Genomic DNA, 137,043 nt, shown 5'->3' with positions numbered 1-137,043 from the left:
TTGCTTTTTCAGTATTTTTAATTTTATTTCCTCCATTGAAGGAGTTCTAAAGTAGCACAACTAGCATCCAGTATTTTCCCACATTGCATTTTCAGTTGCCTTCTTTTACCACATTCTTGACAATGCTGGGCAAAACTTGACACAGATATTGTGATATTGAAGAGATTGTAGCAGTAAGATGTGTCTTTAAGTGTCTGTTTTTGCTGTCTTTTATTTCTGTTATGCTATAAAAAAAACACTGTCATGAATGGTGGTGGCACAGTGATTAGCACTTTTTCCCTCATCACTCCAGAATATTTAGGTTCAAACCCTGGCAAAGTTAATATGATTTCGTTATTATACTGTAGTCAGGTTTCACCATCTGGATCAGGTGTAATTTTTTTGGAATATTTTTTTTTGTTTCTCCCACATTCTTTATTTATTCTTTTTTTTTTAATATTGTCTTCTTTAGTAAATGTTTTATTTTTATGTCACTTCAGTTATGTATTCCATTTACAATGTTCCTTATTTTTTTGTATGATGAACTTAAATGAACAGGGACTGCTCCAAACTTATACAAGTTTTAAAAAGCCTCAGGTCTGGCACTGAGAAGTTTGCATCTGCTAACGTTCGTTCAGCTGCCTTTGGATTTTGGTTTGAATTTAGCCCATGAGAATATCTTTATGTAATTTTCTGTATTTGTAAAATTTTATGTTTAGACAAAAAAAAAACTAAAAAAAAACCCAGAAAAATGTGTGTACCAAAAAAAAAAAGGATTTATAAAACCTGGCATATGCACATTTCTACACATTTTACCCTTTCTAAATCACAATGTGAGTATGTGAACGCACCTCAAACCCTACAACCATATATAGACTATGTTTTTCAATGTTGCACATATGGAATCACAATGCTGCAGACCTTCACTGGCTCATAGAACAGCCTCCCACCTGATGTCCACCCATCCAGACATCTCCACCTGCATTTGAGGACAGGAGTTCCATGGCACTGTCCATTGAAATGCCTCTCTGCTGCGCTCAGGGGTTGGGGAAAGGGGTAAGGTACCTGTGTCTGAGCAGAAAGCCAATCTCACTTGGCACATGTAATGACACGGTTGTTTTAACAATAGTATAGACCATGTGATAAACTGAGGATTCAGCTAGTTACCCTACCGATAAGGCAGCCATCATGTAGAATACCTTCAGCAACCCGTGTGATTAGTGCTACTTTACCTCAGAATAATTGAATTGGGGGTTGACCCAGGCCACAGAGTCACAACATTTGTCAGTCTCATCTTGGCTGATGATTTGTGAATTCATGGAATGTAACTGCTTACTGTTAACAAAAACACCTTCATTCTCTATAGGTGCCCTTATTGCAATATGAGTGTAGTAAATTACCCCCAATTATATTAGGAGAAGTGGACACTGCTGTAAATTTTCTTTTTATGATGACCTGTACACACACACAATATGGAAACTGAATGTAGCACCTCATCAGTTGTTTATGGCTTCCAGCACAGCGGGTGTGATGGAGCTGAAGCTTGGCTAAAATATTTCTGAACTGTTGGCCAGTTCCCTCTGGTAGGTGTTCAATGGCAGAAATCCAACTGTTGTTAAAACTTGAATATGAACAGGCATAGCACAATTTTGGGCTGTCTGACTTTCTATTGCCAAGGCCAACTCAGCACATTATTCCTAGCTCATAAGCCAGTCATCATTATGGGCAAAAAAATCCTGCCAGTCCCTGAAAGCTCATTTTCTTTATATATGACCATTTGCATAGTCTTCAAGTAGTGCCAAACAAGCTGTGTTATGTTAAACCATTAAGCTATAAACAGATTATAGGGTGTGAGACTTAGAGCTTTCTGTACATAGCAAGCGAGTCACGTCTGTTTTTACTGTTTTTTGGTATTTGATCCTGAGAAGTGACAACAGGGTAATATGAACTGACGAAAAGACAAAAACAGTTCTTTAGTGCAAATCTGCAACATTGGCCCTCTTGAAAGGGAACTAAAATGGAGTTTACACATCACATCACTTTTGAGGTTTAATATATTGTTTTTCACATCAACGCACATTATAATGACAGCTCAGTGATACTCATTTTATGCATGAGCTCTCATTTAGCTCGTTTGGCTGCATGTCCCACTTGTCTCATAATATATAACAATGGGTCATAGTTGTCATAAATATATGCAAATTCTTCCATTAATTTTTCTTTTATAAGTTGTATACATGCATTTCAAGCTTCTTTTCATGCATACTCAAGTTTTATAAATTTGACCTCAAGACTGTTCCATTGTAAATGTAGTCAGGATTTTTGAAGATGTACTCTACACTAGTGAGGTATCTAATTAAGGAAGATTAAAATAAATATTTGTCATGTTATTAAAATTAAAAAGATCATTTTGCCCATTGGGCAGAACGGTGGCGCAGTGGGTAGAGCTGCTGCCTCGCAGTTGGGAGACCTGGGGACCTGGGTTCGCTTCCCGGGTCCTCCCTGCGTGGAGTTTGCATGTTCTCCCCGTGTCTGCGTGGGTTTCCTCCGGGCGCTCCGGTTTCCTCCCACAGTCCAAAGACATGCTGGTTAGGTGGATTGGCGATTCTAAATTGGCCCTAGTGTGTGCTTGGTGTGTTTGTGTGTGTCCTGCGGTGGGTTGGCACCCTGCCCAGGATTGGTTCCTGCCTTGTGCCCTGTGTTGGCTGGGATTGGCTCCAGCAGACCACCGTGACCCTGTGTTCGGATTCAGCGGGTTGGAAAATGGATGGATGGATTTTGCCCAGTTTTCATTTGCATTTTAGTAGTCTTGCTGGTAGACTCGTAGAATTTTGTAATATCAACCATCACTACAAAACTTTAAAGCCAGTATTCGAAGTTTGAAGGATTTTATTACATGCACATACTTTGTTTCAGTACCATACCTCATTATGTGGCTGGTTTGACTGTACTCCTTTGTAAGGGAGATCTGTCAATGCCAAAGGATTGCAATATTGTCATTCCTGCTAGATCAAGGCATGCATGTGAGAGTATAAATGGACACTTAAGTATTGGCAAACAGCCTAGCAAGGCTTTAAGTATTACAGCACACAAACACAAGATGAACATGTACACTCCACACACCATGCTAGCCTACAGTTCATGAGGAGGACCCTGAACCTGTAAGGTTTAGTACAGTGCCATCATGCTATTGCTGGTTTTTTTTTCCACTACTTTTAATTATTTTGCACTAGAAAAATACCTGCGCTTCGCAGCAGTGAAGTACTGCATTAACATTTTTATTAAGAAGAAAAGTAAACCTTTTTAAACTGAGGGAAAATATACCAATAATTATTTGTTAAGGATCTCTTTGTATACCACGTTGTCAGTTCGGCCCTCCGGTTGTAATATGACCAAGCTGTGCACTGAGCTTACTCTTGACCATGCAACGTATAGTTGGCCAAGTGAAAAGCAATCTTGCCTCAAATCAATGCCAAACTTTTGTAGGGTCTGTCCCTGAGACTTATTAATTGTCATTGCAAAGCAGAGCCTTACTGGAAATTGGAGGCGTTTGAATTGAAATGGGTTTCATCGATAACTTCGCATCTAGCTTTTGAGAGTTTAAACATTCATAAACATGTAAGTGTCCACTACTCAAATCGTCACCTGTGAATCTAAGATGTTTAAGAGGCATTGGCGGTTGTCCAAAGGTGTAAAATATTTGGCCATTTCAGTACACTTGAAAGCGACAACCGAACAATTCTGCGGCAGCCATCAACTCACATGCAGAACCATAGGTGAAGGGCTTAAGCATTTCACTCTTATAGTGCTCCTGTGCAGTATAATTATCTCCTGTACCGTCATCAGTCCACACCTTGAACCTGTCCCAGTCATTCAATACATAAGACACAATGTTCTTCCGGATATGAAGAGTGAGCCTGATATGGCCATGCAATATGTAACACAGAGAATGGAAAAGGCAGTCGCCATCTCCGGGCATGGAAACCACTCGGTAAGTGACAGTTCTTTGATCGATGGTGATCACCTCAATAGACATGTTAATGGGGGTACGGTTGGAATGATAAAGGAAATGGGTACCTGAACGATGTAAACTAAGTCTAAAATATCTACACAATAACTATAATCGTAACAAACGAACAATAAAACAGCGGAGAAGCCGTGGATTAAATAAAAAGGCTGCAGTTATCAGCAGGGAGACGTGAATACCGTGGCGAAGCAAGGAAGGGAATGAAGAGACCGGAGTGACGGACGGCCTTATATAGGCAGGCAGCCAACTACGTGGGAGGCATGGTGATGGGGGACCCAACGCCGCCTCACACAGCGACCGAGCTGCAGGCTATGGACGTATATATGTACGTAAGTAGGATTCAGTTAGCATTGGGAACCCGCGTACCAAATTTCTTGAAGATGGGCCCATAAGTAACAAAGACCGTTGGAAAGTTCAATATGGCGGCTGACAGTGGCATCATACCACCAAAATGAGTACGTACATCGGTTTCGGTTAGCGCAGGGAAGCCACCTACCAAATTTCTTGAAGATGGGGCCATAAATAAGAAAGTTTAACATGGTGGACGTTGTCGACCGTTACGCATAGAATTTCGAAATGAAAACTGCTTAACTTTGGTAAGTAAGCTGTAAGGAATGAGCCTGCCAAATTTCAGCCTTCTACCTACACGGGAAGTTGGAGAATTAGTGATGACTGAGTCAGTGAGTGAGGGCTTTGCCTTTTATTAGTATAGATTATCTCACTGATTACTGCATTATTGCTTCTGGGTGGTTTTGGTGGCCCAATGCTAAATGCTACTGACTCAATGGCCAAAGCTAAACTTGGACACAATGTGGCATTTTCATGACCTTCCACTTTTGTGGGTTATTCCTTTTCTTAGGTGGACTTCCAAGAAACTAGTTTCCACCCAGATCTAAAGATATGTAGGTTAGGTTAACTGGTGTATTATCATGGGGTTAGTGGATCTTATCAAGTTTGTTATGGATTGGCCTACTGTCAAACCCTAAGCTTAACCCACACACACATCCATCTCGGCACTGTGTATGAGCGATGCTTGTACAGCCAATCACTCCTCAGTATTCCACATACAGATTCGCTTTAGCATGAACAACACACTGGTGCCCTTGGATATAACCAACAACTAAAGGCTATCTCGGACTCCAAGAATAACATAAACTAGGTGTTCTGATCTTTTTGTCTTGATGTACCACTCTTAAAAATGTAATTGTTATGAAGTACAACCTTTTTATTTCCATCTTAGATTAAGTACTGAACTGTTAGTAATTAAAACTAAAGGTGACATTTCTTTATCCACCTCAAAATATTGTATTTGATTTTAACAAGGCATTACAGATAGTTTTTTGCATGTTTTTTAATGTTTCTAATCTGCAATTTTTTAAATTAATTATGTTATAACAACAGTATAGTTTAATATAAAATTACAAATTTACAAAAAAAATTACAGCTCAGAGCTTTAATGTATATCAAAGAGGGCAATATCAATCTACAATAACAACAAATGGAGGCCATTTTATTGGGCATTGTGGGATTAAAGTGTGGGGTTTGTAAAGAATGAGATGATCATCTCAGGCTACCTGATATATCTTACCATGTGCGCATACTAAATTTATTCACATAAATTTGATTAAATTTTAATCAAAAAAAAGTACAGGTTAAAACCAGTACTAAAAATTTAAAAAATGATCATCTACTCTATATATATGAAATCCTAAGCCTAAAAGTGCAAAGATTTTATGTGATGTTTTTATGTCACATTTTTTGTCACACTTTAAATTGGGCCTATTTTAAAACCTACATATATATATTTGGTATCATTGTTTTCAGAATTTATCGAACTTTAACGTGATGTTGTTAGATTTTCAGATTATTACTCCATTTTTAAATTATGAACTAAAAAACATCAAGAACTCACTTCCCGCGAGACAAGACTTTGTGCCAAGAGATTTAACCATGCTCGGGGCTGGAAATAAAAGACCAAGAGTAGGACAGCTGCTGTACAAGCTTTTAAATGTTCGAAGTGCTGCGCGCACGCCAGTAGCTGATTGAGCAAAGAGGAGGTAAAAAAAAAAAACTGTATTTGTTTCCCATTGTATCACCGTTTTAAGAGGGGGTTTCGGAGGAGCGACCGCGTCTCCTTGGGGTGCTTCAGCACCCCTTTTGACAACACGAGTGGCAAAGACACCAAGGCTGGGGGGGGTGAAGGGAGCAGGGGGCGAACCCCTAGTATCAGTATAATTGATTACTCTGTTAATGAATTTAGTTGGTTTCAAAAGATCTACACCATGTCAAAGCAAACCAAGAGTACAAAGAAGGAGGATGAGCAGCCTAGTAAGACACAGAGACTAAGCAGAGGGATATTATTGGCATGAGGAGGAAGCCTGAAGACACAGGTACTAATGAGAGCACCAGCTCCTGACGCATCTTTATGTTGCTTTCTTCCATTTTGCTAATGCTCTGGTATCATAAGCACATGGCAGCAGCTGCACAAGTCATCCTCTGATGCCATCAGTATGTGTTCTTTTCTCCTCAATCTTCGTTGTATTTTACTTGATTTTATTTCTCCTGCCCACTTAAAAGACCAGTGCCTTTTTTTACCACTCTCCCAGTCATTATGAACTGTTATACTCAATTCTATATTTTATATTTGACTCACTTTGGTGCAAATCATTTACAGTAAAATGCATTTATATTAGAGGTGCAGAGTGCCTGCACTGAGTTTGCAAACAGTGACAAATATAATTATTAAATAAACACTTTTAAATGTCTAATACTGTATTTATTGTGTCCGGGTGGACAGAATTGCACGAGTCACTGCAAATTGTTGGGCACCAACCAGGTGTCGCTGCTTCAAAGGCACAAAACAGTAAACAAGAACTGTGATTTGTGTCACCAATAACAGAAATCACTGTAAGTTGGTCTGCTTACCAGGAAATACAGTAGTTCCTCTTATGAAAGTTCAGGTATTTCTCAGGTACCTGCTCCCGGCCCAGTTCAGGTCCACTTCCATGTGCGGAAGTGGCTTTCATTATATCTCTTCTCTTGTGGTGTACCCACAGTCACAGTTGTAATGTACCTAACTTAACTGCAGTCCTAGGCTTACTTACCATGAAGCCAAGCATCACACACAGCATGACCCTGAAATTTGTTTCCCACACTACTATTGGATGAAATATAGGAATCATGGCTTGAGGTGGGTCACTTTGCAACAACATTAGTCAGACATCACATATTACTTGTATTTTAATTGAATGAAAGTGATTTCTGTTTACAAAAGCATATGCATTCTGTGATGGGGCCATGCAGCAATCGGTGCAAATTACCATTTTGATGTCGGCTTCCTAACCCTGATAGTAAAGATGTTGCACGTATCTGGGTAACATTTTAGTCATACCATCTCATACTGATGGCATGACACGAATCATGGATGACTCCGAGATTCCTGACCAGTCAGCCATTTCATGCTGAAAAGCAGCCATTGCCAAAAATATCGCACAGTTGTTAAAACATGTAGTGGAACTGGGATTCTGTGATTACTGTGTGATGGTCTCTATAGTGTAAACTGCAATACAGCACACATCTCCAAGAGGGTGGAAGTCTAAATTGGCCTATACACCTGTCATCATCATGAGCCTGATAGCTTGCCATTGGCAATATTCTCCAAAAGAGCTAACCCTGTCATTGTCTACAACACACAGCCTGCCTTTTTACAGACACTACTAAGGCAATTAGGCATTATTGCCAACACTGAATGCAGCTATATTGAGAAAACACATCAGCTAACTGACAAAATTGGTTCAAGAAAATCAGAATGTCACCTTGAAATGAATAACGAAACAAGATTTTCTATTTACTTCATTATCCGGCCGCCTGGTGTCACTAAAATTCCAGCACCAAAAAAGTTGGCCAAGGACTTTTGAATGGTCAAACCTTGCCATAACATTAAGCCAACTTTAATGCCACATTTGTGTTTTATAAATACGGAGTTTTGGGTAAGAAATGACTTATGCACATTTCTAAGCATAAGCAAGCTTTATACATGAGGTCCCCAGTCCTTTAGTTACTACTGTGATGGAAACCCGGGCATCAGCCAGCCCAAACCCAGACACGAACACATAAACAAAGTCCTGGGTGCAAATAAAGGAAGATTTTTTATTATAAATACCTCCAAAAATGTTACACAAGCACAAAAACACTGGTTTCTCTCTCTCTCTACAATAATCTTCTTACCACCGCACTGCCATCCTCCAGTCAAGTGCTGCCTCTCTACCTCCCAGCTCCGACACGGCAAGCTTGGTCTCCTTCCTTCCAACTCTGGCTCTCGGAATAGTGGCTGCTGGCTTCTTTTATAACACACCCGGAAGTGCTCCAGGTGCTTGATGACTTATTTCCGGCAGCACTTCTAGGTGTGAAAGAGCTACTCTGTAGGTCTCAGTAGCAGCTACAGCACCCCCTGGCAGGGCCCATGGATCTCAACAGGGCTGCACCACACTCCAACTCCCATGAAGCCCTGCAGGAGTCCTAGGCACCGCTGCAACCCAGGGGGGCTGCCATCTAGCGCTCTGGGGGAAGTAATGGTCTGGATAGGCTGACTCCCCCGGTCCTCCCAGTGTGAAGGCATCCTGGCCAGGCAAGGACCCCGGCCGTCCGCCACACTACATTATTACCATTTTAAGATTAGATGGTTTACAAACGCTTAGCATTGTTGTCCCATGTATCAATCACCTGTTTGAGGTGTGTTGTAACTTTTTGAAAAAATGTATCTTTACTAAACTAGTTGCCAAATTCCTGTTGATTAACTCATCAATAAAACAACAACTGAGATCCAAGCCAATTCGCCTCACCTAATTGCAAACACTTCTTTTGTACCACCTCAGGATCTCTGCTTGTTTGTCGCTATGGGACTGTCCCCTATAGCCTGAGATGCCAGCTCATAAAAAGAATATTTCTATTGTCTGAGCACTCACGTTAGTCCTCGTGTTTGACACATTCAAATACTGCCATAAAGAACCCTAGAGACCTGAAATATAGTGAACACAAGTCTAAAAGAAGCCCACCAAATCAGACAGGCAGACAACAAGTTAAATATGCATGATGCATTTTCAGACAATGTTCAAAAAGTCACAAAAGACTAATTAAACTTTTAAACCCATCAGTTCACGTAGGATTAATAAACCAGTAGCCTCTTCCAAACCTCCTTTTAAAAGGTTCGTCTGTTCAATGCATGCAATGAAATAAAATATGGTGCTTTCCTCATTAGTAGAAATGCCGTGTAGAAATACAGTAGAAATGCTTCTAATGCGGTGCAGGTGCAAATGTGCCACACCTGCTAAGGAATAAATAACGTACCTGCCTGACACACTCACTCGCACATGTCTTGCGATCAGGCAGGCACCCCCTGCTCTCTTGTGGGGTGCAATTATTTATTAAAAATGGCCCTCTTTTTCTGAGCCACGGACCTGCTATACCACACAATTCAACCTCTTATACAACTGGTTTGACTGTCCTGCTTCTTGCTTTAACTGACATAAACTCACCAACCACCACCCCATCTTTCACAACTGCTCATCCAACCTTCTCCCAAGCTGCTAGCATAAATCATGCAGCCCTCCCTCCCCAATGGTATAACAGCACATCAGAAGGTGTCAACAGCCCTGCTGCTTCCTTTCTCCGTTTTTCATACCATCACTGCTGACCAGGTTAGAGGAGAACTGAAGTGACTGTGAGCTAGGAAGGCAGCTGGCCCAGACAAGGTGATGTCCCAGATTTCTATGGGCCTGTGCTGCTGAACTGCATCTACAACTAGATCTTCAACCGGAGTCTGCGACTGGAGAGGGTCTCCATGTCTCATCCTGGTTTCCAACAAAAACTGAACTTAATGACTTCAGGCCTGTGGCCTTAACATCCCATATCATGAAAACTCTGGAGTGGCTACTTCTTCATCACTTCAGACAATAGGTGAATCATGCACTAGACTTTTTGCCTGTCGAGAGAAGGTGGGTGTGGTTGATGCCATTTTCTACCTCCTACACTGGACCCACTTGTATCTGGACAAAGGATGTAGTGCTGTGAGGATCATGTTGATTTTTCCAGTGACTTCAGCTCCATTCAGCCCCTCCTACTGAGGGACAGGCTGTCCAGGATTGGAGTGGACTCGCATCTGGTGAAGTGGATTACAGATTACCTCACTGGCAAACCTCAGTTTCTCAGACTGGGGAACTGCACATCACAGACTGTAATCAGTAGCACAGGAGCTCCACAATAAACTGTTCTTTCTCCTTTACTTTTCACCCTGTACACATTGGACTTTAGCTACAAAGCTGGGACATGCCACATTAATGCATTCTCAGATGTCACTGCTATTGTGGGGTTTGTTGAGGTGGACAGGAGGAAGACTACAGGAGTCTGGTGAATGACTTTAGTGTCAGTCAAACCAACTGCTATTGAACACTTACAAAATCAAGGAGATGGTTGTGGACTACCATAGCTCTAGACCACCACCGAGACCAGTCTCTATTGAAGTGGTTGATGTGGAGTAGGTCAAGACCTATAAATATCTTGGACTGCAATTGGATGACAAGCTTGACTGGTCAGAAAACACAAGGGCTCTGTACAGAAAGGGGCAAAGCCCGCTCTATTTTCTGAGAAGGGCTCCTTTTACATATGTAAGAAACTCCAGCAGATGTTCTATCAGTCAGTGGTTGCTAATACTGTCTTCTGTGCTGTGTGTACTATTGGTAGCTTGAAGAAGAGAGATGCTGATTGTACTGGCAAGCTGATCAGGTGAACAGGATCTGGGGTTGGCATGGAAATGGGCACTCTGGTGACAGAGGCAGAGAAGAGGACACTATGCAAGCTGCTATTATGGACAATGAACATCCACCACTATACACCAACATAATTAAGCAGAGGAGATTGCTTAGTGGTAGCCTGCTATCACAGAGCTACAATAATGACAGATACAAAAGATCTTTTGTCTCCAGAGCCATTAGACTCTTTAATTCATCCCAACAGGTGCAGGGAGTGGTTGAGTTCTGGGCCTGATTCTCCTTCTCTGCTCTTTTGGAGACTACCTCATAAGCTATATTAGCTATGCACTACAACTGATATCTCATTACTTGGTCATCACCATATAATCTTTATCATAATGTGTCACTTTAAACATGTTACCCTATCAGCAACAGCCATGTCACATTATTTTACTTTATTTTATTTTATTGTTATGACACTTTTATCTGTCACTTTAATATTATGTGCTACCTGTCACTTTGGTATTAGTATTATTTGCACAATTCCTATTGCACTGGCATTATTTTATGCACCATCTGCATTACCTGTATTGGACTGTAAGATTCCCACCCTAGTGTACTGTGATTGCATTTACTTAATGTTATCTGTATAATGTGTACTTAAATGTTTGTATTTAATTTGATATAATTCCTGGCTAATGGTACTTAAATTTCCCTCTGGATTAATAATGCATCTATCTATTGTAACCATAAGGGGGCACCGGAGAGCCCCAAACCACATACCCAGCAATACACCACACGTTAATAGAATTAAACAAAGGATATTTATTCCTCAAAGCACCTTCACAGATCTACTCGCAGCAATGTACTATCATTATACAATAAATGAATACAAAAAATCACCAATTCTTCCTTCTTCTCTCCTCTGCTGAGCATTGCCCGCTGCCTCCCAACTCTGACTCGTCCATGTGTGGCAGTGGGCTTCCTTTTAGGCCAGACTTGGGTGTGCTTTTGGTGCCATGTCATATGCTTCAGGAAGCACTTCTGGGCCATAAGAAAAGTAGGGAAGTCCTCCCTCAACAGCACCCTCTCTTGATCCCTGGGACCCTCACAAGGTTGCACTCCCAGACTCCATCACCCAGGCACCCCTGCAGGTGTCCCAACTGGGTTCCCATACAAGGACCACTGCCACCTAGCATATGGGGGACCACTCCAAATCCTCAGTTTTGTCAGTCTGCCTGCTATAGTTTACCAGCCAGTCTGCTTGTGTCATTGTACTGGCAACTTGTCCAGGTAATGGGATATCTTCAGCCAGGATGCCCATTCTCTTCCTACAATATCTATTGTCCTTATAGCCCATTCCCTGCACATTACTTTACACCCAGTTGTTTTAATTCACACTGTACCTGTGTTTGTTCTGTGTATGTCTTTTTGACATTTTCTTTTTAAAATCTGCCAAGTAAAATTTTAACTTCCTCTTATTTCTTCCATCCATTTTCCAACCCGCTGAATCCGAACACAGGGTCACGGGGGTCTGCTGGAGCCAATCTCAGCCAACACAGGGCACAAGGCAGGAACCAATCCCGGGCAGGGTGCCAACCCACCGCAGCTCTTATTTCTTCTTCTTTTTAATATCCTTCTAAACTCTTTCTAATTTCTTTCTTTTAAAGAGTGGTCATAAAAAAAAACTTTAAATGATGTACTTTCAAAATAAACCAAAGCTCCCATTTCACTATAGTTATCCAATTAAATCCATCCTATTGTTCCCCCTGTATCAAGTTGATTTCTTCCATCCCTACTGTGCATTTGTATGTGTGGAGTTTGCTTGTTCTTCCCATGCAGATTTTCTTTGGATCCTCAAAATTCCTCAAAACATCTAAAAACACAAGGAGATACTGTACATTCACTTTTGACTGTAAATTGGCCCAAGGGGAGCATACAAGTGTGCACCAGTGTAATCTATTAGAAGCCGGCATCCTCTCCAGGGCAGGTTACACCATTGTATTTTATGAGACTGGGATAGGCTCTGGTTCACTGTAAGCCTTTAATGAAAACAGCAGGTGTGGAAAATAAATTTATAAATAGGCATAAGTTATACAGTATATGGGCAGCACAGTGGTGCAGTGGTAGTGTCACCTGTCTTGAAATAAGGGGAACTGGGTGTGTGTCCTGTATGCCCTCTGCACTGAGTTTGCATATTCTCTGTATGTTCTCCTCTTGGGGCTCCAGCTTCCTATCAGCATCAAGGGACATGCTGGTTAGCTGACTTGGCATTGCTAAATTAACCCCTAATGTGTTTGTTCACCTTGTGTGGACTGGTGACATATCCAGGGATTGCAGTAGGCTCCACTGCACTTCTCTGCAACACTACTCAGGAATAGTGGGTTTAGAAAATGGATAGATTCATAGATGAGGTTTAAATCTGCAATTTTAAGAAAATCTCCATATACAGCAGTCATCTACTACATGGCAACCCCATTAATCCAACCTCATGTTAATCTTCATGTGGAGGAAAAAATGTCACTTTGATTGGCACCCAAGTGTTGGTTCCTGCCACGTGCCAAGTGTTGTCAGGATGAGCTCTTGCTCCACTCATCACTGACAAGGATTAGGTGGTAAGTAAATTGAGATGGATGGGTTGATGTTCCTCCTTGTCTCTCTGCAATTATCAATTTCTGGCAAAAATAAACAAAGCCAAAAAGATACCTTCCTCTTGCTACTTTTCACAAAGGAAGCCAAAAAAACCATCTAAGAATTTAAGAATGTTACAGTATAGAGGTCTTTATAAAGGGCCTCATTTGTAGTAATTTGTACAGATCCTACATAAGCAGAGAAACTACGGGTAGATTTTCAAGAAATCATACATATAAAACTGTGAAAAATGTGCACTTCATGTTCATATTCTTCAATTTGAATGGTTCTGCAGGTAAGTGTTTGAGCACACAATTCAGAGCTAATGAATATAATAGCAATGTACATTTATTAAATAATCTTTAAAAAGACACTTATTATTTTAGAACATGCATCATACTGTAACAGCACAGAATTGCAGTCTGGAGATCACAGGTCTCCCTTATCTTATTTTAGGCCAACTGGGAAACCACCATTAACCTAAGCTATACTGTACATTTAGGTTTGGGGTGGGTGGGGGTTCAAGTGTTTATGGTAAAGGGCTACACCACCGGGGGATCAAGTGTTTATGGTAAAGGGCTACACCGCCATGTGTGAATGTGGCAATTTCAAAGAAAAACTGATCAGGCTGGGATTAGGAGCCACTGCACCACCATGTCACTCTGCTCTTGAAGTCTGTCTGCTGGATCCTTATAGGTTTGGATATGATTTTTTAAGAAATAATGAAAACCTAAATGTTTTACCTAGGCATATTTTAGTATTTTCACATTTATGTGACTGTGAGATAAAATAATAAGACATAGATGACCACACTTTACATAGAGAATATTAGAAGTTGATTTTTTAAATCTGTATTATTAAACAGTTGAGTTTTTTAGATGCAAAAAAAAGATAATGCTTTTTTGGTTTATTTTTTCATTATTGTCATGTTTAAAGAGGACAATTACATTCCTAGCTGCATGGGCTAATCAGCATTTTAGTATTTTCACATTTATGTAACTGCTGTGGGCTGGCGTCCTGCCCGGGGATTTGTTCCTGCCTTGCGCCCTGTGTTGGCTGGGATTGGCTCCAGCAGACCCCCGTGACCCTGTGTTAGGATAATGACTGACTGACTGACATTTATGTAATTATGAGATATAATATTAAGACAGACAATCACACTATACAGAGGTTATTTCAAAATCTTCAATTTTTGGAGAGTGGCGATGTGTTGCATGCTGATTAGCGTATGCAAGTAAAAACAACATTTTCTTCTCTAGCACATTTTCATACACAGGATATGGCACAAAGTGGTTTACAAGAAACGAAAAAAATGAAAATTAGATAAGGATAAAACAGACATAATTAATAGAAGAGTCCTTATACAGTGTATAGATTTATTTTTAAGTATCTAAAAATTAGTACAATGATTACAGCGTACAGAGTACAGTGAAATTCCCATTGAGGACAGAAAAAAAATCTAGATCAGCTGAAAAAAAAAACATCTGCAGGGTTCCAACGCTAAAAGACCACCCATTCCCCACTGGGCATTCTCCTTAACATAAATGTACATACGTAGTACTGAAGTTCATTGACATTCACGTGTTTACGATTTCCGGATTCACCTGTTCACAGGATTGTTGTCATCAATAATTAAATGGAAAGGATTTTGTGAATTTTGCGAGTAGTAAACGGGAGAGATGTCGTTCCCACAGTGCTGTGCGTTTGATTTTAAGACCGGATTGTCGACCAATGAATGACGGAGAGAGGCTGAGCATAAGTTAAACGCACAGCATTGTGGGAATTAAATACTCACTGTTTACTAAGAATGCTACTTTTTCTGGAAGTACAGTAGCTGTTGATAATGTTTTAGCAAAAAATGCACACATTCTGCACATTTTGGCCATACAAATTGATATCGGATATGTGGACTTTGGAACGTTAGAATTTTTTCTTTTTTCTATGGACGTTTTTCACATCGCTGTTGTCCAGAATTAGTCGCTGCCTGGCGTGGTTGAGTTTGGATATTGAGAGTGTTCTTTCTCTTCAAAAATATGAGATCCATTTTTTTTGTCCTCCGCTACAGACTACATGGGGTAAGTAACATTTAAAAAATATACAGTTTTTGGCTGGAGTGTACCTTTAATGAGTGTATCAAAAAAAAGAGCAGAAAATCCATGAGGCTGTTTCTGCAGATTGACTCTGCGTGTTACTGTTGTAGTACAGCACAGTATACGGTACAGTAATTACATTTTATATATGTATGTGCTGTGTTTAAACTGTACTGTATTTTTAAGAATTTGTTAAATAATAGTCTGTGTTATTGGTAAGTCTTGTGGTCAGCATTACAATATTAAGAGATGAAGTGGGGATCCCAAAACATTTGTGGATTTTCGCGAATCGCAAGGGATACGTGAATTTAAAGGAATACTCCACCAAAAAATGTTTTTTTTTTTAATGTTACTTACCCAGTGTAGTTTGTAGTGGTGGCTGAGAAAAATAAATAATATGATTTCATGGAGAAATAACATTAAATATTAAGACTCAAAGGGGTCTTGTGGTGACCAGTTCTGTATAACGGCAAGCAATGTAAAAAACATTTATGTTAAAAAAAAAAAAATTCTCACGTAACTCGGTCCGCATAATACACATGTATTTTACAGTACATGAAACGCAGATTTTCTTTTCCAAAAGTGTGAAAAATTAAATCAAGAAAACAACTGAATGTTTCTGAAAGTTAAACATATGTGTATGTAGCCTTTTCCAATCCTGCCTTTTCTGCTAAAGGTTTTTTAAATGACAAACTAGAAGTAAGTTATCTCAATTAGATTCGATTCAGCGTTGTCACACTGTAAGTGGTATTTACAAGAGCACTGTGTGTCGCTCAAGCTCTGTTTCCGGGACAGTTTTTTAGAGGACTTTAGAGACTTTCTCAGGGAATCCAGTCTTTTCCATAAAGTTAGATGGGGAACTGTTGTCTTCTCCATATCTTGGGGTAAGACTTCTCTGTACCAGTTAATCCGCATCTGCTGAAGCCGAGGGTGGTACTGCACTAGCAAAATGATGATGACAGCGACAAGAAGAAAAAAGACCACAATGGCAACAAGAACAGGAAGAGCATCCTTCTGTGGAGCCTCTCTGTTGGATACTGGACTTGTGCTGGATATGGTGCTATTCATATCTTGCGTGGTCTCTAAATTTATATAAAATGAGAAAAATAAATGTTAGTATTCAGCCAGTTTTTCTGTAATTGTTCCTTCCACATTAAAACTAACATACAGATATGATTAAATAGATTTGTAATTGTAAGATCAATGCATGAAAATCTAAAGACTTCTCCTTTAATTTAGGGCTTGTGACAACCATTACACATGTAATGGTGGCACTAAATGCATTCCATAAGCCTTGAGTGAAAAATATAGTTTTGCCAAGGATAGATTTTCTTACTCATTTATTTGACAGACTAGGATTTTTTTTAATTTGTTTTTGCGCTTGAAATTGTTTTGGTATAAATTTAAGCTACATGAAGATTTAAATGTTCAAAACTCACAATACTGAACTCTCCTTTAATCAATGTTTAAAATAAGAAAATAGACTGGAAAAAAGTATTCAAAATGTGAACTGTGTGAACTAACACTAATTAACCTGCCAGCAATAAGGACACTCGAGTAAAGAGTCAGCAATTAGAAAACCTGCCCCTTTTGACTTTATTCTAAACACACTCTGTATATATTTTTAATGACGGCTGTAGATTGATTTTAAATTCTGTATATTTACTGACCTGATCCTTGTATCTTTTAGATCATTCTTTAGGATCTTAAGAAAAGATTGTTACAAACAGTTTTTGTAGTTTATTAAACCTGGGTTAGGTATGATTGGAACGGACAAACAGCCTAAGGCCAGGTTTACACTTCACACGATGCAACATGTGCATCTGTGGACACTACTGCTACAAGCAGTGTACTGTTTATACTTGGGCTCATACTTTATTTAAATCTTGTGGATTTCACCAGGTGACGGAGATATCATCACGGTGAGAAAACAACATTCGGCTTCTCTGTGTTGTGAATTGCCCGTAACATCCATTAAATTCCCAGGACACCTTGCCATAATATCTCTGAAAAGGATGGATGTTTAATGATTACATCCATCAATCTAGGAACGTGCCCATTCCAGCTAGCGTCAGGTGCAAGGCAGAAATAATCTTTGGACGGGACATCAGCTCATCGTAAGGTGAACACAAGCACACACATACACTAGTGTCATTTTAGCATCTCCAAATCCCCAAACCTGTATGTCCTTGGAAGGAAACCAGAGCACACTTTGGAAACCCACCAGGAAAACATTCAAACTCCACACAGGAAACACAAGGGATGTGACTCCCTTCTGCGAGGCAGCAGCGCCACCGTGCTGCCCATAAGTTTAATGTTGTCAGCTCAGGAGGAAGCCCCAGAAGCACATGGCAATTAACAGCTGGGTCGGTTTTAAGATGATGTTTACAACGTTCTGCTTTAATGACATAATAAACTACAAGATTAAAATTGAAATTTCAAGATTAAAGCCAAAATTTCCACTTTAATCACAAAATAGACCTTTTTTTTTTCCTCTGTGGCTCAAATATGCTTCCATACATTCTGATGCTACTGTGAAGGTGAAAAAATAAAAAAGACAGCACAGAAGATGGTATGTGAAAAATGTAGAATGTATTGCATCATTACAATGGAGAATATGCAACGCTTGAAAAGAACCTTGGAACACACTGCACCCCCCCAATTTTTTGCTGGTACTGCATCGCTTTAAATTCTGAGCACATACTCAGAGGATGCGTCAAATGAACAATGGGAATGCATGGCAGCCATAATGCATGCATGGGTGTGTTCTAAGCGTGAAGTATAAACGCAACGCATGCACAAGTTGCAGTACACACATAAATATGGGTAGCATACGTCCAAGTTTTCAAACGTGACGTCAACATCTTTGTTTATTATTAACGTGCCACACTGCAGCTCCAGTAGGATCAATCTGCATACTTTGATGTTTGATGAATGGTTCGATGTGGTTGAGCAAATCATCAAACTTAAATGCTGACATGCAAATGTACTTTTCTTCATCCATTTGTCACACAGGCAATACAAGCATCCCATATTCCCCATTGTAATGATATGATACATTTAAAGGTTTCTTTTTGCACCTTAGCAACAACATCAGAATGCAACACATTTTTATTTTTAACATCTTTCTTCCCTCAGCTCACAACAGAGGGAAATCAGATGTTGCTTTCTCACCTGAATGATGTCTCGCAAAGCCACGCACACAAGTACAGACAGTAGCAGCAGCAGTGTCTTCAAGCGCACGCGTCAGATAGCATATATCCCAGGCCTAAGAAAGGCAAACACGGTTTGACTATTATTGTAATCATTTTTTAACTCAATGTGAAGTGAGGCCGGTGCATGATGGGCAGATTAGGAAGGCAGGCAGAGCAGAGCAAGACAGAGAAAAACCCAAAGAAATTGGCAAGGATCTCTGTGGACTGAACACCAGTCTGCAGCAACTCTGTGCCCGGGCTATAAAAGACTCATCTTCCATCACCTTTATTTTCTGCATAAGTATTTTTAATAAGACTTTTTTTAATACTGTTTGATTGTATCAAGGTATATTGTTAAGAGCACTTGGTGTGGGTGATTGCCATATTCTCACAGCGATGCCTTCAATACAAAGAAGTGCGGTGAGTGGGTACCTGCTTTGTTGCTGATTGGCATTGTTTTAGCTCAGGTCTGAAGACAACCATTAGGTCTGATTATGCACAGCTAGTAAGTCTCTTTGATTGAGGCAAATGTTCATGTGCAGGTAAGGCTGTATGTAAATGTGGGGTGCTATAACGCAAATACCCAACACCTATATAAACAATATACCTAACAGTAGCTATAGCGTAGGCAAACCGAATGAAAAAACATAGGAACCTCCATCTCTTATGTATATTTCTCTTCTGGTACATCCTGCTTCCACTTCAAAACCGGTCCCACCCACACACAGCTGACACGGCATTTTTCGATTCCTATTCGTCCTCTTCCATGTCATGCACTGTACTGGCCTGCTGAGTGTAATACATCCAACAAGTACTCGAGGTGCTGCCACAACGGTAAAGTAGCTTTACCACCTTTGCGGGAACCACCTGTGTCTTTACAACAGCTTCTTACACAGCAAACATCAGAAGCTAAAAATTATCGTGAACACATTCGAGAATACAACTGTTCTCTGGTGTTTGCTTCCATGGGTGCACACATAACTCAACCTCCTGGCCACAGACCATACTGTTTTAAAATACACGGGCAAATTTATCACGAAATCTGTCCACTATACGCTAACACTTCTACCTCTCCAGGATATGGACAGTTGTATGTTTTTGACAGCACAAGCTACTGAAGTACGCTTACAAAATAAAGCAAACTCTGCATGCAGCGAAAATTTACTTCTCCAGCTAGATTCCATGCTGAGAATCATCAACCCCTTCGCTAAATCATACAAACACATGCATGAAATCACTCAGTCCAATCCAACAGCATCTGTATGAATGGTTTTCAAGGAAAACCCTAAGCAGGATTTACGAAAATACAATGCCCTGACATGTCACACCGATGTTGCAGTGATTTTTGTCGGAGAAGATGGCGAACCACCTGCTGAAAGGGACATTTGCATCTATCCCATAGGCAACTCCTGTAAACAGATTTCCACGCTCAATATGAATTACGATCCTATGGTTTACCCACTTTTATTCCCTTACGGAGACATTGGCTGGCACAAAGATGTACAACATGTTCCCAATAAAAGCACCGCCAAGCAAATAAGGCTTACTCAATGCCAGTTTTACACATACAGATTAACAATGAGGAATACATTTAGTATTTTGCACTCCAGTGGCAAACTATTCCAACAGTACGTTGTTGATGCGTATGTTAAAACAGAGGGCGCGCATCTCAACTATCTCAGATTACATCAACAAGATCTGCATGTGGAATACAAAGGACTATCAGACGCACTGCAAGCAAACACTGAAAATAACAACGTATATGTAGGCAAAATGAACATATTACCATCCACATTTCCAGTAAGTCCAAGATACATGTAACAAAACTATCAGGATGCCATGGCCATAGTACGTAAATTCAGAAAGCCTGATTTATTTATCACTTTCACATGTAATCCTGCTTGGCCGGAAATTCTACATGCACTGTCGGATACCCAAAACTGTTATGGCTGCTGTGGAAGAATTGTCAGCTAGATTGAAAACAGTGCCTAAAACAAATACAGAGTAAGACTTCCAGACATAATGACATTTACAGTGATCCTTGTACTGTGTGTATATTCATAATTACTCTTTATGTGAAATGTTCACATATCTACTAACTCTGAAAAATGAGCTAAAGGAATGGTCCTGCATTCACAGTCACTCTCGATCTGTGCAGACTGAGGGCATCAGTGCACTGATTCTGTAAAATCGCAGTAGAGAATAACACAGATGGAATGAGGAAACAATTCCTTCACATGTACTGTATGCTTTATATCAATCTCAATGCCCAAACTGGAGACCTATGTGGTCAGAAAAACTAATATGAAGAAAGCCCTCAAGGGAATTTAGACTACAAAATGGTTAGTTGAGACCCAGCCTTATTATTTTTGAACAGTATTAATAAATACTTGCCAGATTCCACTGTTGTTCCTGCATTAAGGACCAGTGGGGCTATGCCCCACCAGATATCATGCAAAATAATACACTTCCCTCAGTAATTTAACTTCTGTTTATAACAATCCTTAACTTTGTTGTCTTAAGATTTTTTGTTATAATTTTTCATCATATGGCCAGATTTTTTTATCCAGGAAAACATTTATTTTTCTTGTATGTGGATCAATTGTCCCTACAGTGTTCTCAGGTTACTTTTGGGTGTGTGTGGGCATGTGTATCCTGAACCGACCAAGTTAGTGATGGGTCTTGAAGGCTAGAGCTCCGCATTAAAATGAGGGCTTTTTTTGATTGTTTGTTTGTACTTTCAGTTCAAGCTTTTTCCAGTGAAGGCTATGCAGCACATTCCAATGAAGAAGTATAAAAAGTTCAGTACCATTTGCTTACGTAAAGATGATAAAGCATATGACAGTACCATGATGGGGTTGAGAGGAATCCTGACCTTTACCCACCACTCCAGAGGACTACATGACAGAGCTATATTTGAAGAAGGCAGCAAAGAGTTCTAAGTCTTCTCCACTACACAGAAAACAATCCAGCAGTATGATACATCTGAGTCCTGGCATGGAAGAAATAGAGGCCTCATGCATAACGGTGTGCATAGAATTCACACCAAAACATGGCATACGGACAAAACTGGAAATGTGCGTACGCACAAAAAAAGTCAGATGCACAAAATCGTGCGTAAGCCAACTTCCACGCACTTATGCTACATAAATCCTGGTCAGTATGAAAAGTAACGCTCGTGCACGTGACTGCCGCTCCACCCCAACTCCTCCCAGAATTTTGCATATTTTAATATGCAAAGGAATATAAATAGCCCGTGCGTTCAGTGTTCGGTTAAAAGACAATGGCAAAAGCAAATGGTCAGATATCAAAGTTGCCGTGAAAGGGTGAGTTGTAGCCCACCGTCTGAGTGTCATATGGGAAGCGTATTAGGGTACAGAGAAAAGAAAAAAAACAGGGACACAGTGGAAAACAAGGGTTGAAATTTCCACTTGAATCACGTAGTTTATTTTGTCATTTAAATAGAATGTCATAAACTTCATCTTAAAATCATTTACTGGTTTCTCAAATCACATCGTAACTAAAGTAGCACGTTAAATGCCTCTTATTTTATGTGTTCTTTTATGTACTTATGTGCTTTCTTTTACCCCGACAGGACACAGGATACATTACATTCATGATATTACAGATCTCTGAACAATTTAAATACTAAGATGCATACTTTATATCATTTTCATGATGATAGGAATTAAAGCATGTATTAAACATGGGGGCAAGGTGGTGCAATGGTAGCAATGAGCTGACACCCCGTCCAGAGATTGTTCCTGCCTCCCACAAGATGCTTGCTGCGCGCAACCCTCAGTAAAATAATTTAATACAGCAGTACTGTCTCTTTCAAATGTATTAACCAGCAATTCCTGTCATTCCTTTTCTTTCTCTATGTAACCAATCACCACACAATCAGCTCTTTAATAAATGTCAAGCCATCTGTAAGCTTAGAACACCGACTCTTCAAAACCTTTAAAGAACATTGAAATATTTTTGCAGTACATGTTTAATTATTCTATCCATCTCTCCATTCAGGGTCGCTCCAATCCCAGCAAGCATACACAGCGAAGCAGGAACAGGCCCTGAATGGGGTGCCAGTTCATCGCTACCACTGTCCACCATGTCCACACATTCAATTATTAACAGTATACATTATTTAAATGAAGGTAAAAATGTATCTGTAAAATGTAATATATATACTTCACTGCATTTCATCTTAAAAAAGATATCAAGAGCTCCAAGAAGATAGCGCTTGGAAATCTAAATCGACTTAGAAGCCAGTCCTCATCATCTGTAAATGCGCACTGTCTTCTATTGAATTGAATTGAATTCCTTTACAGTATTGTTATTGTATGGTACAATAAGATTCAATATGCAAATCATCCATAAACTTATTTTCCTATAAAATGGTAAAATAACAACAATAATAATAATAATACGATAAAAAACTATGAAAAATATGCAAAATGAAAGCATAAGTGGCTCAGGTTCTGCAATATTACAACTCTAATGCAAGTTTACAATGAGGTAATTGTACTTATAAGTACAAACAGTTCTACCGGGAGCACTTGATGGTCTAATTGAGTGCGTTTAGAGCTCTTGGGATAAAACTGTTTCTGAACCGCAAGGTCTCTACAGGAAAGGGTCTGCAGCGTTTGCCAAATGGGCGAAGTTCAAATAGACTGTGCGCATGGCGTGTGCAGCGTGTGTTCTCCTGGGTAGATTCTGAATCCCGATAATTGTCTCCACTCTTGACACAATCTGCCATAGAGCTTTCTGATCAGCTGCTGTACAACTGTGATTCCTCATTCAGATACAGTGGGTTAAAATATTCTGAGTGGTGCACTGAGAGTAACAACGCTAAAGCAGCTTTGGTATTTGGAATAGTTTGGCCATTCCATGCACTATTATATTGTTACAGGTTGATTACAATGAGATGCCTTAAACTAAAACGATATGTGGTTAATTTCAGTGTATTTGATAAAGCTGTGTCAGGGACATGAATCTAATAAATAAAGGGAAACCACACAGGAATTAGCACTGCTTTGACGCTGGGTGCTGCCAGTTTGCAAAACCAAGCCAAAAACTTGTGTACACAATGCTTTGAGCTGGCATGAGAATGTGCGTGGCTTTACGTCAAGTTTAGTTTTTATACATTGCGATGTGAATGATGTAAATATACATGAGGCCCCAGGTCTGTGGAAAATTGTTTCATCCAGTTGTTTGTCAGCATTGGGCTGTGCTACAAGCACATGGCCATGCAGTGGTCAGTGCTGCTACCAGACAGCCCAGCGTCTAGTGTTGGCGTTGTGCAGTGTTTAAAGGTCTTTCTGTGTCATTGTAGCTATTTGTTTCTCAACTTGAGGTGTTGCTATTTCAATTTAAGCACTTCATAGCTAATTCATTTTCTTGAGCAGCAGGTGGTGCTGTTTTTGTAGCATTTAAATCAATATGGCTGTACTTTGTCAGATGATGTCAGAGAGTATCAGAACAATACGATACCAATTGAGACAAACCAGCATTCCAAAGTTTGATTTTTTTGTGATGTGAAAAGTGTGGGAACTTGTATGTCTTGCTAGCCATTAACAAAAGTGGGACAGATGTGATTAGATAGGTAAGTTTATGTTAAAAAAATCTGCACATATGTAGGAAAATTTTGGTATAGCCCCACCAGATTTTTCATGCCAAAAATGCCGGTACTAGATTAATTCATGTAGAAAAAATTGTATTTTTTCCTAACTTTATGTAAAATAAGGCTTTCATTTTCACTGAGTAATAGAAAGAGCAGTTAGTATTCCAACTGAATAAGATGAGACACTAAGCAAGTGATGTATTAGAAGATATTGCAATAGATTTTTGTGACAAAATTGTGTCCTATCAGGTGTTACTCAGAATAATGCTGTTAAAGAGTTTTGAGTAATTTTATGTCCAAAACTATTTGAAAAATAAGTATTTTTTTCCAGTATACTGTATGACCTAGTGAAGTATTTGTTGAGACTGTTCACAATTCAGGTCTTAACCCAGATATACTTTGAGTAATTGTAGCCAAGGTAAGTGTGTATGCAATGTACAATGTTTAGATAAATTACAGCATACTTTGTACACTTTAATGAGCAGTTTATCTTTTAGATGTTCATCTTCCATTCGCTATCTGAAATTCTAATTAAAGGATGCCATTCTCACTGTTGCTTCAGATCATCGTGGGGTGTACTTTTTGAATTAAACAAGTAAAATCTAGCAGCACTGCATGTATAATCATTGTTAGCAGATAATATGAGTTATGTCCTGTGACCTAAAAGGGGGGGTTGCAGTACTCCAGACCCCAAAAGCAAGTTCCAGGATGCCAGAAATACCTGCAACAGGTTTCTCAAATGTATGCACAAGCACAATATACTTTTTCTCTCTCTTCTTTTCTTACTTCACACTTCCCAGGCAAGCTTTGTCCTTCTTCCACCTGACTCCAACTCGCCTGGATTAGGCTGAGCAGCGCCATTTATCTGTGACCCAGGAGTACTTCCAGTGCCAAAGTATTGATCATGGATCCCTGCTACAACCACTGGTTGCACCCATGGAAACCAACAAGGCTGACCCATGGGACTACAGTTACCACCATCCCTTGTGGGTGTCCATACTGGTTGCACTGCCCAAGGATGCTGCCACCTAATATGTTGGGGAAGGATATATCCCTAACAGATTTTTCTCCCTCTCCTTCCATGACACAATCCTCCCAGATGGGTATAGTTCCATGGTCCAACTCTGCTAGGATGCCAGCCTACCCCCTTCCACACTAGCATCTTCTGTTAACCTCTTCCCTAAGGCAGGGAACACCCTGCCACTCTGCCTCTCCATTTGCCACCTGTGTCTTCCAACCAGGTAAGGGGGTGCATGCATGCTGTCCATTATAGTCCACACTGCTGCATTTTCATTTAAAAAATAGTTTTTAAATAAAGCTTCATCCACACTCTCATTTTCACATAATTTACAAAAGTATCTACATCAAAATTAAAACGATAAAAAATGCACATGATGCATTTATTCACCTACAATGGGCATGCGTGCCACCTAGATGTCTTATGCCAGGCATACACTGCAATTTTTAGAACTTGTGGTCATGTGACTACTCACATGTTGCACAAAAAAGTCTCCAGTCATGCTCATTCTGTACAAGCGTGATCAGTCCGACTGACATGCCACAACATGTCTGCTCAAACTATCCATGTCCATGGCCCTTTTAAACAGTTTTACCCATTGAATTTTTTGTAATAAGGCTTTACCCATTCAAAAAAACAATATGGCCACAGGCTTCTCAAGATGACAATAAAGGAAGGAGCTGCATTGCTGGCTGTTTTGCAGTAGTGTACTCTTAAGAGTACAAAGAATAGGGTGTAACTGGACATGTCGATGATGGAGATACAGACAATATGGTCAGTTTGTTTTACAGAGAGAATTGGAGGTACAAAATATATGTAGTTTACCATTATGTGTGTTTGATTTGGTTTCTTCCAAAGATACTTTTGTCATTCTCATTTAATTGCATGTGTGGTGATATATCATATTTAGTTTTTTGAAATTTTTAAGACAACAGCAGTGTACAATGACAGAAACTCTTCCAATGGTTCATCAGTCCAATGGTGAGATGCAATTGGCCATCACAACCCATCTCATACTGCACATGTAATGGGTGGACTCAAAAAATCATTCTTAAAATTGTACTCAAAACTGGTGATCCTTGAAGGGATGCTAATGCAAAACTATAGAGATCAGTAAATTATTTGTCTTTTGCACATGTATGAAGTATTCAGACTGTACAAAACGTAATTTAGATGCATTGAGGTAAGCAATACAGTACAATAAGTGCCATCAAAAACAACTCTTCTATGTCCACTGTGGTGGAATATGTATCATCCATGAAGTGTGACCAATCAGAGAACGAGTCATTGTAATGAGCAGGATCCTATCAGAGTTAGGGCCAAATTAAAAGCACAAACAAATCAAAGCAAGTCTATTCTACTGTACTGAGCTGGAGTCCCAAGCACTAAAGAGTTCCAAAGCACATACAGTAGTCCCAAAAATGTCCAAAAGCAAACAAAGAATCTTTACATATTAAAATATTTATTCTAGATTTGAAATACATTAGACTATAGATAGAGAGATACACACAACTATAGTCTGAAAACAAATCAGAATGACTAAAATGGAAGAAAATTAAAAAGAAAGAAAACCTCTGACTTGCCAGTTGTATGCAAATGTATTGTTATTGGTATAAAGGAGCCCCAGTAGTGTTTTCTCACACACTTCTGCTGAATAATTCATTGGCTGAAAGTCCTCAGTGTTAGTATGTTAGAGAGAGGAATGCAGCATTGTTCATAACAGCACTCAGTTTTGTTTTAATTCTCTGCCTGGCTAATACTTCCAGGTGGTCAACAGTGCGTCCCATAACGGAGACTGCTCTTTTAATAAGCTTGTTGATTCGGTGGACCTCTCTTGAAGTTGTTACCATTCCAGCACACCACAGCGTAGAAAATTGCACTGGCCACCATAGAGTTGTAGAAGATGTGAAAGAGGTCAGTTCCCACATTAAAGGAACGAAAACACCTAAGGAAAAAGAGCCTGCTCTTCCCTTTCTTATATAGTTCCTCTGTGTTCAGAGACCAGTCCAACTTTTCATTGATGTAGACCTCCAAGTACTTGTAGGTGTGCACCACCTCTACATCCACTCCTTGAATAATAATTGGACCTAGAGGCTCTATGGAGTGAGGAAAGTCAACATCCGCTTCCTTGGTTTTTCTGATGTTAAGATTTAGACTATTCTTTCTGTACCAGGAAACAAAGTTCATCACCTGACTCCTATACTCCTGTCTCATCCCCCTTATCAATACACCCCATAACGTCTGCAAGTGACATGACCTGGTATTATATTTGTTGTCGGAGGTGTACAGAGTGAAGAGAAAAGGAGACAGGACTGTTCCTTGTGGTGCTCCAGTGTTGCTCACATCTTTATCATAAACAAAGTCTTAAGTCTCACAAACTGCGGTCTGCCCAACAGATAATCTACTATCCAGGACACTATATGTCAATCCACCATCATAGCTTCGAGTTTACTCCTTAATGGCTGGATGGTACTGAAGGCACTGGAGAAATCAAAAAACAGAATCCTCACAGTGCTATTAGCTTTGTACAGGTGAAAATATGCCTTGTGGAGCAGACAGATAATTGCATCCTCCCTTCCAATTTTTATTCCATATGCAAACTGCAGTGGGTCCAGGTAGTCTAGCACAACAGGACTCATATAGTCCAGGACCAGCCTCTCAAAGAAAGGTGTTCATGATATGAGATGTAAATGCGTATCTTCTTTGGAACAGGAATAATGCAGGAAGTATTCTACAGCAGTGGCACTTTCTGGATCCTGAACAGGTAACTGAGGACACCACAAAGTTGGTCAGCACAGGTCTTAAGAACTCGATGACTGACACCATCTTGTCCTGCAGCTGCTCCTGTGTGTGGCTTCCTCAGTTGTCTCCTACCAAAAACTAGAACAGAATCATAAGAATTTAAACGAGAAAGGGGACACAAGCACCTGGCGCCCCTTCGTTTTATTGGCTTGTGGCCATATGGTCTACCAGTCTCTTCTTAGATGATGTCAGGCTGTCCACTTAAATGGAATGTCCGTTTTCTCCCCTTATCTTCCACTGTCTGCCTGGATATTTATCATTTTTAATGGCAGGCTCCAAGTACTACGTGTTTGATTTGGTGAAGTCAGCTTTCCTGTCAGATTTGTTTTTGCTTTTAGTCTGTGTTTTTGGTTTTGTTGTGCTCTGTACGTGTTTCTGTATATACAGTATATATGAAGAGATTATTCCTTTTAAGTAGAGTTTCACATACAGATGGTCTTGTTATTTAAGCTTTATAAACAAGCCATTTGTTTTTTAAAGAATGTTTTATAATATTTAAAAACATTTTGACTTCCACTTATTGTAGTTTTTTCGTATTTTTCTGAACCCTTCCCATCCCCTGCACTCTATCTTTTGTTTTTATTGTTAATCTTATTACTTTTTACAGGAAATTAAGATTCTGAAAATAAATAGTTTTGGAAGGAAGTTGCTGAGGGATTTGCTACTTACTGCCTCATACCAGATCAAAGCCAGAGTTTCTTTAATATTTTTTTTAATATTTCCATATGTGTAATAATATAGTGTTATATTTCCAAATAACTTTATTAAAATTGTTCATCAAAATAATTTTAAAACAGGATACTTCACTTTACATGGAGAGGCTGGAGGTTTTTTGGAGTGCAGTATTTCATGTGTCAGTGTCACTAGAACTTCATTCTTAAATGCTGAGTTAAGCTCTGGATAAATGGGTTTGAAAAATGGATGGAGGCCCAGTTCATAACATAATAGGCTCACAGATGTGACACAAAAAGTCCTAACAGTTTTCTGATGCATTCTAATATAAAGCCTCATATAAAGAGTACTCTTGGGTAAATCAATACATTTTGTGATCATTTTGTTGGGGTTGATTATACATCTTTTCCTGTGTACACACATAGAAACTCGGTATGTCTGTTGTACCAATGGTAAAGTTTCGACCTTCATCAGTTCGTTTCTCTTGCTGTTTTCCACTCTCTGTTTGCACCAAAGAAATGCAGCAAACAGTGATCTGTTTTTTAGGGGCTGAAGGTCAACCAGGGGCTGAAATTCTTTTTGGTTCATCAAAATCATGGTGCAGACTTCCTCATTGTTGTTGGAGGTAATGTACATGGACAGGGGTCCATCTCCTTTTTTGTGATTAACACTTGTCTGACCATTTTGAACTTTTCAATCCATTTGTAAACATTTTGCCAAGGTAAAACACCGTCTCCATACTGTGCAGAAAGCCTTCTAAAGATTTCAGCTCCTGGTACTTATTCAGCCCACCTTCAGTTTACTCTTAGAAAATAACAAGAGAAACTAATTGCTCAAGGTTGAAACTTTACCACTATGACCACAGGTAAACCATATCGTACCCTTCTATCGTCTCTGTCTTACCTGGTTGAGATCAATCGACTTCTTTTATGTTGGACCCAGGTGTACTTCCAGTGCCATACCTCTGAATGGTGGAGGTAGTTCCGAGTCTGGTGGAAGTCCCACAAAATAGGAAATTCTTCTCCTAGCAGCAACCTCTAGTAACACCTAAGGCAAAAGGGTTGTCCTTCAGGACTATGAATCCCATGGATCCCTGCAGGTGTCCATACTGGGATCATGCCGGAGGAGCAGTGCTCTTGACAGACAGTTTTCCCCAAACTATTGTCACAAAATATTAGCTTGCTATGGACTTACCACCAGGGGCTGGAAATTTGATGCCGTGAAGGCACAGGCCACTAGAGGTGCCAAGAAACTTCCCAAGGAGGGCGTTTAGTCCCACCCCTTCCAGTCAGACCACCATAAATCCTAGGCTTCCCAGAAGGAGGTGTCACTTTTGGCCCAAGGAAGCCATGAGCTGGAGCTCTATCAAGCCTGACCCACTTTACTTTTTCAAACCCCAGAGCAGGGGACAACCTCCAGATGCACCTTTTTCATTCTGTTTTTATTATTTTGCTCTCGTCCGATTATGTGTCCCAAATATTTCCACTGTTTATGTCTGCCATTGCCACATCCGACCACACCATCCATACATTTTCCACCAGAACTACAATAATAATCAAGAATCATCCTGGCCAAGTTATGCCTCCATATATAGTGTCCATCCGTTATGGCTTCATGTGTGTGTGCCAGTCCAATCCTTAGGGCCCTTACAAAATATACATATGTATATATCTGTCTATTATAATAAAAAAATCTTGGGTCGATACGTGATCTTCTCGGAAGACACTTTGACGTCCCGCAAGAGACACTTAAACATCCTGCGAGAGACATTTCAATGTCACGTGAGACAAAAGGACAGCTGCTGTAGAGGCTTTTAAATGATTGACGCGCAGCGCAACAAGCAGAACACGCAGCTCGTTGCCAGCAGCTGATCCATCCGCATTTCCTTAGCATGCGTTTAGCGCCCCCCCCCCCTTCACAATGCGAGCGGCAGCGTGGCGCACTCCGGGAGGTGGCAGAGGGTGGGCAAGTGAAGCGATAAGGTGACAAATCCCCCTAGTCTCTATATATATAAAATCCAACGTCTGTCTGTATGTCTGTATATCTGTCTGTATGTCTGTCCTCTTTTCACAAGAGAATTACTTAACAGATTTAGATCAGGTTTTTTTTCTATAATTTGCTTTCCGGTTGATTTTGCGATTTCTCTCATTGCACTATGTATCATTGCACTATTCATATGGCGCCCTGCCTAGGGTTTGTTTCCTGCCTTTTGCCCTGTGCTGGCTGGATAGTGGTTCCAGCTGACCCCCGTGACCCTGTAGTTAGGATATAGAAGGTTGGATAATGGATGGATGGATATATATGTAGGTTTTAAAATAAGCCTTATTTAAAGAGTGACAAAAAAGTGACATAAAAACGTGACATAAAATCGTTGCACAAAATTGTTGCACTTTTAGGCTTAGGATTTTATATATAGAGAGTAGATAAAATATATATAAAATATACACATCTCTCTATTTTAAAAAAAAATCTTAGAAAGGAAAACCAGGGAGACGAGACGTGATTTTCTCGGAAGACTCTTAAATGACCCGCGAGACGAAAGAGATTGGCCATGGATCGTCTCGCGGGGACCGTAAACATGAGCCTTGGTGCCAAGAGATTCTCCCAGGACCGTCTGGCGGGGACGTGGAAAATGAGATTCTTGCAAGACACGCCCTACTTACAACCAATATCAAGTAAGACCATGGGCAGCAAAATGTGTAAAGGCATGTAGCAGACACAGATCCTGTGCTCTCAGTTCATATAAATCGTACAAGGACAATACATTCTAGATGAAACATCAACGACTAAGTGAAGAAGAAAGAGCAGCGCGGAGAAAAGAGACCCAAAAGCGTTGGAGAAAAAAAAACTGCAGATGAGAGATTATGAAAGTAGTGGAATTCGAAAGGCTCAAAAAAAACGATGGCGCGATACACATGCAGAGAAAGGTAAAGAATATGACAGCAGTAAAATTTGAAAGTATTGTAGCGTCCCAGCCAGGTTGAAGCCATTTTTTTTTCTGGAGTGACTGTTAGGTCCGATTGGGGGAGGGCGGAGTATAGCATGGAAGACTGACAGCAGGGTATTGATTGATGTCGGTGGGGGGGGCCCAGGACGGGGGGAGGGGTTGGAGAGGGTGCTAGAAGGTTGTGTTTGGGGTCACAAAGTCGGCGATCTTTTTCTTAATTGTTCAAGTAAAACTTTTGTGAGACTTTACTACGTCTGTCTGGTTTTTTTTTACTTCTTCTCTTTTCGAGCCGGATGCGGAGGTCGCTACAGTATCAAAAAAAGATAGCAAAGATCGCATTAGTACAAACAAAAGGAAATTATTACAGTACTCGAAAAAAGGGAAAATAATCATCACAGACCAGGTGTAATTGAAAAAATAGCAGGACAAAGCGAGTTCAGAAATAAAAAACAAAAAGTAGAAAACAAAGTAAAACATCATAAAGAGGTTCAAAAATGAGGGGGCGAAACACATGCAGAGCAGGTTAGAGATAATGAAAACAGTGGAATTCAAGACACAAAAAAACGTAGGCGCAATATACATGCAGAGCAAGTAACAGAATATAAAAGCAGAAAAATTTGAAAGTATCAAAAAAAATAAAGATCGCAATAGCGCTAAAAAAGAGAAATTATTACTCAGTGAAATAACGGAAAGGTGAATAGAGATCGAATATATGGACATATGTGATATGTCAGAAGTATGGAAATATTGTAAGGCTTTGAAGTTTAAGTCAGAGACTTATAGATTGTCTAATTCGTGTTGCCATCAGGGAAAAGTACTGTTTCTACGCAATGAGGAGGCATATCCAAGAGAATTAAAAGATTTGAGGTTTGGGGAAAGTGAAATCCACAAACAGTCGGTCAGTCATTTCTCAACCCGCTAAATCCGAAAACAGGGTCACAGGTGATCTTCTGGTGCCAATCCCACAGGGCGCAAGTTATAGAAGGAAAAAATTTTGTATATTAGGCATAAATAGCATATTAGCATAAATAGGCATAAAAGTAATTTATAGCTTCTAAAACATTGAGATTAAGCATAAATTAGAATGTTAAGCAAATAAGATAGGTCAAGCAAATGGTTAACTAAAAAATCAGTCATATTGCATTATTTTTTAAGCTTGAAGGAAAATTACCAGTATTAAGAAAGCAAGAATAAGAACAGGACAAGAATGACGCACAGAAACTAACCAAGGACAAGATAAGAAGGTTCTCATGGAGGCCAGAAAACAAGGAGCAATACCAGTAACAAAATGCAGGAAAAATGGTTTTAGTAGGCATGTGAGAAGCCAGCTGGAATAGTGAATCAGCAAAAATGGCAAAAAAGGCATTGCTGCCAAGGTCAGATGATGTAATGTATGAAAGATATATATTCTAGCATAAATAAGTTTAGAAAAAATTATACTAGCATTTAACCTAAGTATAGAAATTAAATGTAAATCAAGCATGCCAAGCAAATGATTAAATAAAGGCACATGCCATATTTCTTTTTAAATTAAAGCTTAAGCTTCAGACCACCATTATAAAAAAGTCTGGAAGGCTTAGGAAAGGAAATGACATTAAAAAACCCAAAGATGGTAAAAGGAAGCCATCTGCCCAGCTGTAGACCAATCAAAAATAAGCAAAACAGAAACTAGAGAGAAACAATGGACAGTCAAAACAGGTGCAGAATGAGCTAATTGAACAAGGACAAAGTGATAAGAAATGATATATAAGTTTTAGGTTTGGAACTGTTCGGGGCTCAGCTCAATTTGGCCGTATTGGGTTGAGTCCTTGTTATTATTATGGTTATTTTATTGCAATAAAACTATAGACTCTGTATGCCTATCCATTGAGTCCTAATAGCCTTCATTTCAGTTAAAAAGCCTACTGGTGATAATTTTTCGCCTCGACAAAGTCAGGAACAAACCCCGGGCAGGGCGCCAGCCCACTGCAGAATTCACAAACACTAAATAATAATAATAATAATAATAATAATTCTTTGCATTTATATAGCGCTTTTCTCACTACTCAAAGCGCTCAGCAATTGCAGGTTAAGGGCCTTGCTGAAGGGCCCAACAGAGCAGAGTCCCTTTTGGCATTTACGGGATTTGAACCGGCAACCTTCTGATTGCCAGTGCATATCCCTAGCCTCAGAGCCAAGGCAAAATTTAGGAGTCTACAATAATCTTTTCGCCTTCGCATTATTCAATGCTCAAAAAGTAGATTTACACAATAATGAACCATACGCTATGAGAATCTGTGATCCCACAATAGTTAAAGCAACGACAAGTTTAATTTCGAAGAAAACAAAATTCGGTCAGGTGTATATTTATGATCATGGAGAAGCAATGCAAATTTTAACAGGCAACAAGAAAGGTAATGTAGTATATATTCCGCAAATAACATTAGACACCAAAAGAGATCTTGAAATGCCATTCGTATTAAAATGTTTACAGTTTCCCGTGAGAATCAATTAACAAAACACAGGGACAAACATTAGAAAAAGTTGGATTATTTATTAGAGAAAAAGAAACGATATTCACTCACGGGCAGTTATACAATGTATCTCCAAAAACTGAATCAGAATTCAATGCATCTTGAAGAAAAAATAATTCCAAATATTGATTTTACTGAAGCTTTAAAGTAAAAGTGCAAATAATGAAATTGAAAAAAGCTTTAAAAAGTGTATATCCGATTAACCAAACATGGGGGTTGGAGAGCGAAGCGAGCAGGAGGCGGAGCCCCCTAGTAGTATATGTAATAGAATGGAATTTTAAAGTTTAAATTGGGCACATGTTGAATGCATAAGCATATTGTGTTGAAACAAGACAATTCCCCCACGTGCCACCCTGCTTGAAAACTGAAAATGCACAAAACATCGACACACAGCTCTGTTTACTTCTTTGATTCCACTCACACATTTTTGCTTCTAACAGACAGACAATTACACCTGGTCAAAGCTGCAATAGCAAAGCGCAGCAAAAAGGGTAAAGTGACAAGGAGGAGAGAGAAGATCATCCAATGAAGAAAGCGACTACACAAATAATACAGAAAACAATATGACGAATGCAGATAAACATTATAAAAACAAGAGGGGACTGTGCAGCAAGTGATGGAAACATCTGAGTCAATGGCCCATCACAATTTAACAGTGTTGGCAGTGCAAACGTAGGATGGTCATTTAGTCTTAAAATTTAGTCTTAAAACTCCACCAATTCACACAGGTTCTAAAAATCAAACACTCACCTTGCTCTCATAACCACTCTTATTGATCATATGCTAAATCCTTGGAATTTGTGTGTGGATGGTGGGGGGGTCCACTATCATGCTTGCCCACCCCTGGGTTTGCAAGAAAATGTTGCAGCAGCTAGTGGACATCTCTTCAGAGGTGTAGCAGGGCTAGATGTATCAGTAGCAGCAGCCCACCCAGATGGGAAGGAAAGTGTGTCTGATAGGTTTCAGTGGGATTTGATAACAACGCCACAGAATTATAGAGAAGAAAATATACATACTAGCCCCACACCACCATTAGTGCTGGCCTTGGTCACAGTTATAGTGAAGAGTGTGATGGGGGATAGCAGAAAGTGTCAGAGATGGCAGATGGAATGATACCAACAGTATTCAGAGGAACATTGCTTTACCCTTAAAGTGTTCCTGCCTTCTGTGCTCTTAACTGAACAGCACTTGTCTGTGGCAGGATGGAGAACTGGTCTATGGCACCCAGCTGATTTACTCCATATCATAAAATAACCATGCATATGAATGCATATATCCCATGAAAAGGCTGTGATGCTGTCCACATGTACCATGTGATGTGGCTTTAGTTTGCAGATTGTATATCCATCCTTATTAAACTGATAACACTCTCCTTAGCTAACATATTAAATATTCCAAAGTACCAGGCTAAAATTTCAATGTCCAGCCAACACCAGAGCACTAAAAGGACCCGTGATTACCATGTAGTATTTCACACAATGAGTCCAAATGCAGTGTGGCAACAATGTACCACTAAATTAATCGCCTTAATTTTTGAATTATTTTAAAGCTTTAAATTAAAAATGAGCGTTTACATTTGTTCTTACTTTGACCCTTACAATGCTGCATACATGTCAGAAAACGGCTGCCCACTTGTCATTAAGTGTATGAGGTGCCTGCTGCCATCTGCTACCAACTACAACCTTCTTAGATGAACATTCCCTTGCAGTGATTGCTCTGTTATGTTTGCTGGACTTTGCCACATTAATGCACTCTAACATATAATTTAACATTAGAAAAAATGAGCCTTACCTGCGAGATGCAATAGTTTATATTGTCTTTCAACATCAGATCTATTTCCAATTTTTTATGTTCCCAATTTAGAAACAAGTCAGTATCTCTGTTTTATAAGCAGGATGACTTCTGGACAAGTACAGAATTTATTGTGTGTGTTTTTTGTCCCATGGGATTAGTAGACAGATTTCCCATAAACCTCAATATGAGATTTTTTCAGTGAATTGAGTTCTAAATAAGACCTTAATCTATGGATTAAAGCTTTTTTCTCATTCCAGTGATTTCAGTTGGGTCATACCAAATGTGAGAGTTTAAGATTAATAAGGTGACCATATTATTGCATGTCTCATGTGCATTATAGCCAAACACAATCTTTCATGACAGAATACTTTTTGACACAATTCTAGTTTTAAATGTGTCTGCTTACTCCCTTAGTTCACCCCTCACTTGGCATTAATCATACAGGAAAGCAGGACGTTTAAGGGGGGGTTGTTCTGAATATCTGTGAGGCTGAATGCAGGGAGCAGATGGTAGCAGGATGTGGCTCAGAATCTGACAAATTGGCAGAAATTAATAAAACGTTCGACTGCTGCCATCTGCATTCCATTTAATCTATAAGTCATCTCCTTCCAGGGCCTTCATTTTCACACACAGCATCAGCAGTGGCATAATCTACACTGGTAAGTATTGGGCATGGGGAACACCCCCAGTCTGAGTGGTCCGCCCCAGTCCACCTTCAGGCCAAGCTAGAGGACCTTATTCACCTAATATGCTCATGTTTTGGGTATGCAGTGAAACTGAACCACTCTGTTTATGGGGTTCACTGGCGTAATGGAGAAGATAGCCTTTCTGGAGATCACCTGTCCTTCTCTATGGGTCAGACAGGACCACTTAGAACTACACTAGGAAATAACGGCCTGTTATTTCTGGACCCCAAAAGTAATTCACACCTGAAGTAATTACTGGCGAGGACTTCTGAGGTCTTTCCAACTGAACAGTAACTGTGCTTGGAGTCAGAAGATCAAACATTGGCAAAGCAGAAGGAGATTCCTTATTGCGGAACATTAGTATTGAAGGTGAGACAAGGTAAGCAGGAAATTCTTTACATGTGTGTGGGCAGAATGACCACCCACAATGTTGTAGTCAGGTAGACACATTGAGGTTTTATCATTTTCCTTTTCTTTGATGAGATTTCCTTTTCCTTGTAACGAATCTCACTTCTTGTGTTATATTTAGGCTTTCTTAGTTGTTATTTCTGGAGATGTCTCAAGAATATTCCCTACTGTTCATAATACTCAAGTAACTTCAATAGGTTCATCTTATAAGATACAGCAGTTCTCAGAGGTCCTTGCATATTCCTCAGGGAGAGTGAGATCAGTAGCTCAGTTTCGAAACCTCATTTTTTTGGTAACATTACAGTTTTTGGCCACAGGGAAAATGCAGCTTTGCAACAGCGATGATTTGGGTATGTTACAACCAATCATTTCTTGGATTTTGCATCAAACTTTGAAAGTGGGAGGTAATACACAGATTAATACATTTCCCCACCACTCCATGTGAGGTAATGTTAAAGCAAGCTGCATTCATGCAAATCACAGTTTTTTCTGGAGATGTTGGTGTGACTGATGGCACACACATAAACATCACTATACCAATTGTGGATGAGCACACATATGTGAATTACAAGTGATATCACAGTATCAACACACAAGTGGTCCTTGATACAAACTGTATTGTAGTAGCCAGCATATTACCCTGAAGATAGATGGCACTGAATGGGTGTTTGACATCGAAATATCACACAGGTATGCTGAGCTCTGCATTCTGTGAACCTCTGGAGCATTCTCGTTACACTTTATAAGCCAAAGAAGGTTCAAGAAGGCAGGCAGAGACTTGAAATAGAGCCTCACAGAAGCTAAGGGGAGATGACAGAGAGAGGCACAATATACAATATATCTGTGGAAGATGAGTGGGGACACTGGAAGAATGAACAAGTTCAGAAACAGCAATGGAATAGCCATGGCTAGTTAAAGTAACGGTTACTTTACAAGGTGTTCCCCATGGCCATAAAAGCAGGAAGGTGATTGTTCTTGAATTACGGCAGTGGATCATTCATTGTTAAATAAATGTGCCCATTATCATGCTTACTATCATGCTACACTCTCAGTCAGTGTATGTGTCTCACTGCTTGATACAGGATAATTCTTGATTTTTATGTGAATAGCCTTGTTCAACACATGACTCTAGAGTACTTCATGAGAGTGGCATAAACCTTTTATTTGAACATAATCATGCCCATTTGAATATTATTATTATTATTATTATTATTACAGTAGTAAAGCCTTAGCATTAGTATCAGAAAACTACACTGCTTTGTTTTGACTGTAATAAAAGCACTGAAGCACTTCTACACCTACCCCTTGCTGTATGTGTGTTGTGTCCTCATCTGCGGACTCATCCCTTGGGTACGTTTTCGGCAGTAGCAGGTTCAAAAGGCTCCCTAGATCAACTAGGAGTGTGGAGCTGACGCACACCGTCACATTTCCCCCATATTGCTTTGGGCCTGAATAATGCCAAACTCCTGGGTTTTTACAAAGCTATGGCATAGTTCTCATAACCACAGCAGGGTATCTTAACAACTCTACTCCTCTCCTGCATCCGCTCATTTGTGCTGCAGTTTCAATTCCTACCAGTTTCTCCATGTCAACAAATATGGCTGCTCTGAGTGTCAAAGAAGTACAAATTTCAAATGAGAGCTGTAAGAGCCAATCTTAAAATGTTTAACATTAAAATTGTTTAATTTCAATAACAGAATATCAGTTTCTTATAGCTACTTAGAATATGGTGTAGTCTTTTTACCCTCTATTAATATGAAATAGAACTTTCTTTGCTTAGGAAATAGTCTCACTGCTAGCATGGACTGTTAGACAATTTTACAAATAACAGATTGGCCTACAGTTTTCTGACTGTTTTAATAAGAACATTTAAAAGTACAATTGTATGACCAAATGTAGAGAAATATTATACAAGTATGCCTTAAACAAAACTTTCTTTAAACAAGAACCTTTTTTTCTTGAATATCAACTTTTTTTCTTTTTTTGTGTGAATCGTTTTGCTTTGAAATTTTACAAAAACTTTTAAAACAAAGATTTCTGGTCTGTGCGAGATATTTGAAAATGCATCACACTAGTGCCAGATAAGTCTTATGAAGCAAACTTAAAGCTGCAGAACTTTGGTAACTTGGTTTAAATGCACTTGCAGAGTGATAAGCATATAATGAAAACATGGCATGTAAGGATTATACATTTTCTAGTCATTATTGTCACACACACAGAATACAGTGCGATGCTTACTTGCATGTGCTGACTGCCAGACTCCAGCACCATGATTAGTGAGTAGAACTACCTTACCTCAAAACCTTTTGTCATGTGTACCTAAAAATTCTCAGAATACAATATTAATTCTGTCTTTCATATTGTGTGCTTCATGTTGACATTATATATTTATAGTTAACACCATAGGCCTACTTTTGTTAACTAAAGTAAAGTAATTAACAAAAGCAAGAAGTGTTCAAAGAAATTCCGTCTACAACTGTGAGAATGGACGACTTATTTTATTAAAAACAGAATAAAGTTATGTGTAAGCATACCTTGCATTATTGTGATTGTGTAGTTAAATTAGTTAAGTTTGTCCAAGTGCAATACTGTCATCTATTTGGTGTATTGTTTATTACAGAGCCTGTGAGACATAGCCTATAAACAATGGTGTTGATGCCTCACAGGAATTTATTTTCTATGGCATTTAAATATTAATATCCTCCATGACACCAACCTGTGAATCATTCAGACTGAGATGTCTGACAGCAAAGACAGATGTAAAAAACAGGGAGAGAGGTGGGGATTAAAGACAAGCCTGGGAGGCGAGGGGACTGTGCCACTAGTTTGAAATGTCGAAATGAAAATTAAGGATTCCCAGGGTGTTGTGGGGGGATATATATATTGCCATGGCAGTGTTTTTGCTAAATGCAGTTCCACCGGGCATGCACAACTGATTGGTGCCTCATAATGTGTTCCCTAAAATGGCCTACATTGACTCTACAGTAAATCTGGAACAGACGTGCGAAGAACAGTTTGTATTAAGTTTGTCTCCATGAGAATGAATTCCTTCTCCTACTGGTAAAAATTATGGAATTACTACTCTTGAAGGATGTTCATTCCACTGTTTTACTTTGTTGCAAAAACAACAAAGATGGCACAAAACTATTTTATTTATCAGGTGAACATTCTGGCATTGTAAAACATACCTCAAAAAATGTAAATGAAATTGTTGCAATTAATGGCACATTTTTTATTCAGACCAAGTAGAGGAAAATATTATAGATTCACTCAACGATGAGGATAAAATTATGGAATGGAATGGAATTTACATTTCTAAAACAAATCCCTGCAATTCATCTGCAGTTCAAAGTGAGTGCTTGCAGACCTTACCAAGCTGTTGCACCTTCCTGATTGACAGAAAACATGACCCCAACAAGAGAGCTGTCAGTTGAAACAATGGAAGGGATTATAAAACTTCTTCAAGAAGGTAATTCAACATGGAGTGTGGCAAAAGATGTTGGTTGTTCCCAGTCAGCTTTGTCTAAAATTTGTAGCAAGTACAAATAAAATTAGAACGTTGGAAAAGGGAAACATACAGGAAGACCAAGGAAGACGTCAAAGCGTCAGGACAGGAAATTCAAAGCAACATACCTGGAAAATAGAAAATACTCAATAAAAGAAATGAAAACAAATGGGCAGAAACAGGAGTCAAAGGCTGTAGATCATCTAATTTGTGTTGTCATCAGGGAAAAGTAGTGTTTCCTCCCAATTAAGAGGAATATCTATGAGAATTAAAAGATTTGTTGTTTGGTGAAAGTGAAATCCACAAACACTACATGCAAAATATCAGAATCTACAATAATTTGTTCACATCATTCAATGCTCAAAACATAGATTTACATGATTCTGGACCAAACGCTATGGGAAGCTGTGATCCTACAACAATTAAAGCTAATACAAGTTTAATTTTGAAGAAACCACAATTCGGTCAGGTTTATATTTATTATCACAGAGAAGCGATACAACATAGAATCGAAAGAGTTAAAACGATCGGACGTATTAGAAATTCTATAGCCTATAATGGTTACAAATCCATACGTCCAAAAGTATCGCACTTTACACAAAATCTATCTGCAAAACACGGACAAAGAAGTTGTCTTGGATTTCTATATGAATCCGAAAGATCACGGTCAAATTTATAATAAACCAACATGTGACCAACATGCCTAAAGAGTGGGCCTTTATGGTCTTTGTTCCAAAAATTCAAATTACAAAATAATATGCGAGCAGATCAGGATTTGGCTGATTTTGCTATTTGGCTACTAGACATTAGCAAGAGGGCCATTAACCTGAAATAGTTGAGAGAAGGGCGGGACTTGAAAAAATCTCTTGGCAAAACTCTCATCTTGTCTCAAGATTTTCTTTTATAATAGAGAGTTTTCTACTTTTCTCTGTTCATGTGAGAATTGTGTTTGAATGAAAACAAACACTTTTGCTGTTTTGTATTATAATGCCATTATTATTTGTCTATGTATGGCTTTGCTGTCATTGCAGTAATTTCTCTTCTTGGGTCCCAGTATGGTATTGATTTCCTTCTTTGGGTCGTCAGCTTAAAAACTTTAAGAACCTCTGCATTGCTGCATTGTTTTACACGGTGCCTTTATTCTGGCAAGAGATGAGAAAGGAAAGGCAGCCCATTAGGGTAAAAAAGGAAAAGACCAGGCAATAGAGACAAGAGTCAAGAAACAAGGTAAAAGGTCATAACCTGGAGATCAGAAGTCGAACCTCTAATCAAACATATTAAACAAAACCTAAATTCGAAATTCTGAGTTATTTAACCCTAAATACACTATGAAGAGCACAATTAATATTTTTGTTTGAATGCCCAGATTCTTGGACAACTTAGAAGTCTGTCATGTCCACCTTTATACCCAATAATGATGTCACAACCCACATCTTCTGAGTGTTACATGGTGGCAACAATAAAAAAGATTCACAGAGTCTCAAAATGGTAGCGTCCATAAAAACAAAATGGTGTTGTTATAACTGAATTATAAAATGGAGAAACAATGGCTAAAACAAAACCAAACATGATTATATTTTTGAATTCAGAACAAATTCAAACTTTCGAATATCAAGGAAAAAATTTAACTCAATGTGAAAAAATAAAAATCCCATAAAATCACAACAGTTTTTCTACACAGAACACTATCCAAAGATGCTTTATAGTGGTGTAGTACACACAATCACAGAGATTGATTTTATCAACTATATAAGAAAACACTAAGGCCCTCAGAGCAATCTTATTAGTTGGTTTAGCTTTGGTGATGAGATCGAAACAGGAAGTTTGAGAGTGAGATGCACAAGGATGATTAAAGGTATATTAGGCATGCTGAGAGAGTGTCACCTCCAAAGACAGAAGTATAAAACCGGACAGGAGGCGAGAAAGGTGCCTCAAAAATTAGCATGCATTACAGGAATGAGCATGAGAGAGGGAGCACCGGTACAGAGATGTTCAGACACATACACAAAGGAAAGGCACTGAAGGTACATGTAGGGCAAGAGATAGAAAACATTATTAAATTATTCTATTACCTGTCCTTGACAGGTACAATGGCTAATGTATATATATTATATGGTGTGTAAATATTTATATATATTTAATTTTTGTCAAACTTGGGTCACAGCATTGCACCAAAGACAGGAAGGTAAGTCCAATAAAATAACTATTGTTGAAAAGGCAGAAACAGTCCCAAGGCTTTATTCAAAACACAAGTTTTTCTTCAGCACACTGCACACACAAAGTGTTGCAGCAATTGTTCTGCTTTTGCTCGCTTCTTCAGGGTGAAAGAACACAAAGCCTTCCTTGTCAAGCAGGTTTGACGGCTGGGAAGCATTGGCTGGGTCAGACACAGTCTGAAAAGAGAGGACAGGAGAGAGAGCAAAAGTGTAAGTGAAGGCTCAGCTTTAAATGTTCTAAGCATCATGCACCGAGAACATTACACTGTAAGGGTGTCACTGATCCCACACAGGGCTTCTTAGAAGTGTGTTTTCTTCTTATTGAAATACTGTTTAACAGAGTTTCTGTGTGCAGCTGCTGGTGACAAATGACAGGAATGCCACTGTCTTAGTCACTATGTCTAACACCATTCCATGGAGCTTTAGGGATATCAACCTGTCCATTTAGGAAGCATAAGCGATTGTGAATCAACTTCGCCTGGTTTGTTGCAAATGAAAGTGACAACAGGTGCACTGGAGAGACAACAGCAAGACAACCTCCATAAAGGGAATGGTTTTGCAGGTGGTGACAACAGATAATTGTTCTCTCCTTATCCTTTCTGACTGATTCTTCTCTAATTTATGCTTTGCTGGTGTCCTTGTCACTACTGGTAGCATAAGGTGGTGCCTGCAGCCAATTCAGGTTGTACAGGTAGTTGATTCTCAATCAGGAGGCCATAGTTGATGGAGTACATAACTCTAGGTTCCTTTCCTATTCGGGACAATCATATAATGGATGGCCTGGAGCAGACTTGCTATCAAGGGATAGTTTATCCCCCAGGGTGAAAGGTGTTACTCTAGCATACCCCAGGTTTGGACTACCGCATGGTTTCATGGGAGTTATAGTTCAGAAGGTCATCCCTGTCAGCATCTTTGGGTACCTCAAGTGGGTGCTGCTAGGAGAAGGTCACCCTACTTTGGTGAGCTTCCACATAACCTGGAACTGCTTCTATCATGCTATGTTGTGAAGTCCCGGGTACAACATAAAAGGAGCCATCTCATCTCATGTAGAGGAGTTAGAGTCAGGAGGAGAGGACAGATCTGGTGTTTGGGGTTCAGTGGCGCCCCCTTGTGATCACTATATATAAATAAGGAAAGCATTTCCAATCCCAGATAAGAGGGAGTGCTAATGCTACCATTAACTTCTCCTTCCTTCTCCAAAGCAAAGAAAAAACACCCAAAAGGAAGACTGACCCTGGCTCACCACCCCCAGAAAACCCTGCCTTTTCCAGTCCCAGCCCTATAAAGCCAGTCCATTCCTCGAAAGTGGTATCAGATGCCAAACTGACCCTAACAGAGCACAGAAATCTGACAAGTTTATTTGGTTACTAAAAGCCCTGTTTTGTTATTTTTGTTTGAGTCGTTATCAGCTGTCTTTTCATTGCAATTTAAAGGGGTTACCGGGGTGGTACTCCAACCTTTCTTTGACTCCTCAACTTGTCCGCTTAGCAAGCCACCTTTACAATATAGATATATATACAGTATATATATGTACTATATATATATATATATATATATATATATATATATATAATTTTTTTAATGTAGAGTACTACAGGTTAAGTGACTTATTTAGGGACAACAAATGAAGACAATGAAACAGCCAACTTATGTTTTATAATCCAATGATTTGACTGCTAGGCCACACTGACTGCCTACAAATATCATTTCATTACCTCTTAGACAAACAGAAGAAGACGTCTAAAGAGACAGTTTGTGTGTTGTGTAACACATCACTGGGAGATTATCAAATATTTCTGGACATTTAAATCCTCACACCCATCTCATTACAGGCAATGGATGAACAGTGGTTTTCCGTGCTGTTTTCCCAGCTGAATTCCATCTGCTTCCTCCCATTCTTAAGCAGGAAACCCTAATATAATGGAAACTTGTTTCTCTACCCACCTTTTCCAAATCAGCAAATGCAGCCAAAGGCTCATTTCATCCGTGGCACATTTCATGCTGAGAAACTACACCAGAGAAGGATGGCTTTCCAAATTGGAGTTTTCTTACTAATCATCTATTTACCACATGCACAAGGTAAGCTATCTTATACTGTATACTATACTGACAAAAAAACTCCATGCAGAGATGCTCCTCTCTACTCTGTCTTAAATAATGTCAAAGATCTTCCCATAGCAACTAATGAGATGGTTTTAAAAACACAAAAGATATGGACAATACATTTGTATTTTTTCATTTTTGTTCATGTTTGCAGAGGACAACATGTTCTTCAGACAGGACATTGACATTCCCGTAACAGTAGCACTAGTAGTTGTATTATCATGTGTACAGATGACAGTGAAATTCTTACTTGAATGTCTGACTGGCACACATAATAAGATTTGCTCCTGTAATCCCAAATTTGATGCCCAAAGGACTAGGTACTTACAGGAATTTGTTCCAATGAGTTTCATAACCAGTGATTTATTCCTGCTTTTATTTAAACATCTTGTTATAACTCAATCATCGTTTTCTTCTCTTGTTCTATAGTAAATAGGACACCACAGTGACTGACTGATTTACTGCTGTATGTTATTTATGAAGATTTGTATTTTTTCACAGGTTTTAATAGTTTCTCTTTTCTTTTTATTATTATTTTAAAATTTCTATATGTTTTTTTTGTATTTCTGTAGAATGTATTCTTTTAACTGTAAGAGAATGTGAGCTGTGAGAGCCCGGTAGTCCATCCTGAGCTGAGTCATGACTTACACCTTATGTTGTCATGATAGGGTTGGATTCCCCCCCACTGAAACTAGATAAAGCAGGTCTGGATTATATGGATGACCCAAACATGTCCATTAACACAGAGCATATTAGACATAGACTCTGTGGTCGATGGAAGGAACGCTAAAACGTTGGGGCGCTAATACGGTCGTCCCCATTTAATCGATGCAAATGAAAAAAAACAAAAGATATGCTTGATGGCACCGAAACAAACAAAAATCAGGGTCCTCAATTCACAGATCTTGGCTAACGAAGCCTGCTAACATCATTTTGGGAAGGAACTCCGTCCTACAGTGTGTTCTTGTAACTAGTGACGCCTCCTTCCGGCTGCCTCGGGATATGTAGTGGAGGCACTGGAAGGGGTGGAGTCAATTGCCCTAACCAGGCGTATTCCCAGCACTGTGGATGGAACAAAATAGCATAAGGTTAGCGCCAGCACCCCCTCTCAGCCTGGGATGGTACTAGATACCTCAGAAGAGCCCAGAACACAACCACTTAGCACAGATCCTACCTGGGTGCTTGTTAGAGATCAACACTTTAAATAATCAAAACATTTCATAATAAACAGGAGCAACATGTTAACAAGACTGATAACGAAAAACATTTCTTTTTGTAACACCTACAACTGCTTGTTCAATTTATATAAAAGATAAGATAACTAGATTAGATCTTTATTCTTACATACAATGCGGGAGCACAGTGAAATTCTTGTGCCACAGTTAGGTGTAGGGAAATATATACTGTACCACGGTGAGGAAGACTCAAGGAGCCCACAGTAAATGTTGGGGGGGCCAGCCAAGCAATCCTGTTTAATGTCAGAAACACAAAAGTATTATGACTTGTAAACGAAAGAACAGTTGGCCAATTCAGCCGTGAAATAACATAAAAATAGCCTCAAGAAAATGGCAAGCAATAAGACACATCAGGTTTCAGGCAGCTAGGGAGCTCCTTCCGCTTCAGACTCCTGAGTCAAAATGGGACGTAACACCCCTGGCATGCCCCCTTTTATTTGTCCCGACCAGAAAGGGGTGTGGCCTTCTCCGGGCTCTGCTGGCACTCAGTTCTGCGGATGATAGAGAGAGAGAACAGTTAATGACAGCGCATCCTCTTGGTCTGGGGTGGAATTCCTTGCCTTAGTTAAGCTCTGAAGGTGATCCCCAGGTGCACACATAAGACAATAAGAAGATGTATAAGTAAATAAGTACTGTGCAGTAAAACAGAGTAGCAGAAAATGGCCTAATGTACATTGTGCAAAACAGAACTGTACAGACATATACAGTAGATTGCATATTTTGAAAGTAGCAAAAACAAAAGTGCAGATGGCAGTACACACTCTGGTAGAATTAGGAATGACCTACATGTAGAAGAAGCAGTCGTAGCAGTGCCACTTGTGTCAGTAGTAATGTCACTTGTATTAACAGTAGTGTCATATGTACATAGTACAGTGAAATGTTTCTCTGTGAGGGCTTAAGAAAAACCCAAACAGACACAGGAAGAACATGCAAACTTCACACAGACAGGATCTAGGTGCATGGATTCAAACTCAGGATGCTGGATCTGTGAGAAAGCATCACAAACCATTGCACTATTGTGCCATCCTATTACTAACTTGAATAGTAATGTTTGAAATAAACGTAGATGAGAGCTCATTTTGAATAACTGTCCCAGCTAATCCTGTTTCCCAACAGATGTTACTTTACTGGTTAGTCAACAAACGGAGAAGATCTTTTGATTTGTACTCCTATGTAATCTGAATGTAATGACACTGAGCTGTCCTCTCGTATCTACAAAGATTTTAGTATATTTTGAATGCCAGCTAACACTAAAAGCTAAAGTACTTTTTCAACAGGCAACAGAATAATAAAAGCAATGCAGTACATTTTATGCAAAGCAAGCATGTTTATCAAGATAATCGGGCTAAGAAAATGGATGGATGGACTTTTACTATTATTTTTGTTTGGAATCTATTGCATAATTAATATACAGTATTCAAGAACATCCCTAAGGATATACTGGTTGGGTTGACTGGCACTTGGAGTTGACCCAGTATGAGCGCCTGCATGTGCTCAAGTGAGTGTTGCAGTGGATTGACACCCCAGTAGGAAAACCTCTGGTGCCCCCAACTCTGTGCCCATGAAGTGAATTGGGCAGGTCTGAGAATATTATGTCATATTTCTGCATTCTTCTTCTAGGGCTAGCATTAACCTTTCAAAACGTCTTGAACACGCATATCCCCCACACTTAGAACATTTTGAGTGGAGCTGTTCAGTTAAACAAATACATAAAGAGAAATTGTTGCCAGTGTTGGAAACTTCTTTTTTTTGGTTTTTGTCATATCCTCTGAGCTGTGTTTTTCAAAGTGGGGTCCGACATGGCAAAGTGCCGTGTAAAATAACTGGAATGATTTGGTAAGTAATTCATATCTTGGTGAACCAGCCTTCTGGTTACAGTATTCTCTTCTCCTATATTCTCCGTTTCACTTCTTTAAAACAATCACCATGAGACATCCGATTATAATATCAAAAATAACGTCCTTAGGTAACAAACTAAAAAAGTTTTAAACAGCATAGAAACGTGCCCGACCGGACGGAGGGCAGTGTGTGAAGGTGGTGACGTCAACGTATCCCACAAACACCTACAGCCAATCAAAACCCGACCAGCTGTCGCTGTTGCCCTGTGGCGCTCTGTTCTGCTTTGATCTGTCATGCGCGTCAGCTTTTAAAGGGAATAGGAACAGTAATCGAGAAGACTAACATTTTAACACATGCAGACACCCCTTCCGGCAAGCATGATCACAATCACAAAAGTTTATGTTTATGCCAGTCGTTCTCATAATGTTATGAGCCAATAACAATCATTGGGAAGCTTTGCGCCTCTCAATGTGTATATACTACTGTAATGAGCGTTCATCACTCGTTGCACAGAAGCACTAGAAAAAAAAACTTCAAGTAACGAACAGATTGTTGGATCAAGCATCTACATCGTCAAGTCAAAGTAAAACAGCTTCATCTAAAAAAGGAAAATATGTCGAGATATATATATATATATATATATATATATATATATATATATATATATATATATAGTGTGTATGTATGTGTGTGTATATATAATATAGATTTATATATATATATATATATATATATGTGTGTATGTATGTATGTATGTATGTATGTATTTATAAGTCCTCATTTTCAGCACTGACTGCTATTAAGACAAAGTACAAGTCTGCCTATCATCCATCACTCTCAGAATTGAGAAACTAATGCAGAGACAAGCGTATCCATCTCACTAATTTACCAGGTACATGATCATTGAAAGTATATATGCAAAAATGTGTAGTGCAGTTCTAGATCGAGGTGTTTTAATTTCAATTGTTATATGCATTTAAAGATAATAAATGTTTTGTCTGTTTTCTCCTCATGGTGGGGGTGGTCTGTAATACACCCCGTTCTTCTGAAGGGTCGCTGGTCTGAAAAAGTTTGAGAACCCCAGCCCCTGACTTCCTGTATATTCATGTGTAGTAAACTTAAAAGTAATATACGTTTAAAATTAATTGCACAGGTCATATTGCAAACAGCCTCCACACAGTCAGAGTCCTCTCCTACCCCAGACTGTTGTATCTTTCTGCTAATGTATTATCAATACAATTAATATCTATTACTCTCTGTCATTTTTTTAATTAATAATTTTCTCAGTTTATTTAGTCAAGATCTACTTTCATTTTGTATTATGTATTTTACTTATGTGTTATTAATATAATTTGCATTTATTATTCTTTCTATCATCATGTTTAAAAATCAAGAATTTTCCCAAATTATAAAGCTAGACCTCTACTTCATTTTTTGCTTTATGCATTTCACGTTTCCAGTAGTGGGTTGATAGAAATCTTATTTTATGTATTTACTGCTCAGATATGGGAGACATCACCTTCGATCTTTCTAACACCAGTCTGAATAATCAAAATTGTGGCAACACCAGCAGCAGTGCTAATGGCCATTTTTTTTGCCAGGTTCCATTAGCAGTACAGAAAGAAATGAAATATACAGACTGTATAAAGAAATAATTTGTTTGTGTAGGTAATATTTGAATTAAAGGAAGGTTTGGAGGTTAGGTAGTTATAATCATGGCAACACGTTGCTAGTAAGAATTTCGCTGTTCTCTACGTCTGACAATAATGACCCTGTAAATATATAAATGTATGAATTCCTTATATTTTGTCTGGATGTACATATTCCATTACTCTGTACACGTGACAATAATGACCTACAACTCAAAATAGTCTGTTCCCGGCTTTTCTGTTACAGTATAGGAAGTTTTCTTAATATATGACCTTAAATTGAAATCGCTGCATATTATCCACTTAAGCAGAAAAAATGAGAAATCTTTGTACTTTAATAATATGAATTGCACATCTATGAGGACATTTAAAAAGTAAACTATTTATTAGAATCACACCACAAATGTTTATGATTGTAATATATAGGCTAACAGATTGAAGATTAATCAAATTATTTTTTAAATAGACACTACATGTCACTACTGGTCCAGTATCGCCATTTTTGAAGGGGCAGAAGTAAAAGAATGCAGATAATAATAAGTGATAGAATGGTATTTCATTTCCTGCTGATAGCTTATGACAGATGCATTGTGAGATTTTACAGGTAAGCAACACAGACGTTTCAAGGTAAGGCAGCTCTACTCACTAATCATGGGGCCACAGAATGGCAGCATGTTGCCTGTTGATTAGCACATACTGGTAAGAATTTCTCTGTATTCTACGTGTGACATAAATATATAGACATATGAAATCCTTCATTTTTTCTGGATGCACATATTCCATTACAGGGTCCAGGAGAGCCCTGCCTCACGCACAAACCTACATTGCATTGCCACCATATACATCTTTGCAATGTGTAATATACACAGGAAATCCAGGCAATCAGCCATTTTGAAGATATTACATACTGTAAAGATAGTCTGTCAACATAATGACATAAGAATACAATTTTTCTTGTATCACCTCATAACAAAAATGATCAAGACTATATCTCTAAATAAATTGTACATGTACCTCACAGCTCCAGAACAATTTAAATACATTCATGGAAGCATCTAGCCATTCAGGTGACCAAAGTCTATTCCAGCAGCACCAAGTGTAAGGCAAGAACCCACCCTGGACAGGGCGCCTGTCCAAAAAAGCCATGTCAAATTCAAATGAATAAGTAAATTGATTTAGTCATTATCATATTGAGTTTACAGCTCCCATAAACAATGTCAAAAAAAAAAAGAATTTGCAAAATGGATGGATAGTTGGGAAGAATCATTATAAGAAGCCATGTGTCTAAACCAAAAAGTTAATAGTGCTGTCTTATTATCTTGTACTGAAAGTCTCGTTTGTCCTGTAATTGCTCTCTGTAATAAGCGTGACATACAATACACATTGGCTAAGCTAAGTATGAAGAGACATCTGTACATTGGCACTGGATGGCACATGGTCAGCTCTCGGCCAGGTCACTGTCTGTATACTCTTTGTACATTCTCCCCACAGCCATGTGGACATTCATCTTGCTTTTTGATTTACCTCTACACCCCAAGGATATGTGTGTTAAGTTACAACTCACATTTGAGTGAGTGCAGGTGTATGAATGAGTGTCATTTAAACAGATACTAAGGACAAGCATGTCTAATGAGCTTTTAAGCAATTCTGAGCCCAATCAGCATATTATATAATTTGCTTTGTTACATCCATCTGTGCATTACTATCTAAAATAGGCATTGAAAATTATTGTACCACTTCATCAACAATTGAGTCCTCAAAGCCATTTCAAATGAGTGGTCGCCAGATTCCTGTTCTCCCCGTTTGCCACGACGATTAACAAATCTCAAGGACAGTTGTTCCCACAGTTTGGGGTTTATCTTTCAGAACCAGTCTTGGACTCTCATGAGTGGAGAACACCTTGAAAATGACTGCGTCCACATCATCAACACACAGGAGCACAGCAATACTTTACCTGACCTCTGTGCTTTTACCGAAAGGGCTGTTATTAAAGAAATCTTGAACAATTAAGACAAATTATTTACATTAAAAATTCATGAAATGTACATTTTAAATTTTGCTTTAATCATTTTGACTGGTATTTTACTAGTTGAAACATAAAAGGTGAGATTAAAATAAAAATTTAGGATTGCATTTTATAGTAATGGTAAGTCAAAAGTGTAACTAGCAGTACAAAAGTGGTTACCTCCTCAAACACTGGAGTGGAGGAAGAATGGCATAACAATGTGGCCAAATACCCTAAGTGATGAAATGCCCAGTGCTGTGCTGCTGGTTTCCTGTTGACGATTCAAGTGACCGCAGACCAGGCTTCACTTATTTCCTTTATTTGTGGGAAACCTGGCTAATAACTTGAAAAGGGTGTGCCAGCTTTCAAATGACATTGCCTGCTCACAGTCTCAAGTAAATGACTAATGTTTTAAGAATTGCAAGCATGAGCCACGTGATTCATCCAAATGCACACATGAACTTTTCATCCAAAGCTAAAACTGCTGCAATCTGGCCAACGTGAAGATTCTCATGTTCTCTACTGATTAGTACACTACAAGTGATAACTTTGGAAACTTTACAAAATTACAGGAAATTACCGGTAATATGAAAATATTAAAAATACAAATTATAATACAGACCCTCAGCCTATCACAGATAACCCTTTCAGGACAGCCTCATGCTTAATTCAGGGAGCTGACTCTTTCTCGGTATCCCTGTAATTCACATCATGAGTGTAGAGGAGTACATATGTATATACTGTATATATATATATCTAGTATACATAGTAAACTAGTCTAGTATATTGATTTGATCAACATTTGGTATGTTGACTTGAGAATAGATGGATAGAGTCTTGTACCTCCTGTGACTTTTGATCTCCTGCATGTGTCCAATGTGTTTTGTTGTTGCTTGATCTGTGTTCTGGCATGATACTAAAATGTTCTACTTAACTGTCTTATTATTTGGTTCCTCCTTTAACTTGAGTCCCATTGGGAACCATTGTTGAACAACCACATACCCACCTCTTGGTAGCTGTCTAACCAATTGGTTCAAGTGTGTCAACTCTAGCCTGGCTTAAGCAGCATGTGGGTACTGTCTTAAATTTCTACTGTTGCTGAAATTTTTCTGATTGAAATCCTTAACATAGCAGTTCTTAAACTATTTGTCATGTCTGAAAATGTGTCAGGGGTTGTTGGCTTTTGGGTCACAACTCACTGTTTTATTTAATGGGTAAAGATTCCATACTGTTTGTGAAGTGTCTCACAAAGGGTTGCCACAGGTTGTTAAAGTAATCAACATGACTGTCAGTGGCCATTCCTCAAGGGGGAACCACTTCAAGCTGATAGTCACCATGGACTGGGTCCTTGAAGACACTAAGAAAGATGAGTTTGGATCACCATAAAAAAAAGTAAAAAAAAAAATCCTGCTTTAAACAGATACATCTTCAGCTCATTTAACCCAACTCTGGATTGTGGAAGCCTATTCAGTCAGTATTGAGCACAAGGGAGGAATTACTCTGGATTGGGCACCAGACCAATGCAGGGCACACACAGGCCCCACTTGTGGCCAATTTAGAGTCACCAATCCACCCACCCAGAAACTTTAGCAACATATAAATCAGCAAGTACTTTATGATACCTAGCTTCACTGAGTAAGCATTATCACATAGTCTGTGTGGCTTACAACATACTGACATAATTGTTGTTGCAATAACCTGCATAATTTCATTTCCTGCATGAAGAAAATGCTGGGACTTTTGTTTTCAACCAAATAGCCAACATGCAAAAGTCCCATTCCCTTTCTTCCTCCTTACCAGTTTTCCCACTGTTCAGCTGCTGTGCTCCTGACATCAGAGAAGCATTTGCACACCTTTTTATTTTTACCTCTGATTTCAAGCATAATACCCAAAGGATCAGCAGCTCTCTGGTGGTGCTGCCCCCTGCGAGGTCCTCTTACCATTAGCAATGTCAGGCAGCAAGACTACTTGGATAAACACTGTCTATCCGAAGTTGAAGGACACCCCAAAAATGTGCATAATGGAAACAAAACTGAGATGGTCCTGCTATAACAAGTTCAGTCTTGTCTTTGATACACTTTCTTTATTCCCAACCATAATTAAAAGCAATTTCTTACTTTTAAATAACAGAGCTATCAGCCTCTAACAACTGAGTACTCTCCTCAACCATGTCTCATCCCTGAGATGCTATTCGTTCACTTTCTCCTATCTGTGACCCTGTATCAGAAAAGTCAAATTTTTAGCAATTAATAAAATCTAAAAAATGTAACGATGACCTCACAAAATAGCCATTGAATCTATTCAGGATGCCATGTTGGTAAAAATACCCATCTGTCTATTTTCTGAGCCCAATTTTTCCATTAAAGAGTTGCAGGGATACAACTTATCCCAGATGTAAAGGAGGCACCTAGACTGACAGTAGTTGACACAAGTCAACTTTATGTGTATATCTTAGTGATGTTATATTATGATTTGCAAGGTTCACAAAACTAAAATAAAGACTAGCTAAAAAATGAGATCTCAAAAATCTAATGAGAATTAGAAACATAAAGGAGGCTTGGTCTTGAAACTCAAAAAGCAGACTGCACAGACAAAATGTATATACTGTAACTGCCAAAAATGTGAGAGAGGAACCATTAAACCCCTGGCCCAAACAACAAATGAGCCATTGTTATGGTAATTATTGAAGCTTATTAAAAATATTTAAAATCACAAACAAGAAGAATTAAAAACCACGAAAAGGCAAATACAAACACCTAAATATAGCCAGGCAATTGGGTTCAAGTCCAGACACTGCTGGGACAACTCAAGAACATTCCTAGAGCTGTCTCTAAACTGCTCCTGGGTTGGCTTGCTTTGCCATTGTCCTGTTGAAAGGTGAACCTTCATCCCAGTCTAAGGTCCAGAGAGTTATGGAGGTGTTTTTTATTAAGGATATCTCTGTACTTTGTTCACTTCAGTTTTTTATCTCCCCTGTCTAGTTTTCCAGTCCCTTCCAATGAAAATAACTTCATAGCCTGATTCTGCCACTGCCATGATTCATCATTAGAATGGCACTGCGCAAGTGATGACACTTAGAACTGAGTCCATATAGTTCAATTTTGCTTTCTTCAGACCAGATAATTTAACTGCCTGAGAGTCCTTTAAGTGCCTTTTAACAAACTCCATTCATGTGTCTTTTACTGCGGTGGTGTATTGCAGTGATGTCTGTCCACCTAGACGTTTCTCTCATTTCACAGCTACACAGACTTGTGGGGTCTTGCTCATCTCTCTTATCATGCCCCTTCTTCTCTGATTGCTCAGTTTGGCCAGGTGGCCAACTCCAGGAAGAGTTGTGGCAGGCCCAAACTTATTCAATTTAAAAAATATGAAAGCATCTGTGCAGTTGGAAACCTTCAGTGCCACAGAAATCTTTTTGTAACCTTCCCCATATCTCTGCTTTGACACAACCCTGTCTCTAAGCCCTGCAGGAAGTTCCTTTGGCCACATGGTTTGGGTTTTGCTCTGATACACACTGTCACCTTTTGGCCATTCTATAGACAAGTGTGTGCCATTCCTAATCATGTCCAGTCAAGTGACTTGGCTACAGATGGATTCCAAGCAAGGTGTACAAACATCTTAATGATGTTAATGATTCAATAGATAGGGATACACCTGAGCCAGACTTCAAGTGTCATTGGAAAGGATCTGTATACTTCTAACAATGTGATAGTTCAGTTTTTTGTTTTTAATATTTTTGTAGAGATTCTAAAATACTCTTCTGGGCCATGAGAGGAAAATAAATTGAAGTGATTTTAGCATAAGGTTGGTACATAATGAAATTTAACAAAGTGAAAGGTTCTGAAGGGCACTGCCTATCATCTGTGTAGGGATTTTACACTTGCTTTGATTCTGATTATAAGCATCTGAAGTAACTTAATTAGCAAGTGCCACCCCAATTACACTTTAAGCAAGTCCATAATTACCAACAATTCACTTGTAACAGGGCTGGCTGTTGCCATCATGTCACCCATTAAACTCAGGAGATGTTAGGCAATGGTGCTAACCACTGTGCTACTCTTGATAACAAGTCAAGTCAAGTCAAGTTGGGGAGCATGCACTGGTACAGTGTGTTGCTGCACCCACTACATGACGAAACAGCTCGGGATCCTGATTGGAAACCCCCAGACATGCACGCGGTCCAGTCCCACCCTCTGGAAATGACCCTCTATCTGCCGCAGCCAGGTGTTACATGGGTGACCCTTTGGCCAGGTCCAGCCACTCGGGTCCCCAACAATGAGGATCTGATGAGCTGGATCACCCTCGGGGAAACGCGCCACAAGGTCGTAGTGCTGTAACTGACGCTCCCTCACAATGCAGGTAATGTGCCTCTTTCGGGACTCCATGAGCAACCACTCATTCAATACAAAGTCTAACACTCCAAGGATTTTCCGGAGAGACACAGTACCAAATGAGTCCAGCCTTCATCTCAGGTCACTGGACAGCGTCCATGTCTTGCAACCATTCAGCAAGACAGGACGCACCAGGACTCTAAAGACTTGGACCTTCGTCCTTTTGCATAGATATCGGGAGTGCCACACACCCCTTTCCAGCGACCTCATGACCCCCAATGCTCTCCCAATCCATCTACTGACTTCATAGGAAGAGTCACCAGAGACATGAATGTCAGTGCCTAGGTAAGTAAACCTCTCGACAAGGTCAACACTCTCTCCACAAACAGACACACTGCTGATGGCTGTGCCCAAGTAGTCATTAAAGGCCTGGATCTTGGTTTTTATCCAGGACACTCGCAAGCCCAGACACTCAGACTCCTCACTCAGTCTCTCGAGCACCCTGATCAGAGCCTCCATTGACTCCGCAAAGATCACAGCATTGTCAGCAAAGTCAAGATCCGTGAATCTTTCTTCACCAACAGATGCCCCACAGCCACTGGACCCCACGACCTTGCCCAACACCCAGTCCATACAAGCATTGAACAGAGTAGGAGCAAGAACACACTCCTGATGAACCCCAGAATCAACTGGGAAAAACACAGAGGTTCTGCCTCCACTCTGCACTGCACTCACAGCACCTGTGTACTGGCTGGCCATGATATCCAGCAACCTCGAGGGGATCCCACGAACCCTCAGGATGTCCCACAGGGAAGCTCGATAAACTGAGTCGAACGCTTTATGAAAATCGACAAAGGCTGCAAAGAAACTGCTGATATTTGCGTTTGCACTCCATGAGAACCCTCAGTGCCAGAATGCAGTCGATGGTAGACTTCTTAGGTGTAAAAACAGACTGTTCCGGTCGCTGTTAGATGAGCAACTGATCATGGATCCTATTGAGGACGACCCTAGCAAGGACCTTACCCTACACCAAGAGCAGTGTTATCCCCCTGTAGTTGCTGATAACAACAATACCGAAATTTATAAAAGCAATTTAATGGAAGAGAAACAGTGCATAAAGCATATATTTTTCCTGGGGTAACATGGAGGTGCAGTGTTTGGCTTCAGTGTCTCACAGCTCCAGGGCCCTGAAGCAAATAAGTCTTCCTTCGTTGCCTGTATGGAGTTTGCACAGTTTCCCGAGTCTCTCATTCTCCAGACAAGTACTCTTTTCTTTCACATGCCATTAGGTTCATGCAGGCCTCTTTATCTCCTTCTGGTTTCTAAACAAGGTCATGTAAGAGAGTGTGTCTTATAACTGGCTGTATTATGCCTAGGCTTACTCGTGCCATATGTAGATGTTGTGGACAGATCCAGATCTGTGCCATTTTATAAAGATTAAAATGGGTTCAGAAAATGCGGTGTGTATTATTTTCTTAAATGGCATGAAGCTTTGCAATTTAAGATGCTGGTCAACGTATGGACAAATCCATAAAGAATCTGGTATATTGCAGCCATAAACTCTGAATTTCTTTAAAAAAAAGAATATGCCAGAGAGATGGAAACAGTGGTGGAAAAGTAAAGTAATCAGAAAAATAACATATGTAGAAGGATGATTTTGAGTGAGCAGCAGAATAACTTGTGTGAAGAGAAGCAGCTGCAGAAAATAACCAATTTTATTTATTTTTACCTTATTGATGTGAGCCTAAAATCAGCAAAGCTGCACTGTCTATCCAGTATTTAACAGTTTAGAACGTGGTACAGAAGGTCACCTGTACGTTAGCTGGTATCTAATTATTTATAGAATGAGACACTATGGTCTGCTCTGTACCAATCTAAGGTACAGTATATGTTATATAAGTTATATAATATAAGTTATAATTATATAACTTATAAGTTATATTATAATATATATATTATATTATAAGTTATATATAAGTTGCATATGTATTATCTAACTGCCTTACCTTAACCTTTCTTGTTTCTATTTGTCTGTTTTATTTCATTCTGTCTGTTATGAGATGCAACTGAGAAGGCAAATATCATGTTTTCTTGTGTAAACATGACTAAATAAAGAAACCTTAAACCTTAAACCTTATAAACAAATATGGCTGCAGGAGAATAATGGGATTTGGGATACAACCAAAATGAATTAAGGGTAATTCAGACTTTAAATCATATGTAAGACTTTACCTTCAGTAAATGTTTAATTATGGTTTAAATCATCCATCTATTGAGAAGCAGCATGGGGTGCAAACCAGAAACCAACTCTGCATATTATCTTTGATTACAAATGAAAGAGTTATTGGCACATGAATTGGTTAAAAATTATTTTATTTTAAAATTTCTATCCATGGCTGTGTGGGTTTTCCTCTGGGCACTCCATTTTTCTTCAGTCATCCTAAAAATATGCAGATTCAGCTCATTCATTGCTCCAAATTCTGTCATGTATGTATGTGGGACTAGAGATGGACTGGCGCCCTGCCCAAGATTGTTTCCTGCCTTGTGCCCAGGGCTGCTCAGGAGACCCTAGATTAGTTTTATTATGATTTTTAATTTTTGGCACATTCAATACATTTTTCTGGTGGTATTTTGTGGGTTTCTGTTGGTTTTTAAGGCCAGAGGGCATGTTTCTGTTAAGAGGTTCTCATTTTTCACTTCAGTGAAAAGGTTACAATTATCATTATGTTGTGTGAAGTGTCTGTGGTGGGCTGGCTCCCTGCCCAGGGTTTGTTTCCTGCCTTGCACCCTGTGTTGGCTAGGATTGGCTCCAGCAGACCCCCGTGACCCTGTAGTTAGGATATAGCAGGTTGGATAATGGATGGATGGATGGATGTGTGAAGTGTGTCACTGCCAAAGTGATGATCCGTTTCTAGGGGCCTGGCCTCAGTCATCACCTGTTGTGGTTTCATTAACAAAGCGCTTTATAACTCAGAGCCAATTGGGGAGCATTTTCCAAGTATATGGATATTCCTTAAAAGTATAAAATGATCCTTTAATGTGTGAATTCTTAGTGTTTCAGGTTGCTGGCTTTGTGTTTTGCTTCTTCAATTTATATTCTAGCTTTTTGCATTGGTTTTGACTTGCCAGTGTTGATCCCTGCTTGTTTTCTGATTTTATTTTATCTTCAGGATCCTTTCCCTTTGAATTTCTGCCTGCCACCTACTGTCTAATGGCAGAAGAATTTTAAGCAGGTTTGATGATGAATAAGAGAAGAAGAAAAGGAAATAGTTCAAACTCCACACCACATTTCCCAAATTTATTTTCCAAATCTGTGGTTTGATAACAGTAGATAACAAAAAATGATATTGAAAGGCAAATCTAAATTCATACATAATTCAAGGTTCACCAACATATACAGTGAAATAGTAAATAAAAGTTAATCAAATATTTTTATATGCACCAAAATTACAAAATCAACATTATATACAATACAAATGAAAAAACCAAAGTTACACAAAGTCTGGATTGAAACACTGAGAATTAGGTTAATAAAAATTAGTCTCCAAAGAAAAATAGGTGCAACAAATGACTGAGATGATGGTACTATCCCAAAGTGAATGAAGCAAAACAATCTTACCAGTCTGAGTCCAGAGTTTCACAAAAATGAGTCAGAGAAATTGCTTTTCTGTTGAACTGTGAAGAGATGGGAACTCAAAATACTTCAGCACTGCTTGTGACCATCAAACCTGTGATTGTAGCTGAGAAAAATATGCTAAGTATGAAGAAGAAGATGGAGTGAGGGAACTGAGCATTGGAGTCCCAATATATATACAGAAATGATCTGGAAATGTAGAATTGAAACAGGAAGTCCCACCTTGAGTCATTATGATCTTCCTGATTGTTTTAGATAGATAGATAGATAGATAGATAGATAGATAGATAGATAGATAGATAGATAGATAGATAGATAGATAGATAGATAGATAGATAGATAGATAGATAGATAGATAGATAGATAGATAGATAGATAGATAGATAGATAGATAGATAGATAGATAGATAGATAGATAGATACTTTATTAATCCCAAGGGGAAATTCACATACTCCAGCAGCACCTTACTGATACAAAAAACAATATTAAATTAAAGATTGATAATAATGCAGGTAAAAAACAGACAATAACTTTGTATAATGATAATGTTATACCCCCCCCCCGGGTGGAATTGAAGAGTCGCATAGTTTGGGGGAGGAACGATCTTCTCAGTCTGTCAGTGGAGCAGGACAGTGACAGCAGTCTGTCGCTGAAGCTGCACTTCTGTCTAGAGATGACACTGTTTAGTGGATGCAGTGGATTTTCCATAACTGATAGGAGCCTGCTGAGCGCCCATTGCTCTGCCACAGATGTCAAGCTGTCCAGCTCCATGCCAAAAGTAGAGCCTGCCTTCCTCATCAGTTTGTCCAGGCGTGAGGCATCCTTCTTCTTAATGCTGCCTCCCCAGCACACCACCGCATAGAAGAGGGCGCTCGCCACAATCGTCTGATAGAACATCTGCAGCATCTTATTGCAGATGTTGAAGGATACCAGCCTTCTAAGGAAGTATACCCGGCTCTGTCCTTTCTTACACAGAGAATCAGTATTGGCAGTCCAGTCTAATTTATCATCCAGCTGCACTCCCAGGTATTTATAGGTCTGCACCATCTGCACACAGTCACCTCTGATGATCACGGGGTCCATGAGGGTTCTGGGCCTCCTAAAATCCACCACCAGCTCCTTAGTTTTGCTGGTGTTCGGGTGTAGGTGGTTTGAGTCGCACCATTTAACAAAGTCATTGATTAGGTCCCTATACTCCTCCTCCTGCCCACTCCAATAGTTTTCAATGAGCAATTACTTTTATACATGGAAAAATGTACAAATATATAAAAGGACTGTAACTAACAGCAACAATTGAGAAGAACAAATAAATTACAAAGAAGCAGGTACAGTAGTACCAGTACAACTTAAAGTTTTTGTTTTAAAATACAATAAAAGATTTTTTTGTAGTTATCTGACACCTACCTCTCAGAATAAAGCTAACTCCAAGATGGACAAACTGCTAATCATATGGCTTCCAGGTGTTGAAGGGGCAGGTACAGGAGGGCAGACAACAGAAGTGACATCAGAGGAGGACTGGCTGTCAGTCAGAGGGAAGGCATTAGCAAACAGCGCCATCCCCTGGTTTGGTGGGCAACTACCTTCATCAGAGCTGTTAACACATTTGTCTGACAGCTGGAATCATAATGCAAAAAAAAAAAAAAAACAAAACACATAATAACTAATTTGTTTTTTTTGTTTGTTTTTTTTTTCTTTGACTGCTGGAGTAAACTATCAAGGCCTAACTTTATGTATTTTTTTCTTCTTTACACAGGTGCGGAAATGGAAGTGTTTATTGATGTAGCCAAATCAACCTTATCGCCTGGGAAAACACACTTGACAGTCAAGACAGACACTTTGAACTCCAGTAAGTGCCTGTGCTTTTTTAACTATTATCATTACTAATCTTATGATTTATTTGGTAAAATGCTTTTTTTTCCAAAGGTAGAATTAATATACATACTATACATAAAAGGGCCCCCCAAGGTATTAAAATGTTAAAACTCACTTGTGAGTAACATTAGTCTTCCATAAACTATGGACAATGTAGCACTGCAAGTTATTCTGCCTGTTATCAATGATAACATGAACATAACCAGTTCTTGTCAGTCCATAGTTTACGAGTAGGTTTATTATTAGTAATTTCTCTTGCAACTCAGAAATGGGCCCATGATGGGTTGATGACAGTGCATTAAGAGTAATCAATTGTAAAAGTATAAACAACAGAACTGAAATTTTAATTATTGCACTTTAAGTGGAATACGCATATGAGTTAGTACCAGCTCACTTCGAAAAATGCAGGAAAAACTCTGGTACTTCCTGGTACAGACTACAAAATGTAGAAATGCCAATACTACCAGTGAGTACAGACCCTCTTACAGTGCTATCTGAAAGTGGTTTGATAAATTTCAATCTATGTATTAGAGCAAAAGATATATACCAGAAAATGTCAAAAGGGTGACACAGGCAGTAGAACGGAGCCCTCAGCAATCAGTACGATATCAGTTGGCATCATTTAACATTTCAAACTGGACTGCTTGCCAAATGCTTCATCAAGATTTATCCTTATAACCTGTATAAGATACAAATAGCATATACAATTTTTGGTCATAATTTAGTTCTATGACACAACTTTTCATTAGAAACCCAGTCACAGGGGATGCACAAACCAGCGTGTTTCTTTGTGCTGGTCCCAAGCCCGGATAAATGGGGAGGGTTACGTCAGGAAGGGCATCCGGTGTAAAATTTTGCCAAATCAATATGCGGACAACAATACAAATTTCAATTAGTCAAGCAACTTAGTTTAGTTACCATTCTCACTATCCCTTCAAAAATGATCGTAACCACATGCCATTCGCCACTTTGTAATAAGCATTTATACTGGAAGTGATATACCTCGGGAATCTATTCCCTGTTTTGAATGATAATTAATATTTCATTGACTATATGTCTATCTTCTACTTTTCTTTTTTAGTAATATTCAGGTGACTGTATGTGTGGATTGAAACACATTTACTGTTTTTATTATATGGCTATTATTGTTTGTCTGTGTGTGGCTCTGCTGTCATCCTCTTCTTGGGTCCTAGTTTGGTAACATTTATCTTGTTTGGATGCCAAGAATAAAAAGTTTAAGAAGATGTGTTTTAAATTAATCATTAGTAGTAGTAATATTATTACCTAGCTCCCAAATCACCTAGACTGAGAGGCTAAAGAAAAAGATCACTTGAAATCTTAGTGTGTGGATCAGAGCTCAATAATTAGTTAGCTATGATTTACTTATTTTATTTAAGTTACCATTTCAGGAGAGTTGTGTGCTTAAGTTTGTTTATTCTGAAATGAAGAAGCTTGTGTTTTTAATTGCACACACCAGAGATTTTTGAAACATAAAAAAATATAAGAAGTTTAAAAACAACTTGATTTGTATGAAATGCATATGCTTAAAATTATTAGTGTATTTTTGCATATACTGTAGTCACTCCTTACAGCTATTTCAATTTTATTGGAAGTAGTAGATTTAATTTATTGAAAATACATACTGCATCCTTTTTAAAGTGTTGAGAATTGTAACATTTTTATTGTTTTATTGCGTTAAAAGCCTCATTTAAATCAAACTAACTTCATCACTTGAGTAGCTTTTTGACCTGATTCTATGTTAATTTTACTCAGCTAAACATTTGGATGAGTACCTTTATTTCTATGTGAGCAATACTATTTTAAGTAAGACAATTGTATGCCAATTTAAGTACTCAATTACCAAGTCACATTTTGAAAGACTCTACTCTTTGCTGGTAATAAACCTCATTATACCGGATTTGCCTGTATAGGCTACTATAATTCATAATGCCACAATCTAAACTGACCTCAGGGCATCTGTAGATGCTTACATCACCATAGCAAAATGTTTTCAAATAAATTATAAGACTTAACAATCTGCAATGAACAAAATGAGATCCTATAACTGCAGACCTCTTATGCTTCAGCTCGTGTCAAGCAGAACCGAAAATTCATTTATGGTAGGGAAGGCAGGTGAAAAGCCTTCCATTTAAAATATCACTGCTTAGATTTTGTTAACTTCTATGAAAAAAAGGCACTTGGTGCCAACACAATAACACCTACCACCAAATAGCCTTATTGCCACCATCAAGCATGGTGGTGAAGTATTAGGCCAGGTTTATACTTCACGCGACACAACGCATGCTCCAGCAGACGCTTCTGCTACGCAAGTATTTCACTGTTTATACTTGCGCGCGCACTTTACATAAATCTGGAAGATTCCACCAGGTGGCAGTGTGAGTTATTATGACAATGAGAACATGTTTGGCTTTCCTGTGTTGTGAATTGCCTGGAACACCCATTAAATTCTGATGACACCTTACCGCAATATCTCTGGAAAGGATATTTAATGATTAAATCCATCAATCCAGGGATGCGCCCATTCCAGCTAGCATTGGGCACGAGGCAGAAACAATCCCTGGATGAGGCATCAGCTCAACGTAAGGTGAATACAAGCACTCACATACACTAGTGTCATTTTAGTGTCACCAAATCTGCAAATCTTTGGAAGGAAACCGGAGCACACTGTGGAAACCCAGCAGGAAAACATGTAAACTCCAGGCAGGGAATACCAGCGACATGACTCGCAGTGAGACAGCAGCAATACCGCTCTGCCACCGTGTCACCCCCATGTGTGTAATTATTAACAGTATTCATTATTTAAACGAAATTAACGATTTATCTGAAAAATGTAACATACATACTTTAATGCATTTCCTCATGAAAGTGATATCAAGTATAAATCTAAGGATTCTAAATGTGCAGAGAGTTGGAATATCATAAATTTAATATGTTCTGTGTGGTGATTTGTTGCTGTTTGCCACAGCTGTCAGGTCAAGAGGAAGCCCCAGAAAAAAAAGACGGCACAAAAGATGGTATGTGAGACTTTTAAAATGTATCATGTCATTACGATAAGGAATATGCGACTCTTGAATATAAAAGCACCACAAATACATTTGTATGTTGGCATTTTGCTTCACTACATTGAACCATTCATCAAACATCGAAGCGCGCACATCGATCCCGTAGGATCTGCATAGCGGCTTTCTGTCACATGTAGATAGTAAACAGAGACTCTGACATCACATTCCAACTTTTATCACACTGCACCCCCCGACTTTTTGTTGGTACTGTAAGTCGCGCACGTGTCATGTTAATTTCTGAGGACCTGTTCAGAGGACATGCCAAATGAACGCTGGGAACTCATGGCAGCCATGATGCGGGCACATACGCATTCTGAGCGTGAAGTATAAACAAGCCCTTATAGTTATTGACATTATTTCTCCCCATACACTTAGATGATTCGCTGCCATTGATGGAACTGTAAATTCAGTTATTTTAAATATACCTAAACATTAGGAGGTGTAATTTCAGTGCTGAGTTTGCCTACTTACACTCAATCAGAGTTCAAGATACTACATTATTTGGAAACCTTCTAATCTTGAATTGTTCAGAAAAGTATTAGAATCTGAGTTACATTGTGTGATAAGTGGTCCATGGTGCTGTGCAGATAGTAAATAAATAATCACGTCCTATAAAGTGCAGGCTCAGGACAGGTGCAGATGTACGCATGACAGCACTGCTCTGGGGTTGATTGCGGTGCTTGGCTGATCACTCATTCACTTACAAATGTGTCTCAGAATGAGTAGATGGTCACATCTGCACCCCATCAACTAATTTAAGAGAACCCTGCATGGAAAAGGAGATAAAGAGAGAAAATCAAGACAGAGAAGGGACAAGACAGAGACGGATGAAAAAAGCAAGAAGGAGAATGGACAACAAAGGAGGTTAAAGATGAAGTGTGAACAAATGCAGCAGGACCAAGAGCCATAGGGGTGCTGAAGAAAGGAGGCAGGCAGCCTAGGAGGAGAAACCCTCAGAAGAGCACAGGGCTGAGCATTTTTGGGGTTGCTGGATTGGCCCAATGCTCACTCTCACATAAGGCCGGGGACTTGCAGCAAGCGCAGGAGCAGTGAGGCTCAGGCGCACCCGTGAAACTGCAGGGACCAAAGCCTGTGAGAACAGGTTGGCTGTGTCTGTTGGCAGGACGTCTCCTCTGGCTGCAGAACTCATGTTGGGTAAGCAGAGGTGACGTTGGTTTTAGAAGGAGGCACCGGGGACTGAGATTTTAGAATTGCTTCCTGCCTTGGATTTTAACCATCATTTATTGGATTTATTTATTAGAATGTTTTAACCTCCATAGATTTTGTCTTTTTTTTTATTATTATTTAATTATTTATTTATTAAGACGATTGCATTGTGCTATTGAACAACCTTGTTTGGATTTTATTAATAAAAGTACCTGGCACCTTTACACCTAGCCCTTGCTGCACGTGTGTGTCCTCATTTGCCCGGCTCATCTCAGATCATGATTATCAACAGTTTGGGTTCAAAAGGCTCCGACATGGAACAGGGAGCATGGAGCCAACCTGGACAGCCACACATTGATATTAATAAATTAAAAATAAGCTGCAAATACACTACAAAACAGGCTTCTTTTGATATCTGTGCACCATCTACCAGTGGTTGTGAAAGATATAATACTTATATAACATATTACAAGTATAATATGTAAATAACTTGACCATGAACCAAAGAAGTTGGGCAGATGCTAAAGGAGTCAAATCAAAGAAAAATTAAGATTTGAATGCTCATATTAAAAATAATAAAATATTCAAATATATTTGACTGTTAGTTAAGAGTCCCAAGTGTGAATTTGTACTCGACAAGTCCCTTTAATGTTTCATTATTGTGAATGTTTTGGTAGCTGTGTGCCTGCAGCAGGTACTCATGACTCAATCGCACACACAGCCTTCAAATGAAAGTGACACTTGCAAACACATCCATCCATCCATCCATTTTCCAACCCACTGAATCCAAACACAGGGTCATGGGGGTCTGCTGGAGCCAATCCCAGCCAACACAGGGCATAAGGCAGGAACCAATCCTGGGCAGGGCGCCAACCCACCACAGGACACACACACACCCACACACTAGGGACAATTTAGAATCGCCAATGCACCTAACCTGCAGGTCTTTGGACTGTGGGAGGAAACCCATGCAGACACGGGGAAAACATGCAAACTCCACACAGGGAGGACCCGGGAAGCGAACCCGGGTCTCCTTACTGCGAGGCAGCAGTGCTACCACTGTGCCGCTGCTTGCAAACACAGCTTTTCACAAATGCAGGTCTTTCAGCATGTACAAAGTGATGCGTTCAAAGGTAAACATGGATTATTCATGTGCCTGTAATGCACATACTGTATGAAACCCAAGCAAAATTGCTAATGGTTACTGAAGTTAAACCCACTCATTATTTTATTATTCTCCCAGCTATGTGGCCTTTTGGCCCTTGATCACACATGTAAGGTGGTTGCCCACTAGTCTTTTATATAAATTGAGATAAAAGAGTTTGCGCATGTTTTACAAATGAAGTCACTGAATGTACTGTTGCATTGTAATAATCTTTCAGTTTTTCCTCCTCATTGTAAGTTTTTATTTATTAGGCACTTTTATTCACAGTAACTTAAAAAAACTACAAATACACAGCAAAATGTATAATTTAAAAAATAAAAAAGCAAAACTAATGAAGGCGGTCAGAGTATGTGGACCCAGTTTGACAAGTTTTTCACTTTAATATCATAACACAAATCTGCCAAAGAGCTCTGTCTTCAGTTCAAAAGCTTGATCATGTTTGAGCAACTTTATTCATGGCAGTACACCGGAAGTATTTATTTAACAATATTTTAGGAGAAAATGCATGTGTTTTTGATATTGGCAAGTATACACTTAGATAACTGATGTGTGGATACAACACAAGTAACATGAGTTTTTTTTCATGGGCATTTTAATATTATTTGCTGTTGTAGTGGCCCCATGCTGGTCCTGACTGGTAGCCTGTTGTGTAATAAAGTTTGCGGTCTTCATGCTCAATCATTTTGTTGCCTAGTATCCTGTGGTAATCCTGTTTTTCACTTTTATATTCTTTATTGTGAAGGCCTTAATAAAATTACTAAAATCCCATACACTTACCACTCTGTGCTCAGGTACTAAACACTTCCTCCTCACTTCTTTTTCATCTGTAACCTCAAGCAATTAGACAGAGTAAAGAAAACAGGCAGGAGTTAAGTTGCACATTTGATTATGTATTGTTGATAATATGCCCAAATATATAAAGGAATAAGTATACAATATGAATGTTGGCAAACCATACCCTAACAGCCTAAGTAGCAGTGCATCTTGTATCTATAGGTGGCTCTGAGCTTATCTTCAGTCTAGCTTGCTTCGCTACCACATGGCTTTTGAATAGTGTTATTGAAACAGGACACATGCCTGTCTCAGTATGGCTGCCGAGATAGAGTTGCCTTTATCATGGTCTTCTCATCATGGCCAAATAGTGAGAGACAGAGGTAAATGCAAGATGACTAACTTTATACTATTCTTACCAGAAAACACAAACCAATGAGGTTGTGGTACAAAATGGCCTCCAATTCAAAACCAATCATAAACAGCCATACTTTAGGCCAATAGAATTAATTTTCCAGGCCCTTCCTTACCAGTTACCAATGGAAGCACTCAGGTACAACTCATCCCCTAGTTGCTTTGTTTAGTCACTTTTTGGCCTTCCTGCAGTGGATGGCTTATAGGCTCTAAATCCAAACACAGTCACCCTTGCCAAGGTGGTTTGATGCTCTAACCCTTCACTATAATTTCCTCATCCTAAGTCAGTCCTAAAGACTGGGGAGGTTGGCTAGGTAAACCTCAAAGTACCGCTGTTCTCATCAATAAAGTAAAACATGCCTCCTAAAACATTTGTTTTGTCTTCCTTACAAATAAAGACATACATATAAACTTATATGCTAGATATCACTATAACATGTTATGTAATTGTGTTCCTTCCAACTCCAACAAATAATAAATACAGACACAGAGAATAACTCAAGCAAGCCATTTTACTCAGTTATGTACTTCAGATACAAACACTTCTTTTTTCTCTCAAGGCAATGCAGAAAATATTTGTTTATGTAAATTGCAGTATTAACATTGGTGCTTCATAAGGGCAAAATATGTAACAGTAATAATATAAATGTTTTCTGTCAGGATTAATATAATGTACTCCTTTGGAAAAATAAGTAATAATATACAGTTTCTTTGACCTGAAGAGCAATAATATTACCCTTTTAGCAAACTACTTTATATACACACTGATTTTTGTGTGTTTTCATTTTACTCTTTTGCTGTCATGTTGTATGTCATCGTCAGTTTCAAAACACAGTCATAAAACAACAAACTACAGATGTCACTGCTCAAAGAATGCACCTTCTCCACTAAAAAAACATATTGTTTCATATATTGTGAAGGTGTTGGTTGGTTGGAAATTTTGGTAATATAGAACGGGCTTTCTGCTCTCATTTTAACATACAGGTACATCTCAATAAATTAGAATATCATCGAAACGTTAATTTATTTAAGTAATTCAATTCAAGAAGTGAAACTCATATTATAAATTCAGTATCTCAGAAAATTAGTTAATTAGTGAACATGTTAATATCAGATATAACTTAATTCGATCTGAAGCCAATGAAGGTAAAATAGTTCTTCAGTATTGTCCAACAGATAAGATGGTAGCAGATGTTAGACTAAACCTGCAACAAAGTTTAAATTGACACAGTTTTATGTTTGGAATGTAAAGTCATGATATACGGATATGTTAAAGATGTAAAGAAACATTGTTCAGTATACGAAACATTAGAGCAAGTGGGGGTGTTGGTTGGTAGGAGTTTTTGGTAATATAGAACAGGGTTTTTCTGCTCTCACGGTGATGTAAATAAATTTTTTCTTCTTCTGAACAGTGAGAAAAGTACTGATTGTGCATGTTGTTTTTTCCCTCCGCCAATTTAATTGTATTAAAGCATTTATATTGTCTTGCAGTTAGGAGACCCGGGTTCACTTCCCAGGTCCTCCCTGTGTTGAGTTTGCATGTTCTCCCCGTGTCTGCATGGGTTTCCTCCCACAGTCCAAAGACATGCAGGTTAGGTGCATTGGTGATTCTAAATTGTCCCTAGTGTGTGCTTGGTGTGTGTGTGTGCGTGTGTGTGTGTGTGTGTGCGTGCGTGTGCGTGTGTGTGTGTGTGTGTGTGCCCTGCAGTGGGCTGGTGCCCTGCCCGGGATTTGTTTACTGCCTTACGCCCTGTGTTGGCTGGGATTGGCTCCAGCACACCCCCATGACCCTGTAGTTAGGATATAGCGGATTGGATGGATGGATGGATGGATGGATGGATGGTATTTATATAAACCAGTTATCCCACCCTTAACCTTGACAACAGAAAGACTTGCAGCCCGTATCCACTGCGGACTCGCACCTGCTTTTACATTCCACTTTCTCAAGCTTGTCTCCAGCGGTAAAAACATTTGCCAAGTAACTTAATAACACTTATAACAAAATTGAATGTGAACTAAAAATGACTTTTGAAGAAATGCAATTAATTTGTATTACCACAGACATTAAACTGCGCAAAAAGAATTAAACATCATCATCGGCCACAGTGAATCCAAACATTAGCATGACGCCTGTGATCATTTTCTTGCATTTCTAAATATGTCTTATTGATAGGTTTCTGTTACCGGATTGCACACAGCAACCTCTTTTCTGGTTGGCTGTATGATTGAGCCCTGCAAAAGGACCTGGTACGTATACTTCTTGTCTTACACACAGTGCTGCTGGAATAATAAGTATTATTAACACAATAAAAAAAGTACTAAGTTGGATTATTTGTAACATTAAAAAATAATCAGACTACATTACTTTTAACATGTTACCCTACTGCTCTTGAGATTGTGTTGCTGAGCTTAGTAATGGACATTCAACTTTCTGAAACATTCTGCGATTTCTGAAATATTGCAAAAGATTATTTCAGGCAAGATCAGGTTCGATTGCCCAAAATTTGCCTCTGAAATGTACTGTAGTGTTCGAGCCAGGGTGAAGCCTAGCAACTGAGGGACTGTTGAGTGAAGTGGGGAGGGCAGAGAATAGCACAGAGGACTGCCATAATGGAAATGATTGAGGCTAATGAGGTCATCTTAACATATGGGCATAAAGGGCACTGGCTAAGGGGGCCAGGAGCATAGGGGCCAATGATGTTTCTGATGCCCATGTATGTTTCTATTTTGCTATCAAAACAGGGATCCCAGTGCACTATTTTGCCTGGGGGCCTATGATGCTTTTAATACGGCCTTGATGTTAAAAGGGGGAAGAAAAGGGGGAGCTGGAAACAGAGGCTGGGGTATGATGATGATGGGAAGCTGTGGTACAGTATGTGGGGGTGAGGTACCACTGCGGGGTAGGGAGTTTTCTTTTAGGGCATCTTTCAGGACCACAAGATTATAGTCAAGTCAAGTCAAGTTGGGGAGCATGCACTGGTACAGTGTATTGCCGCCCCCACTACACGACAAAACAACTCAGGATCCCGGTCGACAACCCCCCAGGCAGACACGCTGTCCAGCCCCACCCTCCGGAAATGACCCTCTATCTGCCGCAGCCAGGTGTTACGTGGGCGACCCCTTGGCCTGATCCAGCCTCTCAGGTCTCCAACAATGAGGATCTTACAAGCTGGATCACCCTCAGGGAAACACGCCACATGGCCGTAGTGCCGTAACTTACGCTCCCTCACAATGCAGGCAATGTACCTCATTTGGGACTCCATGAGCAACCGCTCATTCGACATAAAGTTAAACCAATGGTACCCAAGGATTTTCCGGACAGACACAGTACCAAAGGAGTCCAGCCTTTGTCTCAGATCACTGGATAGTGTCCATGTCTCACAACCATATAGCAAGACAGGAAGCACCAGGACTCTAAAGACTTGGACCTTCATCCTTTTGCATAGATATTGGGAGCGCCACACACCCCTTTCCAGCGACCTCATGACCCCCCATGCTCTCCCAATCTGTCTACTGACTTCATAGGAAGAGTCACCAGAGACATGACTGTCACTGCCAAGGTAAGTAAACCTTTCGACAAGGTTGACACTCTCTCCGCAAAGAGACACACTGCTGATGGCTGTGCCCAAGAGGTCATTAAAGGCCTGGATCTTGGTTTTTATCCAGGACACTCGCAAGCCCAGACACTCAGACTCCTCACTCAGTCTCTTGAGTGCCCTGATCAGAGCCTCTATTGACTCCGTGAAGATCACAGCATCATCAGCAAAGTCAAGATCCGTGAATCTTTCTTCACCAACAGATGCCCCACAGCTGCTGGACCCCACAACCTTGCCCAACACCCAGTCCATACAAGCATCAAACAGAGTAGGACCAAGAACACACCCCTGACAAACCCCAGAATCAACTGGGAAAAACGCAGAGGTTCTGCCTCCACTTTGCACAGCATTCACAGTACCAGTGTACTGGCCGGCCATGATATCCAGCAACCTTGAGAGGATCCCATGAACCCTCAGGATGTCCTACAAGGCAGCTCAATCAACTGAGTCGAAAATCGACAAAGGCTGCAAAGAAACTCTACCAATATTCGCGTTTGCGCTCTATGAGAACCCTCAGTGCCAGGATGCAGTCAATGCTAGACTTCTTAGATATAAAACCAGAGTGTTCCGGTCGCTGGTAGGTGAGCAAGTGATCACAGATCCTATTGAGGACGACCCTAGCAGGGACCTTACCCAGCACCAAGAGCAGTGTTATCCCCCTGTAGTTGCTGCAATCCAGGCGATCACCCTTCCCTTTCCAGATAGGGACGACAAGTCTGGTTTTCCAGTCAGTTGGGATGATGCCACTCTCCCAAATGGAAGCAAAGATTACTTGCAATGCCAGGAGGACAGCCTTACGACCAGCCTGGAGAAGTTCACCCCGGATACCACAGATCCCTGCAGCCTTTCCTCACCTCAGCTTGTTCAGCACCTGTGCAAGATTTATAGATAACTGTAAATAGTTCCTGTTTTTGTTTTATGTTTGTGTATTCTTCTGATACTGTTATGAGTAAACTGTTCTGCAATCACTTCTTTGTCCTGCTGTGTTTTCCTTCTGAACCTGTAACAGAGGGGCCTCTACTGTATTTTGTGGATGCATCTACCCATGGCTGATGAAATTTTATGTGAAGCAAATACAAGTGAGTGCAATGGACATGCGCAGACTACAAAATCCTTAACAATAACCCAGTTCAGGGTTTACATGGCCAAATAATCGGATTACTCGTGGAAAAATCTACCTCTATTAATAAGATTTCTCAGAGGCCACTAAACCAGTTTCTCTAATTGGAATAATTGTTTACAAGGCAATTTAGAAATCAGGTTTCTGTGAATAATCAGGTTACTGATGTACACGTGCTATATGATGCAATTGCTACTGAAATTGATGAGATTCATACTTCATAAACCTGTATTATTTGAAAAATGCAACAAGGGTAGGGTGCCTCCATCGATTTCTGTAAAAAGTAAGCATGTCTTCTTATAATACAAGACACCCGTCTCTTGCAGTGTTCCTGTCAAAAGATTATTCAGCTATGGAAGTTGTGGGCTCAGCTCAAACCAAAGAGAATCATTTTTCTGATTATTGTTTGGAAAGAGCTTCTTATGAAATATAATAACATCTTCATATTTTTCAAAGCACAAATATGAATACTTGGATCCCTGATATTTTGGGAAACTCAAGCTAATATTTTTACTTTGTTTTCAATTTTGTTGACTTGATGAAATGTAATTTGATTGCAAAAAAGTAAGAAACCTGTCACATAACTTTGAAAAGTTCACAATTACATAATATAAAGACCTCTCAATTTTAAATTGATTGCTTGTAATATACAAAAATGAGGACGCCATTGTACGTCAGTTTAGCTGTGCGCCTTTAATTTAAGATCAATAACAAAAATGCCTTTTATTTATTGTCATATTAAAAATAGATATGATTGCTTGTCTATGAATGCACATTCAGTTCCAGATGTGTCCACAAATGTATTGCATTATTTTAAAGGACTTGCTTTCTGAATATTTTTGAAAGTTTCATACTTATTTGTAAGGTAATAAATATATATGTAATATAGTACACTTCTTAATAAAAAGTAATATTTTTGAATACTTTTTATTTCTTTTTAAAAGTAATATGTAATATTTAATATATTACTATTTAAAAGTAACTTACCCAACACTGCAAGACGGAGGTGATGACCACTGATTTACAATAAGTCAAGCTAAAATGCTCATTAGTGTGACGTCACAATAATATGTCAAGAGTAAAATGCTGAACATGGCTATGTGTCTGCACTGCATTTTCTGTTGCCTCTCCGGCCGTATATTTGATTTTGTATGGTGAAATTTGACCCAGTTGTTGTGATTCTGAAAGGACTGATGCAGTGAGAATTTAGTACCAAACAATTCTGGAACTTAAAACCCTCTGCTACCTTTACGATGAATAAGATGAACACACAGAAAATCTAGGAAGGAATGGATTCAAATTAAGAAATTTTAATTTTTGAATGATCCAGACAAAGTTCAGAAGTCGGCTCAATAGAAATGTAATGGACCTGAAGTGGGCTGTTCATGTAAAACAATTTAAAAAATAGATCAGCTGGAGCAGTATTGAAAGGAAGAATGGGAAAAATACTTTAAAGTAAAAGCGGGAGTCTGATTAGAAACAACAGGAAATGGCTGGTGGGTGTGACAGCTAGCAAAGGATGTGCTACCACCTATTAAATGGAAAGTTTTCGTACTTCTGCATTTAAAGCAATATTTAATTATAACTTTCTATTTGCATTGTATACATCAATTTCTATAAACAATGTAAAGAGTTTGTTATTTAAATAATTTCTTTAACAAACTAAATAGATTTCATTAAACATAAGCATTAATACAAAACACTTATCATTAAAAGAGGTGTAGCATTCTGGCAACATGCAACTTCTTTTTGGTTGTTTCTTGGCATCCAGAATTCACCAGAATGTTGGCTCTGAGTTAATATACACACTTTTAGTAAATAATAAGGGTGTCTAAACTAACACTGGGTAGAGTCTCATTTTGCTATCAAATCAGCCTCAGTTCTTCATGGTATGAATTCCACAAGATACTGAAAACATTCCTTTGAGATACTGGTCCATTTTGACGTGATTGCACCACTACGTTTCTGCAGATTTGTCAGTTACACATTTATGCTGCGAGTCTCCCATTCTACCACTTCCCAAAAGTGTTTTATTGGATTCAGATCCAATGACTGAGAAGGCCACTGAAGAACGCTAAACTCACTGTCATGTTCATGAAACCAGTATGAGGTTATTTTGCTTTGATTTGTGACATGCTGCATTATCATACTGGAAGTAACCATTAGAAGATGAGTAAATTGTGGCTATGAAGGGATGCAAATGGTTGGCAACAAAACTCAAATAAGCTTTGGCATTCAAGCAATAATTGATTGGTATTAACTAGCCCAAAGTATGCCAAGAGAGCCCACGCCTTTACACTACCACCACCACCAGCCTGAATTGTTGACACAAGGTAGGTTAGGTGCAAGGATTCATGCGGTTGGTGCCAAATTCTGAGCTGTATCTGCAGGATTTTATGCATTGTCCTGCTGCCACATGATTGGCTGATTAGATAATTGCATGGATAATTAGATGTTCCCCATAATTTGCTCAGTGAGTGTGTGTGTGTGTGTTTTTTTAATGGGCCCCAGAAGTAGCAAAGCAAGGATCCAATTAAAACAATATAGACAAATCAGAATTCAACAGTAAAGCCCTCATTCAAAGACAAATTTCAAAATGCTTTATATCCTCATAGTGTGAGTCTGGAGCAAACTGATCACGGGTATTCTTAAAAATGATCAGTTGCCTTCTTCTACTAACCAGGTAGAAAGAATACTGGGACAGTTAGCCATAATGCAATTCTGAAATTAGATTAACCTAACATTGTACATGAGCAATGCCAAGTTCATGCACTGCTACACACACATAATATGTTCAGCCTTAATGTACAACCAGAGAAGCACAGAAAGCAAATGAAGTCCAGGACAGTGCAGCCCCTTTACCCTCTCCAAAAAAGCTAGAATTGAACACTACACACTACACACTCAAAATGTTATGAAAATTAATAATGATAAATAGAGATAATCTAAAATTAATAACCATCACTACATACAAAAAGAAAAAATGAACAAAAGGCAAAAGATTTATGATCTGCAAAAGAAATATCAGACACAATGCAGAAACCAACATTAGCTGGGAAATCAGTCAGTCACTGGAAACACAAGCACACACGCATCCACACTGGACCAAATGAGACTTGCCAGTTAGCCCAACTTGCACGTCTTTGGAATGTACAAAGAAAAGCAAAGATGGAAAATGTACACACTGGAATTTGAACCCAGGTCTCTGTAACTGCAAGCAACATCTTGAAACACTGTGTCACACCTAAGGGTTTCCTTATTTCACTTCTTTACTACATAAGTCCTACACATTGCAGTATTTCTCCCTGTTTTTAAATTTTCTCCTAGCCAAATTCATTTCACACTGCATAGTCTCTGTGTGAAGAAAAGCCCTTCTCTTAGAGACACTTAAACACATGTGAACAGTTTTCTCACCATCAATCAGGTGTACATCTCTAGTCTTCAAACAGCACGTGTATCCAGTCAGGAGTCTGAATTAAGTTCTAAAAGAAACAATGGATGAAAGAATAGCCACTGTGTTGTGTATTAAATTATTGACAAAATATTCATTGAATTTATGTTAAACCATGCTACTGAAACATTTTAGTAAATATATGTGATTTAAAGTGAGGAATGACATGCTGGAGTTAAAAAATGTTGCTGAGGTACCAACACATCATCCCCGGTTAATTCTCAAAGGCTCATTTTGTAGAAACAAAATGAACAGGCACTCTGTTGTGCAAATGAAATCAAAACCAAAGAAGTTCGCCCCTTAGGGCTTAAGCAATGGTTTTTCATGGTGGTAGGTCACAAGGATAGAGCTTTGTCTCATAGGGTGCTCTGATCATAGAATAAAGCCTCCTTCTGGTAGCCTCGGAATTTATTGGCAGTGGACCAGAAGGGGTGGAATCAGTTGCCTTCACTGGGCATCTTCTTGGCACTGTGAAGAGAAGTGAAGAGGACATGATTGGCACCGGTGCCCTCTCTCGTCCCAGAGTGGTATAACATACCTTAGATGAGTGGGTGACCCTCTGACATGACTGTGTGACAATTGCCAACTTAGGATTTCATTAAACTGCCTTTTGTTTAGATGATCAAGATCCAAAAGAACATACATTATGCCTGTAAGTTTAATATCATTATTTCATTTAAACTCCACTTAAGGAGTTGTGGTGCCAGTGTCCTGAGCTGGACAAATCTGTTCTCAGCAACTTGTTGCCTCTACTCCAAAGGAAATTCCAAAAAGAAATATTTTTCTAGATAGGAAATTGCATTGAGCATGTCATGGAAACTGAGAAAAAAGAATTCTGACAACTAACCCGAGTTTACTAATGAACATTTTAACAATATGTTAAATCATTTAGATTAGTTTACTACTTATTTAATTTTTGCTAAACCGCTCCACCTGCTGGGGATGGGGGGAGGGGAGTAAGTGTCCCTCTTGTCTCTAATGCAGAAATGCCACTGGGCAGTCAACCTGCTTAGTCCTGAATCGAGTAGGTTGGGGGGGCCAGATGGGATTTGTCTATCCCAGCCAGCATTAGAGCAAAAGGCAGGAACAAACCATTGAAGGGCAACCACCTATATTTGCTGCAGAGAATGTGTGAAAAACAGCTTAATTAACATTCCACCTTGTGTTGCATTCAAAGCATCAAAAAAGACATCAGAATTACAGAGACTGATTTGCCATTAAAGAAACTGGCAACTTTAGCCACACCATCAGACTTTCATTTATCAGCGGAAATGGCATCCATTACATCACATGCACACTAACATTATGACACAAACTATGTTGTGTAGCCACAGCAATTGCAACATCAGATGTCCATGAAAGCTTACTTGATGCACAGTGCAATCAACAAAGAGATAAACAAAAATACTCAGAAACAGTGATCAAATACAGTCATATGAAAAAGTTTGGGAACCCCTCTTAGCCTGCATAATAATTTACTTTCAACAAAAAAGATAACAGTGATATGTCTTTCATTTCCTAGGAACATCTGAGTACTGGGGTGTTTTCTGAACAAAGATTTTTAGTGAAGCGGTATTTAGTTGTATGAAATTAAATCAAATGTGAAAAACGGGCTGTGCAAAAATTTGGGTCTCCTTGTAATTTTGCTGATTTGAATGCATGTAACTGCTCAATACTGATAACTTGCAACACCAAATTGGTTGGATTAGCTCGTTAAGCCTTGAACTTCATAGACAGGTGTGTCCAATCATGAAAAAAGGTATTTAAGGTGGTCAATTGCAAGTTGTGCTTCCCTTTGACTCTCCTCTGAAGAGTGACAGCATGGGATCCTCAAAGCAACTCTCAAAAGATCTTTAAACAAAGATTGTTCAGTATCATGGTTTAGGAGAAGGCTACAAAAAGCTCTCTCAGAGGTTTAAACTGTCACTTTCAACTGTAAGGAATGTAATCAGGAAATGGAAGGCCACAGGCACAGTTGCTGTTAAACCCAGGTCTGGCAGGCCAAGAAAAATACAGGAGCGGCTTACGCGCAGGATTGTGAGAATGGTTACAGACAACCCACAGATCACCTCCAAAGACCTGCAAGAACATCTTGCTGCAGATGGTGTATCTGTACATCGTTCTACAATTCAGTGCAATTTGCACAAAGAACATCTGTATGGCAGGGTGATGAGAAAGTAGCCCTTTCTGCACTCGCGCCACAAACAGAGTCGCTTGTTATATGCAAATGCTCATTTAGACAAGATTCATTTTGGAACAAAGTGCTTTGGACTGATGAGACAAAAATTGAGTTATTTGGTCATAACAAAAAGTGTTTTGCATGGCAGAAGAAGAATACCACATTCCAAGAAAAACACTTGCCACCTACTGTCAAATTTGGTGGAGGTTCCATCATGCTGTGGGGCTGTGTGGCTAGTTCAGGGACTGGGGCTCTTGTTAAAGTTGAGGGTCTAACTAATACAACCCAATTTCAACCAATTCTTCAGGAAAATGTTCAAGCATCAGTCACAAAGCTGAAATTACACAGGGGTTGGATATTCCAACAAGACCCAAAACACAGTTCGAAATCTACAAAGGCATTCATGCAGAGGGAGAAGTATAATGTTCTGGAATGGGTGTCACAGTCCCCTGACTTGAATATCATTGAAAATCTATGGGATGATTTGAAGCAGGCTGTCCATGCTTGGCAGCCATCAAATTTAACTGAACTGGAGAGATTTTGTATGGAATAATGGTCAAAAATACCTCCATCCAGAATCCAGACACTCATCAAAGGCTATAGGAGGCATCTAGAGGCTGTTATATTTGCAAAAGGAGGCTCAACTAAGTATTGATGTAATATCTCTGTTGGGGTGCCCAAATTTATACACCTGTCTAATTTTGTTATGATGCATATTGTATATTTTCTGTTAATCCAATAAACTTAATGTCACTGCTGAAATACTATTGTTTCCATAAGGTATGTCATATATTGAAAGGAAGTTGCAACTTTGAAAGCTCAGCCAATGATAAACAAAAATCCAAAGAATTGAGGGGTTCCAAAACTTTTTCATATGATTGTAACATTAACTAACTGTAAATCCTGACAGCAAAAGACCTACCTTCATTGTAGTTTAATTACAGACTTCCCCATTCCTTGCCTTCTGTTGTTTTTTATTTGTTCCTTTTTCCTTCTTTGTAAGTCATTTATCATTATCTTTCTTTAACAATGAACCCAAGGGGGCAGGGCCTCCAATGACTGGCACTTCCTCAGCTGTACAACCAATTATGACTGTCACCTGAATGTCTATACAGTATAAGAAGAAGCTGCAGCCTGCATTCCCAGTATTATGCTAAGCAACATCAATCTCTCCAACTAAAGTTATAATTTTATTTGTTTAGTTTTTGTGTTGCCTTTAATATTTTTTAATTTTTTGAGCCAGCTGAGGGAAAATTGTCTGCCTTCACTTCCTAAAGAAATATGTCTGCCTAGTATTGTTCAGGCATGCAGTAGGAATAAAGGGATGATTGCTTAATAAAAAGATGAGTGTGATCAAGTATAATATGACTCTGTGTGAATTTGAATTTGAAAATGAAAAGCAAATAACAATACATCGACCATAATTAGAAATAAGGAATGTGTCCTAGTGGCAACATTATGGTTACTGGCTCAATTTCAGCCTCCAGTTTACCTCCCTGTGTACCACTTGAAAAATTTAGTGTTAGAGGTTTATTTGTGTCTAAAGAGCCTTGGGTTGAATACACAGAAATCCACTGAACATATATGTAATATAATGTAGAAAAAACAAAGAAAAAGATAATGATTTGGGGCACCCTTAGACAAATCTGTATATTGCAAAGCAAAACACAACAAATCTGAGTTAACGTGTGGTGAGAATAACATTTTTGCAAATGTGAATCTATCATTAGACTGGAGAGAGATGGTGATGGTGCTAGTTATGAAGTCAGTTAGGCAGCAAAGGTGGGTCCAGGAATCCTGAAACCGGAAGTGTTTTCATGTACTAGCAAACTGTTGGTTTCTGGATCTGAAGAGGAGAACCTTTACAAGACAGGACTAACTTTAGGCTAAGGGTGGAATTACATGTCATGAAGCTATCTCATAGGCTTGTGTGCATGACAATATACTGCAGACTTTTAAAAACATTTTTGTTATAGACATTATTAGATTTCATTTTCTATGAAATGCATATTGAAAAGCATGTTTTAATTTCATATTTTAGACTCTAAAGCCCTCAAAGCTATGTATTCATTTTAAGTGTTTTATAACATGACATAACGTTACCTTAATTTTACAGGTTCTGACAGAACATCAACAATAACACCATCAACACAACGGACTAACAGCAACACAACTCCAAACTCAGGTACTTGGTTTAAAAATAAAAAGTATTTACCTGTGTACCCATTTTCTTATACTTGTTATTTCATTGCATTGTCACATTTGAAAGCATTGGGTGGAAGGCAGGAAGTAATCTTGGATGTAATGGCCATTTATCATAGGACACATCATAGGGTACACTTACTCACACCATCAAGATTTAGCCAGAAACTAATGTAACATATTGTACACAGTGTGAATCTATATAAAAAGGGGACAGCTCATAAAAATGCAAGGAGAACATGCAAATTCCACAAAGGCCATGCCTGGGCTGCTAGAACTGTGATGGACACTGCACCTCCTTACTGCCCCACATCTATCTAAAAGATATGATGCATTCTTCACTGTGTAAAGAAATGTCATAAGTGAACTTTCATTGTCTGCTAATATGGCGTTAACCACAATCACTTCTGTCTCTAACCACACACCTTTAATTACCACTAATGTCTGAGCTTGCCTAATTTCCGCATGTCTACAAATAGCCAGGAGCTCCATGACAGGTTAGCATAGGTACAAAACTAGAGGTAAGGCTGTAATATGACAGGGTGTAAGTCTGCGGTGAAGTGACAAAAGTGTTATTACTGCATCCACATCTGCTGGGGCATAGATGGATCATGTAATGATGGGTTAAAGGTTTTCCCCTCCTGAGATTTGACATCTAGGTCTTATGGAAAGGTTGTTCTTAATGTTTAAGTGCTGCTGCAAGCACAACTAAACCTATATATTCATGTATTTTTACATCAGAGGTTTATATTTGAAACAGATCCAACACACATCTGCCCATCAATTTTCTTTGTACAGCAGAACCCTTACAAAAATGAAATATATTGCAATATACTCAAAAAATCTGTAGACATATATTTCAATATAAACTAGAATATATATAGTTCAAATACTGTATATATTTTAAGATTATATCTAAAACATCATGGTATATTTTCTGTAATATACTGTAACAAACCTATTTCCAAATACAGTATATTGTGTATAAAACATGCAATATACTATATGCTCAGCCCCATGTTTCTAAAAGACCTTTTGTGGCTTAACAGTTAACCCGAATAAAGTTAAACACAGGCTCCCCAATGAACTAATTCATATTGAACTCCCTATATCTCATTATATTTTGTCCAAATAAGTAGATGTGTCAGCAAATGTAAACTGCAATGGATTACAGACTGAATCATGTACTATAAGCTTAATAGTTCTTTTGACATTTTAAGAAAAATGGTAAATAATTACAGTGCTACTAATTTGTTAAATGTAAATCAGTTTGATATTAGAGATGAATACAGAATTTGTAACAGTTAATCACCTGTTCACATATTTTCTCTTTGTGGAAAGTTGTAGCATTATGTAGCATTTCAGAATGCAAAGCAACAAACTACAATCAAAATGAAAAGTAAGAAAGATAAAGAATTAAAAAGCTCTTTAGAGACAAATGATTTAAAATTTTAATTAGCATTTACAAACTAAGTACTGCACTGATGAAAGTTATAATTTTGTTACTTACTTATCTGAAGTTAACAACAGGTCTACAATGTGTGCTGTGCCACAGTGCGATTTGCTCTAGGATAGATCTCAATATAAGAAACATCTTATAGATATCTACTGGATTACATTTTCAATGTCAACCTAATTTGTTTTCAAAATATACTTTAATATACAAACCTTACAAATGTATATTAAAATATACTAAAATATCTATATACTTCAAAATAAATTGCATATTTTAACTACAATTTATAGTATATTTATAAATAACTGTAATACTAGGGGGCTTTGCCCCCTGCTCGCTTCGCTTGCCAACCCCTTCCCCCCCACCAGCGCTAGGCGCCATTGTGAAGAGGGGGGCTGAACGCACCCAAAGGAGACGCGGTCGCTCCTCCAAAACCCCTCTTAAACAGTGATACAATGGGAAACAAATAACAGTTATTTTTTTACCTCCTCTTTGCTCAATCAGCTGCTGGCTTGCTGCCACATGATCTGCATTTCGTGCGGCGCTTCAAACATTTAAAAGCCTATACAGCAGCTGTCCTTTTGTCTCACTGCCTTGTCTTTCTTCTCCCCCAGACATCCTCAAACACTATTCAATCTATTTTGCTGTTTCGTTATTTCACAGAGTAATATTTTCCATTTGTTTGCGCTAATGCGATCTTTGCTCTGCTTTTTTTGAGACTTTAGAATTTTCCTTCCATTATCTCTAACCTGCTGTACATGTGTATCACAGGACTTGCTTCCAAAGGTTTGTAAGTATGATGTGACTTGACCGCCTCATGATGTGAAAGTGTCTCTCTGTCTCTCTTCAAAAGATCTTGTCTCGTCGCAGGAGAAACGTTTTTTTTTTTATAATAGAGAGATATTTTAGAAAATGTGTCATACAATTTATTATTCCTAGTGTTTTAGAATATATGGAGATTAATATTTTTATATTTTGAAAAATATATCTGCGGTGGGTTGGCACCCTGCCCAGGATTGTTTCCTGCCTTGTGCCCTTTGTTGGCTGGGATTGGCTCCAGCAGACCCCCGTGACCCTGTGTTCGGATTCAGCGGGTTGGAAAATGGATGGATGGAAAAATATATTGCCGTATGAAAAAATGTCAATAATTTACATATTTTACAATATGTCAGTATACTACAAGATATTGAAATACTGTACATTCTTTCTTGAAGTATGTTGCAACATACTTTAAAATATATTCATATTGAAAGCAAAAAATATTTAAATGTACTATATTTTATTTTTGTAAGAGAAGTGACGCTGGCTTCACTTGTTTGTACTACCAGAACCGCTTTAACATCCATTACTATACAGGTAATAGAAAACCACAAAGAATGGATACCTACAGTATGTGGTAGAAGGAACACAGGATGATTATATGAAGTGTTGGGGTGCTGGCCCTTTTAATTGCAGTGGCAAAAAGCAAACAAAATGAGCATTCAAGGGTACAAAATCTGACATAAATAGCCCTTTTGGTTCTTTCTAAAGTGGCTCTTATGAGCAGGTCACAGCCTTAGAGCTCTATCCTCAATGCAGTCTGGGTCCAAAATGAGACACCAACTTTCGGGAGCATTGGGCTCTTATAGCTCTCAAGCCAGAAGGGGCGGCATTAGTTGCCCTCAAGGGGCTTCTTCTTGTTGCTGTACAGGAGAAAAAAGACACAGTTAATGGTGACACCCCTTTCTCCTCGCCCTAACAGGATATTGAATACCTTGGATGAACACTGAAGGTGTTCCTCTGACATTCATGTGTGACACATGTCTGTTTAAGATGATCACTTTGCAAAAGCTACCCAAGGATATCTTTGTGATCTAAGATCCTTGGGCAGAATCCTTTTTGAATCTTACACATGAGAAGATACAGTATTTAAAAAGGCAAGCTGTTTTTTATGAAGAAAAATATACATTTGACATTTTAAGTCTAGGGTAGTGAGTGACAGTGCGGCTGTCTCACAGTAAAAGACCAGGGTTCATGTCCCTGGTGTGTGTGTGTGTGTCTGTGAGTGTGTTCACCTTGTGATGTACTGGCACCCTGCCCAGGGGTTGTTCTTGCCTTGTGCCCTATGCTTGCTGGCTCACGTGGCTCTGCTCAGCACTAAGTAGGTGTAGAAAATGGTATGGTATTTTTAGTCTGTCATTAGGTTGGCTGAGGTGTGCCAAGTTTGTCCTTAGTGTCTAATTCTGGCATTTTTCTTTGATGAGTTCATTTGCACATATGACCCTTGGCTTTTGCTGTTTTCCTTAAACTTTGTCACTTTTTTTAGCTTGTGTAAGAATTGACCCTCCTCTGCCTCTACCACACCTTTTTATAATATTTAGAATGTCATCTTTAAACAACATCATTTGCCACTTTCATTTCCTCACGCCACAAGTTCAATTACATGTTAGCATAGAAAGAGAGGTGTAACAGGGTGTAAGCCAATACTGATGTCATTACCTCAGCAAAAATGAATCATAAGGCATAACAATAACCCTGTTCTAATTAGAACATTTTCAAAATTAGTACATTTTCTGTGTTCCTATACAAAATCCACCCATACACTGTATGAACATCCATACATCCATTTTTCTAACCTGCTTACCCAAGGCAGCATTGTGGGCAACTATAACCAGTCTCAGCAAGCATAGAACACAAGGCAGGAACAATCCCTGGACAGGGCGTTAGTCCATAATATTAAAAAATATTTTCATATCAGTAGACCAATAATGGCTATTCAGTGCAAAGTATGGTTTTCGTACCCAACTGATACAGCAACGTGGCATTTACTATGCAAATATTGCATCAGCTAAGTTTTGTCTTTTTTTCTCCAGTATTCAATCATAGATGGAGTGTCTGTAGGATAGATGTGTTCACAGGCTATGTGAGTAAATCAAATGATTTAGAGGCTACGTGTATTAGTCAATCTACATCAAATCATGCTAGGATCCCTCAGGGATGGCAAAGTAATGAAGTTATGGAGGACAGGAGTCAAAAGCAAGGAAGATATATTATATGCTGAAGGAGCAGAAGGATCTTCTCCAGGATAAGCACACTCATGTTATCCTTCAGGAATGTTAGGATAGTATTAAGGTCAAACGTGATTGGAATTCAGTTGATGGGGAAGATCTGAAAACAGCAGTGAGGACACATCATTTGCTTGTACTCAGGAATGTCATCACTCTCTTGGGATGAAGGAATCTAAGCCAGTAAGACTGACGGCTTATACGACCATAGCTGAATGGTATGAATTTTACATAGAATGGGTAAGTTTAAAATGGAATGATAATTTGATCAAATGGTGGACATCTTAATGGCAGCAGAAATTACACCAAAATTAAAGGAAAGACTGAGAATTTATAGGAATAATAAAACAGTAAGACTTACACTTAGAGGTGAGAGTAGATAAAAACAAGCATTAGATAGTGGGAAAGATGGAAAGGGGAGGCAGTCCAAATGCAAAAAGGAAGTGACAAGACATTTCTCATATTTTCAAAGAAGAGATGAAATCATCATATTTTACAAAAAATTACAAACATATCCCTTTTTTGGAATGAAGTATCTGACTGAAAGCTTTGAATAAGGGGAAATGAGGTGAGGTAGTGTTGCCATTTATGATGCTGAGCTGGAATTTCTGGTTCTGCATTCGGTCAGAGGTGATAGTGTTTTTGTGCTTAACATCTCCTCACCTGTTACAGAATAATATCTAGCATAACTTCAACAAGAAATACTTATCTATACAGAGAACTGTAGAAATAACTCATACCTGAAGAGAATGCTTAATCCCTTTTAAACAGTATGTTTATTATCTTGGGATCCTTCTATAGGGTGTCGATGTAGGCCATTAGTTAGCACTACTGCCTTACAGCTTTGTGAACAAAGCTCATCCTGGTGACTGTGCATGGGGGTTTTCTCCAGGTAGTCCATTTTTTCTTCTGTATCCCAAAGACATGCAGAACAGGTTAATTGGTGACTATAAGTTGGTGTGTATGTTAGAGTGTGCCCTGCTGTGGATTGGCATCCCACCCAGGCCTGGCTTCTGCCTTGCACCCCAGGCTGCCAGCACGGAGTACAATTCCCATGTGCCTGAAATGAAATACGTTTGTTTTATAATGTACTAATTAGAATGTACTAAAACGCTGTGGCATAAATCTAAACCGTTAATGTATTTTTAATCAACATATGAACACTAGCATTTCTTTATGCTAACCATAAACTTTAACCATATAAAAAAATACATATTTCAAAACTTGACAAAATTTTACAAACCATTCCTCTTAAATTTTCTCCTCAAAAACAGTTCAGAATAGCCAAATGTTGCACAAAACTGGTTTAGAGTTCAAAAGTAGATAATAGCTTACTATAACTAGGAAGAATATTACAGTAAGAATATGGAGAAACAAAACAGATTTGTATTAGTGTGTGGGGAAGGAAAGCATTGCTGTTGCACTTGTTTCCATAGTCAAGATTCTAGACATATTTGTACAGAATATAAATTATTATTAGTCTATTGTTTCATTTACACAACAAAATGCCTTCAGCTTGAATAAATTGGCTTCAAGTCGGTTAGGCTGGATTAGCTGGGGTTTGACAAAGATGCAAGCAATCACGTACATGATGCACACAATGACACCATGTGACTGGTTGCCATAATTAAAAAATGCCATATATGGCAAAATTGGCATGTCTTCTACTCTTGGTATTATTTGGTAGATACTGTATAACATATCTATGATCTGCTTCTTGCCACTGAGAGGACCTGGAAAATGTTTGCTGACTGGCCAACCAACCATAAGCATTACCTGGTAGGTAACCACCCAAATAATCAGATTGTGATTCAGACCTAAGAATGTATTACTCCAATCTTCACCCTGTCAAATAAGCGAACCAGCCACTGTGCTGCAACATCAGAAGCTTTGCTGACATTCAAGGTACTATCCCTGTAAGATGATACCAAAGTTTGTACACCTGACAGGTCCCAATTAGGGTGAAACCCGTGTTGTGTACTCTTTGTATTATTTGGCAGATACTGTACAACTTTTTATACAGGCTAATAAAATCTTAGAGTTTCTGCTTATAAATATCTAGAAAGAAAAAAAACTGAAACATGTTCATTTTCGCACCACCTTTACACTTTTTAGCCTCAATGTCTCTAGAAAGCAACATGATATCAAGTCAAAAGAATTAAAAATAATTATGTAACAATTTCAGGTGCTTGTGTTGACCACAATAAATACTGAGAATTTTTAAATATTCAAGCGTGTTGAGATATGGAAGAAGATGATCCGCTGTGGCAGCTGAAGTTGAAAAAGAATGTGGTTTTTACATTTGTTGGTCAGTAACTCATTGGTTGGTCTATCAAAAATCTGCCACCTCTTTTCTGAATGTTCTTTTTATGACAAAGAAAAAAGTCATATTCAGATTTTGTCTAGGGTTAGTAGTGACTGAAGTCTTTTGAGATAGCAAAAGTGAAAATCCACGACGATTGCTGCACAGGGAGGAGGAAGGTGTGTGTGCTGCTCAACCTTCATTTGTCTCAAAGCGATACAGTTGTATAATACGACTATATTGCATTCTACGTGCTCTATTACATTTCAATATTATTACTATTAAGATAATCATTATTATTTTATGAATTTTTCTTTGCTGTAAAATTAATTCAATTTCTTTAAATCTTACACTTAATTTCACAGTAAAATTTTGAAGGGGATAAGTTCAAAAGCACAATATGCTAAATAATACTAAAAAAATATGTCTTTCTGCCATGATGATGAGGTCATAAGTATTAAATCTGATTTTTATTTATTTTACACACATAACATGTAATCATCAGGGCAAAGACAGGTAGAACAACTAGTAGTATAAAAAATCTTTTAAGTGATCCTATTTCAAATATTTTAACTGACCACAACTACCTCCCTGTCTGCAAACCCCCAGTGAGACTGGTTAGAAGAACCTTTTAACCCTGTGGCCAAAACTGATTTCAGGTAACCATTCTTAAGTACTTCTGGAGTGGAAAGAATACAAAACCCTGGTGGTGCCATTGAGGGAATCCCCCAGTGGTATCATGTGTTCTGCTATTTCCCCAATACCATTAAGTTATACTGGGGAGAAACAGATTGGCTGTCCTCCTCAGTACTCTTGTAAGATCATGCCATTCTGCTATATAGTGACCTGGAGAACTGACACACCATGACAGACAGTCATACCATTCCACCAGAGACCCAGTGCTCACTCTGCGGACACCCCTTCTGCAGTGTGTTGGCCTGAGGGAAACATTCCAAATTCAGACTTGTAGTTGTAGTCATAGTATTGTCACATGTATACAGTATGCCTTATATTGATAATTTTCTGACATTTATGAAATATTTTGGACCTAGCAACAGTCCTGTCAAGGCTTTGCTACATATCTTCTTTATTTGGCTTACTGTCACTCTCCATTTTTGTGGGTTTTGTCTATCTCATCCTGTACAGTATTTCTAGATTGCTATATAAGAGTGTCATGCAGCAGTAATACTGTATATATATTACATACTGTAAGCTTAATTCTGTACCGATTTAAGATTCAGCACCAACCCTGAATTCAAACCAACAACCTTGCCATTCCCAAACCTCATCTGAGGCAGGACAATGCTTAACTTACTGAGGTAAAGAGACATTTCTGTAGCTCCAGAAATCATGGTTTCTCTTGTAAGGGTGGTGGCGTTGGTGGTGTTAGAGTTGATGTCACTACACCATTTTGTAATGTGATCACACACTAATCCTTTTATGGTATTCAGTAGGTTTCTGTCTATTATATGATGGTGAAAAACATTGAAAATCTGTGGCAACAATTTATTATAACATTCATTACTTTCAATAGTAAAGCTTTATAAAGGTGGAATAGTTTTAACTTTAGGTAGTATAAAGGCTCTACAATTAATAAATAAATAATTTGTAAAAATGTAAAAACACTTCATACGATATATGTTAATGATTTATTAATGAAATTTATTTAAATTATCAATATATGAATTCTCATTTAATGACATTTTTAACTTTTTAATGTACATGAACTAATGCTGTTTGTTAATGACTTATCTAGGTTATTATAAATTGTAAACCATTAAAAAAATGACTTTTCTTATTATGAAAAAGTATGTATTCTAAAATGTAATATTTTTATGTTAAAGCATCAACTAAAGCAGCTGTTAAATTAAATGACAAAATTTCATCTGCGTCACCATCTATGAATACACCTGGAATGACATCCACTACAGAGAAAATGACAGGAAATGTAACATCTGCTAAAAAGGAACTGTGTGGAGTGATGTGTCAGACGACTCAGATGACTGGAATGCCAGCATCTGGTGAAAATAGTACTTCTATTACAACCTCTCCTTCAACTAAAACATCTAGACACATGGCAACAACAGAAATGACTTCAACAGCCAACCCTAAAATATTAAGCATCAATGTGACTACAACAGCTACCAGCTCTGAGGACCTTAGCCAACTACAATATCAAACAGAAAGTAAGTACAGTGTCTAAAAAAGTGCATTTTTCATAATCTTCACAAATAATATTATTTTTGCAAAACTGTCTGAAGTACAGTATTCTGCTTTTTTCCTCCTAAGAAACCTGAACATTAAATAAAAAATTATATTCTACCCAATAACGATAAAAAACATGGCTTTGCAAACTGTGAACATTTATGGAATTTATCAAGATAAAACTCATAAACACACTGTGTAAGCTTTGATAAAAGACAGTGTTCAGTCTGTTTGCTCAAAGTTTGAAAAACAGAGCCTTTTTCCCTATAATTACTTACTGGTCATGTGCTTTTGAACTATTAGTGCTCTTCAGTGCCCAATGTTCTTCTCATCTCTTCTACAGCTCTTTTCCAAAATTCACTGCTTTATTAAGGTAGCATTTTTATTACCACATCCTGGGTCTCCAGGTCCTGTAGGTTATTAATACTCAATGGATGTCATGTAGGTAATTCATTGTGACATGGGAAATAAATGGGAAAAGAGCTGAAAAGAAATTTAACAGCAGATATTTGAAATCATGAACACTGTAAGCCTTTCTGAACATGTTATTTATATTTACTCTGGGGCTCTGCCCCCCTGCTCGCTTCCCTCGCCAACCCCTGTGCAGGAGCTACGCGCTAGCCACTTCGCGGCTCTGTCGCTCATTTGGGAAAGCGGATGTACAATTTAAACAGATTGTTATTTTCATGGGAATTGTTACATACAGTATGCATAATAGACCTATTTTACATTACAGTGAGTAATTAACCATAGTAAATAACAGTAAAATATAATAAAGTAAAAGAAAATTATGTTTCATGCTGTATTAGAGGTATTCGTTGCATTTTACTTTTCGTTCTGTTTGGCTTTGAAATTCACACGCAAACACTTTTTAAACTTACACGTTTACTGTAAAACTTCAGTAAAAACAATATTTCGAATTAACTTTTTGTCAATATCGCTTTGAATTTTGATTCCGTATTTGGAGTTGCATTGTGACAATGCAACGTATAACTGAGTGAATATCGTTTTTTTCTCTCTAATAAATAAACTGGCTTTTTTGAATGTTTGTCCCTGTGATTTGTTAATTGTCATAGCAAAAGCTATTTTAATGGGAAACTGTAAACATTTTAATACGAATGGCATATCAAGATCTTCTTTGGTGTCTAATTTTTTCCGCGGAAGATGTACTACATTACCTTTCTTGTCACCTGTTAAAATTTTACATGTCAGAATTGTTCGACCAATTTTGAATACAACTAATCTTGTCCTATTGCATAGCCCATCACTCATACATAAATTATGCAATAACATTACAATACATCCTTCTTTCAACAGTAATTCGGCTGATGGAAGACTGAACAGTGTTAACGGTTGTAGATATTCTACGGGATATTGTAACTTGATGTTTTCATCTTCCACACAATCACCACCAACTGTTTCAGCATAGTCTATTGATACACATTTAACCAATTTGCCATGTAACCGATCAACAATTTTCGCATAAATTCATTTGACTTCATCGTGCTAGGATTGCCCGTGTACTCATTTCTTCTTTTGATAACCCTTCGGGATGAAAGTCTTCATTAAGATTTGGACATAACAAGTCTTCTTTTATTGGTAACGTAAAGTGAGGAAAACGTAAACATTTTTAAGAGCTGAGAGCACAGGAACTGTGCATGATAAAAGCATTCACAGGAAGAGAGGTGAGAGGACCATGGGCGTAACCGTAAATGTTTGAGGAGGGCGGGACTTGATAAAATCTCTTGGCGATAGTCTCATCTCGCAGGACTTGAAAAAATCTCTTGGAAATAGTCTTGTCTTGTCTCGTCTCAAGATTGTTTTTATAATAGAGAGATAATCATAGTACACTGATACACCCCACTACCAGATACAAGGGACTAATGGATTTAAAAACCCTATAGGTTCTGAAAATTTTAGAACAGAGGTCATTCCCTCCTCTTTACCAATTTTCAAGATGTACCTGATAATGTTCAATTTCAGTAAAGTTCAACTTCAAGTTTTTTGTCTTGTATACATACTACAATGAAATAAGACAGCATGAATTACTTGTCCTGAACAAAGAGGAGCTCTGTGCCAGTCATATTTTGTATTGCCTTCGCCTCCCTCTTCAGTGCTTTTCTGCCCTGAGCAGAGCAGGTGCCATAGTGGGATGTTAACCAGCTACTGAGTATGAACTACAGTGTGAACAGATGGAGACTTCCATTCTTTCCTCAGACTTCAGAGAAAGTAAAAGTGTAGGTGAGCCTTCTTGATGATAGCAAAGATGTGTTTTGCACACTTCAGGTCATCAGTGATGGTAAATCCAGGAAATTTAAAGCTGCTGATCCTCTCTATAGGCACCTCTGCCAAAGCAAAGTGTGGTCTGCCTTCTAGAGTCTATGGCCAGCTCTTTGTAGTATAACACACTTTTATGTTTTATTTTTGAAGTTTATTACTTATTCAGACTTAGTTTGGAAAAATGTATTACATTTTGTACGATCTTGATCATATTTAATCAATCATAGTGAGATATCAAGATAAGAAGAAATAGAAAATGCAAGAGTGCTGGGTTCAGATCATGCCCTGCCCACTACCTCTATGAACCTTGCACATTCTACTGATGTCTGCATGGACTTACCTCTGGGTCCTCCTGTCTCCTTTCCTCACTCCAAACACATACAGGTGAGGATAATTGGCAGCCATAAATTGGCACACTGTGACCATGTGTGAGCATGTGCTTGATGGTTGGTTTCCACCTTGCAACCAATCTGGCCAGGATGAGCACTGAACTCTGCCTAGGATATTCTAATGTGTAGGAAGCTCTCCCTCTTTTTTTTTTTTTTTTTTTTGTTCTTTATTTCGCCTTATACAATTTCTTGTATTAGGAATTTGTTAGTTTTCGCATACCCCTTGGGGTCAGAACGCAGGGTCAGCCATTGTACAGCGCCCCTGGAGCAATTACAGGTTAAGGGTCTTGCTCGAGGGCCCAGAAGAGTAGGATCTCTTTTGGCAGTGACAGGGATTCAAACCGGCAACCTTCGAGATACCAGCGCAGATCCTTCTTCAAAGGTTTCAAAAGTTTCTCGTAGAAAGTGAAAGGACCACATTAGTGGGATTACAGATATGGACAAGAGTTGGCTGAAAATTCTGCAGGAGTTATATACAGTCGATTCCTCTGAATTGGGACACATTAGAACTAGGACATTTTGTCCCAATTAAGCGGCTGCCCCAATTAAGCGAATTCCACATAAAATTAAACAATAAATAATTTTCTTTCAATTTTTTAATAAATTATTGAACCCAAATATAAATTATAAGAAAATAATATAAGCTGTGAAGAAAAAATAATAACAAATTCTAAAGCAAAATAATTAGGTATGTACATACAATTTAATGCTGCAAAAATGCATCAAGTGTAGTCTGTCTTTTGTTTTTGTAAGTTTGTACTTTGTCCTTTGCATTTCGTTTTTTCTGTAATGCCCATTCCTCACGCAGTTGATTTTCTTGTTCTAAGAGATGCACTATGGTATATTTTGGTACACCAGTCATCTCAGCGAGCCTACGATGGCTTGTATTAAATGGCTGGCTTTTAATTTTATCCGGCAAAGCAATTTTACTTGAAAGTGTAAAATAATTTTTTGGCATCTTGGCAAGGGTTATAATTTTATAAATAAAATTGACAAAAAAAAAAGTTTACTTATATGTTATACGTACACGCGAGGTGGTGTAGGGGTAACTGAATACGGTACGGTAGTGGTGACGGTAGACTATTAAGCAGACATGTGCTACTCCAATCTAAGACTGTACTATCTAAACTTACTAGTGCATCTTCGACGGGCGACGATAGATGACTGACTTGCAGCACGCGTCTGCTACTGTCCCAATTAAGCGGAATGTTGTCCCAATTAAGTGTTTAAATTATGTATTAGTTTATTATTTTGGTTTTCATTCCTTGAGATTTGGCCCAAATAAGCGGCTGCCCCAATTAACCGGTGGCCCAATTAAGCGGAATCAACTGTACTGCTTTTCTAGGTTTGCAGATTAAATACCACCACCAAACTTTAACAATAATAATAGCTGTTGCAGTCTTCTTTTAATAGAAAGATAAAAATGGTTACGACTCAAAGTGGGGAAATAATAAAGTCAGAGGAGATATTTTTTGGCTGCAAGATCTCCTCCAAATGACTTTTGATAGCCTTGTTCCCTTAAACCTTACGTTTCCACTAAAAGTTTGCATCTCTCTGCTGCCAGCCTTAAAACAATAAGCTCTCTCACTCTCTTTTTCTTTCTAGTGGTGGTCTTGCTCAGGGTTTTTCTTTCTCTTTGCCACTTATACCATGCTCTTCCCAGTTGCGTAGGCCTTATACCTACTTTCTGGTTAGAGAGTGTCAACGTATTTTGGTCAGACATGCAAGTACAAATTTCACTTTACTGTGTACATATAATAATAAGCTTGAACTTGGGCTTGAGTCATGTGACCCTAAATAAGACATAGTATCTGCCAGCTCTAGGCATAGGCCAAGCATACACTGCCTAGGGGTTCTGTGACTTGGGGGGCACCAAAACCCATCCATTTGCCCCTTCCCACAGATGTGTGTCAATTTCCAAGGAGGGCACTACCCTTCCATTTCACAAGTGGTTTCAAGCACAGTGATTTCCAAGGGGACAGCTACTCGATTTCACAACATGAGTGCACTGATCTACTAGGGGGACTCGCTCTTTGATGTTATTTATGAATCTCCCAACACTTCCTAGGGGCAACATGTACCCTTGAGCCAGCCCAACATTTCTGACAGGTACTTCAGTCATTTCAAGATGCCATCTCTTAAAAAAAAAAGCGCTATAAAGCAGATTATATCCTTGATTTTGTTGTAGATGGACAAGGCCAGATGTTTGCTTTGTTTCTTTTTTCTGTGTATGCTTACTCTTGTTATTTGTCTTGACAGGCCATAATGTACAGTATTTATGTTTTTGCAGGTATGTCACAGAACAAAACTAACAATGAAACTGATGTCTCAGTATTTCCCGCTGGACAAACAGACAACAAGCTCAAAATGGTAGCTTTTGGTAATTATCAAATTACATAATGCTGATAAAAGTAGTATAAAAATCAATTAAATGAATGGTGATCTCTAATAATGTTACTATAAACAATTTGAAACAATTCATGTATTCGTAATGTTTATCTGCCCACTCCATACTAAATTTCATATACTGTATAGTAAGCATGCTGTTGGACTATTGTAATATTTAATTCATTTAAAGTATTCTGTATTCTTCACTACATCTTTGGTTGATGTTCCATTGCCTTTGTCCTTCTTTTTCTTGTTTGCTCCACGCTTATCTCTTATTTTTTCTTTCATTTGTTAAAGTCAACACTCAGAGTCAGGATCCACTTATCCAAACATTTGAAGCTACTCAAGAGAATTATTTCCCAACAGCTCCTGCCAGTGAAGCCCCGTTATGGCTGGATGTACAATAAGGGTGTGTTCAATTCACAACCCTGGGGTCTACCCGCAAAGGGGTTTTCACATATGCAAATGAAAAAAAAATGCCTAAAAATAGGAAATGTCCAAATTTCAGCTACAGTGCAGGCACTCACAACAATCTGCCATCCAGCACACAGCACTACTCCTCTTCAATCCTCACGATTATAAACCTATCTAATCAGACTTAAATGAAAAGCTTTTAAAATAAAACATATCGGTCCTGGTTGGTTGATATGGGTAGGGAATGATCAGAGCAGGTGTCCCATAGGTCACTTTTATGAGATTGTATATTTGATGTGTTACTGTGCCACAAAATGAAAAAGACTGCATAGGTGGTAATACGGAATGAGAGCCCAATAGTGCAGTGAAAAGAAGGAATGAAAAAAAGAGTATGTGAATAGATAGATAGATAGATAGATAGATAGATAGATAGATAGATAGATAGATAGATAGATAGATAGATAGATAGATAGATAGATAGATAGATAGATAGATAGATAGATAGATAGATAGATAGATAGATAGATAGATAGATAGATAGGAACACACGCGGTTGAGCTAAAGATGAAGTCCTGTACCTCAGAGGACTATATTTCTCAACTGTGCATCATATTTTTTATTGTTATGACTGTGACATTATAGCTTCGCTTAAAGACCATGATCTCAGATGTCACCAAACAGCACTAGTTTTTGATAGCCACGGCCATGTTGTTTATTGTTGCTAGATTGGTTGCCAGTCGTGTGACTAGAAGGTCATGTGACATGGTATGAAACTACTCCTTATTTAAAACGACTGTGGTCAGCTATAGACATCCAAGTTTTTAGATAAAGTCAAAGAATCAATTTTGCATGTTTTACACATAATTTTGGGTTAGGGTTTTCTTCTAGCTAGTTTTGGTTCTTTACTTTTTCTTCTGTATTGTAACTGATGATTTTGTCATTTCATTTTTGTCTGATCTGTAGTCAGATTTTGCTTTATCCTTTTTTCTCCATTCATCCCCTGTTCCATTTTTTCACCTTTATATTTTACAGTGTATACATTTTCCACCCTTAGGGCTAATGTAATCACTGTATTAAAACAGATTGACACTTTAAACACCATTAGATTAGAGTATTTTATTATGTGGTTAATTATTTCAATGAGAAAGATTAAATTTGTTTTATTTTTTAGGGGTAATTAGTTTTATTCTGCTTCTGATAATTGTCATGGTCATCCTAGTCAGTGTCGTGAACTTAAGAGGGAAGTGCCGAGGATCTAAAGAGGCAGACGGTATCATTTTTATACTTTTATATAGCTAATAAAGAAATTTGATTTTGTAACAATGAAAAATAAAAATAGAACTTCTAAAAAATATTAAATGTCACTAATATGAGTTTGACTGACATAGTTAAATGAGACATAATATGGTTAAACTCAGAGCTATTTATGATGTATAATAATCTTTGTGAAATTTATTCCAATTAACAATCATTGGTTGAATTCATAATTTTTTGCTATTTATTGATGTTTGTTTTTGTTTTTTTTTTCTTTTACAGGAAAAAAGATCGGTGATTCAGTTGTATCTGAAAGGTACCTTAAACTATTAACATACTGTATATTAAAAGAAAAGCTGCATCTACATAAAATTGCATTATACTGAAAATATTTATTGATACCAGAACAAGGAAAATACACTGAGGCCAACTCTTTGAAATAAGTGCTCATCGGTCTGATTCACTTTCAGATTTTGCTTAGTTCATTTTCTTGATAAAGTTAAGCGTATGTCATAGTATGCAATTTTTCCAGAGATTTTCAATCATAGCCTTCATTTATTTGATCTTAGCAAGTTGGAGACAGTTGGTGGCATCATCCCATGAAACCAGTTTGCGCCTTCCTCCTGGGAAGGCAGTTAGCTAATCTGACATTCCTATCCACTCACTCCAACTAGTCGACTGTTCGCTCCGATGAAATTAAACAGAGCGTTTCGTCTTTAGTTGTAGGAATGGGCTTTGTGGGCATGAGAGCTGACAAACAATGCATGCTCATTTGGAATTACAATGCATAGAATGCAGTGACAAGGAATAAGAAACCCTTGTGTTCTGGATTTCTCAAACAGAAGAGAAGTTCGTCTGTCTGATGTCTCATGTTTTATATACCACAACAGAATAGAGAAAGGAAAAAAAAAGCAGCAACTATGGCTGAACTCGCCGTAACTGTTAGTTCTTTGAATTGCACCGGCTCTGTCACACTATTGACTGTCACAAAAGGGGGCAAGCATGACCGTGCCAGAAAGTCATCATGAAATCACAATATTTGACATAATCAGTGTTATTTAATCACGTAAATTGACTTGCTCCAGTGATAAGATCAGCAACGGAAGTTGGCAAGTCTGACATTTCTTATAGTTTATAAAAATGTGTGGCTTCTTTAGACTTGTGCGGCCAGTGTGAAATCAGAGTGTACTTTTAGTGTATTTTTACTAACTTTTTTTTCTATATTTTTATTTTCGCCCTGTACCATTCACAAGTAATGCAAAGCCACTAATGCACTACTAAAATACTTCAGCACTCTTCAAAAATTTATTCACAATTTAATAAAAGACATTGGTTAATACATTTTTATTATTGTTAAAGTGCTACAGTGGTTAGCACTTCTACCACACAAATCCAGTCTCATGGGTTCAGATCCCCTGCCTGTGTGTACACTGCATGTAGTCTGTGTGAGAGCATGACAACATTTCCTATAATTTGTAGTCATTAACGCTCCAGCTTTTGAGTGAAAGTGATCAAGAGACACCCATTGGCACAGAATTAAGTAATATGCCTATTTTCATGCCAAAATCCTTATGGGGAAACTCACTTGCATTACCAGAAAAGATAAACACAGCACCTAAATTGAAATCAAAGTCATCTTCCTGTACATTTGCTATTTACTTGCTTATTCCGTGCAACACTTGAATTGACAGTGCTGGTGCAGAATGAACAGACAGACATATAGATAGATAGTGTGATATAGGACACTGTATAGCGCCCGACCCGACACATACTCACACTGAGGCACGTGTGAAACACAAGAAAGACTTTATTTTTCTTCACCTGTGGGGCACGTCTTCCCCGTGAACCCCACAGGCATAACACAGTCCAAATAAACACACAACACAATCCTTCTTAAACCACCACTCCTCCCGTCTAGCTTCGTCCTCCACCTCCCGACTCTGGCTCCTGAGTGGTGGTTGCTGGCCCCTTTTATAGCCCACCTGGAAGAGCTCCAGGTGCTTGATGACCTATTTCCGATTGCACTTCTGGGTGGGGCTGCAGAGTCGTCCAGGCCGGCTCAGGGATCCATGCAGCACCCCATTGCGGCCACCCCAGATCCCAACAGGGCTGTGGAGAACTTTATCTCCCATGGAGCCCTGCAGGAAACTGAGGCACCATCATCAGCCAGGGAGGCTGCCACCAAGCGTCCCGGGAGAGTTATTGAGAAGCCCATGGTTGCCCCCCCAGACCATATGTAGAAGGGGCGTCCCGGCCAGGCATGGGACACGGCTGCCCGCCACAATAGATAGATAGATAGATAGATAGATAGATAGATAGATAGATAGATAGATAGATAGATAGATAGATAGATAGATAGATAGATAGATAGATAGATAGATAGATAGATAAAAAGGCACTATATATAGTGATTGAATTGAAGAAAGGTTATTCCTCACAGTTTTGCACTGTCCCTCCATTTTTCTTAGTGCTTAATATTGTACTGATGGCTATAGCCAGCCAATTTAACATTCACTGAGTTGCCAAGAGTGTGCAGTTTCACTTGAAAATGCTTTACATCTCTGATTTGACTGCACTAGTGTCAGCACTGGCTGAAATAACTAACAAGGGGGTTTCCTTCGTACTCAGCACTACCACATTAGATCAATCCTGTTGCCTTCCTGCTTCTTCTTCTCTAAAATGGGGTTAGAATGATTAAAGTTTAGCCCAGAAGTAGACATTATGACTAGTTGTGTTAAATGTGATTTTTTTAACTAAGTATAGTTCTCCCTAATAGCCCCTGAATTGGAGGAGAATGGCAAGAAGACTGTGGTTCAGATCCTGGGTGCTCCCTTTGTAGAGTTTGCATGTTCTCCCTGGGTCTATGTGGGTTTTGTCTAGGATTCCTCCCATGGTCCAAAACATACAGTTTAGGTGGACTAGTGATGTGAATTGGCCCCTGATGTGCATGAGTGTGTGTGTGCTTCCTCTGCGTTGGGCTGGTAACCTGTCCAGGTGTTGTTCTCACCTTGCACCCGATGCTTGCTGAGTTGCTTCCACGTGCTCCTAGTTTACAAAATGGATGGATGGATGGTGCATGGGAAACTGGCATGTCTCTTGTTCCAGTAATGTTCCATTTGATCAGTGTCACAGACAAAACTAGAGGTTACATTTTGGAGAGGTACTGTAATGGCTGTGCTTACTTTTTGTGTCTTTATTCTAGTTCTCTCAGGGCCACTCAACCTTTGTAGCTGGCTGTGTCCTGAACAGCTTAGTGATAACATTTAGTGCTTTCATTTGATATGCATTGTAAATCTGCATTTAAGAATGGTTTTTCAGTATTCTATTTTTGTTTCCCTTTAAGGTGGCTTGCATTATAAAAAGCACAAAGATTTGTAGCAATGGTAATCATTCTCAAATATCATATATATGTTGTTTGTTTCTTGGCTTTTCAGATATATTACTTCTTTTATTTACTCATGTTTTACCTTGTCCAAGTATTGTTAGTGTTTGATTCTGTACCCACTTTGGCTATACATCTTCAACTCTCCGTTTTAATTAACAGATGCAAACAAAACACCAATTAATCTAAAAAACACATCTACAAGAGGTGGAGAAAAGCAGGCTTTCAGAGAAAACCTTTTAAACACAATGACCAGTCTGAGAATCTGACCAGTGCACTGCACACTGTAGGAAGGAAAACATTAGAAGTCATTTTGATTTAAGAACAGCAGAGTGTTCAGGCACCTGTTCTTTGGTTTCTCTGTTGTTTTTCTCTAGATATACTACAGTTTATTCCCACAACCCAAATATGTGCATTTTAAGTGAACTGGTGATTCTGAATTGGTCCAGTGCCAGTGAGTGTGAGTAATGTTATGCATGACTGTGCAAATTGACATACGCAGACTAAGTGTGCCATTATGGCAGTCAGGCAACCAATGGAAAATACCCAGATATGTGGAGATGTCATCACCATTTCTGATGGTATTGAAGAGCTAGCCATTGCCAGCTTGTCATTTACATTTTTTTCCAGTAAAGCTTTTTAAGTCTTTTTTGTCACAGTGTTTTAAATTTTCATATATTCCTCCAGTTTTCTGTGATTGTGTCTTTTGTAGCTATGTGATGTTTTATTTACTTTGCAGTAGCTAGTGTAACAAGTAATTCACAAGGTTTAGGGCAGTCACCCATATATTGTATCCTGGCTGCAAAAGTTTTAAATAATTGAACAGAGATGTTCACAAGACCGAGTCCAAAACATAACTGTCAGACTGGAGGTAAGCTGGCGGCTTTAAAGGCCCATAGAGGAAGTGACATCATCCAAGATGCTGGAATCTGGTGGGATCTCCCAGAAATGGTCTGTAAGGAACTGAGAAAGAGAGTCTGCACATCCTACCGCCCCCTGGTCTGATGTGGTATTACAAGTACTCAAGCCCTTTAGCTGCCACCTATTTGCACGTGTATGACACTAGATTACTGCTCATTTTTGTCCACGTGAAGACATTTGAGTGAAGGAAATCCTTAAGGGCTCATCCACAGCCATTTTTGGTTGATGATAGGACCAGACTGTTTCCACCAAATGTTGTTTCATTTTGTGAGTTTCTTGATCACTGTGTAAAACATTACTGAATTAGAGGCACATTAAATTAACTATGTCCTGGTTAAAACTCTCTTCAGCCTTTCTGGAAAATGCCTTAATCAAATTTCTGTCTACTCTTGTTCATTGGATTTGGAGAAGGATAATGGGAGATAGAAGCTTGGTACCAGGTTCTGATTTGATTGTATCTAGTTTTCATTCCCATTTGAAACTTGAAAGGACATGGTCTGTATCAAGGTGTATCCAACATTTAGGGAAGTGCCCAGTTTGGAAGTTTATGATGGCATCACCTGATCTTGGGTAGATGATTGTGTGCTTCTGGCATTTGATGTTTCACTGTGGCATGCGCAACAAAAGCCAAGTGAAATGAAAGAGAGATAGCAGTTTCAAATGTGAGGTCGTGGTTGGAAATGGGTATGGTTGTATCCTCAGGTCAAAGGTAACATCTGTCCCACCCCCAGGACCATTTGAATATGTATAAGTACCTCAGAGTCTTACCTGCCAGTAAATAATGAATTTAATAATAAAAATGAGTAATGGTTGCTGTTCTGCAATCAATGTTTGGGACAAATCTTTCTAGTTCCCAAGCATTATATTAATGTTACAGGTGTAAATTAATGCCTCTACTCATCTACATTAAGAATAGTCACTCACAATGATTGCATCAAGGATAACTTACTTAGGGAAACCCTGAATCCATCCATCCATCCATCCCTCTATCCACCCACCCATTAATCTATTTTCTAAATTTGCTTATTCAGGGCAGGGTCATGGTGAAGCTGGAACATATCCCAGCATGCATTGGACACAAGCTGGGAACAATTCTTGGATAGGCATATAGGATGAACACACACACACACACACACACACACACACACACACATGCATATCAAGGGCCAATTTAGCATCACTAGTCCACCTATACAAATATTTACAAAAGAATTCTTAACTGGTAATGGCATGGAATTTTCCCGGAGGAGTTGAACAATTTTGCTATAGAAAAAGAAATTGGGCCCCCCTTACTAAACTTTAAACCACAGTGGCCCTCTGAGGGGTCAGTGGAGTAGTAAATGGATGGTTGTTTATTGTTTTATACAGTGCACTGTTAATATAATGAATTCACTGACATTTCTCAAATTTAGAATTCATTTACCTGCTTAGCTTCATCCTAACTGATGCCACAACACGAAAGTTATTCCTGCAAGTTTATGACTGCCTTTGTTAATAAACATTGTTAATATTTTACAATTTGATCAGGTCAGACCATGAAGGCCAAACATGAATTATTTTTAGAATTAAGAAAAACTATGTTTTATGTAAAGACTCTTCAATTCCACCCATGGCGGGTAAACATTAACATTATAAAAAGTTATTGTCTGTTTTTACCTGCATTATTATCAATCTTTAATTTAATATTGTTTTTTGCATCAGTATGCTGCTGCTGGAGAATGTGAATTTCCCCTTGGGATTAATAAAGTATCTATCTATCTATCTATCTATCTATCTATCTATCTATCTATCTATCTATCTATCTATCTATCTATACACAAAATGGATATAAACCTATATTTTAAAAGATGTTGCCCACTTATTGAGCCAAAAATACGTTTTTCGAATACGTAATTGTACTTGAATAAGCCATCTCATTAAAGGGAAATAAGTTGACTCTTTTGGCTTTTTGTTACTTTAATAATGGTACCACCTACTGGAAATTCAGAGCACTACATCATCTGTAATTAAATAAAATATTGCATCAGATTTTTGCCTAAGAAAGTACAGTAGAATGTTTTAGAAAGATAAGGTAGTACAAAGAATTTTATGAAAATATTTCTGAATTTAGACATTTTTGACAGCCTGTGTGAATATTTTATATTTTACATTTCCTGCAATTTGTGTTTAACTTTTTTTTCTATAATATAATAAATTCTTATTAATTATATACCTGCCATGACATTGCATGTTTTGTTTTTTTCCCAGACATGTGGTATTTTCTGTTTGGGTTTGGGTTAGTATTTACCAATAAGGCACTCTAGCAGATATTGTTTTACAGATCTCTATCTCTAGACCAATTCTTGTTCCATTTCAGTCATTCTTACCTGAGACTAGAAAAGCTTTGTATGTACAGATGACAAAAAAAGGAAGGTGATGGCATAGAGAGAGCAGAAGCAAGCTCTCAGCTAATGGTTTGTTCCTATTAAAATGATGGAAGGCTGCCATATATATATGTAGTTGGAGATCCACAAAAGGAGAGAATGAATCACGTATCATAAAGTTGTTTTTATTCCTGAGCCTTCAGCTCCTGCCAGGAGCCATCATCAGAGGATAATGATTAGACATACAAGAATCAAAGGTAATATATAGCAAAGTTAGGTGGGGGGGTAATGAGGTGGGGTTAGGAGGGTGTTGGTCATAAAGTTTTATTTATTATGAGGATGTTCTTCTTCTTAAGTTTGCATATGCTAGGTTCATGTCCAAATGTCTGTTAATGGCATTTTCGTTTGATAGCCAAGATTCAGCCAGCTCTCTGGCACTTTTAGTACTGGCCTTAAATCTTACTTGTACATTGTCCCAGTTAAATGTATGTCCGGTTGAATTTGTGTGCATATAAATCAGTGATCGTGAGTCCTTCCTTCTGATGGCGTTTTGGTGCTCCTTTATACATGTTGTGGTTCTTTTTGACGTTTATCCTATGTATACCGTTGGTATACTATTACTATTCTTGCACATAAAGCCATAAACATATTATGAAATCTTTTGCTTTATAAATGTTTATTGTGTTCACCAGAGGCTCATTTTTACACACTACTTTTATTTTACATTTTAATGCCTGTGCTCAATTAAAACATCTGACACTGCCTTTCTGTTTTAATTCTGTTTTGTCTAAACAAAAAAACTGGAAACTGATTTACTGCTCAATGCTGCATGTTCAAGTTGGCGAGAGTTACATTTATTTATATTTACAAGTTTTTCTCATCTTTGTCTTGACATTGTTGATCCCTTTAAAACTCTGTTGTAGATAAAGAGCAGCTGGTTTTTAAATGCCATATGATTTTAATGTCATCAACTGTAGCAGAAAAGACTCAAATGTCACCTGTGTTAAGTGTGTTGATAATGTAGAGGCAAATACAAAAGGCAAGGTTAAGCTATTTATTGTGTATTATTGACATTAAGTGTTAAATACTGTTTACAGTGTTTTGTAAACCTCAAAGAATTTCAGAAATAGTTGGCAAATTACTCATTAAATATTGATTACAAATTTATATGTAGTATGATCCAAATTAAAATATGATCTATTATTTTACATTTCTACAGATCACACCTTTCTTTTTAGTAAAGATTTTTAACTGTATTTTCCTTTAAAAATTTAGTAGTGAAGAATTTAATAGACAGCTTCTGTTCAGAAGCCTTCATAAAGCTAAATACTATTTTAGAAATTGTTGTCATATTAATTTATTGTATATGCTATTAAACTGCTTTGCCCGTCATACTTGACTACCAACTTCTAGTTATTAATTTGTAAACACTACCTTTACTTATATTTTATTTTTTATTAATTGTAATATTTGTAATTTTATTTTAGCAATGCTACAATCAATGGAGAGAAAGAAAGTATAATGCTGATCTCAATGAAAAGTTTGATCACAGAAACAGGTATTGCATATTCATTTTGACCTTTTTCACTTCAGTCTATGGTAAAATGTTCCATTTCTGCATTCTAATGTACTGAACTATTCAATATATTCAAATCTGAAACCTAAATGTAAGCTGTCATAAGGCACATTAGCGCCCAGCTTGACTCTCACAGTATTGAGCCTAGAGCGGCAGAATCAAGTTACTGGCTGTGAAAGGCATAAAATACCTTGACTTCATCTCTCAGTGGACTATTAATGTAATTGCTTACTGCATTATGTTAATGGACTTTGCCTGGTTGATGAAATCAAAAATGCTGGCGCTTGCTGTGTCATGTAAGGACTCACTCATAATATCCGATGGAAGCTTTCAGATTTACTATGCATTTCAGAGCAAGAGTGACACATCCCGAATGTGCATTCACAAGTTATATAATAGAAAACTATACAGCCATTAATGGTAGTGCATTTTTAGCATTTTGATCATTAATCAAAAGTGTCAGCCCACTCAAGACAAGGAAAAAGAAAATTGAATTCACATTTAATATACAGTATGTGAACTATAACTCAGCTGTCACCACTTATATGCAAGAAGCAAAGTAACAAAGTATAATGCAGTAGGTACTAATATGGGTTGAAAAATAAATAAATATTTTATTAGGATGGGGCTTTTTTATTATTGCTTAACAAGGGAAACCAGTGTATCATTAAACCTATAATGAAAGCAGTCTAATGAAAAGAACTGAGAATACAAGCAGCAGAGTTATAAATGATGTTTAATAATATCCATCCATCCATCCATTTTCCAACCCGCTGAATCCGAACACAGGGTCACGGGGGTCTGCTGGAGCCAATCCCAGCCAACACAGGGCACAAGGCAGGGAACCAATCCTGGGCAGGGTGCCAACCCACCGCAGGACACACACAAACACACCCACACACCAAGCACACACTAGGGCCAATTTAGAATCGCCAATCCACCTAACCTGCATGTCTTTGGACTGTGGGAGGAAACCGGAGCGCCCGGAGGAAACCCACGCAGACACGGGGAGAACATGCAAACTCCACGCACGGTGGACCCAGGAAGCGAACCCGGGTCTCCTAACTGCGAGGCAGCAGCGCTACCACTGCACCACCGAGCTGCCCTGTTTAATAATATGTATATGTGATATGTAAAAATTCCAACAATGATCCCATGAGCACTCTAAAATATTCCAAATACCAGAAAGAACAAACTATACAGCATAAAAAATGCAATTTTTTAAAACATAAATAAAAGGAGTTAATAATAATAAGACCTTTTCAGCCCATCTACACAGGTACTGGTTACTCCTAATCACTCTGTTCAGCTTTCCACCAAACCTTTTTCTTTGACTTGGCCATTTTAGTCATGCTCTTTGTGCTCTTTCCTGGCAGAAATGATCATTTAACCCTCACAAAGGTCAAGGCTGAGATCAAATCCTTAGGGACTTACCTTACAGTGCATAGTCTGACTTCCAAATGATGTTCATGAGACCTTACTGATTGTGCCATACCAAATAATTTAGAACCCCTAGGGGGAAAAAAAAGTTCTGCTGTGACTCACATCGCCAAGGTGTGCACACCCTAGATGACACTCTATTATTCAGCCCTGCTGCTAAGCATTTTCCTTTTCTGGCCTCATTTATCATTAGTGCTTATGTATGCTGCATGCCACTATTAACTGCAAACTTCAAGTTTGGGCCATGTGTTTAACTCAGAAAACTCATATGCATTAGATTTATTTCCACGAACATCATCTGAGAGCACACCTTTTATCCACAAGAACATCATGTAGATTTTATTCCCAAATGGCAAGTGCTTTGAAGCACTAGTATGACTCTTTCAGATACCTAGCAGCTCCATCCACAGCCACTCACGTCCATTAACACTGTACTTACCACTATACTCTCTTCCCATCTGTGCTTACTGATTGATGTCCATTGAGGGAAAACAGCCTAACCACAAATTAAACTATTCATCCTCAAGAAGATCATGGATTCCACTGCTGACACTGTGTGACCATGAGCAAGTCACTTTATTTACCTGCCTGTGCTCCAATTGGAAAAGCAAAAGAAATGCAACTAATTGTATCTCAACTATTGTAAGTCACCTTGAATAAAGGCTTCAGCCAAATAAGTAAATGTAAATGTAAAAAAGTTACTTTAGCTCCGTGAATCTAAAGTCTTCACCAAGCTAATTACTTGTATTTTTGTCCTTTATAAAACACTACAAAAATGCAGTTTTTCATGTTCCAGGCTTTCAGAGAAGCACCAATATGTGTGAATATGTGAAATTCCCCTTGGGATTAATCTATCTATCTATCTATCTATCTATCTATCTATCTATCTATCTATCTATCTATCTATCTATCTATCTATCTATCTATCTATCTATCTATCTATCTATCTATCTATCTATCTATCTCAGTACAAAATGTTTCTTTTGGCCATTCTCTGAAATGTCACCATCCTACAGACAATCTTAGACGGTGTGTAAAAGATGCTGTATGTACACCGAGGCACATGCTGTATGCTACCTGTAACCCTCCTCTGTTTACACTGCTCACCATGCCTAGACTGAAATAGAGTGAGAAAATCCCCAGCTGATTCCATGAGAAAGGTAGGCTCAAATCAGTATTGGCTTTGGAAAAGAAGAAACCAAACAATAAGAAAGGAACAAAACTGTAATAGGAAATTTAATTACTTAGGAGATCATTTGAAAATTAAATGACTTTGATTTGTCAACCCACCCCCTTTAAAACCTATATGACAAACACTGCTACTGACTTTCCTTTAATTTAGTTCATGATCACAAAGACCAGATTTTTATTTTGTTCCACTATTTTTTATTATATTTTAGTTTGGATAATTGTTGCAGAATTATCTTCACTATAATCCATCTTTTCTCAGAAGCTTGTGCACTTTTATCTCAGTGAGTGTCAGGCATCTCAGCCACACCATCTGCCCCTTATCTTTGCCTATGACATTGGCCATTCCCAAATAAACTTTTTGTTCTTCTGTGTCCATACCTGATTTTCATTTCAGCAACATCTACTTAATAAAAAGTCTAAGTGCTGAATTCTACAGTAAGTACGACAGAAGTAAAATCATTCAGAAATATGGCCAACCCTTAGATTAACTGGAAACATTTCTTCTTCTGCTGTATATTTAATAGTTAAGACTGCACACAAGTGTATCAATGTCTGAATCTAGGAATATGCCTAATTCTTTACATTCCTTTTTTCCAGCAATCAAGCTTGTTGTCAACAATTTACCAGTTTTCAGATCTCATTTATTAAAGTTTTTGTTTTGAACCAAAATAAAATAAGAGAGTCAATGAGAGCTCCATACAAACATAGTGCAGCAATACAAAGTTACGTACTGGCACTCTGGAATAGCAACTGAAACAAATGCCTGAAAAAATGGAATTTGTGGAGTTTTCTGACTGAATGTACCCTGTGATAGACTTTCATTACTTCCGAGTGTAATTATTGCCATGTGCCCAATGCTGCTGAGACAGACTGCCTCCTGCTTCATCTCTAAAAATGAAATGAACGGGTTTAATAAATGGTGGAGTTGTTGAAGTGAGAGGTTAAAATGATAATGATGAACTTGTTTCCTGTTGTTAGCTGTGAGGAAGTACTCAGCTGATGAGTTTGCTGGGGCAAAGTCACTACTAGGATCACACTGAAGTATTTGGGGGGGGCGGAGCAGTTGTTTCAGAGCCCCATATTTGACCACCAGGAAAAAGGGAGGGAGAGAGAGAGAGAGCACAAAGACCCTGAATATACAACTATGGAAAGAGACAGCAGTTGAGAAGCAACTGATTTGGTAGTGTGGTGGGCAAGGTAAAACTCCAGACAGATGGGGGTCCAAGACCTCATAGTTAGGCCTTGTCTGGCACCAGGTTTTATTTTTATGGCATTGATTAGTTTTCCCTTGTGTCATATTTGCTTAATAAAGGCACCATTTTAATTTTTATAACAAGTAACCATCCAATGTGATCGATCAGAAGGCAGGATCTCAAAATAAAAAACAATAAATGGTGGTACAAAAAGAAACATTTTTAGCTGATTTGTATTTTCCTGATGTTAATTCTGTGTGCAGATCACTACTATGAGGATGCCATCCTCTCATACTGCACAAAATACTGAAGACATCACAAAAGCACAAGTTATTCATAAAGAAAACTATGAATTATTCTTATTTCTAATAGTATTTTTATCTTACATAATTTTTCATTTATGATTACATTCTTTCTGATGTATAAAGGCAATGAATTATTCTTTCTTACCGCTAATAATATTTTTATCTTCTAAATACACTCATTCTGATGTACAGAGTATTTTGTGGTTATGCTTAATATTAAAAATGTAGCTAATTAGTAGTGTGGGGACGTGTTGCATGTTAGTTAGCATATGCAAGTAAGAAATTCACTGTACTCTTTATATGGGACCATAAGGGCCCTATAAACATATAAACATGTAAACATCCAGTTTAAATAACCATCCTCAACAATCAACAGCTCAATGTGAAAAGAAGAAATATAGAAAAAAGCCTATGACACCATTTTACAAACTTTTAACATACATATTTCTCTTTGATTTCAGACTACTCATAACAACTATAAACAGTTAAAAAAATTAATAATTCTATTTGCAGTAACAGTTTAATAATTTCAATAAGTAACTGTGTTAAGGTTAATCAGTTACTTTAGTTTTAATCAGTCACCAAACTCCACAGGTTAAAAATATCAACTGAATACACAGCAGCCAAGATCCTATTGAAGCACACCAGATACAAAAATGAGAAATGAGGCTAAGTCAAAGTCCAAAACTGAACATGTTAGCCTCATTGATGACTATAAGCTGACCTCATATGAATGTGTTCTGCCATGAATTTGTGCCCCCTTCTTTACGAGTGACATGTCTTGTGTATCTGGAGAGGCATGTTCCACAATGAGCTGGTGTTTCATCCAAAGTTAGTTTCTGTTTTCTACACAATGATGCTGGAAGAAGCTGTCCCTCACCGTAACACTGTAAAAGTAGGAGTGGCTCCATGAAATTGTTGACATCTGCTGTGGTTTCTTTAAATCATGTTAAATTAGTAATACAAATAGAAGATAACAACTTAATTTTAATTTTCAACAAATTGTGTACCTACAGACTCTCCTCGGATGTCATGCGTATTCAGGTCTCCAGAAAGTGAAGATGGAGACCTTAGTATTGATGCATACAGTGCCAAGGTAAGATTGTCTTCCAGTAACATCCTACCTTATACAAATAGCAAAATGCTAAACCAAACAATGATGTGGAATACTTGAGACACAATCCGCAAATTGATTATTTTTTTGGTTGTACTGATATTATGAAGGAGATGGACTCAAGACAGACTGAAAAAGATAATCATTAGAGTTGAAATACTTGTTAAAGTTAAACTGTGCAGCGCCTTAACATGTGAAGATTTATCAAGCTGAAATGATACAAGTGTGGACAAAATAACTATTTTGGCACTAAATATCAAGAGATTTGTAACTTGTTGGATGAAACAGCAATCTCTCAGAAAGGAAACTACCTTTGAGCATCACAGTCAGCACTGGCACCTCACACTTCAAAGTGTAGGCTTGAATCCCTGTTTTGTCCCAGTCTGTGCACAGTCTGCATGTTCTCCCTTGTCTCTGGTTTCCTGTCACATATGATAGACATATTTATCAAGTTAACTGGTGACTCTGAAGTGCCGTGGTGTCAATGAGCGTGGGCATGTCCATGAGGGTCCCCTGCACTGGATAGACACCCTATCTAGTGTTGCTTCCCAACCTGATTCCACTGTTGCATTGGCTACCTGTGATCTTGGACCATACAAGTGGGAGAGAAAATGGATTGATGGATAGTATTCTTAAGCCTATTCTCAGACCTCCAATAATTTAACTCTTCTCAACTCTGTTTTGTTTTTGCAGTACATATAGAGCCAAATCAAGACATCCTTTCTAAAGAAGACTGAGGATCTGTGTATAATAAACAAGGAAAAAAATACCATTTATTTAAATGAATGAATTTTTAAAAAGCACTTTTGTCTGTACTCTGCCTTGGGAAATTGGTTGCAAAGGTTTTGGACTTTTTTACAGAAATAAACATTTTTCCTTCTTTTAAAAGACATTTCTGAACCTTGGATAAAAAGTGCCAACCAAATAAGAAATAATAGTAATAAAAAACATCGACTGAGAGTAATATTTGATCATTTCTTTTAAACATTGCTCAATAAAATGGATTTCCTAGAGTGACCCTATTCGCTTTTATACTCGTTATTATGAAGACCTTAACAGATTGTCCCCAGATCTCTGCTACAGCCCTTATATGTTACATTACTTTTTACATCTGTGGTACCTCAGGCAACAAGACAGAGTACCAGAATAGGCAAGAGAAAAGTTACATATTTGTTTATGTACTATAGATAACTAAGCACAAAACATAAGCATGCAGAGTACAAATGTGAGTGATGGCAAAATAACATTAAGAAAACCTGGGTAATAATCCTCTTATTTAGCCCACCAGGTGGCTCTGTCTTCGTCATTTCTCCTGCATGGTCTTTGAATAGCCAGAGAGAGATGGTGGGGCCTCTTCTCACGATGCAGAATGGCAAATGTTTCCCTGTCACCCTGTCTTTATCTTATGCTGTGTTCCATTTACTTCAGAAGTCGTATATCAGACGTCACACATGAGTTGACCACGTTCTAATAAAACATTTCGAAAACTAATACAGATGTTACCAGGAAAACCTTTGTTGAGATTGCTCTTTCAGAATACAGGCAACTACTGAGCAAGTTGGTAATAAGGCATTATGCTGTATTTTGCTCATCCAAACATCGTAGCAACATGTTGACAGATAGAAGTTGGACAGTACTGTGTGTGCATAATACTACAAATTTCATTTCTATTGATGAGTGGTGCAGCCATCTTGGATTTTGAGGTCAGAGTTGGTGAGGCTCTCCCAACATACTGAGTAGAAAATCTGACTTGTGGGGGTTTTACCAGTTGAAACGTCCTACTTGGAACTCAGAAATTCTCACTTCCCAATTCAAATGGAACACGGAATTAGTTTGGCTTCCTTGGTTTACCTCCAGAACCAATTGGATATCATAGTGCAAGACAACTCTACTTCAGCCCATTCCTGTTTCACGATGATTCCGCATCATTTCAATCCCCAGTCAGATTGCCCTTTCATCTCAGCCCATCTGTATTCCCCAGACAAGATGACCATTTGGTTTAGGAGATATTATCATTACTAGTTTTAACCTGTAATAATTACAATTGGTTTCCAAAGTATTTTTCTCTCAAGTACATATTTTTATCATTAATATTATTACACCATCCTCATGATGTGCACTTACCCACCACATGTCCAAGCACAATACATTCTATCCAACATTTCCAAATCATCTTCACCAGCTCTGGCCTGTTTTCTTGCCAACAGCTGAGATTTTACCAATAACTGCTCACCACACTGTAAGCTCCACTGTGCTAAAACAAGAAGGTGCTTTCCAGCCCCCTATGGGTATCACATCTAGGCTGAAAGCCTAAATCGCTTATGGGCTCAGGAATGCTCTGAAAGTCTGAAGATTGCTCTCCGAGATAAATCCCCACAGTAGTCATAGGTCTTCCTGCAGAGCTTTACCCCAATTTAAATGTAAATGTTCAGAGGCCTGTCCTCTATAATACACTGGTTGGGGACCATGAACAGCCCATCTACTGGTTTGGAATGACTTATCAAAATTGATAAAAGGGGGCATCAAAGGAAATGTTAAAACATTTTACCTATGTCTTGACAATGATCTGTTGCAAAAATACAAATAAGGATTACATAAATTGTGACATTAAGCACAACAAGCAAAATAGCTTTAATTCACCATAAAGACATGGAGCAAATTCTCTGCTGGGGCACCTTTTGGTAAATGGATTCCATGTATTATTGATTTTAATGTGTACTGTATGTCAAATCAGTTTAATTAAATTGATAATGTGTTAATTCAGAACTCTTAGTAATTTCATTTAATGCATGCTTTGCATTTCCTCTTCATGTTGATTTCCAAGTCAAATGCCAGCGGAATTTTATGAATACGTCATCTCAGCAATACAAGGTCATCACTAACACTGGGGGAGCTCATCAAAAGAACTGTTTGTTGTGCTTCTACAACTGGTCCACAAAAATAAGGAAATGTTTGATAAGTGATATAGAAGACCACAGAAGTGTTGATTTCTGGCATGCCGTGTAAAAATGTGTTCCCTCTTTTTTCAGATCACATCATTCAATTTTATATCTGTCTTATGAAATTAATGCAAATAAATGAATGGAATTTTCTGTATTATTAATGATATGTTAACTGTACCCTCCTCTGTACTAAAATCAAACAATGTTCCACTTTGTGTGTGCTGTTAGAGTTAGGTTACTTGACAACTCTATACTTGCCCAGCATGAGTGAGAGTGAGTATGTCCTGTGATGAATTGGCAACCAACCAGGATTGGCTCCCATCATGCAGTCAGTGCTGCAGCAGTAGGTATCAGCTTCCCAGGACACTGAACTGGATAACTGGGTTAGAAAATGGGCAGATGGAATGGCAACATGTTGCATGTTGGTTGGATATGACTTTGTTGACTGTACTTTGTGAAAATAGCACTGCTACTACATGAAATTTTACAAAGCTAACAGCTCAGTAAAATTCACAGGATAAAAAGGGATACTATACTATACCATAACATTCTCAAACCCACCTAACTGGATTGAGGGTTGCAGGGATAGTAACTGGAGTAATAATACTAAAATATTTACTAGAACATAACAAATAAAAAGAAATGATGTAAGATGTTGAGAAGAGTTCAGGATAAGTTAAAACTCTTCTAAAAAAAGAGTTTTCTCTGCATTTTGTTCTAAATATACTATGTTTCTATTAGAACCAGCAGAATCTCTGCATTAGGGGCAAATTGGGAACCTTTGCCAATTTCTGGGCAGATAGCATTGTTGTGCAAAAATAAAATAAGTAGTAAACTTTCCTCAGTAATGTAACATATTGTTAAATTGCTTATACAAAATCCAACTTTGTCATCATAATCTAACTTTTATGATTTTTTCTGATGCGTTCTGTCCAATTTCCTACCTAGAAAAATATTCCTTTTCCAAGTATGTGAAATTATCTGTGTGCCTTGTACCACTAGCCTGGTTTCCAGTTGCTTGGACAGACTATTGGACCCTGCTGTTCTCTCAGCATATGCTTGCTTATGTGTTTGTGAATGTGCAGCCTGAACTGTTCAGTTTCGGCTTGAGACTTTTGAAGAAACCCACCAGTTGATTTTTTGTGAAGAAATTTAAAGGGTATGTGAACTTGCACATCCCACTATTTTGCAGTAGTTGTAATTTATTATCATGAGTTACTTTGATTATTTAAATTCAGTTTGGTTTAGCATTTTGCCCATTGAACAAAAATTGGAAACTCATGAGTATTCATTTGTTGCATTTCTGATTTCAGTATTGAGCATTTGGTGTTGATACTTAGATATCTTTTAATATTGTCTTTGATTGTTGTACATTATGAAAATATTTTGATAGATCTTCACTTTTGTGATTTTTCTATGACATTATCTGATTGACATTTTATCATCACTGATGCTGGTAACCTAATGTATTGTAAAAGGCAGTGTCACTCCCTCATCTGAGGTTTACTGGAAGATGTCTCCTTTCTTGGATGCCCTCCCAACACCACTGCTGCTGCATTGATCTTCCACATCTCCTTCAAAGTTGCTCCAATGATATTTTTCCTGTTGTGTCCCCTACCTGCACATTTATGCCTCCAGCTCGGCCTCACACTGCTCACTTGGGGTCAGAAACAACACCATCTGTGCTCACTTTCCACTGACTACATGAGATGAGCAGATTCAAGCCAGGATCTTTCATGATAATACCAGCAACCACATACCAAATAAATTGGATTTAAGCAGAGGAGTGGATTGTGGGGACTCTGCTCTTAAACTGCTTGATTATCTTTCTCTCTCATACTCACAAACAAATCTGCCCATCCACCCTCTGCACAGCTTCTCAGGATGGCTACACTCCTTCTGCCAGTGTTTCTATCTCTCCATGCTCACACACACACACACGCACACACACACGCACTCACCTTCTGCACAGATTCTTGGGATGGCTCCACCCCTTCTGGTAGTGTGTCTCTCTCACTCTCTCTTTCTCCATGCTTACACACACACACACTCACCCTCTGTATAGCTCCTCTCCCCTTCTGCCTGTGTCTCTCTCTCTCCCTCTCTCCATGCTCACACACACACACACCCTCTATAAAGCTTCTCTGGATGGCATTATCTGACAGCATCTTCCTCTCTCACGCTCACACAAACACACACACACACACACACACACCTACTCAAACCCCCTCTGCATGGTTTCTCGGGATGACTCCAACTGTTCTGGCAATGTCTCTCTCTCTCTCTCTCTCTCTCGGATCCACATCACCCCACCAGAATTTTCAGGCCTAAAATGCTACTACTTAGAACCCCCAGCATTTCCTATAGATGAGGATGCTCGACTCTAGGAGTGTATTCTATTCATCTATTGCTGCACTCACATTTTTATGCCCATTTCCAGGGCATAAAAATAAAGAACATGTCTAAATGTTGGGCTACTAGGAGCATAACATTGCATAACGGACCCTTAAGTGTTGGAATAAATGAGGGTCATGGTATAAACAAATTTTTAAAAAAATACAATAAGCAACCCTTCTTAACATGGATTTCTTATATTTTGTGATGCTCCATCCACCTGATAGAGCATTTTATACAGTGGGAAAACCCTATAGATATTCCTTTTTTTTTTCTTTTTTTTTTACTTATTTTGGCTCGTTTTTACATGTAAATTTAATGCATCCTCAGGGACTGTTTTACAGTATTCTTCCAGCAAAATGCACACAGAAAGCAGCCAGGCTCTTCTGAAGCAGTGTAATTCTAGCCTCAAGTGGCGCTCATTGAGCAATGAGTCATAGTGCGTCAATGTTAGCGGCTGCTTTGCCTTGCAGGGCTGAATCAGGTATTCTGGGGGAGGTCACATGCGTCTGCTTTGACAGAAGAAAAAAACCAAAGGAGAGGAAATTTACAAGACATGTTACATCATACTTTTAAAGAAAGCTGTTAAATCATAAAATTTGGTTTAGAATTCAGTCAAAATTCCTCCATTTTCATGAACACTCTTAACCCTGTGTGAATTGTGCTCTGCTTTACTCATCCTGCCTCAGTCATTAATGGTTGTAAATGTAAAAGTGCCAAAGTCTAAACTGAAACTGGCTCTATTTGCCTTTCATGAGACCACTTTGTAGCCTACCCTATGATTCAGGATGTGTCATTCTTTATGCTGAAAGAGAGAGGCAATAGCACTGTTTCAGCAGAGTTGTACAATAGTGTTCAACCCCGTATTTCAAAACTCTTTCATTTCCATTGAAATATGTTAGAGCTGTAACTGCCCCATGCACCATTCACGTAACATGCACGTAAGGTTGGGAGCATGTGCTAATAGCGCATTGCTGTACCCACCTCACAATGAACCACCTGAATTAGGGCCCAAATGCAGCAGGTGACACCTTAGCACCATACTGTACAGTGTGAGGTTATTAACAGTGGCTGGAGTGCCAATCCTGCCACCAAGCCCCAAGTTTTCCCTGTAAGTTGGAGGACCTGTTTTTAGGGCTGGATGCAGATTAACATCATACCCAGGATAAAGCAATTGCAGGTTAAGGGCCTTGCTCAAGGTTCCACCTTTGGCGTTTAGCACTAATATAAATACTGTTTACAGTACAGCTTATTAAAAAAAAAAAGAAACTTATGAATATTCACTTGTGTTTCTGTTTTCAGTCTTGAATATTTGATGTTGATACTGAAATATCTTTTATCTCAATCACACAAAGGATTAAAAAAACAAGTACTGCTTAATAATTTCTCAGAATGCAAATAAAATATTGAGTTCAGTCATCATTCATATTTTTTAAACATTTTAGAACTTATCAGTAGTGTTTCTTCCTTCCCTAAAAATTATTTTAAAAAAAAAGCATTGTTTACCTTGCTCTGGTATTTATCATCAGAACCAGATTTGTAATTATGTCTTTCAGAAAGGCTTCTTGCTAAAGAAATAAGTATAAATGATTGCATGCTATACACAGTAAATAAAAAAAACAGATAATCAAATTCAGGACAATGCAAATATGAAGCAAGTTTGTTGAAGGTCACTTTCTAAACAAATGGTGATTAAAACATGAAGCTCTCATGTGGGATCGGAATGGATTTCCTCTGTTTGTACAAGTCAGTTCCTGCTGGATGAATTTAGTGCAGTATCTTCTCAAGTAACATTCTCAAACCTGCTTACTCTTACATTAAGAACATGCCTTTGATTAATTAATTGGGATTTATTTACTATATACTCTCAAACAATTTGTATACCTACCCTTTCATTTTCAAACTTGCTCAGTCCTCTTCAGGCCCATTGGAGCTGCAGCCTATCCCAGCAGCATCGAGTGCAAGACAGAAACCAACACTGGAGGAAGTGCCAGAATATTGGTGGCCATATACTCATCCACACTCAAGTCATGCTGGGCCAGTTTAGAGTTGGGAAGTGACCTAGAGTCACTGTAAAAAAAAGAATCTGCAAATAAGGAGGAAAGTGTGCAATACCTTTTTTTAATCTGAACAATAAAAAAACAGTAATGGCCGTTACATCGATTTTGGTAAGATACGGAGTGGGCACAGCAAAGTCAAATGAGGGTTCGGCCAGCAAACAGTGGTTTCCTCTCTGCAGACCTTTTTGGTTGCATTTTTTGTGAGTCCTCTTGAATAAATATGTAAACCATGATCAGATCAGGTCGGGTTGGAGAGCATGCACTAGTACACCCACCACACAACGAAACAGCTCAGGATCCTGGTTGGCATCCCCCCCAGGCAGATATGGGTCCAGTCCCACCCTCTGGAAATGACCATCTATCTGCCACAGCCAGGTGTTACGTGGGCATCCCCTTAGCCTGGTCCAGCCACTCGGGTCCACAGCAATGAGGATCCTGTGAGCTGGATCACCCTCAGGGAATCGCACTACGTGGCTATAGTGCCGTAACTGATGCTCCCTCACAATGCAGGTAATGTGCCTCATTCGGGTAGACCAGTTGGATGTTGCATGGTGCCAGGGTGCATCACAGCAGGACTGAACAAAAGGCAGACACCAAAGTCTAAACAGGGAACCTGTCCATGCACAAGCACATTCACTTACATACCCACATTCACTTATATGGGGCCAGTTTACAGTCACCCATGTCTTTGGGATAAACACCAGAATGCTCAATAGAAACCCCCCCCCCACACACACACAAATCTGGGCAGGATCTGAATCCTATCACCTGAGGCAAATAAACTGCCACAATGGCTCAGGACAGTTAAGTCAGGTTTTGTGTATCTGGGTCTGATGGATCAAAGCTAGGGGGTGTTCAGTGACATAGTCAGGACTTGGGTCAAATGGAGCTCTTCCGTGATCACTGGATTAGTCACTGATTTTATGAACCAATTTTTCCCGGTCCCTACGTGGCTGCTAACTTTAAGACTGGGACAAATCAGTCCAGTGGCATATAGGTGGAATACACACATTTACTCGTAAAAGGTCAGGAATCAAATGCAGGTATGCGGACTGGTAAGGAGGCAACACTTGCCAATATGCCAGCCTTGAGTTTAGCACCCTGTATTCCAGTGGGATGAATGGCAGTATTGCAAGGCGCTATACGAAATAAAGATTGGCTCCGCGGAATTTGACCAAAGCACCCCGTGGTTCTCAGTTGGACTAGATGATAGAAAAAACCTAACTATGGAGGTGGGATATCTCGAGGTCTTCCGTGAAGCACCCTTTATGCAGAAAATTTGCTCAAGCGACCAGCGCTGACTGTGCAGTTACATTCCCGCTGCTTAATCGCTTTCAAACTGGACCTTGTTCTCTTCAGCCGTGGTTTTCCAGATCCACGCGAATTCTTTTTCCTCCTTCTGATGAAATCTTAATCAATTCTTACTTTCCAGAACACTCTAAGAGCCGTGCCCTCGCTGCGCCTCCAATCACTGAGCAAAAGCAGCACCGCTCTCGCGCTTGCCCCGCCCCCTTCGCGTCTTTTCTACAACTGTCGGACAGAGGAGCCCAGCTGATGCAATGCGACTCCTTATATAGCTCCACTCTCCAGTCACGGGACGCGCTTTCATTATAACAGCGGTGGTTGAGAGGTGCTCGGCTTGTGTGGCAGTCGATGCTCTGCTTCTATCCTCTCGAGTAATGGGTTCTGCTGCGAAAGAAGGCGGCTTCCGAGAGCTTATGAAGCGCGTCTTACACCAGTTTCTGACTGCCAAGAAAGAGAAATTAATCGAAAGTCCGTTTGAACGAGACTGCGAACAACATCAAACGACGGCATTTTTCGGTGAGTCTGAGATGACCTTTTTCTTCTGACAGGTGGCATTTTTTTTTTTTTTGAAAGTTTGGGTAGCGAATCTGTGTTGTTACAGGTCTGTCAGGTATTTAGAGGTTTTGCCTTCTAAATCGTACTCCTGGAGCGCAGAACATCCTTTCCATTAAGCTAAAGGACAAGAATGTGCACCGTTCTTAAAATGAATTATCTGTAGCGATGCATAAGCAAAAATCATCTTTGCGACCAGGGATTTTACGGGTGTCCAGGTGAAATTACTATCTTATTTTCGTGCGACGTTTGTATTCGTTACCCAGTTTTACGGAGGTGGTGTACTGGATGTACCTGTTCTGATACGATCCTCGAGCGAGTTTAAGCAGAAGAGCGCCTTCGTCTCTATAAGAGTGGCGAGCGACTGTAGATACATTCGTTTTCGTCAGTAAGCCAGTTCTTGGCAGATTAATTTTTATACGCGTTTTAATTGAAATGAAGTTGTCATAGGTTATTATCACAAGCCAATTATTTGAAATGAATCGCAGCACTGGAAGGGACACAATAGGGTACAAAATGGCTCGCTCATATCTGGTCAGTAATTGATTATAATCGGAGGAAACTGTCGCGGCGATGAAGAGAATATTAAAACCAGTCCATTCATATCATTGGCTTAATCTAATGGTTACGGGGGTGTATTGGAGCCTACTTGTTTGTTCGCACGAAGTTCGGAGCCCACGAATAACCTGAACAGGAATGTCCTTTGAATGTGGTGGGGAAAACCCACACAAACAATGACGGACTCGTGGTGTGTAACAACCGCGCTAACCACTGCTCGATCGTAAAATCCATTCTTTTTCTAAAACCGCTTATACAGAGCAGGGACGCCGGAAAGCTGGAGTCTACACCAGTAATCGTCAGCCGCCACAGTATTTTTTTTTTTTTTTTTTTTTTCCCAATTAATCCACTTCAAACGGTGCTTGTCATGCCAGCCTTTTACCGTGCGTTGCAGTAACGCTAGACTGCTTGAATTACAGAAACTCTTCTTTAATTCTTCGGTGGCATGTGTGGGATCCTTTTTATGTTAAAAGCTTCAACTTTAGTTAAGCTCACAGATTTGTTTTTCGGGAGGGGGCGTGGTCTAAAAATCAGGTGAGGCGGACGGTTTCACGTTATCACGTGATTTCACAAACTCAAACCCGGTCTGCCTGCATTTTTAGTTTCAGTACGTTTCAGATTAAGCATGTAACGAACTAAGATTAAACCGTTTGTCATCAGTAAATCATCGTGCTAGTAAAGGTTTTTTTTTTTTTTTTTTTTAAATGCCTGCAAACGGGAGTTCTCAACCCATCCAAAAACATTACGTCACATTGGGTCTGTTTTAAGGCGGTCTTCCACTTGCACCCGGTGCATTATTGCTGTTCTAGATTAAAATTACTTGTAATTAGAATTCATACGCAGTTAAATATAACCAATGCAATATGTATACAGAAACGCGTGTGAAAGTATCTCCCGATTTCCTGAAATTATTTAATCCAATGTCAAGTTCATAGGCTTTCATCCAGTGCACCAGATTTGTGCACAATGTAGAAACCATCCCAGGATAGAACACAATCTTCATAGTGGAATTCCGTCACAGATCGACCAAACTCGTGTCTTTGGGATGTAATTGGAAACCTGTAACACTTGAAGAAAAAGCCCACTGGGTCCCTCAGAATCCACGGACTTAAATTTTAACATGCCTAGGATTTGAACCACATCTCAAAGAGCTGTGACGCAAGATCGCTAACCAAAGTGTTGCCCATCTTTATGTACTTGCGTATGTTTTTTTTTTTTTTGTATGGATCTGTGCTAGGTTAGTTGCTTTGCAACATGAAGGCACTCCACAGTGCACCATAGTGGGGGCAGACATCAATAATTCCAGCAGAATACAAGTAGTACATGAGAATGGGTCTGTCATCTGATCTGTTATGGTGTCCTCCTAGATCAGTAGAAGTGATCCAATTAAAATAGCAGTAGCACCTATTGGTTTCACGGGTCATGAAGAAGAGTTTTTGCATTACTAACCCATCAAAACAATTGCTGGAGTTGTTTTGAACAGCCATTCCAGTAGGTTGAATTACAGTACACTTCCCAAAAATGTGGTATCTTCCTTGATTTAAATGCACAGACCGTATGATGCATCATCCTAAAAATGATTTAATGTGATGCTGCTTTTACATTTAATTTCCGACAGTGGTAATTTTACAATCCTTGAATGCAGTGTCCTTCATCAAATTAATCAGGTTTGAATTTCTTTTTTGTTTTTCTTTAATTATTGCAGAGTCACAACTGCTGAACTTCCCGTTTCCAGGTAACTGCATGTTACTGGAAGAAGCAATGGATGCAGTTCAGTCACAACTAGCAGGGCAAATTGAACTGTGCTTATCATCTTCAAAGAAGTCTCGGCTCCACTGCCAAGAACTATTGATACCCAAGCATTTGTGCCAGAGGATAGCACGTGATATCATGTACATGTCTGCCAATGAACCTTGTGGCCTTCGTGGAGCTGTCATTTATGTTAACTTGGAAGTGGACGGGTTGTGTAAAACTCTGGGAAGAATCCAGCAAGACAGCAGTGTGCCTCCTACTTTCGAGCTCACGTTAGTTTTTAAAGCGGACAAAAGCAACTGGTTTAGATTAAAACATTTTTTAAATGTTGGTGCCTATTTTGGCCCTGGATCTCACAAAGTCCTCAAACTCAGCCCTGGCTTCCGACTGGTTAAGAAAAAACTTTATTCTTCTGATGGCCCAGTAATTCAGGAGTTTTAAACATGAACTGTCTTGAAGTCCTCCCCTTCCGACGAAGACTTTACAAAATTGGTCGAGCTTTTTTAAATTTCAGTGTTTTAATCTTGGTCCAATGTTATTTTTATTTGAATGTCTAATTAGGCTGTCGGAACACTAAGCAGACTGGTTTTTAGTTCCAGGTTAATGGTAAAAGAAAGGACACTTGAGCTTTTTAATTTGGTGGGTTTTGATCAGGAACAAGTTTTGGAAAGACCTTGAACGTGTGGTGTTGAAAAATTTGATGGGTTTGGAGAACAAATCTGCTAGTTACAGAAGAAACACAAAAGCAAAGTAATTTTTTTTTTTTTTTTTTTCCTCAAAAAAAGCACTTTTTGGATGGAGTTTTTAATATATCATCAATTAGGTTACACAACTGTGCACTGTGAAATCTCAGATTATGCTTTTACTGTATATTTTGAATTGTGATGTAAGGTTGTGCTCACATTAATCACTATGCACTTTTTGTTTTATTTATCCGATGTCCAGTATATGCAATTGGAATAAATTATTTTTTTTTTTATATTTGTCAGGTGTGTGGTGTTTGTGCCAACTAGTTGTGTTTTGAATGTTTGCTTACACAAATATTACTTTTGGGTGACACTAAATGCTCAGAAGATTTTAACACTAATATCTGGTGTCCACTACTTGAGCTCCCCTAGCCGACTGCTTTTTAGACTTCCCCATGTTTATAGGATCACAAGGACAGATTCAAGCAGTGTGGAGCTGGAGCTAGATTGGCTTGAAGTAGTCCACTGGAACATACAGAACTGTGAAATCAGTCGGGAGGTATCCACTTTATTTATTTTTTCTGATGGTGGAGTGTGTGTGTTGCCCAAGTTTCAATATCATTGTCCCATATCCCGATTTTTAGATATAAAAGTTAACAATGGGTCTTTGTTTGTGGGGGAAGGAGGTGATTATGGGGATTAGAACCAATATCCTTGAATGAAGCTAGGTAAAATGTTTTTAACCTGAGAAGTTGCTGCACTTGGTTCTTGGAGGGATCTATCAAAGGCAATATTAACAGTGTTTGGTAAGAGATGCAAGATGGAAAGAATGTGAAATATTGGAATGTAGTTGGTAAGGTGCAGCAATGGTCGACTTGAATTATTTAATTGATTTAAAATGCTGGTACTAAAGCAATAAATTGGGGTGTTTTTGACCATTCTAATGCTGGATAGAATGCTTACCACACATCCCTTGAATAATGCGAGTCAGAACTTGCACTGAATTCAGAGTATTCAGACCCCTTCACTTTCAGTATGTTCCTTGTGTTGCAGGTTTGGGGTTTTTTTTTTTTTGTTTGTTTTTTTTTTTTTAATTGCCATTTTGCCAATTAATCTACACCCCATATGTCAATGACCAATCAAAAGGTGATTTTTGGGTTTATTAAAACTTCATTTCTATAAGTATTCAGACCCTTACCTGTGGCACTCCAAGTTGTGGCCTGGTGCATTCTGTTTGTGTCCATTATCTTTTGAGAAGTGCCTAGAACAAGACCGGAGTCCATCTGTGGCAAACCGAAATGACAGGACATTTAGAAAGGTGTGCACACTCCTGTATAAAATGTTCAACGATTCATACTACATATTGGGACAAAAAACAAGCTAGGATGTACAAGGAACCTCCCTCATCAAATTGTGGCAAAGCCTTATCACCAAGTGTATGGAACAATTTTTAAAGCTTAGAGTGTTCCCCGGTGTACAGAGACCCAAATAATTTTGAAAAGGAAGAAGTTTAGAACCATTAGGACTCTTCGTAGAATTGACCATCTTGCCAAACCAAGTAACCAGGTAAGAAGGGTCTCGACCAGAGAGGTGATCAAGAACTCAACGAACACTCTTAATAGAACTTTCAGAAGGCCTCTGCTGTGATGTGTGAATCTGCTGGAAGGATGACCATCTCAGGAGCACTCCATCAATCAGGTGTTAATAATAGACTAGCTAGATCGAAGCCACTGTTGAGTAAAAGGCACATGACAGCTTGCTTGGAGGTTGTCAAATGACATTTAAAGGATCCTAAGACCATGAGGAGAAACCTCCTTTACTCTGATTGGACAAACATCAAACTCTTTGGGCAGAACTGAGTTACAAGTACTATGCCTGGTGACAACCAGGAACTACTCCACCTGTGTGTTACCATCCCTGTAGTGACACTTAATTGTGATATCACCATGCTATAGAGGTGCTTGTTAGTGACAGGGATAGGGAGACCGGTCAGAATTGAGGGAAGGGTGAATGCAGCCAAATAAATACAGAGAGGTCCTAGAAGGACTCTTTCAAAACATCTCGCACAAATGACTTGTACTCAATCTGAAGCGGTACAGTAGTAGACACTAGATCACCTTTCCAACTGTATTTTATGTTGACATTTTGGTGTTTATGTTTGTTACACAAAATAACTTTTTTTTTCTTGTTGGATTATTTACTGCTTAGTCCTTAGTGAGTACACATGGCTTTTTCTGGAAAGGTGTGGGGGAAGAGGTCTTATTTTAGGAGTGTGTTATAATCTTGTAAATAGTGGAGTTCAAGTTTTAGATGTAATCATTGCCTGTTTTTTTAACACAGTATGTTAAAACACCAACATGGGGTGAAGCCTGTCTTGATTTAGTAGTTTGTAATAATTGGGATATAATTGAGGGTGTAGAGGTGATAGAACCACTAGGGTCAAGTGACCATAATATAATAAAATTCTATGTGTTTTGGGAGAGTGCAGATACTAAGACTAAAGCTGTTAAGTTTGAATTTGGTAGCGTAAATTCTGAGCAGATCCGTCAAAGTCTAAGGAAGATAGACTGGGATAAGCTTTTAAGTGTGGAGATAGTTGAGGAGCAGTGGAACAGGTTTAAACACATTCTACGTGTAATGCAGGACAGGTACATAACTAACTTTGGAATTAGTAGGAAATTTTTTTAAAAATTGGAAGGGTTAATAAAGAGTTTAAAAAGAAGTTGCAAAGGAAAAAACAGCTGTATAAGACTAATAACTCTAATGTGAATCGCAGGGCGTTTAAGAGCAATCATTAAGAATATTAGGGTGGCTAAAAGACAGAGAGGAATACAGCAAATAAAGTGAAAGACAATCCAAAGAGATTCTGTCAGTATTTCACAAGTAGAAGAGCAGTCAAGGAGTAGGTGAAGTGCATCAGAAATCGTAAAGGTGAATTAAAAAATACAAACAGTGAAATAGTTGCTTTAAACTCACATTTTTTTGAGGTCTGTGAGAGAAAGTAGATAACCTCCAAGCAGTAAAACCAACAACTAAGGAGGTATTGAGGTATTTAGAAATTGTAGAGGGATAAGTACTGTTGAGATTAAATAAGCTGAAATCAAACAAATCACCAGGACCAGATAGTATTTATCCTTGAGTTCACAAGGAGATTAGCAAGTAGGCCTACATACAGAAACCCTTGACACATGTTTTTAGGAAGTCACTACACACTGGAGAAATTCCAGAGGACTGGAAAATGGAAAATATTATCCTGTTATAGCTGTGACTTTTCCAGTTTACAAAAATCGAGCAGCTACTGAGTCCATGAGGTAGGATCAGGCATGAGTTAAAAAAAATAAATTTCTCAGTCCAATAAAGTCTGTTTTAAAAAGGTTTAGTGGAAATTCAAAGTAAAAAAGTTCACACTAAAATAGAGAAAAAAGTTCTTACACATATTACACAAGCAGAATTAAAAGGCAAAATGGGAAAAATGTTCCTTCTTGTTAGATTTCAGTTATTTTCTATACTTAAATGTTGTGTTATTTCTCTGTGGCTTTACTTAATACATTCAGCACATTCTATACAGTACGACACAGCACAGTTTGAAATTGTATGCCCTTCATGCTTAACCAAATGCATTTGTAGTCAAAAGGGACAAGAAATAATAGAACATTCTATTTCAGTTTAGCTTATGGGGGATATAACAGAATCTCCCATATACTATGCATTAATATATAAGCAAACATCTTAACATAACTAGGAAAATAGTTTACATAACTTAATTTAACATAACCTTACTAAGTAATAAATGGCTCTTACACCTGTTACAAAGGGTGACCGGGCAGATCCAAGCAACTATAGGCCAGTAAGCTTAACATGCATCACGGGAAAATTAATGGAAGGAATTATTAAGGATAAGGTGAGCAACACCTTGCAAGGACAGGAGTTTTACAGAACAGTCAGCATGGGCTTGGAAGAGGGAGGTCGTGTTTTACTAACATGCTGGAATTCTATGAGGAAACAACAAAAGGGTATGAACAAAGTGGAGCATATGATATCTATCTGGACTTTCCAAAAGCATTTCATAAGGTGCCACATGAGAGGTTGGGCATCAAACTAAAAGAAGTGGGAGTTCAGGGTGTTGTTTGTAGATAATAATTCTTTACATTTATATAGCGCTTTTCTCACTACTCAAAGCGCTCTCCACACAGGGAGGACCCAGGAAGCGAACCCACAGTCTCCTCACTGCAAAGCAGCAGCACTACCACTGCGCCACCTGATGGGTGCAAAATTTTCTCAGACACAGGAAGCAGAGAGTTATGGTGCAAGGAACCTCAAAAGAATTGGCTGATGTTAAGAGTGGTGTTCCACAGGGGTCAGTGCTATTGCTGCTGCTATTTTTAATATATATAAATGATTTGGAGAGGAATATAAGTAACAAGATGGATGAGTTTGCAGACAATACCAAGACAGGTGAAATGGCAGATATCTGGAATCCATAGAATCATTACAGAGGGAAGGACATAGACAGCCTAAAGGCTTGGGCAGATTTGTGTGAAATGAAATATAATGTAAGTAAATGTAAACTATAACATGTAGGAAATAAAAATGTTAGGTTTGAATACTTAATGGGCGGCACGGTGGTGCAGTGGTAGCGCTGCTGCCTTGCAGTTAGGAGACCTGGGTTCGCGTCCCGGGTTCTCCCTGCGTGGAGTTTGCATGTTCTCCCCGTGTCTGTGTGGGTTTCCTCCGGGTGCTCCGGTTTCCTCCCACAGTCCAAAGACATGCAGGTTAGGTGGATTGGCGATTCTAAATTGGCCCTAGTGTGTGCTTGGTGTGTTTGTGTGTGTCCTGCGGTGGGTTGACACCCTGCCCGGTATTGGTTCCTGCCCTGTGCCCTGTGTTGGCTGGGATTGGCTCCAGCAGACCCCCGTGACCCTGTGTTCGGATTCAGCGGGTTGGAAAATGGATGGATGGGTGAATACTTAATGGGATGTCTGAAAATCACAAGTACACCTTATGAGAAGGATTTAGGATTCGTAGTGCACTCTACACTATCAACTTCCAGGCAGTGTTCAGAAGCTATTAAAACGTCTAACAGAATGTTAGGTTATATAGTGCCTTAATGTGTAGAGTACAAGTCCAAGAAGGTTATGCTCAAGCTTTATAATGCACTGGTGAGGCCTCATCTATTGTATTCCCATCTAGTATTGTGTGCAGTTTGATCTCCAGGCTACAAAAAGGACATAGCAGCCCTAGAAAAAGTCCATAGAAATGCGACTAGGCTGATTCCAGGGTGACAGGGGATGAATTATGAGGAAAGGTTGAAAGAGCTGAGCCTATACAGTTTAAGCACAAGAATATTAAAATGAGACATGACTGAAGTGTTTAAAATTATGATGAGAATTAGTACAGTGGATCAAAACTTATTTCAAATTGAGTTCATCAAGAACATGGGGACACAATTGGAAACTTGTTGAGGGTAAATTTTGCACAAATATTAGGAGGTTTTTATTTACAAAGAGAATCATAGACACATGGAATACATTACCAAGTACAGTGGAACCTCGGTTCATGACCATAATTCGTTCCAAAACTTTGGTCATAACCTGATTTGGTCGTGAGCCGAAGTAATTTCCCCCATAGGATTGTATGTAAATACAATTAATCCATCCCAGACCATACGAACTGTGTGTAAATATTTTTTTTTTAAGTTTTTAAGCACAAATATAGTTAATTAAACCATAGAATGCACAGCATAATAGTAAACTAAATGTAAAAACATTGAATAACACTGAGAAAACCTTGAACAACAGAGAAAACTAACACTGCAATAGTTTGCGCTATAGCGCTACCAACCGCTGGCTAAAAACACTTTTTTAATGAGTTTTAAGCACAGGGAAAAAAATGAACATTTGAAAAAATCCGTAATTTAATAAACCACCAAGAAAAGTAACATTGCAACAATGCATGCTACGAACCGATCGCTGTAAACAGAAGTGAAAACAAAAAAGCCCAGTGCATTCAACTGCCTTCTCTACCTTATGTGTCCAGCCCTCTCGCTCGGTCGCTCGCCTTTGTGTGTGTCTCTCTCTTGCGCGCCTGTGTGTGTCTCTCTCGCGCGCCTGTGTGTGTGTGTGTGTCTCTCTTTCGCGCGCCTGTGTGTGTGTGTCCCTCTCTCTCTCGTGTGTGTGTCGCGCTCTCTCTATCTTGCTCGCTGCACAGGAAGAGACTGAACGCGTACAAACCGAAAGGGAAACTGGCTTGTTCGTATACCGAGTGTGTGGTTGTGAACAGATGCAAAAGTTTGGCAAACTTTTTGGTCGTAAACCGATTTGTACGTGTTCGAGATGTTCGTGAACCGAGTTTCCACTGTAGTGTGGTAGACAGTAGGACTTTAGTGACGTTTACAATTAGATTTGATGTTTTCTGAAAAGAATTAAGTGGATAGGACCGCAGTGCTTTGTTGGGCTGAATGGCCTGTTCCCATCTAGATTGTTCTAATGTTCTACTTATGCAGGCTGCATCATGTATAAAGGGCGGCACGTTGGCGCAGTGGGTAGCGCTGCTGCCTCGCAGTTGGGGGACCTGGGTTCGCCTCCCGGGTCCTCCCTGTGTGGAGTTTGCATGTTCTCCCCATGTCTGCGTGGGTTTCCTCCGGGCACTCCGGTTTCCTCCAAAGACATGCAGGTTAGGTGGATTGGCAATTCTAAATTGGTCCTAGTGTGTGCTTGGTGTGTGGGTGTGTTTGTGTGTGTCCTGCAGTGGGTTGGCACCCTGCCCGGGATTGGTTCCTGCCTTGTGCCCTGGGATTGGCCCCAGCAGACCCCCGTGACACTGTGTTCGGATTCAGCGGGTTGGAAAATGGATGGATGGATGGATCATGTATAAAAACTGTTAATTCAAAGTCCAACAATATTAGTCAGTTCTCAATAAATGTTCTACCTGCACTGAGACAAGTTCGGAGGAAACACTTTTGCCATTAAGATGAGTATATTTGCTTGCAAGGATGTCAACAATCAAACTCTGCCGGTTTGCATTGCAAATGTGAGATGTGACTCACTAGAATGGTTACACTGTCATATGACAGTGATCAAATTCTAACATATAACATTAATCTAAAATCATAATACCCAGTGAGAAGGCCATTCTATTTGGGATCATGAGTGTTGTTACACATGTGCGTCAGAGGATCATCTCACAGGCTCTGTTCTTGACATAGTCACTCGCCATTAGATACGGGGGTCTTCCCAGACTGTCTTAAGACTGCTGTAGTTAAACCCGTGCTTGAAAATTTTAGACCTATTTCTAACCTGCCCTTCTTAAGTAAAATCCTAGAGAAGGCGGTCATTATGCGGCTAAATGACCACCTCAATAAACATACTATTCTTGAAAAGTTTCAGTCGGGTTTTAGAACAAATCACAGTACAGAAACTGCACTCGTTAAAGTAGTAAATGACTTGCGGGTAAATGCAGACAGAGGCCGTCTATCTGTTTTCATCCTCTTAGATCTGAGTGTTGCATTTGATACCATTGACCACAATATTCTTAGAAATCGCCTTAGTCAATGGGTAGGCCACTCTGGCAATTTCTTAAATTGGTTTGAATCCTACCTGGCAGGTAGAAAATTCTTTGTTAGTTGTGTTAATTATACTTCAAAGACACACGATATTCTATATGGTGTTCCACAAGGCTCTATCCTGGGTCCACTGCTCTTTTTGATTTACCTGCTTCCATTAGGTCAGATTATTTCGGGGCATAATGTGAGCTACCGCAGCTATGCTGATGACACACAACTGTATTTATCAATAGCGCCTGATGACCCCAACACTCTTGATTCACTGACACAATGTCTTACTTGTGTGTCTGATTGGTAATTTTCTCAAACTAAATAAGGAGAAAACAGAAATTTTAGTGATTGGCAAAAATGGTTATAGTGAGGATATTAGAAATAAACTTGATCCATTATGATTAAATTTCAAGACAGAGGTAAAGAATTTAGGGGTAACTATTGACTCTGACCTAAATTTTAAATCACATATTAATTAGATTACCAGGACAGAATTTTTCACTTAAGAAATATAGCAAAAGTTAGACCTCTTATAACATTGCAAGATGCTGAGAAATTAGTTCACGCTTTTGTTTTCAGTCGACTAGATTACTGTAACGCACTCCTCTCAGGACTACCCAAAAAAGACATCAATCAATTACAACTAGTGCAGAATGCAGCTGCTAGAATCTTAATGAGAGAAAGAAAATCCAATGACATCTCTTCAGTTTTGATGTTACCTGTGCCATTTAGAATTGACTTTATAATACTGCTTATGGTTTACAAAGCCTTAAATAATCTCGCTCCATCTTATATTTCAGAATACGTCTCATCTTACACTCCAAATCGTAACCTTACATTTTCAAATGAGTGTCTACTTATTATTCTGAGAGCCAAACTTAAAAGAAGTGGTGAGGCGGCCTTCTGCTGTTATGCACCTAAAATCTGGAACAGCTTACCAATAGAAATTCGCCAGGCTGATACAGTGGAGCACTTTTAAACACTGCTAAAAACCCATTATTTTAACATGACTTTCTCATAGCTTCATTTTAGTTTAATCCTGATACTCTGTTAATGCATTTAATTATTATTATCAGTCTTGGTGGATACGAATACCATACTAACCCCTACTTGCTCTGCTGTTCTTTTTCCAGTTTCCTGTGGTGGCAATCTGCTCCACCACTACCTGATCAAAGCACCGTGATGTCCCTACATTGATGGATTAAAGGCCAGAAGTCCACATGACTGTCATCAAGTTCTTCCATGTGATCCCTGAATAACATGAGGACTGATTGATGTCATTTATGTTAGGTAGAATGCCTAGAGGGGGGCCTGGCAGTATCGTGGCCTAGGAACCCCTGCAGATTTTTTTTTTTTTTTTACTCCAGCCGTCTGGAGTTTTATTTTTTGTTTTTTCTGTCCTCCCTGGCCATCAGACCTTACTTTTATTCTATGTTAATTTGTATTGCCTAATTTTATTTCTTATGTGTTTTGTCTTTTTTCTCTTTCTTCATCCTATAAAGCACTTTGAGCTCTATCGTTTGTATGAAAATGTGCTATATAAATAAATGTTGTTGTTGTTGAGGTATGTAATAACCCGCTGAGATGAGAAGGGTCACTACTACAAACACTCCATAAAACCCAAGCCTCCCAGAAGGTGTAGAAAAGAATATTCTTAAAGCTGATGATTTGCATATATTTAAAGAGAATCATAAAGCATGTATGAGAACAAGTATTATATATTCTGATGCACATTAGTATAGTATGGGTTAAACCATAAAAAGCCCTCACTTGTCTATTTTATTATTTTACTCTTTGCTGCTGCTAAGCTTAAAAACTTCAGTCAAGGAAACTGTGTACTTTTAGAGGGCTAAACAGACCATTGTTTTAAGAAATGCAGCCATTGAGGCTTTGGCCATGAGAGAAAACAAGATAAGCCGTTTGCTTCCATTTGCAGCAGCTGGGTCTCTGCCTCCCTATCTGCTTGCCTGGACAGGTGATGACAAGTCAAGGAAAATGCAGCTTATAAGAAACAGAGTTATTGTTTTAGGGGTGCAACTGCTCCAACCTCTAGCCCAATATCTAATGTGTGGGTCTGCCTGATTCTGACTTACTGGTGGGAATCTATTGATAAATAAGTTTTGGACACCTGCACAGGATATGAAGTAATAATGGCAGTTTTGCTCAGGTGATAGACATTAGGTATGATGGAAAGAGCCAGAAGGAGGAGAGTATTTTGCATAAGTGATAAGAATTGTAATAAATGTAAGCTTTCTGAATACGCTAATTGCTCATTTCATTTGATTTGGGTCCGTGTATGCATTCCGCAATAAAACTTGATTCTGCCTTCCTGAAACTCCGTGTACCTTCTTTGAGTAGCCACAACAAAGGAGACGTCATTACTGGCACAAGCAACCTGCCTGACGGAGCTTCCCTATCACAATGACCTTGGCCAATCAGTCTGATAAGCCTTATCTCTTTAAATTGGTTACCTCACATAATGGGAAGATTACACACTGAAGAGCGTTACCTTTTGTTTTGCATTTTGTGTCCTCGGACAATAAATGGGAAGAGCCGGTTGGCACCTCAGATTTTCTTGTTTCATGGAGCTGTCATTCCTGCACCCATTCATAGTTTTTAAAGCACAAACATTCTGGATCAATGGATCCCAGTAGCACCTGAGCAAGTCACATTTTGTAACGTGAATTCATCTATTATCTTAACCTTGAGCCCTTTTATACACTGAAATGCATCCAGTGATGTTCTGGAAACCAATGAATGTTTGATTTTTGTCGACCATTTTATCACCCAGATGGAAGTGTAAGCGATTTTGCAAAAAAAAAAAAATCTTGCATGTCTTGTGCAAGGAAGGCAAAATTCTGACTAGGTTGAAAAACTAGCAGATATTTTTCAAAATTGCTGAGTCCGAATGTTTGTCACCCTAATTGTATGCTACTGGAAAAAGCAGTTTCAACAACCTTGTACTGTATATTAGTACTTTTTGGAGCTGTTTCACTTCATAGAGAGCCTGAACACAATGAATCAACAGCAAGAGTCCTTTTGCTTTTCATTGTATTGAACATGAACATGTTTTTTTGGGCCTTGTGGGCACATCTTCAGGCTGTGGTCTATTTGCTTATCGAACTTATTGTTTTGACATCACATTGTCATGTATGTCTAAATCAATGAAAACAAAAACAGTATAAACTAAGGGTTTTCATAAATGAAGAAGGCCTCTAAATGTCTATATTTTGTAATGTCTATAAAGAAAGAGATCAGCAGAATGATTGGATAAAATAGTCGAGATACCCAACAAAGGTTTTTATAAATCAATGATTATGACCTGCCTTATAATAAAAATATGAAATGGACTAGAAAAAAATGTCAAGGGCCAGACTAAAATGCAAAAAATAATAAACTGGCTATCGCTGCCGCTGGAGAGATTATGGAAAACATTTGCTCAGTAATAAACTTTCAAAATAATGTAGAATTACATAACATGACCTTTACAAAACTAAGCAAGTGTTTATTAAATTAAGTGTAAAAAAGACAGCATGTTTCATGTAAAATCTGCTTTTCTTGGCCACATATTGTTTCTTAATATGTCACAAAAATTCAATTCAATTTATTTTTGTGCAAAACTTTTAACTGCATGCAGGCTCTGAGGGCTCACACATATTTTACAATTATTTTGCAATTAAACAGTGGCATGGTGGGACAGTGATTAAAGCTGCTACCTCATAGTTTTAGAATTCTGGATTAAAATCCTGCACTGGTCCTTGTTCTAATGGATATGCCACAGTACGTAAGGGTAGGAAAGAATAAATCAGATACCATCTCCTTGAGCACAGGTTCTCCACAGGGGTGTGTTCTAAGTCCCCTCCTCTTCACGCTCATGACCCACGATTGTTGTGCCAAGTTCAGCACAAACCAAATTATTAAGTATGCGGACGACACAACAGTGTTGGGTCTCATTCGAGGTGATGAGGAGGGGGATTACAGAGAGGAGGTGAAGTCATTTGTGGAATGGTGTGATAAAAACAATCTGATACTGAATGTCGAAAAAACAAAAGAACTGGTGATCGACTTCAGGAAGAAACAGCTGATACACATCCCGGTCTACGTTAAGAGCACTGCTGTGGAAATTGTGCAGTCTACTAAGTTCCTGGGAGTTAATGTGACGAACAACCTCACCTGGTCCCTGCACACCACCTCCGTCATCAAGAAAGCTCACCAGCGCTTGATCTTTCTGCGGAGGCTAAAGAGGGCCCATCTCAGGAAGTCAGTCCTCACCACTTTTTACAGAGGGACCATAGAGAGCGTGCTAACCAGCAGCAGCTCTCTGTGGCAGGAGAGCTGCAGCACTTCAGACTGGAAAGCACTGAGGAAAGTGGTGAGGGCTGCGGAGAGGATCATTGGAGCCCCGTTGCCAAATGTACAAGATTTGGCAAAACAACGCTGTCTGGCCAGAGCTGTGCGGATTTCTAGAGACCCTACTTATCCTGCCTCTGAACTCTTTTCCCTCATGCCCTCAAGCAGAAGATACCGCAGCCTGAAATGTAGAACTACCAGGTTTAAAAACAGTTTTTTTCCTACTACCGTTCGTCTTTTAAATGAAGCATTTTAGTATTTTATTGTAGGCTGATTTTAACTATGTGTTTTTATTAATGTCTTGTGCATCGTATTTTCGTTTTGCAGCACATCTTGGATGTTCTGCTGAATGACAATAAAATTGAATTGATTGATTGATTGATTGATGTGGTGTTTCCATATTCTCCCTGTGTTTCTGTGGAATTTTGTACGGGTATTCTGCTTCTGACATCTTATAAAGCACTTAAATATTATAAAATATTATATAAATATATATTAGCATGTAAATATGCTATAGAAATAAATGTTATTGTTGTTATTTTTTCTCATATGGTCAAAAACATGTGGGTTAGGTTAGCTGGTGACTATAAATTGGCCCCCCAGTGGGAATGAGTACAAGTGTATGCGTGTGTGTTGATGGATGTGTTGGTTTCCTCCTACAGTCCAAAGACATGCAGGTTGGATGGACTGAAGATGCTAAACTGGCCCCTAAATTGGTCAATGTGCTGTGATGGACTGGCATTCTGTCCAGGACTGGTTCCTACCTTGCACTTAAAGCTTCAGGGATAAGCTACAGCTCCCAAAGACTATGTATGCTATGATAATGGAATAACAGTAAATGATTGAACCTTACAACTTGAAAACTTAAAACTTAATTTGAAAACTTAAAACAATTTTCAACAAGATTAATATAAAAAAGTCCTTTAACACTGAAATGTGCTCAGTTGACAATGGATGAGAGGAAAACAAAAAGTCCAGTCAACAGCATCACTTGCCAAATGAGGACAAGGCAAAAATCAAATCCAGGGGCGCACCAGTCCATCTCTGAGCACACTCGGGTATACATCCGCAGTCATTCGTGCCGAGTCAATTAACATAAGTGCACATCCTTCGAATTTCGGAAGAAAACTAAGGTACCAGGAGAAAAAGATGTAATAAGAACATATAAACTTTATGCGAAGAACAATCAGGCCAGGGTTCAAACCAGTAGCCTAGAACTGCAAAACAGTAATGCTAATCAATATGCCATTGCACTAGTACAAAACAAATACAGTGGTGTGAAAAACTATTTGCCCCCTTCCTGATTTCTTATTCTTTTGCATGTTTGTCACACAAAATGTTTCTGATCATCAAACACATTTAACCATTAGTCAAATATAACACAAGTAAACACAAAATGCAGTTTGTAAATGGTGGTTTTTATTATTTAGGGAGAAAAAAAAATCCAAACCTACATGGCCCTGTGTGAAAAAGTAATTGCCCCCTGAACCTAATAACTGGTTGGGCCACCCTTAGCAGCAATAACTGCAATCAAGCATTTGCGATAACTTGCAATGAGTCTTTTACAGCGCTCTGGAGGAATTTTGGCCCACTCATCTTTGCAAAATTGTTGTAATTCAGCTTTATTTGAGGGTTTTCTAGCATGAACCGCCTTTTTAAGGTCATGCCATAGCATCTCAATTGGATTCAGGTCAGGACTTTGACTAGGCCACTCCAAAGTCTTCATTTTGTTTTTCTTCAGCCATTCAGAGGTGGATTTGCTGGTGTGTTTTGGGTCATTGTCCTGTTGCAGCACCCAAGATCGCTTCAGCTTGAGTTGACGAACAGATGGCCGGACATTCTCCTTCAGGATTTTTTGGTAGACAGTAGAATTCATGGTTCCATCTATCACAGCAAGCCTTCCAGGTCCTGAAGCAGCAAAACAACCCCAGACCATCACACTACCACCACCATATTTTACTGTTGGTATGATGTTCTTTTTCTGAAATGCTGTATTCCTTTTACGCCAGATGTAACGGGACATTTGCCTTCCAAAAAGTTCAACTTTTGTCTCATCAGTCCACAAGGTATTTTCCCAAAAGTCTTAGCAATCATTGAGATGTTTCTTAGCAAAATTGAGACGAGCCCTAATGTTCTTTTTGCTTAACAGTGGTTTGCGTCTTGGAAATCTGCCATGCAGGCCGTTTTTGCCCAGTCTCTTTCTTATGGTGGAGTCGTGAACACTGACCTTAATTGAGGCAAGTGAGGCCTGCAGTTCTTTAGATGTTGTCCTGGGGTCTTTTGTGACCTCTCGGATGAGTCGTCTCTGCGCTCTTGGGGTAATTTTGGTCGGCCGGCCACTCCTGGGAAGGTTCACCACTGTTCCATGTTTTTGCCATTTGTGGATAATGGCTCTCACTGTGGTTCGCTGGAGTCCCAAAGCTTTAGAAATGGCTTTATAACCTTTACCAGACTGATAGATCTCAATTACTTCTGTTCTCATTTGTTCCTGAATTTCTTTGGATCTTGGCATGATGTGTAGCTTTTGAGGTGCTTTTGGTCTACTTCTCTGTGTCAGGCAGCTCCTATTTAAGTGATTTCTTGATTGAAACAGGTGTGGCAGTAATCAGGCCTGGGGGTGGCTACGGAAATTGAACTCAGGTGTGATACACCACAGTTAGGTTATTTTTTAACAAGGGGGCAATTACTTTTTCACACAGGGCCATGTAGGTTTGGATTTTTTTTCTCCCTAAATAATAAAAACCATCATTTAAAAACTGCATTTTGTGTTTACTTGTGTTATATTTGACTAATGGTTAAATGTGTTTGATGATCAGAAACATTTTGTGTGACAAACATGCAAAAGAATAAGAAATCAGGAAGGGGGCAAATAGTTTTTCACACCACTGTATATCAGTTTATTAATACTGAAATGTGTCATTTTTTTCAGTCCAAGCTCTGTTACTTAAGATTTGCCACTTTACTGTTTGGTCTTCTTTCACTTTAGTTATTTTGTTCTATCAATAATAGC

The 137,043-nt window shown here is 38.7% G+C and overlaps 2 protein-coding genes and 1 long non-coding RNA gene across 4 annotated transcripts; 2 read left to right on the top strand and 1 right to left on the bottom strand.

Moving 5' to 3' along the window:
* The first annotated feature begins 44,693 nt into the window (after positions 1 to 44,693).
* On the top strand, positions 44,694 to 110,899 carry ecscr (endothelial cell surface expressed chemotaxis and apoptosis regulator). Of its 2 annotated transcripts, none has more exons than XM_028813459.2 (9): positions 44,694 to 44,927; positions 80,580 to 80,648; positions 89,312 to 89,653; positions 94,632 to 94,721; positions 96,315 to 96,413; positions 96,680 to 96,713; positions 104,551 to 104,621; positions 109,785 to 109,864; positions 110,576 to 110,899. In XM_028813459.2, the coding sequence occupies exons 1-9, from the start codon at positions 44,810 to 44,812 to the stop codon at positions 110,582 to 110,584; spliced, it is 912 nt and encodes a 303-aa protein (XP_028669292.1). In that variant the 5' UTR covers positions 44,694 to 44,809; the 3' UTR covers positions 110,585 to 110,899. The 2 variants fall into 2 exon arrangements, with proteins under 2 accessions (XP_028669292.1, XP_051789981.1); XM_051934021.1 differs by lacking the exon at positions 44,694 to 44,927 and adding an exon at positions 61,403 to 61,491.
* Positions 110,900 to 115,541: 4,642 nt separating this feature from the next.
* Positions 115,542 to 117,503, bottom strand: LOC114660641 (uncharacterized). Its single transcript, XR_003717738.2, has 2 exons — positions 117,107 to 117,503; positions 115,542 to 115,730 (listed from the first exon to the last, which is right to left on the bottom strand). It is a non-coding gene; the product is annotated as an uncharacterized LOC114660641 (long non-coding RNA).
* Positions 117,504 to 118,800: 1,297 nt separating this feature from the next.
* On the top strand, positions 118,801 to 122,420 carry si:ch211-39i2.2 (DNA damage-inducible transcript 4-like protein-like). The gene is made up of 2 exons (XM_028813461.2): positions 118,801 to 119,099; positions 121,399 to 122,420. The coding sequence occupies exons 1-2, from the start codon at positions 118,958 to 118,960 to the stop codon at positions 121,884 to 121,886; spliced, it is 630 nt and encodes a 209-aa protein (XP_028669294.1). The 5' UTR covers positions 118,801 to 118,957; the 3' UTR covers positions 121,887 to 122,420.
* The last annotated feature ends 14,623 nt before the right edge of the window (positions 122,421 to 137,043 follow it).

The sequence above is a fragment of the Erpetoichthys calabaricus genome, chromosome 11 (genome assembly GCF_900747795.2).
Source record: "Erpetoichthys calabaricus chromosome 11, fErpCal1.3, whole genome shotgun sequence".
In the NCBI taxonomy this organism is placed as follows: domain Eukaryota; kingdom Metazoa; phylum Chordata; class Cladistia; order Polypteriformes; family Polypteridae; genus Erpetoichthys; species Erpetoichthys calabaricus.
This window is presented reverse-complemented; position numbering and strand designations above follow the sequence as displayed.

What these genes read in the sequence shown, in the direction of transcription:
- ecscr (XM_028813459.2), top strand. Translation starts at nt 44,810, where the DNA reads ATGCAGCCAAAGGCTCATTTCATCCGTGGCACATTTCATGCTGAGAAA. An exon ending in CAACACAACTCCAAACTCAG is followed by an intron (nt 80,649 to 89,311) that starts GTACTTGGTTTA and finishes TTTATGTTAAAG; the next exon opens with CATCAACTAAAGCAGCTGTT. An exon ending in GCTCAAAATGGTAGCTTTTG is followed by an intron (nt 94,722 to 96,314) that starts GTAATTATCAAA and finishes TTTATTTTTTAG; the next exon opens with GGGTAATTAGTTTTATTCTG.
- si:ch211-39i2.2 (XM_028813461.2), top strand. Translation starts at nt 118,958, where the DNA reads ATGGGTTCTGCTGCGAAAGAAGGCGGCTTCCGAGAGCTTATGAAGCGC. An exon ending in TCAAACGACGGCATTTTTCG is followed by an intron (nt 119,100 to 121,398) that starts GTGAGTCTGAGA and finishes TAATTATTGCAG; the next exon opens with AGTCACAACTGCTGAACTTC.